The 106,482-nt window shown below is 41.4% G+C and overlaps 1 protein-coding gene, 1 long non-coding RNA gene and 1 pseudogene across 5 annotated transcripts; 1 reads left to right on the top strand and 2 right to left on the bottom strand.

The window, feature by feature from the left end:
- Positions 1-21,451: 21,451 nt before the first annotated feature.
- On the bottom strand, positions 21,452-84,702 carry LOC133061822 (adhesion G protein-coupled receptor E2-like). 4 transcript variants are annotated; one of them, XM_061150049.1, is made up of 19 exons: positions 84,414-84,702; positions 81,196-81,249; positions 80,765-80,884; positions 80,070-80,225; positions 76,788-76,919; positions 75,090-75,236; positions 74,957-75,003; positions 74,766-74,843; positions 74,184-74,361; positions 58,366-58,473; positions 57,963-58,183; positions 57,593-57,772; positions 55,792-55,989; positions 55,282-55,517; positions 38,081-38,147; positions 37,724-37,815; positions 36,667-36,835; positions 36,481-36,585; positions 21,452-24,746 (listed from the first exon to the last, which is right to left on the bottom strand). In XM_061150049.1, the coding sequence occupies exons 1-19, from the start codon at positions 84,442-84,444 to the stop codon at positions 24,738-24,740; spliced, it is 2,328 nt and encodes a 775-aa protein (XP_061006032.1). In that variant the 5' UTR covers positions 84,445-84,702; the 3' UTR covers positions 21,452-24,737. The 4 variants fall into 4 exon arrangements, with proteins under 4 accessions (XP_061006032.1, XP_061006031.1, XP_061006033.1 ...); XM_061150048.1 differs by having other exon boundaries at positions 21,452-24,634; XM_061150050.1 differs by lacking the exon at positions 84,414-84,702 and adding an exon at positions 81,625-81,647 and having other exon boundaries at positions 21,452-24,634.
- A 621-nt stretch (positions 84,703-85,323) lies between these two features.
- On the top strand, positions 85,324-92,004 carry LOC133061821 (uncharacterized). Its single transcript, XR_009694043.1, has 2 exons — positions 85,324-87,638; positions 91,782-92,004. It is a non-coding gene; the product is annotated as an uncharacterized LOC133061821 (long non-coding RNA).
- LOC133061820 (protein SET-like) lies at positions 90,674-91,514 on the bottom strand (annotated as a pseudogene).
- Positions 92,005-106,482: the final 14,478 nt, after the last annotated feature.

The raw sequence follows: 106,482 nt of genomic DNA, 5'->3' as shown, positions 1-106,482 counted from the left end.
TTCAGTTCCTGGGCTGGGGAGATCCCCTGGTGAAGGGAATGGCAACTCACTCCAGTGTTCTTGCCTGGGAAATCCCATGGACAGAGGAGTCTGGCAGGCTACAGTCCGTGGGGTTGAGAAAGTGTCGGACACAACTCAGTGACTAAACAACCAACCACCACATCAGTAGATTAAAGTTTCATTTGCTTCATATCCTTGACAGCACATGCTACTGTCAATTTATTTATAGCTGTATTAGTGGGTAAGTGATTTCTTATGTTTTACCTTGCTTTATTTTGTGTGTGTGAATAGTGATGTAGATTGCTGCACGGTAATTTCATCCATTCTCTTTTGTACACCTCTCTTCAGTGTGACTTTGATGCTCCTCTTATCAAGAGGTGGTGTTTATTTCTCTACCCTTTGAAGATGAACCTGATCACATGACTTTCTTTGGCCAGTGAAACATTATCAAACACAATAGAAATAGAAGCTAGAAAAACACATTGGGGGTCTTCCCTGGTGGTCCAATTGTTAGGAATCCACCTGCCAGTGTAGGGGACACTGGTTTGATCCCTAGTCCAGGAAGATCTCACAGGCCATGGGGCAACTCACTCTGTGAGCCAAAGCTATTGAGTCTGTGCTCTAGAGCCTGGGAGCTGCAGTTAACTGAAAACTGCCCACCCTAGAGCCTGTGCTCTGCAACAAAGAGAACCCTCTGCAATGAGAAGCCTGTGCACTGCACTAGAGAGGAGCCCCTCCTTACTGCAACGAGAGTAAGCAACGAAGACCCAGTGCAGCCAAAAGTAAATAATTAAAGAAGAAAAACACATTAGCCTTTGCCATCTTTTAGCTCAAGATTAGATTCTTGAGGACAGTGTGATGAAGCCTAGGCCAGCTTCCTCTAGGATTAGACACCACATGGAGAGAGAGGATTTCCTGACGGTCAGCAACAATCCTCAGACAGGTGAGTGAGGCCTCCTTAGACCATCTGACTCCAGACAAGCCATCAGGTGAATTAAGTCTCCTGAATGACCCTGGGTATCAGAACTGCCCAGCTGAGTTCATCTCAAATGCTGACTCAAAGAATTGTGAGCATATAAGCTGGTCAGGCAGCAATACATAACTGACACAGACGTTTGTATCAGAAATAGGATGTGGCTGAAACAAAAGCTTAAAGTGTGGCACTGACTTTAGAACTTTGCAGCAAGAAAGCAGATGAGAAGGGTGAGGAAACTTGGTGGCTGGAAATATGGTGAGAAAACTGCTGCGAGAGGTTCGGAAAAGGCTTTGTGGTTATGTGGTAGGGAAGCCACTGGTGGAATGTTGTCTGTAGTAACTTAGGAGATGGAACATGTACTTAGTGATGCTGTGGATCTGGCTGAGGAGGGAGACTTTCTCCCCATCTCTTGCCCTCTCCATAATCTTCCTTATGAGTGTCTGGTGGTGCAAGAAGAATCTTGAGTGGGTTAGAACTTGTCTTGTGTGTGAGGCTTCCAGATTCTCTATCATACACACATCTGGCATTCAGCACTTGGTTACAAATTTTAGCAGGCACCTTACTCTCGTGTCTTCATCCAGTGCTCATATCCATATCTCTGTCCGTATCTCTTCCCCTAGATTTCAGGTTAGTTGGTTACACCTTCTGGGTTCAAGAGAGTAATGTGGGGTGTTTTTTTTTTGTTTGTTTGTGTGTGTGTTTCTTTTTATATTTTATTTAGACTTTTTATTTTGTATTTTATTTTGTACTGGGGCATTGCCAATGAACAATGTTGTGATAGTCTCAGGTGAACAGGGAAGGGACTCAGTCATACATATACGTGTACCCATTCTCCTCCTAACTCCCCTCCCATCCAGGCTGTCACATGACATTGACCAGAGTTCCCTGTGCTATACAGTAGGTCCTCGGTTATCCATTTTAATTTTTATTTATTCTGAAATTTTTGTTTAATTTTGGCTGTGGCAGTTCTTTGTTGCTGCATGTGAGCTTTCTCTAACTGCGATGAGCAGGGGCACAGACGTCTCCTGTGGTGGCTTCTCCTATTGCAGAACGCTGGTTTTAGAGAGAGCAGGCTCAGTAGTTGTGGCTCACAGTCTTAGTTGCCCCGTGACCTGTGGACTCTTCCCAGACCAGGGATTGAACCCATGTCCCCTGCATTGGCAGGCAGATTCTTAACCCATGCACCACCAGGGAAGTCCTATCCATTTAAAATACAGCAATGTGTACATGTCCATCCCTAACGATCCCTTCCCTCCAGGAAATTATGTTTCTGCCAATTATTCAGGTTTTTCTTGTTGCTGTGGTGGCAGCAAAGTGTGCCAGTTTTCTATATCCACGATGGAAGCCAGAAACGGGGTTCTTTACTTCCTAAGTCACACTGCTTTGGGGAATTGTTTACTGGACTTTATCTTCCTCTTTTCTGTAAGGTCCCTGAGATTAGAGACCACATTGAGCCTGCTCAGTGTTACTTCCTTTAAACCTAGCACTGCTCCTGACAGAAAATAAACTTTAAATGTACTCACTAAGTCTACATGAATTCACATAGACAAATGCTCCTAAATGGAGGATGTACATGCAATGCCATGCCTCCTTGGAAGGGGGCAAGTAGAGACTGTGTTTCTCCTACATCAACTTGCTGCTTGACAGCTGTACCTAGTAACGGGAGAGATGCAAATGATGCTCTCATGGCCACCCCAATGTTGGTAGCTTAACAAAGAAACCCCCTCTTTTTTGGCATTTGGGTGCCTGTTTGATTTCTGTGTAGGAATAGACTTGCCCAGGGAGTTCCCTAGTTTAGGGTGAATGCCAGCTAGACTCTTGTACCTCATCCTAGAGCAGTCTGGTGCTTGTGCTGAGTCCAACTTACTGCCCTCCCCACTGCTTCCCATAGATTCTGGACTTTCAAACATCTTTCCCCTAAGATTCTTTCATGGATCTCTACTGCTCTCAGAAAGAAGTTCACATTTCCTAGCCTAGCCCTGGAGAATCGTAGTTCCATCATCCCAGTTACTTATCTGGAAAACAATCCACCCCTGAGATGCTCCATCCTGTTATCCCTCAGCCCACAGTGCCTACTGCCTATCTATCCCTCAGGCCTCATTTACAAATGATGCCATAAAGCTCACATGTGTTGACCATCCTGTGCATTGCCAGGCGCCAGGCTAGGTTCTATCCCAGCCATTTTCTTTTTCATTTTCTGTTTTTCTTTGTATCCACTCCAGTTATGTTAATTAGACAAGAGAGCAATTTAGTAGAAAGAGCACAAGCTTTGCCATTAAACAAGCACAGACTCTGATTCTTGTCCCTGCCAGTCACTAGTTTTGTGATATCAGACCTGTCTCCTCATTGACTGACCAGTAGATTGATGCCAGTTTTAGAGCTGAGGGAATCCTTTAGTGAGATATTCAAAAAGCTTTCTTTTGCAGGTGAGCTGGGGGCAGTTGCATCCTTTGCTCCCTTATTAGTAGGAAACTTGAGCCACCACCAAGCAGGCAGGCTGTACTTTTACTGGTAATGCCAGGAATACAGAGCAGAACTGTGGGTCTCATAATAACCCATGAGGAAGGAAGCATGTATGTTAGATATTTCCTGTCAGTTCATCTACGGAACACATGCATATAAATTCTCATGTGATTTATTTGAATAAGAAGTATTTTTATCACTTAAAATCAAAAGCAGAAAGTTCTCCATCGCTTAGCTTGAGAGCCAGTGCACCCTAATGAATGGCTCTTTACTGTTTTTCCCAGGAAGCTTGGGCCTCCCTGGTAACTCAGCTGGTAAAGAATCCATAGGATTATAATCACATGTATGGTCCATTTCAAACTACTTGGGAAAGTTTAAGAAAAAATTTAAGGAAATGAAGGAAAGGAAAAAATAATTTTTAATTGTTTAAGGAAAACATAATCAGTGGTGACAGTGAAAAAGTTTACCTCAGATTAGGACTTGAAACCATGTGATGGGACTCAAACCAGGCCAAAACGCTGTTTGGGACTCTAACCCACATGGCTGGGATCCAAACCCAGCTAAAACCCATGGTCTTCCAACTGAGATCATAGACCTAGTTTAAGTTCAGGTTCTTTTTTTTCCCCCTATTTTGATTTTGATTTCTTTCTTAAAAAATTTTACTTATTTAATTGGAAGCTAATTACTTTACAACATTGTAGTGGTTTTTGTCATACATTGACATGAATCAGCCATGGATTTACATGTGTTCCCCATCCTGAACCCCCCTCCCACCTCCCTCCCCATCCCATTCCTCTGGATCTTTCCAGTGCACCAGCCCTGAGAACTTTTCTCATGCATCCAACCTGGGCTAGCAATCTGTTTCACACTTGATAATATACATATTTCAATGCTATTCTCTCAGATCATCCCACCCTCGCCTTCTCCCACAGAGTCCAAAAGTCTGTTCTGTACATCTGTGTCTCATTTTCTGTCCTGCATATAGGGTTATTGTTATCATCTTTATAAATGCAATATATACGTGTTAGCATACTGTACTGGTGTTTATCTTTCTGCTTACTTCACTCTGTATAATGGGCTTCAGTTTCAACCATCTCATTAGAACTGATGCAAATGTATTCTCTTTAATGGCTGAATAATATTCCATTGTGTATATGTACCATAGCTTTCTTATCCATTCATCTGCTGATGGGCATCTAGGTTGCTTCCATGTTCTGGCTATTATAAACAGTGCTGCAATGAACATTGGGGTACATGTGTCTCTTTCAGATCTGGTTTCCTCAGTGTGTATGCCCAGGAGTGGGATTGCTGGGTCATATGGCAGTTCTATTTCCAGTTTTTTAAGGAATCTCCACACTGTTCTCCATAGTGGCTGTACTAGTTTGCATTCCCAGCAACAGTGAAAGAGGTTCCCTTTTCTTCACACCCTCTCCAGCATTTATTGCTCTTAGACTTTTGGATAGCAGCCATCCTGACTGGCGTGTAGTGGTACCTCATTGTGGTTTTGATTTGCATTTTTCTGATAATGAGTGATGTTGAGCATCTTTTCATGTGGTTTTTAGCCATATGTATGTCTTCTTTGGAGAAATGTCTGTTTAGTTCTTTGGCCCATTTTTTGATTGAGTCATTTATTTTTCTGGAATTGAGCTGCAGGAGTTGCTTGTATATTTTTGAGATTAATCCTTTGTCTGTTGCTTCATTTGCTATTATTTTCTCCCATTCTGAAGGCTGTCTTTTCACCTTGCTTATAGTTTCCTTTGTTGTGAAAAAGCTTTTAAGTTTAATTAGGTCCCATTTGTTTATTTTTGCTTTTATTTCCAATATTCTGGGAGGTGGGTCATAGAGGATCTTGCTGTGATTTATGTCAGAGAGTGTTTTGCCTATATTCTCCTCTAGGAGTTTCATAGTTTCTGGTCTTACATTTAGATCTTTAATCCATTTTGAGTTTATTTTTGTGTATGGTGTTAGAAAGTGTTCTAGTTTCATTCTTTTACAAGTGGTTGACCAGTTTTCCCAGCACCACTTGTTAAACATGTTGTCTTTTTGACGTTGTATATTCTTGTCTCCTTTGTCGAAGATAAGGTGTCCATATGTACCTGGATTTATCTCTGTGCTTTCTATTGTGTACCATTGATCTATATTTCTGTCTTTGTGCCAGTACCATACTGTCCTGATGACTGTGGCTTTGTAGTAGAGCCTAAAGTCAGGCAGGTTGATTCCTCCAGTTCCATTCTTCTTTCTCAAGATTGCTTTCACTATTGGAGGTTTTTTGTATTACCATACAAATTGTGAAATTATTTGTTCTAATTCTGTGAAGAATACCTTTGGTAGCTTGATGGGGAATTGCATTGAATCTATAGATTGCTTTGGATAGTATACTCATTTTTACAATATTGATTCTTCCAATCAACGAACACTGTACATTTCTCCATCTATTTGAGTCCTCTTTGATTTCTTTCACCAGTGTTTTATAGTTTTCTATGTATAGGTCTTTTGTTTCTTTAGGTAGATATACTCCTAAGTATTTTATTCTTTTTGTTGCAATGGTGAATGGTATTGTTTCCTTAATTTCTCTTTCTGTTTTCTCAATGTTAGTGTATAGGAATGCAAGAGATTTCTGTGTGTTAATTTTATATCCTGCAACATTACTGTATTCATTGATTAGCTCTAGTCATTTTCTGGTAGAGTCTTTAGGGTTGTCTATGTAGAGGATCATGTCGTCTGCAAACAGTGAGAGTTTTACTACTTCTTTTCCTATCTGGATTCCTTTTATTTCTTTTTCTGCTCTGATTGCTGTGGCCAACACTTCCAAAATTATGTTGAATAGTAGTGGTGAGAGTGGGCACCCTGGTCTTGTTCCTGACTTTAGGGGAAATGCTTTCAATTTTTCACCATTGAGGATAATGTTTGCTGTGGGTTTGTCATATATAGCTTTTATTATGTTGAGGTATGTTTCTTCTATTCCTGCTTTCTGGAGAGTTTTTTTTTTTTAAAATCATAAATGGATGTTGAATTTTGTCAAGGGCTTTTTCTGCATATATTGAGATAATTTTATGGTTTTTATCTTTCAATTTGTTAATATGGTGTATTACATTGATTGATTTGTGGATGTTAAAGAATCCTTGCATTCCTGGGATAAAGCCCACATGGTCATGATGTATGATCTTTTTAATATGTTGTTGTATTCTGTTTGCTAGAATTTTGTTAAGGATTTTGGCGTCTATGTTCATCAATGATATTGGCCTATAGTTTTCTTTATTTGTGGCATCTTTGTCCTGTACCACAGCTTTCTGATCAAATCATCTGCTGATGGACATCTAGGTTGTTTCCATATCCTGGCTATTGTAAACAGTACTGTAATGAACATTGGGGACACGTGTCTCTTTCAGTTCTTGTTTCCCCAGTGTGCATGCCCAGCAGTGGGATTGCTGGGTCGTACGGCAGTTTTATTTCCAGTTTTTAAAGAAATATCCACACTCTTGATGTCTTATCACGGAAAGAATTCAGTGAGAGACAAAGTGATAGGTAAGAAGTGGATTTATTCATAGAGAAACACAATCCACAGACAGCATGTGGGCCATTGCAGAGGGTGACTGCTATGGCCCTGAAATGTGGCGTGGTTGATTTTTATGAGCTGGGTGATTTCATGGGCTAATTAGTGGGAGGTATTATAACAATATTCCCATCTGATATCTGAATATCTGATGGGAAAGATATTTCCATCTGAATGCAGATTTCCACAGAATAGCAAGGAGAGATAAAAAAGCCTTCCTCAGTGATCAATGCAAAGAAATCGAGGAAAACAACAGAATGGGAAAGACTAGAAATCTCTTCAAGAAAATTAGAGATAACAAGGGAACTTTTCATGCAAAGATGGGCTCAATAAAGGACATAAATGGTATGGACTTAACAGAAGCAGAAGATATTAAGAAGAGGTGGCAAGAATACACAGAAGAACTGTACAAAAAAGATCTTCATGACCCAGATAATCATGATGGTGTGATCATTCACCTAGAACCATACATCCTAGAATGTGAAGTCAAGTGGGTCTTAGAAAGCATCACTACGAACAAAGCTAGTGGAGGTGATGGAATTCCAGTTGAGCTATTTCAAATCCTGTAAGATGATGCTGTGAAAGTGCTGCACTTGATATGTCAGCAAATTTGGAAAACTCAGCAGTGGCCACAGGACTGGAAAAGGTCCGTTTTCACTCCAATCCCAAAGAAAGGCAATGCCAAAGAATGCTCAAACTACGGCACAATTGCACTCATCTCACACACTAGTAAAGTAATGCTCAATATTCTCCAAGCCAGGCTTCAGCAATACATGAACTGTGAATTTCTAGATGTTCAAGCTGGTTTTAGAAAAGGCAGAGGAACCAGAGATCAAATTGCCAACATCTGCTGGATCATCGAAAAAGCAAGAGAGTTCCAGAAAAACATCTATCTCTGCTTTATTGACTATGTCAAAGCCTTTGCCTGTGTGGATCACAATAAACTGTGGAAAATTCTTCAAGAGATGGGAATACCAGGCCATCTGACCTGTGTCTTTAGAAACCTGTATGCAGGTCAGGAAGCAACAGTTAGAACTGGACATGGAACAACAGACTGGTTCCAAATAGGAAAAGGAGTACATCAAGGTTGTATATTGTCAACCTGCTTATTTAACTTATATGCAGAGTACATCATGAGAAATGCTGAGCTGGAAGAAGCACAAGCTGGAATCAAGATTGCCGGGAGAAATATCAATAACCTCAGATATGCAGATGACACCACCTTTATGGCAGTAAGTGAAGAAGAACTAAAGAGCCTCTTGATGAAAGTGAAAGAGGAGAGTGAAAAAGTTGGCTTAAAGCTTAACATTCAGAAAACTAAGATCATGGCATCTGGTCCCATCACTTCATGGCAAATAATGGGGAGACATTGGAAACAGTGTCAGACTTTATTTTTTTGGGGTTCCAAAATCACTGCAGATGGTGATTGTAGCCATGAAATTAAAAGACACTTATTCCTTGGAAGGAAAGTTATGACCAACCTAGACAGCATATTTAAAAGCAGAGACATTACTTTGCCAACAAAGGTCCATCTAGTTAAGGCTATGGTTTTTCCAGTAGCCACATATGGATGTTAGAGTTGGACGGTGAAGAAAGCTGAGTGCCAAAAAACTGATGTTTTTGAACTGTGGTGTTGGAGAAGACTCCTGAGAGTCCCTTGGACTGCAAGAAGATCCAACTAGTCCATCCTAAAGAAGATCGGTCCTGGGTGTTCATTGGAAGGACTGATGCTGAAGCTGAAATTCCAATACTTTGGCCACCTCGTGTGAAGAGTTGACTCGTTGAAAAAGACCCTGATCCTGGGAGGGATTGGGGGCAGGAGGAGAAGGGGACGACAGAGAATGAGATGGTTGGATGGCATCACCGATACTATGGACAAGGGTTTGGGTAGACTTTGGGAGTTGGTGATGGACAGGGAGGGCTGGCGTGCTGTGGTTCATGGGGCTGCAAAGAGTCGGGCATGACTGAGCGACTGAACTGATTATAATAATCAAATAATATTATATATTAATATAATACAATAATAATGATTCCAAGTATTTTGGGGAAGAGGTGGAGATTTCCAGGAAGTGGGCCACTGCCCCGTTTTTGATCTTTTGACAGTGCCTTGAAACTGTCGTGGTGTCCCTGGGTGTGTCATTTAGCTTGCTGGTTGAGGATCAAGGTGTAGTTGAAGTTGACTTGTTTGCCAACTAGGACTCATTTGATTCCAACTGGTTTATGTTGTGTCCTTGGGTTATGTCATTCTGTAGAATGTTGTGCCCTGCCCCTTCCCTCCTGTTTAATGAGAAGTCAGAATAGTGCCTAGTTTGGGGAGTTATCAACTGGGAAGATGTTGAGAGGACATTCTGTGGGACTGGAAATGTTTTACATCTTGATTATATGGGTTTACACACATATAAAAATTTATTGAGCTGTGAGCTTAAGTGCATTTCATGCACATCCTTAAATGAGTTTTATACCCCCCACCCCCATATGATGTGGGACCTATTTGCCCAGTTTGGGATTTTTTTTTTTTCTTGCATTTTTCCCCTTGACTTGTTTTTGCAGTATCTGGAGAAATGAAAGAATAAATGGGAAAATAGGATTTTACTTTAATTAATTTCTCAGAGAGATGATGATGACACCTTGGTTAAAGGAAGGACTTGGAAGTTCTAGGTGATTTTTAATTTTTCCACCCACGGGATTATTGCTTTGGGTTAAATTCCATGAATCTATTACCTTTCCCTCCCCAAATGTGTTAAGAAAGATGAGAAAGAAACATAAGTAGTACATCTATTGACTTTTTGTGTGCGATTGGATAATTTGAGGTACAATAGTGTAGAATGGAGGAGGACTTCCTTGAGATGTCAACTTTAATTTCTTTATTGTTTTTTTTTTTTTTTTTTTTTTAATCTCAGGTGCCCAGTGAGTGTGTAGATGTTCAGTACATGCTCTCTAAGTTGTTTCCTGATTGTGAGGAAATATTTGTCACTCATGTATACACCATTCTTATTAGTTTGCTGTGGGAAATGCAATATCTGACCAGTAGCCACTTTTCTTGGCCAACTTCTGCATATAAAACATTGGCCTATGAGAAATCAAGTATTTCTTGCCATGTCAGTAAACATGGGTTCTCAGGTGGCTCAGTGGTAAAGATCCTCCTGCAGTGCAGGAGCTGCAGGAGGCATAGGCTCGATCCCTGGGTCAGGAAGATGCCCTGGAGGAGGGCATGGAAACCCACTCCAGTATTCGCGCCTGGAAAATCCCATGACTGGAGGATCCTAGAGGACTATAGTCCATGGGGTCGCAAAGAGTCGGGCACGACTGAGTGACCTCATTAATGTGAGCCCTAAGGGAACATAGGAAGGAGAAGGATACTTCCAATCTATCAGCCACCAGGCTATAGCCACTCCCTATGTTGAGCTCTGAGAAAAGGAAGCTCAGGATGTGAAAATATAGGATACTGGCTCCAGATAGTAGAGATGCATAGGGAATAAATGATTTCAGTGAGCTCAGACCCTTGCATCTTCTCAAAGAAAAGTGCTAAATTCCTTAATTTGGGGTATCTGGTTTTACTTAATTAACAATAATCTTTTGATGTTCAGACTGCCTGTCCATTGTTGTAAAACTTAAATATAGCTTGGCTCTTCCCTTCGCCTCTTTGGAGCAGTTGTCTTAGGGCTACTTGAAATGCTGCTTCCTGGTCTTGAAGTCCTAAAAACTCCCACTGAATAAAACATAACTCTCAATTTTTAGGTTTTGAATAATTTTAAAACCAACACCTACCTGCTATGGAGAGTGTAAAAGAAGTAGAAAGCTTTTAGATGTTCATATATAATACAGTAAAAAAATCCATGACGTGAACTAATATGTAAAATCACATATCTGATACCAGAACTCATTTCATACTCTGGGAGTCACATTTTAGGAAAGGGCATAATGAGAAAATGAAAAGGGAATTGCTTGAGAAGCTTAGAATTTCAATATTGAAAGGGAAAATTTGGAATAGATTGCTGGATACAAGGGCTTCCCTGGTGGCTCAGCAGTAAAGAATCTACCTGCCAATGCAGGAGACATGAGTTCCATCCTTGGGTTGGGAAGATCTCCTGGAGAAGGAAATGACAACCCACTCCAGTATTCTTGTCTGGGAAATCCCATGGACAGAGGAGACTGGTGGGCTACAGTCCATAGGATGTCAAAACGTCAGACATGACTTAGCGACAAAACAACAACAAATTGGAATACAAATCCGCTCATGATTGATTTCACTTGTAGTGGAAAAGCTGATTTCAAACCATTATACATAATACATAGTAATAGTGTAATGAGTGTATTAATGCTGCTGCTGCTGCTGCTAAGTCGCTTCAGTCGTGTCCAACTCTGTGCAACCCCATAGACAGCAGCCCACCAGGCTCCCCGGTCCCTGGGGTTCTCCAGGCAAGAACACTGGAGTGGGTTGCCATTTCCTTCTCCAATGCATGAAAGTGAAAAGTGAAAGTGAAGTCGCTCAGTGGTGTCTGACTCTTCATGACCCCATGGACTGCAGCCTATCAGGCTCCTCTGTCCATGGGATTTTCCAGGCAAGAGTACTGGAGTGGGTTGCCATACTGCTAACACTTATTGAGCACATACTATTGTGATAGTTACTTTAGTAAGTAGTTTATGAGTCTCTCTCGTTTAATCCGCACACCGGTCTTGTGGGGCAAGTGCTGTTGTTATTCCAACTTTATGGATGAGAAAACTCAGGCAAAGGAAAGCTCTGTAACTTGCCTAAGGATACCCATGAAGTGCTGGAGCCATATTAAAACCCAAGCAGGTTGGTTGGACAGGGAAGCTTGGCGTGCTGCAGTCCATGGGGTCGCAAAATGTAGGACACGACTTAGCGACTGAAAACAGATTGACTCCAGAGCCTGTATCCTAGATTCAGATCCAGCTTGTAGTTTCCTGCAGCTTGTATAACATTATCACAAACCTGATGGCTTTGAAAAACAGAAATTTATCTTCACATTTCCATACCAGAATCAAGATATTGGCAGGGTTATACTGCCTCTGAAAGCTCTAGGGGAGAATCCTTTATCACCTCTTTCAGCTTCTGGTGGCCCCAGATGTTACTTGGCTTATGGCACTCCTCTCTCTGCCTCTGTCTTCGCATGGCCTGTCCCCTCTTTCTTGGTTCAGTGTGTTCTCTCCTCTCCCTATAAGGACACTAGTCATTGGATTCAGGGCCCACCTTGTTCATCCAGGATGACTACATCTCAAGATCCTTAAATAATCACACATGCAAAGGCCCTTTTTTCAAATGAGATATCATTCTGATATTTGGCATAGATATGAATTTTCAGAGGAAACTACTGTTATCCACTGAAATGCATCCCCTTTAACTGCTTATGTTGAACACTTGTGTGCTTGTGTGCTAAGTTGCTTCAGTCATGTCCAACTCTTTGTGACCTTATGGACTTAGCCCACCAGGCTCTTCTGTCCATGGGATTCTCCAGGCAAGAATACTGAAGTGGGTTGCCATGCCCTCCTCCAGGGGAGCTTCCCAAGTTAGGGATCGAATCCTTGTCTCTCTTTTGTCTCCTGCATTGGCAGTCAGGTTCTTTACCACCAGCGCCACCTAGGAAGCCCATGTTGAAGCCTCATGTGCTAAGTTGCTTTAGATGATCTGATTCTTTGTGACCCTATGAACTGTAGACTGCAAGGCTCCTCTGTCCGTGACGATTCTCCAGGCAAGAATACTGGAGTGGGTTGTAAGACTGTAGTGCCTTTAAAGAAGTAATTAAGGTCAAGTGGGGCTTCCCTGGTGGCTCAGTGGTAAAGAATTGGCCTGCCAATGCAGGAGACGCAGGTTTGATGCCTGGATTGGGAAGATACCCTGGAGAAGGAAATGGTAACCCACTCCAGTATTCTTGCCTGGGAAAGCCCATGGTTAGAGGAGGCTGGAAGGCTACAGTCCACAGAGTCACAAAAGAGTTGGATATGACTTTCAGCACTAAACAACAACAAAAGGTAAAAGGAGATCATATGGGTGGGACGCCTAATAGGACTAGTGTCCGTTTAAGAAGAGAAAGAGATACCAGGAGTGTACATGTGTGTGCCTGGAGGAAGGGACGAATGAAAGCATGACAAGAAGGTGGCCATTTGCAAGCCAAAGCAAGAGCGCTCAATCAGAAACCATAACTCTTTGCACCTTAATCCTGAACTTCCAGACTATGAGAAAATGAATTTCTGGTTTGACAACACTCTTGTCTCTGCTGTTTTGTGATAGCAGTCTTATCTGACTAATACACTATTCAGCCCACTTCACAGGCGACCTTCAGTTAGGGGGGCTCACAGACTGAGTTAGTCACATGGTCACTCCACTCATTCTCTTCCTGTCACTGTATTCCACCGGGAACTCACCCCAACAGGGCAATCTCAGGGCCTTTGCACAGGCAGCTGAATCTGAGGAGGACTTTTAGATCTGGCAAGATCTTTCCTTACTCAAGAGCTACATTTAGGCTTTGGTTAGAAAGGATCTTTTCTTGTTGTTATTGTTCAATGCAAAGTATATTTTTATCATGGATGTGCAGACAGATACCTCACTGCAGCTGGGGCCCTGGGCACCACTATGGTCATCAGTTAAAAAAATAAAAAAAATCAGATTCACTTTGCTGTATACTGAAACTAACATGGCACTGTAAGTCAGCTATTGTTGTTGTTTATTCACTTAGTCATGTCTGACTATTTCATGATTCCTTGCACTGTAGCCCACCTGGCTCTTTCTAGCCATGGGATTTCCTAGGCAAGAATACTGGCTGCTGCTAAGTCACTTCAGTCGTGTCCGATTCTATGTGACTCCATAGACGGCAGCCCACCAGACTCCTCTGTCCCTGGGATTCTCCAGGCAAGAATTCTGGAGTGGATTGCCATTTCCTTCTCCAATGCATGCATGCATGCTAAGTCGCTTCAGTCATGTCTGACTCTGTGTGACCCTATGGAAAGGAGCCCACCAGGGTCCTCTGTCCAAGGGATTCTCTAGGCAAGAATACTGGAGTGAGTTGCTATTTTCTTCTCAAGGGTATCTTCCTGACACAGAGATCAAACCCACATCTCCTAAACTGGCAAGTGGGTTTTTTTTTTTTTTTTTTTAACCTCTGAGCCAGCAGGGAAACACAATAAACTATACCCCAATAAAAATTATAAAAGATAAAAACCAAACTTGCCAAAGGTACCCAAGGGGAAATGTGGGGAGAAGTAATAAATTAGGAGATTTAGTTTGACATACACACTACTATATTTAAAATAGATAGCTAATAAGGACATACACAGGATAGCAAAGGAATTCCACTCAATATTCTGTAATAACATATATGGGAAAAGAATCTGAAAAAGAATGGATATATATCTTTATATATATACACAACTGAATAACTGATTCACTTTTCTTTACACCTGAAACTAACACAGCATTATAAATCTATTCAATCTATAAGTATATATAATTTTTACTTCATAAAAATGTAAAACATTTAATACAATTTTAAAGGTTACAGTCCATTTACAGTTATTACAAAATATTAGCTATATTACCCATTTGTACAATACATAGAAAGGATCATTTCTTAGATGGAGTTGGAGGCTCCTTGAGGCAGGAGCAGTGTAAGATAAGCCCTGGTCTTCCAACATCCAGGTGTCAGAGGAACTCTGTCTGGTGTGGAGGGGAAGATAAGGCTGAGAAGATAATGTCAAGCCTCATCAAGGAGAATTCTCTCATGGGGTGTATTAGTTTTTAATGGCTTTATCACAAATTACCCACCAAACTTACCAGCTTAAGACAACACACATTTATTATATGACTTTCTCTGTGTCAGGGATCTGGTAAGCTGGCTTAGCTGGGTTGGAAAACAGGTGAAAACAATGACAGATTTTATTTTCTTGGGCTCCAAAGTCACTGTGGATGGTGACTGCAACCATGAAATTAAAAGACGTTTGCTCCTTGGAGGAAAAGCTATGACAAAACTAGACAGTGAATTAAGAGGCAGAGACATCACTTTGCCAACAAAGATCTGTATAGTTAAAGCTATAGTCTTTCCAGGAGTCATGTCCAGATGTGAGAGTTTGACCATAAACAAGGTTGAGTGCCAAAGAATTGATGTTTTTGAATTGTGGTGCTGGAGAGACTCTTGAGAGTCCCTTGGACTGCAAGGAGAGCAAGCCAGCCAATCCTAAAGGAGATCAGTCCTGAATAATCATTGGACGGACTGAAGCTGAAGCTGAAGCTCCAATACTTTGGCCACTTGATGCGAAGAGCTGACTCACTGGACAAGACCCTGATGCTGGGAAAGACTGAAGGCAGGAGAAGAAGGGGGCGGGAGAGAATAAGATGGTTAGATAACACCACCGACTCAATGGACATGAGTTTGAGCAGACTTTGGAGATAGAGAGGGAAGGGAAGCCAGGCGTGCTGCAGTCCATGGGGTTGCAAAGAGCAGAATGCGACTTAGTGACTGAACAACAAATATATGTGTGTGTGTGTATATATATACAAATAAATAAATATATATAAACATCTATATTATATATATAATATCTATATTTTAGAAAACTTACAAATTTTTGCTTAGTTAAAAAATATGACATTTTGGCTTCATACCTCGACTAAATATGAATGGAATGCTAGTTTTCTAACTTATATTTGCCCCAAACTTTGCATAGTTCCATTTGTTCTGGCATCTAGTATTACTGCTAAAAATCTAGAAAGCTTATTATTTTAGTGATTTTTTAAAAATAAATTTGATGAAGCTTGCAATTTCTGATCCACTTCTGAGAATATAAAGAGATGCTATGCTGTAAAAAAAAAACCCCAGGAAATTAACACGGGAAACAGTATTATTGACTAAAGTACAGATTTTGTACAAATTTCACAGTAGTTTTTGTTAGTGTTGCATCCATTATTTGTTTTCATACCTTATTCAATATTTTCATATTGTGTTGCACTGAGTAACCTCAACTAACTGCAACAAATTCTGATATATTCTCTTTTCACTTTTATTCTGTTATAAATATTTTCTAATTTTCCTTGTTATGGCTTCTTAGGTACATCTATCATTTAAAAGTGGACATTTAATATCCAAATGCATGTGGTTTTTTAAGTACCTGTGATATTATTTTCTCATTTAAATACTTTCTTCTCTGCAATCATCCTCAATGCTTTTTCAGTCTTTTAACTTTATTGAGGGTTTCAATGGCTAAAGCAAATCTCTTGGTAAATGTTACATAGCACTTGAAAATATGTGCATCATTTTCAAATATCTTTTGATATTGATTTCTAACATTATTCCAGTGATAAAAGAAGAGACTCTGTATGATTTTAATACCTTTGGACCATGAAACTTTTACACCTTGTTTTATGTTCCTGGAAATGTTTCATTGTCTACTGGCTTATAGTCTATAGGAACTTAAATAGAATTTGTATCTTGCTGTTGTGTGAAAATTGTATAAATCTTAATTATGTTGAACTGGCTCATACTGCTAAAAATTTTAATTTATCTACTTAAAAATAATTGTAATATATAGTGGAAATATATGTAAGTTTGTTCTGTATTTTCCAAATCTCCTGTAAATGTGTTATTATAATTTCATAATTTCAAAAATTGAAGAAATAAAAAAAGAGTGGCAAAAAGGGCATTTTCTCTTTTTAGGTCTCTTAATAATTGCTTAATATATTTTGGTGCTCATATATCAAGTTTGTAAATATTAATATTAATAACTATCATGTCTTCTTGATGAATTGTCCTCTTTATCATTATATACTGCCTGCATTTATCTCTTGTTACTTTTTTAGCTTGAAGCATATTTTGTGTGATATAAGTATGGCCACACACACATTTTTTTGGCTATCATTTGCTTGAAGTATCATCTCCTATCCCTTGACTTTGAGCCTATGTTGTCCTTTAGAACTGAGGTGAGTCTCCTGCAGGCAGCATATAGTTGGGTCTTGTTTTTAATCCATTTAGCTACTCTCTGTTTTTTTGGATGAATTCAATCCATTTACATTTAGGATGATTATTGGTAGAGAAAAGAATTAGTAGTGCCATTTTTTCTTTTGATTTCTGGTTGTTCTATATATTCACTGTTCCTTTTTCCAAGTATTTCTGTCTGCCAATTTTGGTTTGCTGATTTTCTTAGATGTTTTTCTCAGTTTCCTCTTTTTTAATGTTTCGCTTCTCTGATGTAGATGTATGTTTTGTGCTTGCCATGAGGTCTGTATACAGTGTCTCAGATTAAATAGTCCTTTTTTCTGTTGATAACATCTTATCTACACCTACCTACATGGATTCCATCTTTTTTATTTTGTGTTCTTGTTGTCTCAAGTAATCTGATTTTATATTGTGAATTTGTTACCAAGTTGAGGTAACTATAGTTATTTTCTGCTTTATTTCCCCCTTTAGGCTTTTTGCTCTATTAATTTGTTATAAACCCATTCTGATAAAGAGTTGCAATTTCCTGATTCTGTGCTTATCACCTTGCTCAATTTCCAGTGCTGTCTAGTGCATACTTCACCTTGTTTACTGAGTTCCTAAGCTCCAAAATTTCTGTTTGGTTCTTTTTTAGAAGTTCAATATTGTTTGAAGTATTCCTTTTGTTCATTAATTTTATTTCTGAGCTCATTAAACTACCTTTCTGAATTTTCTCGTAGCTGATTGAGTTTCTTCATGGCAGCTGTTTGAATTCTCTGTCAGTTCAGTCTCTATACTCTGTGACATTAAACTTGGTATCTAGAGGATTATCATTTTCTTTCTGTGATAGCGTTATTCTGGTTCTTCATAGTGTTTAATGAGTTGTACTTCGGCACGTTTGAAGTATGGAACACCTTTCTGCTTGTTTCAATGCATCAGACATTAAAGACCCCTCTTGCTCAAGGTGTTCTAGTGGAATCCTATTTAAGATGGGTGTCTTCAGATTGAGTCAGATTTAGTGATGGTGAAAGGTCTTCCAAAGAAGCACCCACAGAAGACAGTAGATTGAGAGAGTTAATTCTTAGGTAGGTTGGTAAGGAGTGTGAGAGTTGGACTATAAAGAAAGCTGAGCACTGAAGAATTGATGCTTTTGAACTGTGGTGTTGGAGAAGACTCCTGAGATTCTCTTGGGCTGCAAGGAGATCCAACCAGTCCATCCTAAAGAAAATCGGTCCTGAATGTTCATTGGAAGGACTGATGCTGAAGCTGAAACTCCAAAACTTTGTCCACCTAATGCGAAGAGCTAACTCATTGGAAAGGACCCTGATGCTGGGAGGGATTGGGGGCAGGAGGAGAGGAGGATGACGGAGGATGAGATGGTTGGATGGCATCACCAACTCAATGGACATGAATTTGAGTAGACTCCGGGAACTGGTGATGGACAGGGAGCCCTGGTGTGCTGCAGTCCAGGGGGTTGCAAAGAGTTGGACACAACTGAGTGACTGAACTGAACTGAACTGAAGGAGTCTGGGGCCCTCGAGGAGGAGAAAGGGACAAATTTTTTTCTACATTGCTTTGTCTTAGTCACATATTTTTTCTTAAACTCTTTGAGTTGTTATGACAATAATCTTTAAGACTAACTTCCCTGTGGCTCAGATGGTGGGGAGTCTGCCTGCAGTACAGGAGACCTGGGTCTAATCCCTGGGTTGGGGGGGATCCTCTGGAGGGGGGAGTGGCGATCCACTCCAGTGTTCTTGCCTGGAGAATCCCATGGACAGAGGAGCCTGTCAGGCCACACAGTCTGTGGGGTGTCAAAGTCTGACAACTACTACTACTACTTCTTTAATCCCAGAGCTAATGATTACACAACAAAATAACTCATCTTGCTCAATGGGCACATTTTTCCTTAAGCTCTATACTAATGACTATACAACAACAATGTATCTTGCTTGAGGACATGTTTCTCCTTAACTAGACTATATGTTGTGGGAGGAGGTCTGGTAAGACCTTTCTATTGTTAGTTCTAATCTTATTAATTTAAGACGTATGTTGTGGGAGTGGGTCTGGTAAAAGTATATAAGACTAGCCAGTGGGGCACTCTCGGACCCCCTTTTGATGTGTGTGTCAGAACTTTTCTCTGTCCTTTTTCACTGTAATAAAAGTTCTGCCACAAAAAAAAAAATAAAATAAAATAAAATAAAATAAAATAAAATAAAATAAAATAAAATAAAATAAAGACCCCTCTTTTGTTTCCAGTAGGTGGCGATAGAGCATTTTGTTTGTTTATTTCTTCTACCTGAGCTGCTGCTGCTGCTGCTAAGTCGCTTCAGTCGTGTCCGACTCTGTGCGACCCCATAGAAGGCAGCCCACCAGGCTCCCCTGTTCCTGGGGTTCTCCAGGCAAGAACACTGGAGTGGGTTGCCATTTCCTTCTCCAATGCATGAGAGTGAGAAATGAAAGTGAAGTTGCTCAGTCGTGTCTGACTCTTCGTGACCCCAGGGACTGCAGCCTACCAGGCTCCTCTGTCCATGGGATTTTCCAGGCAAGAGTACTGGAGTGGGGTGCCATTGCCTTCTCTGAGTTGCTTCTACTAGTCTGTTTTTAATTTTATTTTTTAATTGGAGGATAATTGCTTTACACTATTGTGATAGTTTCTGCCATGCATCAACATGAATCAGCCATAGGTATACACACAGCTCCTCCGTCTTGAACCTTTCTCCCACCTCGCACGCCATGCAGTATCTCTAGGTTGTCACCGAGCACTGGGTTGGAGATCCCAGCATCATACAGCAGGTTCCCACTGGCCATCCATTTTACATATGGTAAAGTATATGTTTTGGGGCTTCCCAGGTGGCACTAGTGGTAAAGAACCTGCCTGCCAACGCAGAAGACACAAGAGACGTGGTTTTGATTTCTGTATTGGGAAAGTCCCCTGGACATAACCCACTCCTGTATGTTTGCCTGGAGAATCCCCATAAACAGAGGAGCCTGTGGGGTCTACAGTCCATAGGGTCACACAGAGTCAAACATAACTGAATCGACATAGTATGAACACACGCAAAGTCTATGTTTCAATGCTACCCTCCCAATTTGTCCCACCCTCTCCTTCTCCAACTGTGTCCACACATTTGGGTTTTTTTCTTTTTTTATATTGAGTTCTATGAGCTGTTTATTTTGCAAATTAACTCCTTGTTTGTTGCATCATTTGCAAATATCTTCTCCCACTCTGTAGGTTGTCTTTTCGTTTCATTTATAGTTTCATTTTGGAGAAGGCAATGGCAACCCACTCCAGTACTCTTGGCTGGAAAATCCCATGGACGGAGGAGCCTGTTTGGCTGCAGTCCCTGGGGTTGCTAAGAGTCGGACACGACTGAAGCGACTTAGCAGCAGCAGCAGCATAGTTTCCTTTGCTGTGCAAAAGCTTTTGATTTTAATTAGGTCTCCTTTGTTTGTTTTTATTTCCATCACTCTAGGAGATGAACCCCAAGAGATACCGCTGTGATTCTGTCAAAGCGTGCGGTGCCTTTGTTTTCCTCTAAGAGTTTCATAGTACCCAGTCTTACATTTAGGTCTTTAATCTATTTTGATTTTCTTTTTTTGAATGGTGTTTAAAAGTGTTCTAATGTCAATCTTTTATATGTAGCTGTCCAGTTCTCCTAGCACCACTATTGAAGACACTGTCTTTCCCCCATTGTACATTTTCCCTTCCTTTGTCATAGATTAGGTGACCATAGGTACATGAATTTATCTCTGGGATTTCTATCCTATTCCACTGATCTGTGTTTCTGTTTTTTTGTGTCAGTACAATGCAGTTTTGATAATTATAGTTAGTAGTGTAGTCTGAAATTAGAGAGCTTGATTCCTTTAGCTCTGTGTTTCTTTCTCAAGGTTGCTTTTGCAATTCCATACATATTAAAAATTTTTTGTTCTAGTTTTGTGGAAAAGGCCATATAAGAAAAACTCACAATTAACATCATACTGAACAGTGAAAAGCTGAAAGCATTTTCTCTGGTTAAAAATTTAAATGAATTCCTCCTAATCATCTGTGACAGCTAGATCATTGCTTTTTGTGCTTTGCGTATGTGTATCAGTGTTCCTTCCTGATGGTCTGTCTGTGGATGATACTCTTTTCTTAGAGTTTAGGTTACTTTGGTGTATATCAGCTCTCTCTGAGTCCAAGAAAATGAATGACTTTGTAGTTTATTAGGATATTTCTTATGAGTTTTCTGTTACTGGTTGCCATTTTCTATTTCCTAAGCAGAACGGACACGACTGAGTGACTAAACTGAACTGAACTGAAGCAGAAGTGGAAATGCCCTCTATTCCTTCTGTATTATAATAATGTTATTTTTAATTTTTAGATTTCATAGCATCACCATGTAGAAATAAAATTCCATATATTTATAAGATATCTATATACAAAATTAGCTTTGTAAACCTAAAAATTCATTAGTATATCTATTTTAGGAATTAATAATTAATTATGCATTTATTTTTATGATATATTTTATTTCTAAGTTTAAACAGAGAGAATTTTGTGTAATAACACACTAAAATCTTATATATACTTTACCTTGAGACCACAGTTATTCACATAATGCCATATGAAAAATCTTTCACAATGTATTTACACATACATATATTTTCCTGCTAATACATGATTTTCAGCGAACATACTGTAACACTTTTTTCTTTACTATATCTCCATCAAATATTGAAGAATTTATAGAATATGCTCTACATAATTATAATACTATTACGTACAGAAAATAATTTCATAATAACTTTAAATATCTCATGCAAATACAATTTATCCCAATTGTTTCCAAAATATTTTTATAGCATATATCCAAATCGAAGTCCTACTGAAAGGCTGTTGCTGAGCTGTGAAAGACACCAGGATTCTTGGCCTCTGGAGGAGAGAAATTCAATCCGAGGCCAGTGACAAGGCTTGATCGCTCAGAGCTTTTGTGTATTAAAGTTTTATTAAAGTATAAAAGAGATAGAGAAAGCTTCTGACATAGACATCAGAAGCGGGCAGAAAGAGTGCCCCCTGCTGGCCTGTAGCTGCATGTTATACACCTATCAGCAATCTGTTAATTAGAGAAAGGAGATGTCTCAAAACTCAGAGTGGCACCAAGCCCCTAACCCACAACATGCATTTTGAGATAACATTAGCACCAGATGAGTCATCGCGGGCCATAAAATGATTGACATGAATCGTGAAGAAAGGTTTTCAAGTAAATATATAGATTCATTAATATAGATTAGGAGAGCAATGTATGAGTAAAACATACAGGTTTGTTGAGCCCTTATTTGTTCTGAGTCTTAAGCGAACCGACTTGAAGAAAGACGGAGTCTAGGGTAAATACATAGTTCGTTAACATAGCTTGAGACAAACATTTCCATAAGAAAAACGCTTTGGTTAGCTCAAGGTTTGAGAAAAGTTAAGCTCAGGTGGAGACAGATGTCATCATGGTAACAAAGAATTTCAAGAAAAAACTCTTTTTAAATTTGTATAGAGAAGGGAAAAAAAATCCAGCCCTTGTTTGTTTCCTCCTGCCACTTAAGAAAGAGATAAAAAATGTCTGACACTTGCAGTCTATTCCCTCCGTTTGGAGAGCCCTGGCCTTCTTGCCTGTTACCCTCTCACTACTAAAGTTGACGGTGAACTTGATGGCCATGTCACTTTTGTCACTTATCTAGATGGCCTTATGCACCTTTTACAATGATACTGACATTAGAAAACTTAGAAAACTTTCCTATGTTCTGTATTTGCCTGTATGGTTATTTAACACGTGTGCCTTTCCCCTGTGTTTCATGTGTACTGAAAGTCTGGTCTCAAAGAACAGGTACCAGAAAGATTTTTCTAGAAAGGGCCAGATGGTAAAAATGTTTGGCTTTGTGGTCTTGCAGACTGTTTCACAAGCACTCAACTTCACACTGTAGCCCGAAAGCAACTATGGACAAGAAACCAGTGAATAGTGTGGTTATGAACCAGTAGAGTTTATTTGCAAAGACAGGCAGCTTCCTGGATTTGCCTGCAGGGTATACTTTGCTAAGCCTTGGTCTAAAGGTTAGATTAGATATAGGTTAAATTGATTGGGCTTTCCCGATGGCTTAGGGGGTAAAGAATCTGCCAGCAATGCAGGAGACACAGGCAGATGAGGGTTCGATCTCTCAATCAGAAAGATCCCCTGGAAGAGATCAATCCTAGAGGCAACCCACTCTTGTATTCTTGCCTGGAGAATGCCATGGACAGAGGAGCCTGGCGGGCTGGAAACGACTGAAGTGACAGGACACACACGCACACACACACTTAAGATACGGACACGAACCTTTATTTAGCACAAATGGGATGCTTTCAGTTCATGTCTCATCAGGAACTATACAACATCAGACTGATATTATTGATGCTAAGATTGCTCATTAAGTTCATTTGGTGCCTATCTGATCTAACATTATAAAAATACACTTTGGTCCTTGTAATAAATCAATAATCACTTAAGAGAATTCTTTAGCATTGTGAGATTGGCCATTCTTTCCACAAGATTTGCCCCAGTGCTTTTAGTGGCGATTTACTGGATACTGAAAAATTGTCATTATCTACTTCTGTCATATCTTCTACACTTATTTTCAAATACATTAAGTATCACTATGTACTCATGGATATTTTAAATTTAACACGTTATGATCATTTAAAGTCATTTTCCATTTGGTTTAAATTGATACAAATCTGGTCAGTGGATGTCCATGGGACATTTCTATGTCCCTCTGGACTTGGATCTTGCCAAGATCACATTCTGAGAATGAAATAGTTTGTTATACATGTAAGTAAAACTTTAAAAATGTGCAGTAGCAATATACTCTTTCTAACCTGGCACATCTTACAGTTGAAAGGATGTAGAGATTTTATTTATTTACAGGGTTCTGATTTTACTCTTAACAAAGCCTTTTCTTTAACATGTAAGCTCTGTGAAATTAGAAACTAGATCTCTTAATTTAGTGCAGTACATGGTGTGTACCAAGCTTCCATGGTGGCTCAGATGGTAAAGAATCTGCCTGCAGTGCAGGAGACCAGACTTTAGTCCATGGGTCAGGAAGATCCCCTGAAGAAAGGAATAGCTATCCACTCCAGTATTCTTGCCTGGAGAATTCCATGGACAGAAGAGCCTGGTGGGCTATGGACTATGGAGTTACAAAGAGTTGGACACTACTGAGTGACTTACAAACATTCACACATATGGTGAGTAGTAAAATATATTTTTCTAATGCCTAAGTTAATAATCTTTAGATGGAGGGTGAAGAAGTTGAAACAAGTATGTATTGAAACCAACTGTCCCATTGCTTGAAATTCAAGTGTTTTTAGGACAAAATCCAGGAAAAATTTGGGACATCATAGCAATTTTATCCTCCATGTAGGTGTTTGAACCTTACTTTCCTGTCTTACAGTATTTTAAGACAGTTTTCTGAAGCTCGTTTTCCTTATCATATACCTTCAAATATCTTCATATACCTACAAACTTGAGGAACTTTGTAGAAAAAGTTTGAAGCAGGTGATTTAATCTAAGGCAACTGAGGAATTGCATCAGAGCCCTTTGACTATGCTGAGAGTGAGGTGAGCATCCCATATGGAGTAGAAAAGCAAAATTCTTCCAGCAATCTAAATATCAAGAATTCCCATCATACTTCCTTACACAATGGTTCTGTGAAGAGTTCCTGTAACAAACATGAAAACATGTTTTAGAAGTTTTCCCAAAGATGACGGTTCAGAAGTTTCCTTGCCGACCTGGATAGAAGATCATCTGATTTAGTCGTTAATTTAAGTCTCCTGAGAAGGAATATGTAAAAATGACACTTTGTTAGAAAGTGCAAAACTTTTACACTGAAAACTAAAGAAGATTCCCAAAAGAAGTCAAAGAAGACCCAAAGAAATGGATAAACATGCCACATTCATGGATCAGAAGACAATATTGTTAATACGGTAGCATTCCACCAAATTGACCTATAGACTCAATTCAATCCTTATCAACATCTTGGTAACCTTATGATGTTGAATAAATATCCCCAGTTTCAATCAACTGATATTACTTTGGATGTTTTTTGCACATGGCTTTGTGCTGACCCTGTGCATTAAAAATAACACGGACAAGATTTCTGATTTCACAAACCTTACCATCTAGTGTGAAGATAAATACAAATGGTCAATTATATTTGTGAAATGTCCCTCTGCCCTGGTCCCTCCAATGATGTCTCTATCTTTTTCCTGTCCATGAAATGACCTAGAGCATTCTCTGTCCAGATGATTCTCTCTGTGTAAATGAAAAGAAAGCACTGGACCTCCCTGGCCTCTTAGAAGATGTGATAAGTAGATAATGAACTTGATTTCCCCAGGTACAGTGGTGTGGATGAGGGTAGTGGGAAGCACATGAATAAAGATATGGGAATGAATTGGCATGCTGGGTCCTGGGTCAGGTATGACATTTACCAGTAAAATGTCAAACAATTAACAAGCCCTCCAGATGATTTTTATGCACTGTAAAACTTGAGAGTCTTAGTTTCACCAGTAGAATAAAGAGTGTGCCCCAATCCATAAGAAAAGTACTACAAGCTAATAGAAAAATATGCCAAGGATGTGAACAAGTTGTTTCCAGAGATTGAAATATTAGTGACTCATAAAGAAAGATGTTCCCTTCCACTAATAATAAAAAGGATACAAAGATACAAATCTTTCCCTAGATATGCTATTTACCTCTCAGATGGGTAAAAGTACAAAACTTGATGAGAACCTTGTGGTGAGGCTGTATGGAAACATGTGGCTCAGGATAAAAATCTGCCTGCCAGTGCAAGGAATGCAAGAGATGTGAGTTTGACCCTTAGGTTGGCAAGATCCTGGAAGAAGAAATGGCAACCCACTCTAGTATTCTTGCCTGGAAAATCTCATGAATAGAGGAGCTTGCAGGCCACAGTACATGGAGTCGCAACAGAGTTCAACAAAATTGAGCATGCGCACACACACACACACACACACACACACACACACACACATACTATTGGTGGCAGGGTCCATGGAGTGACCTCAAGATGTTGAAATATGGAAGTATCTACAAACATGCAGTTGTGAATTTGATGCAGTATCCAACCTAACTGCATAATAAAAAATGAGATCAATGAAGTAAGTGTAAACAGTTGCAACATTATTTGTATTAGCAAATGACCTAACAAAAACACTCATTATAAGAGACTTGATATGTAATTTATCCAACAGAAGGCCACATGGTCAAAAAATAATGGAGGATCTTTTTGTAGTCTCAAGAGAATAATCTATCAGATGTGTGGAAAAAGAAGGAACAAATAAGAAATACATAGATTGTATTTACTATGTAAAATATCTATTGACACGTGCAGGAGAAACCAACTTTGGTTTCTGGACCAAGAGGAACTCAGTGTCTAGGATTCAAAATGAGATGGAGATGGTTCCTTTCTTATTCTCTTGGCATTCAAAGCCCAAATATTTTAACTCTTCACTAAATGTAAAATGGTGTATAAAGTATGGATATTTTGACATCTAGTCACATGGCTGTAGGAAACCTGGCCTTGGATTGTTGTTCAAACTTCTGGGGGCTCCTGTGATTCTTAGGCATTTTGTGCTGCAGTCATTTCATGCTTACTTTCATGTGAGTGCCACTTTTATTTCAGTGAATTCCCCAATACTTCAGGTTGCCAGAGAGTCTTGGTTTTGATGAGCTAGAGAAAGTAAACAGCTCACCTGGTCAGGTGAAGAGGCAAAGATTTCTCCTGACTCACCTGTAGTCACTGGTTCTTCTAGTCCCCTCTGACCTCTGCCATCATCAAATCTTTCTTTCTATAAGCCCTTGTGCACTCCATTCCAGAAGACTCTCATGGTATTGAGAATTCTATTGACAACCATATCACTGTCCCCTGTGGTATACATAACCACTTCCAGGTTTGAAATCAAATGTGAATCTGGGTGGGCTTCCCACATGGTGATAAAGAATGCAGTAAACAACGCAAGAGACATAAGAGGCACAGGTTTCATCCCTGGGTTCGAAAGATCCCATGGAGAAGAGAATGGCTACCCACTCCAGTATTCTTGCCTGGGAAAGTCCATGGAAAAGGAGTCTGCGGGGGGCGGGGGCGGGGGGGGGGCAGGGTGCTACAGCCTTTTGGATTGCAAAAGTTGGAGACAACTTAGAGACTAAACCACCGTGGCTAATTCATATTGTTTTATCACTGAAACCAACACAACACTGTAAAGCAATTATCCTCCAGTTTGAGGAAAAAACAAACAAAAAAAGGAACTTCCTCTACAAAATAAGCAAAAACACAAACTGAGTTGCTTTTTTTTTTTTTTGGAGAAAAGATTCAAAGTTTAGAGATTTTTCATCTAAGGAAGCTTCTCCTGGTGGCCTCCAGATAGAGACACTGTCAGAGGGTCCAGGAGAGGCCACCTGAGAAGGAACACATATAGGCCCTGACAGCTATACCTGCTCCCTTGCTGATAGATAGGAAGACAATGAGACCTCAGTCTGACAACCACAAGGAGCTGAACTTTGCCAGAAGTTAGAGGGTTGGATGAGGACTCCAAGCCTCAATAAGAATGCAGTCCAGGCGGACAGAAAGATTTCAGCATTGTAAAAATCTGAGCAGCCATTCCAGCTATACCATGCAAGATTTAATTTTTTCTGGTTTTACATGTGTGGGAATTTGTTACCCAGCAGCTCACATTGAATGTAGCCACTCTGAGGGTTCCTCTCTGCACTTCATAGTGGGCCATGAGGACAGCAAAGCTGCTGAGGTGCTGCTGATGTCTATGGTTCCCACCATCTTGCAGCCTCTGGTGGCCCGGTGACCACTTACATTCTGGCCACACTCTCGAGAAGATGCAGTATGCCTTCTCCTTTGGCCCAAGCATCACTGACTATAGGGACAGGAAGTAGGTGTGAGCTGGTGGGTCTATTGCTCGGAAATGCTGACCCAAAGCTAGCGTATGCTGGGCTTTCCTGGGGATGTGATGCACTCGTGGGGGGCCCCCTGAAAGCCAAGGCTCTGCCCAGGACCCAGGAGGACTCTTCCACATCCACAGCTCCATCCCAGCAGGACTCACATGCTGGAAGACCAAGGTGATGGGGGAGCTGAGGTTCTGGGTGTTATTGTTGCTGATAAAGGTGGATACGCCGTCTGACATCAGGGTGGGGGAGATTTCCCACAGCAAACCCCTGTGTGTCTCTTGTGGAATTGCCTGTTCCTCAGTATCCAGGACCAGGGGACCTTATCCAGCAACTTTCCCATCCCAGGTGTGGAGATAAGCCCTACCACTATAGGACCTGTAGGACAAGAACAAGGTTGACATCTTGGAGTGCCCAACACGACCCCTCTTTTAGATGGACTCTTTCTTTGTAGCCCCATCATAATATGCAATTCCTTTTAAACTTTAATTTTGTTTCTTGGTTAGTGGCCACAAGAGGCTGCTGTGAGTGGGGCAAGGTTTCTCTAATAATTAGATACAGCAAAGTGACTCAGTTATGCACATATATACATTCTTTTCATATTATTTTCCATCATGATTTATCATAGGTGTTGAAAGTTTTTTGAAAGCCCTGTCAAACACAGTAAAATTCCAGATTTGCAGGAATTGAGTAACCAAGAAGTCCACCACCACGACTTCTTTCACACTGATGACATGATGAATTTCTTGAAACACACAGAACTAAGTATCTTTTGTCCTTACTTAATGGCTCAAAGAATAACACTTCAGGTTTTCCAAGGGATAAGAAGATACAGTTCAAATGATCTTTTTTCTGCCACTCTGTGTAGCTTGAGGGATCTTATTTTCCTGAGCAGGGACTGAAGCTGGGCGCAGAGCAGTGAAAGTGCCAAGTCTTACCACTGGACTGCCAGGGAATCCCTCCAATGATCTTTTTAAAATTAATTAATTTATTTTAATTGGAGGCTAATTACTTTACAGTATTGGGATGGCTTTTGCCATACATCAACATGAATCAGCCATGGGTGTACATGGGTACCCCCATCCTGAACCTCCCTCCCATCTCCCTCCCTTCCGCATCCCTCTGGGTTGGCCCAGAGCACTGGTTCTGAGTGCCGTGTTTCATGCATCAAACTTGCCCTGGTCATCTATTTTACATATGGTAATATACATGTTTCAATGCTATTCTTTCAAATCGTCCCACCTTCACCTTCTCCCACACAGTCCAAAAGTCTGTTCTTTACATCTGCCTCTCTTTAGCTGTCTTGCATATAGGGTCATCATTGCCATCTTTCTACATTCTATATGTATGCATTAATATACTGTATTGGTGTTTCTTTTTCTGACTTACTTCACCCTGTATAATAGGCTCCAGCTTCATCCACCTCATTAGAATGGACACAAATGCATTCTCTTTTTTATAGCTGGGTAATATTCCACTCTGTATATGTACCACAACTTCCTTATCCATTCATCTGCCGATGGACATCTAGGTTGCTTCCATGTCCTAGCTATTGTAAACAGTGTAGAACTGAACACTGGGGTATATGTGTCTTTTTCAATTCTGGTTTCTTTGGTGTGTATGCCCAGCAGTGGGATTGCTGGGTCATATGGCAGTTCTATTTCTAGTTTTTTAAGGAATCTCCACACTGTTCTCCATAGTGGCCGTACTAGTTTGCATTCCCACCAACAGCATAAGTGGGTTCCCTTTTCTCCACACCCTCTCCAGCATTTATTGTTTGTAGACTTTTTGACGGCAGCCATGCTGAAAGGTGTGAGATGGTACCTCACTGTGGTTTTGATTTGCATTTTCTGATAATGAGCGATGTTGAGCATCTTTTCATGTGTTTGTTAACCATCTATAGGTCTTCATTGGAGAAATGTCTGTTTAGTTCTTTGGCCCATTTTTTGATTGGGCCATTTGTTTTTCTGGTATTGAGCTGCATGAGCTGTTTGTATAATTTGGAGTTTAATTCTTTGTTATCAGTTGCTTCATTTGCTATTATTTTCTCCCACTCTGAAGGCTGCCTTTTCACCTGGTTTCTGGTTTCCTTCGTTGTGCGAAAGCTTTTAAGTTTAACTAGGCCTAATTTGTTTATTTTGTTTTATTTCCTTTACTCTGGGAGGTGGGTCATAGAGGATCCTGCTTTGATTTATGTCAGAGACTGTTCTGCCTGTTTTCCTCTAAGGGTTTTCTAGTTTCTGGTCTTATGTTTAGAGTTTTAATCCATTTTGAGTTTATTTTTGTGTATGGTGTTAGAAAGTGCTCTAATTTCATTCTTTTACAGGTGGCCAGCCAGTTTTCCCAGCACCACTTGTTAGAGAGATTGTCTTTTCTCTGTTGTACATTCTTGCCTCCTTTGTCAAAGATAAGCTGTCCATAGGTGAATGGATTTATCTCTGGGCTTTCTACTTTGTTCCACTGTCTATATTTCTGTCTTTGTGCCAGTACCATACTGTCTTGATGACTGTAGCTTTGTAGCATAGTCTGAAGCCAGACAGGTTGATTCCTCCAGCTCCATTCTTCTTTCTCAAGATTGCTTTGGCTACTCAAGGTTTTTTATGTTTCCACACAAACTGTGAAATTATTTGTCCTAGCTCTGTGAAAAATCAAAGATCTTTTTAAAGTGACTTGGAAAGGTAATATTTTAGAAATGATACATAAGACCATAGAAAGATAAATATTTCTTTTGAAAAAAAGAAAAGAAATCTCAGAAGCCTTTAGTCAAAAAAATCTCCTTGTCAGATGGACTTCTCAGGATAAGATCAAAATGCCTATCAGACTGGATGAAATTTGGTTGAGCCTGGTCTTTCTCAGAAATCCCATCTCCCTACATTTACTAATCCTGAAATTATAGAATATAATAACAGTTAAATGTCCTACAAAACACACACACACACACACAAACAACTCTCTGTTTCTAAATGTATGTCTCGATTTGTCTGCTCAGAGTTTGGGAAATGTTTTCTTCATGGAGTCATAAAATAGGGCAGTTTGAAAATTGATAAAAGTCTAGAAATGTTATTTGTTGTTAATCACCTGAGATGTAAAGGAAAAAACACTGAAGTCCTTTTGGAAAATCCTTACCACCCCCAGTATGAGTTATTTATTCCTAGGTCTATAGAAAGCTCAGGGAAAATTCTGGTGTTTGGGACGGGCAACTTCACATGATTATCTCTACTCAAGAAGGTTTCAAATATAGTGCTCCAGGAAATTATACACAATGGAACACAGATAAATTATTTTGTTTTTCTTGAAGAAGATGACAGGAAGTCATAGAAGAGATTCCAGGATGAAAGAAAGACATTCTTAACTTTTAAGCACAAGAGACACCAAATTTTACGAAACAGTAGAAGACATAATTACATTAAGCCATGGATTTGTTTGGTCCTTTGCCCATAGGTAGTAGAAATAGCTGATCAGATTACTTGAAGTTTAGAATCCTTCAATGGCTATCTGATGCCATTACTGTGTTTCTCTATAGAGAAAGTATATTTCGTTTCTTCACCATGTCTATGATCTCTGCAGGAAGTAGGGGACAGTGGCAAATATTTATTCAAATATATATATATAATATGAAGAAGATTTCAGTGTTTCTACTATAAATCATGAAATTAAAAGATGCTTACTCCTTGGAAGGAAAGTTATGACCAACCTAGACAGCATATTAAAAAGCAGAGACATTACTTTGCCAACAAAGGTCCATCTAGTCAAGGCTGTGGCTTTTCCAGTAGTCATGTATGGATGTGAGAGTTGGACTATAAAGAAAGCTGAGCACCAAAGAATTGATGCTTTTGAACTGTGGTGTTGGAGAAGGCTCTTGAGAGTCTTTTGGACTGCAAGGACATCCAGCCAGTCCATCCTAAAGGAGATCAGTCCTGGGTGTTCATTGAAGGGACTGATGTTGAAGCTGGAACTCCAATACTTTGGCTGCCTGATGCAAAGAGCGGACTCATTTGAAAAGACCCTGATACTGGGAAAGATTGAAGGCAGGAGGAGAAGGGGATGACAAAGGATGAGATGGTTGGATGCCATCACTGACTCAATGGAGATGAGTTTGAGTAAACTCCAAGAGTTGGTATGGACAGGGAGACCTGGCGTGCTACAGTCCATGGGGTTGCAAAGAGTTGGATACGACTGAGCGACTGAACTGAGCTGAACTGTAAATAAAACCCATGTACAATAGATGTGCTAGCAGAAAAATGATCCCACAAAGATGTCAACATCTTAACTCTGGAAGCTGCAAATATATTAGCTTACATGTGAAAATGAATTTTTATGATCTTGAGACGGAAAATTTATCCTGGATTACCCTGATGAGCCAATGTAAAGATCAAGGTCTTCATAAAGGAGAGAGAGAAGTAAGAGAGTAAGAGGTGGGGAAAGATATAATGATGGAGGTGAGGAAGAGAGAGAGAGAGATAGAGATGAAGGAGGAGAAGAAGAAGAAGAGGAAGAAGGAGGAGGATAGAGGTGAGCTGATTGGTCTGAAAAGCTACACTAAAGAGACTTTGAAGATTGAGTGAATCACGAGGCAACTAACCATGGAATGCAGGCAGCACCAAGAAGTTAAAAAAAGGTTAAGAAATGCATATTTCCCTAATGTTTCTAGAAGGGATACAGACATTTTGATTTTAGTTCCATAAGATCCATTTTGAACTTTTGACTTCTAGATCTGTAAGATAAATTTGTTTGTTTTTAGCAGCAAGTGTGTGGTAACTTTTTACAGCAACAGTAGGAAACTACACTATGGAAGTGCAAGTTTTCTTGGGTTCTGAAGTGAGGGAAGCTCAGATCCTCTTCTGGGTCTCCCAGGGACAGGGTTATACCCTTGGTGAGGGTGAGTTGACTCAAGCACATGGAGAGTTAGCGTTCCCTTAAGCAGACACTCATGGGTTATTTGTTCCGTTCTGCCTGAATGAGTGTAATCCATGAGTGGGACAGGGCTGTGGTAGAGCAAGGCATTGAACCTCTCAGGTCTGTGGGGTCCTCCCTATGTGGACAGCATCAGCTGTATGAGGGAAGCCACATTAACTCCTGCTAGGTTACACTCTGCAACCTTGGCTGAATCAGAATTTAGTGTAAGGAGGATGTTCAGCCCCTCCCACCAAGACTTGACCCACTTAGAGTCTGCAAAGTTCCCTTTGCACATGGTTAGTCCTGACTGAGTTAATCTAAGAAAATGGTCTTAATTTGGAGGGAGGAGACAAATGAGGCAACTGAACGTTTAAATTGTTTCACAGCTTGAAAAGCAATTTGACCAAGCTTACACAGCAAACACTTGGTTGAGCTAATATTTCATTCCAGATTTGTTTCAGCCTGGGAACTAAGATCTACACAATGCTCTGGTATCATAAGGAAATACTTGGGTGTTAATTGGTAGACAGGATGGTTAATAATTAAAAAAATATAGTAGGACAGAGAATTATCTTGTTTCCAAAGGAAAGAGGCACCATAAAATAATCAATATATTTTTTTGATATTTTATCCCCTTAATGATCAGGGAGTTCATTCATTCATTCATCTTTGTTTAGTAAATAATTGCTGATCATTTGGAAAATGTTAAACACTGGAGAGAGAGATTGATGAATAAGACAGTTTCTGCCCCTTCTCGCAGTTGCAGATTAATCACTGATTAACTTAACCAATCATGTAGCAATTATGTATTGAGTATTTCTACATGTCTGGCGCTGTGTGAAATGTTGAAGATATAACAGACAGGAAAAGCAAAATGGTGCCTGCAGACGCTAAATCTAGAAGGAAACAGATATTAATCAAATAGAGAAAACCAAGAGTAAGATGATTCTGACAAAACTCTCTAGGGGCTATTGGAGAGAAACATGGAAGAATCTGATCTAATCTGAGCAGGTACAGGCTTCATGGAGGAATCGACATATAGAGATATGTCTGAAGGCATATATAGTTTTGAGTCAAGGAATAAAAAAGAGTGTTTTAAAGGGAAGGACTATGTGCAAAGCCTTTGTCCCAAAGAGGCACACTGAAATTTCAAAACTGAAAGAAATTTGATGTGGTTGGAATAATGGCGAGTACATGATATATGAAGCTGGAGAGGAAAGCAGGAGATGAATCAAACAAATTCTCACTGATGTATGGCTCTTGGTTTTGACTCTATATGTAATGGATTTAGCAAAGAGTGCAATGATTTTATTTGTGTTTTGAAAAGATCTTTCTGATTTCTGGGTGAAGGATGTTTTGGGAGGTGACAAGGATAGAAAGAATAGTCAGTTAGGTGAGCATAGCAGGTGTTTAGGCAAGCTGGCAGCCTGGCTAAGGAGAAGGTGATGGAAGCTGAGCTAGCAGGAGAGATTGTGGACATATTGAAAAGATAAGAACAAAAAGATCAAGGGTGGTAGGTTGTGATAATAATGAGATAACTGTTGAGAGTAGCTTTCAGGATCCAAACTTGTGCCACAGGATGAATGTGGTATCATGAAGATTGAGAAGGACACCATGGGAAAGAACTGGATTAGGGTAAAGATTGTAAGCATTAAATTGGAAAGCTGAGTTGAAGATGACTTTGAGATACCAAAAATGTTAAATACTCCGTACTCCTTTAGATTTCAGAGGAGAAGTCAGAGATAAAGAAACTAATGGCCATCATTTGCAGCTACTGTGACTGAATCTAAGGAATAAACGTTGTTGTCTAGGCGAAAAGAATAAAACAGGAATTAAAGTTGTTCTGGAACCAATCCCTTGTAGGGAACTACAAAGGAGACAAAGAGAGAATAGCAAGAGAGAACAGAAGAAAGACAAAGAGGAATGTATAAGTAGAATCTAGTGAGCATAAGGATGGAGCGTTTTATGAGAAAACAGTGGAGAGTGATCAGAAATTCTGAGACTTTCTGGGAGATGGAGATCATTGTAAATCTAAGAGATATTTGTTTTGGTGAAATACAGGGGAAAGAAACTATAATTTGCATGGGCTGAAGGCATGAGTTTAAGGCAGGGAAATAAAGACAGAAATGTCAACTCTTGGCTGGTAGCTAGAAGATGGCCAAGTAGTACATGTTTGTAAGACAGAAGAGAACCAAACATGTATCCATGGCTATGGGGAAAATACTGTTGAAAATGAGAGGAAAGAGTGAGGGAAGAAGGGTAAGTGGAAGAGAGAATATGTGTGAAAAAGAATGTAAGGAAAATTGATAAGCACTGATAATGGGATTAAAAGCATAGGTGGAATAATTGTCTTCAGAGAGGAGAAGGATCATTGTCTCAATGATACAAGAGGATGCACGCTGATATTTGTTATGGTGTAGAGTTCACAAAGTATCATCATGACAATGTTGATTTTCTTTGTGAAATAAGTGCTGAGAACATTTGGTGAGAAAGGGAGAAGTGGTAGAAGATTCAGTGGTGAAATCAGTCCTTATGGAGGTTGGGGGGACAGCTAATATGAGAAATGCAGAAGGGCTTCCAGGCATATAGTAGTTTCCTTTCAGTGAGATGGAAGATTGAAGGCATTAAATAGAAGATGGAAGAGGTCAGAAAATATAAGGAAAATAAGTTTGTAAGTCTAAACCAGTAAGTGTTGTTTCTTGGTCATCACTGCCATCATTGTCACTACTGCTTATCTTTTTTGGTTTTGTGGTGGGTAGAGGGTACCAAGGGGCTTCCCCAGTGTCTCAGGGGTGCCAGCAGTGCAGGAGACCTGCATTCGATCCCTGGGTTGGGAAGATCCCCTGGAGGAAGGAATGCAACCCACTCCAGTATTCTTGCTGGAGAATCCCATGGACAGAGGATCCTGGCGTGCTACAGTGCAAGGATAGCACGGAGTCAGACATGACTGAAGCGGCTGAGCGCAGCGCGGCACAGCGCAGAGAGTGCCCAAAATATCAGGCGGTCCGGTTAAGACAGTCTAAAACTCCAGCTGGCACCTTTCTCTTTGGTGCACAGATAAGTACACACTCTCCCCCCATTTCCTGCATTTTTGAGGGTGCTGCTGAGTGTTATGCAGAGACAGGTGTACAACAAAATTGTAGGATCATGTGACTCTGAATAGAATGTGCCTCACCATTTCAGATCATTGATAGTTGCTTATTTAGTTAACCATGCATGGCACATAGTAAGTGTTCAATAATACTGATATGAGTCAAGATGGACTCAGTTCACTAAGGAATACACGTGAAATACATTTTGTAAACAAACTGAGACCACTGCTAATGGTTAGTGTGAGTATGTGTGTGTGTGTGTGTATGCACACATGCTCAGTGGTGTCTGATTGTGTGCAACCCGATGGTCTGTACCTGCCAGGTTCCTTTGTCCATGGAGTTTTCCAGGCAAGAATATTGGAGTTCATTGACATTTTCTACCTAGGAGATCTTCCTGACCCAGGGTTCGAATCCAGGTATCTGGTATCTCCTGCATTGACAGGCGGATTCTTTACCACCAATGCCACTTGAGAATGAGTCAAACAGTAAACAAAGGGTAAGCCATCCTAAGACATCAACAGCTCATATGCAGTTGTCCAGTGTGCTAGGCATGTGCTGATCAATGAATTGGTTAGTGAAGTGCTCTGGGGGCAGTTCATGATCTTACCTCACTGTGTTTGCAATCAGACATGGTCCTGCTGGAGAGCGTGTAGTTCTCAGATTCGGCTTTGGTTTTCTTGATCCTCAACCAGTTCCTGTATTGCTCACGGACCTGCAAAGCATGTTCTGAGTCAGCTCACCTGAGAGGAGTGAGGATGGGATGAGTCCTGAGAGGGAGTCAAGACAGTGGTACCTGCTTGCTGAGGAGGCAGTGCACCAGGAAGATGAAGACACCCTGCAGGCTGTTGATGATGGTGAAGAGATAGGACATGACGTGGGCAGCTGGTCCCACCTGCAGGATTCCCAGACACCACGTGCATCCCAAGATGAAGAGCTGAGCTGTGGCTTTGAATGTCAGCATCCTGGGTAGGAGGAGAAAGTAAGTTCCTGATACAACCAGAGCCATCCTCATCTTCACCCATGGATGCTCCTTCCTTTCCCTGTTGCTAATGACTTCTCAGACTGGGTTGTGATTGGTTTTATTCTTTGCTGTCAATGATGCTCCACAATAGAAATGCCACTGAGATCTAGAATGACATTTTGATTTGGATGGAAAGGGAAGCGACACTTCATAGGTTGCAAAAGCTTTATGATCCTCCGTGGAGATATCTAATTTCATTCAACCAATGTTCCTGAGGAAGTACCATGCATCATGCTCTGTGTTGTGTCCTGGGCATTAAATATCACAAAGGTGAGATTTCTAGTTTCATAAAGCTCATGATCTACTCAAATGACTGAAACAACAAAACAGTAAGATGTGTAATTTGGAAAAGATAATGGTAGAAATGCAAAAGAAAGAGCATCAGATATGCACAAGATTTTGTGGAACAAAGGACTGCCTAAACCTCCTAGAAGATTTAATGTTCACTGGGATTTTTACCAGGAAGAGGAGTGGGAGAGAGGTGAGAATGAGCTTGAAATGTGGGGTGTGAAAGTGTAGTAGACTGTGGAAGTGGTCACAGATTCCTCTAAGTGCTTCATGGGAACATAATTGTTCTCTGCACATTTGTCATAAGACTGCTGACAAAGCCCAGAGAATGTTGCTGAGGGAGTCATAAGTTCACAAACTGAAATTAGAGATGAACAGAAAACACCACTAGGTCTGAACTTGCTGCCTTAGGACACCTCCATCCATTTAACTCTGGGTTTCCTTAGAAAACCTGAGGATGGACACAAGGAACTTTTCAGGCACACGCCTTCACTCTTGTGACCACACATCTGCAGAGCTGTCAGTCTCTTTTCCATCTTACCTCGTGTTTTGGAGGGTGGACACCTCACTGTTGAGGGAACAGAGTCTGCTTTTCAAAATCCAAAGGGTCATCAGAAAGAAAGCTAAATTGACCTTCAGGAAACCAGAAAAGAGTTATTGCATAAAATTTCAGTCCATTGTCCAGCCTGTCCAACATCATTTCCGTACTTAGGTAGTTTCTATTTTTAACCATATTAGTGTGTTAAGTTTTAAGAATGGTCTTAGAAAATGCAACCAAACCCATGATAACCCAGGAACACACCTGTTCTTGTCACCTCTGTCACCATGCCCCCCACTTTTAGTTCTCTTTAAATGATGCTTAGCTGAGTATTAACAATGCTTTAATGTCATCACTCACAGAGAAGATGGCACAGACTGGTCCAAGGAAACCCCATTTAAATCCCTTTTCTGAGTGGAGCCAGCAGCTGGGAAGGAAGAGAATAAAAAATGCATTTGTGATCAAGAAGATGTGTACATATTTACAATGGAATATTAGTCAGAAAGAACAAAATAATGCCATCAGCAGTGACATGGATGGACCTAGAGATTGTCATACTGAGTGCAGTAAGTCAGATGGAGAAAGACAAATATCACATGATACTGCTTATATGCAGTATCAAAAAAAAGTGTGTAAATGAGCCAATTTACAAAACTGAAATAAAGTCACAGATATAGAAAACAAGTTTATAGTTACCAAGGGGGAAAGGGGGTGATAAATTCTGTGACTGGGATTGACATATACACGCTACTATATTTCAAACAGGTAACTAATAAGGACCTACTATAGAGCTCAGGGTACTGTACTCAATATTTTGAAATGACCTATATGCAAAAAGAATCTGAAAAGGGACTGAATATATGTATATGGATAATTGATTACTTTGCTGTAAAGCAAAAACTAACACAACATTGTAAGTCAACTCTATTCCAATTAGAATTAGTTTAAAAATGAATTTGTATTGCATATTAGTGCATATATATGGAATCTAGAAAAATGGTACTGGTGAATTTATTTGTAGATTGGGAATAGAGACACAGACATAGAGAACAGACTTGTGGACACAATGAGGGGAGAATGTGGGGTGCATCGAGAGAGCAGCATTGAAACATATACATTACCAAGTGTAAAATAGTTAGTGGGAAGTTGTTGCATAACACAGGGAGCTCAACCTTGTGTCAGACCTGTGACAACCTAGAGGCGTGGGATGGGGATGGGTGGGAGCGAGTATCAAGAGGGGGAAATATATGCATATTTATGGATGATTCACATTGTTGTACGGCAGAAACAAACAGGACACTGCAAGGCAGTGTCCAATTAAGAACAGATATTTAAAAAGTGACTCCCTTAAAAATTAAAAAGTACATTTATAATTCACTCATTACTCAAAAAGTATTGAGTGTCTCTATTTTGACAGGTTCTGTGGTTGTTTCTGACAATACAGTGGTGAAGAGACTATACATGTTCTTAAATCCCATATTGGCAGGAGATACACAATTTAGTGATAAAAAAGGGAGGTTATGACAATGTATCTTTGAATGTAATGCTCAGTTTTGGGTCTAAGGAAGTAGAAGGTTAAGGAAGATTCCCAAAGAAACCATGTTTTAGTAGAAACAAGACCAATGAGTAGACGTTCCTGAGATAAACAGGGTTGAAGCAGGGATGTCTGTAAATGTGTTAGTTTTTGAGAGTCCTCTGAACCTAACATAGTTTTAAGAGCCTTTCTTGCATTATTCAATTTAATTTTTTATCTGCTCTAAAACTCACCCACTGCTTTAAAAAAAATATATATGGTTTTATTGAGATATGATTTCACATCCAATGAAATGTATCCATTAAAACTGTACAGTTCAGTGATCTCTGGATAGTCACAGAGTTGTGCAGCCATCACCACAGTCTGACTTCAGAACACTTTCAACTCCTCAAAAAGAAACTGCATTCACATTAGCATGAGGAAATCCTCATTCTCGCTTCCATGAGTCCCAATTCTGATCCTAGCCCCAGGGTACCATTAATCAACTTTCTGTCACTATGGATCTGCCTGTTCAGGATATTCACATAAATGGAATCATACAGTATGTGGTTTTCTGTGACTAGATTCTTTCACTTAATGTTTTCAAGGTTCATTCATGTTGCAACCTGGTTTTATGGCTGAAAATTCATTTTTAGTCTTTCTTCATAGCTGGATAATATTCTATTATGTGGCTATGTTACATTTTGGTATACCTTCATCAGTTGATGGACATTTATGTCATTCTCAGGCTTTGGGTATTCTGAATAATGCTGCAATGAACATTGATGTAATTTTTTTGTGTGGATATGTCTCTTTATATGTTTGGGATATATACCTAAGAGCGGAATTGCTGGGTCACGTAGTACCTACATATCAAAACTTTTGAGAAACTGTTTTCTACAAGTGGTTGCACTAATTTCATTTCAACAAGCAATGTACGAGGGTTCTAATTTTTCCATAACTTTTCATTTTTTTATTGTCAGTCTTTATTTCCTTTAATCATTTAAGTGAATGAGTATGAAGTGACATGTCCTTTTGTGGGTTTTGATTTGTATTTCCTAATGACTAATGATGTTGAACACCTTTTCATGCACTTATTGTCATTTACTTATCTTTGGAGAAATCTTTATTCAAAACTAGTTTCTGTTTTTGGGGAATGGTGGTGAGTGGTAAAGAATCTGGTTTCCAATGCAGGAGATGCAAGCGGCTCAGGTTTGATCCAGGGTCAGGAAGATTCCCTGGGTATGGCAACCCATTCCAGTATTTTTGCCTGGGAAATCTGTGGACAGAGGAGCCTGGCAGGCTACAGTCCATGGGGTTGCGAAGAGTTGGATACATCTTAGTGACTAAGCAAGCAGGCAAGGAATCGTTGTTGAACCTGGTATTAGAGACAGAAATTCTGTTTTCAGAAGAACAATACTTGACATGAATACTTAACCAGATTGAGGAGAGGGTCATAACTAGCAAACAGGCATAAAAATTGAAGAGGCAGACCTGGAATCAAACCCAAAATGGACTTGGCCTTTGTGAGTCACAACCAAAAAGAGACCTACAAGTGAAAGGGAGCATGTCCAGGGCTTCTGGTTCAAGATGGAGGAGGATAAGATTCTGCTCATCTCCTCCTGCAAAAGCACCAAAATCACAACTAGCTGTTGAACAACCACAGACAGGAGGACTCTGGAACCTACCAAAGAAAGATACTCCACACCGAAAGACAAAGAAGTTGTTGCAGGAGATGGTAGGAGGGGCACAATCATGATAAAATCAAATCCCATACCCACCAGGTGGATAACCACAAACTGGAGAACGATAATACAGAAGTTCTCCCACTGTTGTGAAGGTTTGGAACTGCACATCAGGCTTCTAGCCTGGGGGCCCAACAAATGAACTGGGAATCCTCAGGGACTCTGACTGGGGAGGGCTAGTGGGATTTGATTATAAGACGTCCACAGAACTGGGGGAAACAGAGACTACTCTTGGAGGGCACAAACAAAACCTTGCATACACCAAGACTCAAAGGAAAAGAGCTGCGACTCCACAGGAAACTGAACAAAAACTACCTGCTAGTGTTGGAGGATATCCTGTGGAGCTGTGGGTTAGCAGGGGCTCATCACAGGGACAGAGGGGACTGGCATCAGCTGTCTGGAAATGTCTCCTTTGGTGTAAACCCTCTTGGAGATTAACCTGACCATAGAGCCCATAGACCTGAGGGTTGGGTCACCTTGCCAAAAACTACCAGAGAGGAAGTGCAACCCCATCCATCAGGAGATAATTGTATTAAAGCTTTATTGAGTAAGGCCCTGCCCACCAGAGCATGACCCAGGTTTTCCCACCACCAGTCCTTCCCATCAGGAAGATTACACAAGCCTTTTAGCCTCCTCCATCAGAGGACAGACAGAAGAAGCAAGAAGAAACAAAATCTCACAGCAACTAAAACAGAACCACATTACAGAAATTTAATCAGTATGAAAAAGCAGAATGTTACATCCCAGATGAAGGGACAGGATAAAGTCCTAGAAAAACAGCTAAATGATGTGGATGTAGGCAATATTCCACAAAAAGTGTTCAGAATAATGATAGTGAATATGATTCAGGATTTCAGGAAAAGAATGGAGGTAAAGATCGAGAAGATACAAGAAATGTTTACCAAAGATCTACAAGAACTAAAGAACAAAGAAGCAGAGATGAATAATACCCTAGAAGGAATCCATAACAGAATAACTGAGGCAGAAGCACGGATAAATGACCTGGAGGACAGAACGGTAGAAATCACCGCCACAGAACAGAATATAGAAGAAAGAATGAAAAGAAATGCAGGCAGCCTAAGAGACCTCTGGGACATTAAATACATGAACATTCACATTCTAGGGGTCCCAGAAGGAGAAGAGAGAGATAAACGACCTGAGAAAATATTTGAAAAGATAATAGCTGAAAACTTTCCTAACATGGGAAAGGAAACAGTCAACCAAGTCCAAGAAGCACATTGAGTCCCAGGCGGGATAACCCCAAGGAGGAACACACTGAGACACATGGGAATCAAATTGGCAAAAATTAAAGACCGAGATAAAATATGAAAAGCAATGAGGGGAAAACAGCAAATAACATACAAGGAACTCCCATCAGGCTATCAGCTGATTTCTCAACAGAAACTACTAGCCAGAAGGAAATGGCATGACATATTTAGAGTGATGAAAGAGAAGAACCTATAACCAGGAATACTGTATCCAGCAAGACTCTCCTTCAGATATGATGAAGTCAAATGCTTTCCAGACAACCAAAGTTAAGAGAATTCAGCACCACCAAACCAGCTATACAACAAATGGTAATGGAAGTTCTCTAGGCAGGAAACAGAAGGAAAAGCCCTACCTAGAGAAAATGCACCCAAAACAATTACGATAATGGTAATAGGATCATATATAATGATAATTATCTTAAATGTAAATGGATTAAATGCACCAACCAAAAGACATAGACTGGCTGAGCAGATGAAAACATGTCCAGGTATACACTTCCACTTACCACATCACTCTGCTTGACCCCCCAAATTGTATGTAATTATTTTATATTGTTAGATTAATCATGTTTCAATTATGGTTTGCAATTGTAATCATCTTTTATATTTTGTCTGGCTATCGATTGTGAAAACTGATGATCATCTATTACTTCTGTGATTCTGTAACTATTAAATTGCCAACACCTGTTGGATCATAGAAAAAGCAAAAGAATTCCAGAAAAACATCTACTTCTGTTTCATTAACTATGATAAAGCCTTTGACTGTGTGGATCAACACAAACTGTGGAAAATTCTTAAAGAGAGGGGAATATCAGACCACCTTACCTGCTTCCTGAGAAATCTGTATACCGGTCAAGAAGCAACAGTTAGAACCAGACATGGTACAACTGACTGGTTCCAAATTGGGAAAGGAGTATTTCAAGGCTGTATATTGTCACCTTGCTTATTTAACTTATATGCAGAGTACATCCAGTGAAATGCGAGACTGGATGAAGCACAAGCTGGATTCAAGACTTCAGGGAAAAGTATCAATAACCTCAGATATGCAGGTGACACCACCCTTATGACAGAAAGCAAAGGGGAACTAAAGAGCCTCTTGATGAAAGGGAAAGAGGAGAGAGAAAAGCTGACTTAAAACTCAACATTCAAGAACTAAGATCATGGCATCTGGTCCCAGCACTTCACCGCAAATAGGTGGGAAAACAATGGATACAGTGACAGACTTTATTTTCTAGGGTTCCAAATTACGGCAGAATGTGACTGCACCCATGAAATTAAAAGACACTTGCTCCTTGGAAGAAAATCTATGACCAACCTAGACTGCATATTAAAAAGCAGAGGCATTACGAGTCCAACAAAGGTCCCTCTAGTCAATGCTATGCTTTTTCCAGTAGTCATGTATAGATGTGAGAGTTGGGCCATAAAGAAAGCTGAGTGCCAAAGAACTGATGCTTTTGTACTGTGGTGTTGGAGAAGACTCTTGAGAGTCCCTTGGACTGCAAGGAGATCTAACCAGTCCATCCTAAAGGAAATCAGTCCTGAATATTCATTGGAAGGATTGATGCTGAAGCTGAAACTTCAATACTTTGGCCACCTGATGCGAAGAACAGACTCATTGGAAAAGACCCTGATGCTGGGAAAGATTGAAGGCAGAAAGAGAAGGGGAAGACAGAGGAAGAGACAGTTGAATGGCATCACTGATTCAATGGACATGAATTTGAGGAAGCTCCAGGAGTTGATGATGGACAGGAAGCCTGGCATGGTGCAGTCCATGGGGTCACAGAGTCAGTCATGACAGAGCGACTGAACTCAACTATTACTCACTTAATATTATTGTATCATGATTGGTCAACAGAAAAATTATAGAATTCTATATCACCAAAACTAGCATTTATTAGAAAAATCTGTAATCATATTTCCCCCCATTTATTTTTATTCATTGGAGGCTAATTACTTTACAATGCTGTAGTGGTTTTTGCCATACATTGACCCATTATACAGAGTGATGTAATCACTTTTCAAAGTCCAAATGTATATCAGAATTATCTTGGAATATTTGGAAAATACAAATGCCCAGATATTGCATTTTTTTTTTTTGCCAGAGCTCCAGATATGTTTCTAATAAGCAGCTATATTTAAAAACAACTGGACTATATCAGGATCTTTTACTTTTATCTAGTTTGTTTCACTTTTTCTATTTCATATTCACAGCTCCCATTTCATTTAGTTTATGTTTTCCAATTTGTTCATCTCTTCTTTTTTTTTTTGACATTCTTTCTCAAGCCCTTATCAAGTGTAGTACAAAAGCTTTTGTATACATATATATAAATGATATGTATAACATATATTTTCAAAAACATTAATTTTTGCCCAACTAGAAAATTTATGACATTTTGATTCCACTTGCTTGACTTAGTATGAATAGAAAGCTAGATCTCTAATTTAAAAAAATGGATAGGCAACAAGCAACAAAGGTTTACTGTATAGCACAGGGAATTGTAGTCAATATCTTGTATAATGACCTATAATGGAAAATAATTTCAAAAATATTATATGTGTACATGTATAACTGAATCACACACACAAAAAAGAATTTTACTTTTTGAAATTTAGTAATGTTTATCTTTTTGCCAGTTTTTCTATGTCTTATGGACATCTAAGAACAATGTATAAGATTCAAACTTTTAAATATATGTGTGTAGCATATGATTAATATAAATGAATTAAATATGAATCTATTTTATTTAAATTATTAAGACATCATTCAAGATGCTTCTATATTATTTTTCTGCAATTGATAAAGTATTCTCAGAGAAATATTAGTATGTCTCACTATAATTATATATTTTTTCTTTCTCCTTATATTTCTTCTGGTTTTTGCTTTATGTGTCTTTGTTTCTTTGTCGGTAAGGTGTGTAATGGTTTATGATGTCTACTGTCTTTGTGAATTGTACCTTTTATCATTAATGTGAGGCTGTCACGGCTAATGCCATGACAGGCAGCCTAGATTAGGTGTAGGCCTGGTTTCCTGGGGTAACATAATTATCAGGCCTCCTGGAGCCAGCCAATCAACATATGCCTAGCCAGAAAAATGGGAACCTATCAGGGGAAAGCTGAAAGCCCCACGATGGACCAACAAAAATTACTTTGCAACTGTGTAACCAATCCGTTTGTGCCAACTACCTACTGTGTAACCAATCCACTTGCGCCAACTACCTGCTGCTTTTTTTGACCTAATAAATACCCGAGAGAACTGGGGCTCAGGGCCTTTCATCCTCAGACACTTGGTGAGGGTGAGAGGCCCTGGCTCGAGTCAGTAATAAATTCCCCTACTGCAAGTCACATTGTTTCAAGAAGTTTTCTTTCCCGACCGGGGACTCGGACTAAGGGCAGAACAATTAAAAATATTAATCTTTGTTTCATTTAAAATAAATAAATTTTTAAAAATGAGCACGTCCACAGAGACTGCTGGGTTAGTCTATCTCAAGTTCCAGCACTGTCAAGTCTGGAGTGAGAGGCTGTTCCCACTATGAGCCTGGTGAGTGAGCCCATCCTGGGATAGTTTGTGTGGCAAATCTGGGTGGAGAGTCACGGCTTGGCAGGGGAGGTTCTCATGAGGTCCTAGGACTTTCTCCTCTCCCAACTCCCAAAGGTTGTGTCCATTGTTAAATTGGGTTATTTGTCTTTTCTTATCGAGTTAGTCAATTTAATTTTAACAACAGTGAAAAGCCGAAGTTCTCTTATCGAGTAACTGATTAGAAACTGACACATAGAGAACTTAAGTCTATTGCTCAAGGTTTTACAGACAGACAGTGATAGAAATCACTCTTGGTCTTATATTATATGCGTGCACGCTTTCTCTTTCTCTGCCCCCCCCCCCCCCCCCCCCCCCGTGTGTGTACACTCTTTCTCTATCTCTCGCTCTCTCTCTCCTGCGAGCTGGCACACTCCTCCACTCTCTTCTCTTCACATCTTTGGGTTAGCATGCCCTCACGCTTTGAGGATGGATTCTCCTGCTATCTTCTAAATAAAATAGAGCTGTAACACTGATTTGTCTAAGAGCTATAACATGGTCTGTTCAAAACCCAACAACTGTGACGCAACGAGGGTTTTAATGTCCGTCACTTCAAATCTTTGCTTTGATGAGACAGAACTGAGGAGACGCTTACTCCTTGGGAGGAAAGTTATGACCAACCTAGATAGCATATTAAAAAGCAGAGACATTACTTTGCCAAGAAAGGTCCGTCTGGTCAAGGCTATGGTTTTTCCAGTGGTCGTGTATGGATGTGAGAGTTGGACTGTGAAGAAAGCTGAGCGCCGAAAAATTTATTCTTTTGAACTGTGGTGTTGGAGAAGACTCTTGAGAGTCCCTTGGACTGCAAGGAGACCCAACCAGTCCATCCTCAAGGAGATAAGTCCTGGATGTTCATTGGAAGGACTGATGCTGAAGTTGAAACTCCAATACTTTGGCCACCTGATGCGAAGGGTTGACTCATTGGAAAAGACCCTGATGCTGGGAGGGATTGGGGGCAGGAGGAGAAGGGGACGACAGAGGATGAGATGGCTGGATGGCATCACCAACTCGATGGGCATGAGTTTGAGTAAACTCTGGGAGTTTGTGATGGACAGGGAGGCCTGGAATGCTGAGATTCATGGGGTCGCAAAGAGTCGGACATGACTGAGCGACTGAACCGAACTGAACTGGGAGGCCCCAGGAAAAAACACCAACAGATGACTTGGACAGCATTACCTCAGGAGTTTAGAGATAGCTCCAATTTGTTTGGACAGGCCCTTAGCTGGGATCTCCTAGATCTGGACCTGGGACCTAATGGGAAAATATTACAATACATAGATGACCTACTAATCTGCTCTCCAGATGAGGAAATGCCCCAAAACATGCAATTCAGGTTCTAAACTTTTTTGGCAGAAAGAGGATATAAAGTCTCCCATGCTAAGGCACAAACGATCAAGACAAAGGTCACTTACCTGGGAGTTCAGATTACACACGGGTCCAGGAGGCTGTCCTCTGATCGGGTACAAGGAATCCTCCAGTTGCCCTCCCCCATGACTCGAAAACAATTGTGAGCTTTCCTGGGGCTAACTGAGTACTGTAGAATCTGGATACCCAACTATGGTCTAATTGCTCAGCCCTTACATGAAAGCTTAAAGGGATGGGATGATTCAATCCCACTGATGTGGGGAACTCCTCAAAAGAAGGCAGAGGCTACACTAAAACAGGCCCTAACTCAGGCACCTGCCTTGAGGTTGCCAGACGCAGAAAAATCATTCCAACTTTATGTCCATGAAAGAGAAGGAATAGCCTTGGGAGTGTTAACTCAAAGGTTAGGATCTGAGCCCCAGCCTGTAGCTTACTTATCCAAGAGACTCGATCCAACTGCCCAAGTCTAGCCCCTCTGCCTTCGAAATCTTGCAGCTATTGCAATCATAATAGAAGATGCTTTAAAACTCTCCTTTGGGGGCAAACTAACTATTTTTACCAGCCACCGAGTAAAACAACTCCTAAATGGGAAAGGCCATTTATGGATGTCTGATTAAAGAATCAAGTAATATCAAGTAATGCTGATGGAAAATCCAGGCCTCACTATATCCCCTTGTGAGGTTCTTAACCCAGCCACCCTCCTGCCTACCCCTGAGGGCCCTCTCCCCTTTTACTCTTGTCTAGAAACCTTGGACCACTGGACAAAACCCCGAAAAGGATTGTCAGAAGATCCTCTGATCCATCCTGAGGAAACCTGGTACACTGATGGAAGCAGCTTTGTCTTAGATGGGAAAAGAAGAGCCGGCAGTCAAGGTACCAGGACATGACTCCTGGATTCAGTACTCACGAGTCAAGCCATGGAAGAAAACAGAAGAGGACACTGAATACACCTGTGAGCCCCTGGGAGATCTCAGATACCTATTCAGAACTACAAATGAGTGCCAGTCTAATGAACACCCCCAAAATCTGGTTTCTGCATACAGGATTTCTCAGGATATCTCTAAAGAGCCAACACAGCTTGGTAGAGATTGTACTCCAAAACAGGCAGGAGATAAATCTTCTGATCCCTGAACAAGGAGGGACTTGAGCCACCCTGGCGATGGGAATCTAGAATTGGCTAATGCCCCTCCTAGTCCCTGTTACACCACACTGATGCTGCTTATGATTGTCCCATGCATTACCAGTTGTCTAACCTGTTTTGTCTCTGCCCAGGTCAACAAGCTACAGCATTCGGGCCAGTTCAACAAAGATATAAAACTACAGCCGACCATCGAAAATATCACTCACCCTTAGATGGACACTGCTATGATGACTCCGAGGCCTGAGACTAGCAAGAGGGGGAGGCCCAATACCCCTGGCCATCCCAGTTCAGCACGAAGTAGCCAGAAAGACCTCGATGCCCCTATTCCCAAAGAATTGGGCCTTCCATCTCTTGAGGGGGGAATGTTAGGTAGTTAGAATAGGGAAAAGGTCCAAAAATGGCGGTGGCTAAAGGACAAGGAAGGGAAAAGCCCACGAGAATAGAACAAAGGAAGGTGAAAGGAAGGTCTGAGGAATGGAGTGAGGACCTCAGGTAGAGCAAACAGCACTCCTGGCTAAGCCCAACTTGCATAGGGCAGGCCCAGGGGGAGGAAAAAACGTATAAAAGGAGGGGCCAAAGCAATTTCTCTCCCTCTCCCTCCCCCGCATGCGTGCGCTCTTTCTCTTGCTCTCCCTCTCCCCCGCGTCCTCTCTCTCTTTCTCTCTCCCCTGTGTGCGTGAGCTCTTTCTCTCTCTCTCCCTGCTCTGAGTGTGTGCACTCTTTCTCTCTCTCTCCCACTCACGTGTGTGTGCTCTTTCTCTCTCTCTCCCTGCTCTGAGTGTGTGCGCTCTTTCTCTTCCTCTTGCATGCTCTCTCTTTCTCTCCCCTGCGTGCGTGTACTCATTTTCTCTCTCTCTCTCTCTCTCCCCCCTCCACATACATGTGCTCTTTTTTTTTCTTTCTCTCACTCTCTCTTTCCAGTGCACTGGAGCACTCCTCCACTCTCTTCTCTTAGCCTCTTTGGGTTGGCATGCCCTCACCCTTCGAGGAGGGATTCGCCTGCTATCTTCTAAATAAAAGAGCTGTAACACTGATTTGTCTAAGAGCTATAACATGGTCTGTCCAAGATCCAACAGCTGTGACGCGCTGAAGGCTTTAATGTCCATCACTCCAAATCTTTGTTGTGACGAGACAGAAACGAGGAGCATATACTTGTCTGACATGGTGATGTATAGGTTTCCATGTTGCACTCTCCATACATTCCACCCTTGCCTCCTTCCCCCCAACACCATCCATAAATCTGTTCTCTATATCTGTGTCTCCACTGCTCTTTAGTCACTCAGTCATGCCTGACTGTTTGTGATCCCCTGGACTGTAGCCCACCATGCTCCTCTGTCCATGGGATTTAGAAGGCAAGAATACTGGAGGGGGTTGCAATTTCCTTCTCCAGGGGATCTTTCTGACTAAGGGATAGAACCCGTGTCTTCTTCAATGGTAGGCGGACTCTGGGAAGCCATTGCTGCCCTGAAAATAGGTTCATCACTACCATCTTTCTAGATTCCATGTATATATGTTAATACATGATTTTTGTTTTCTCTTTCTGACTTACTTCGGTCTGTATACTAAGGTCTAGGTTCATCCACCTCACTAGCACTGACTCAAATACATTCCTTATCATGACTGGGTAATATTCCACTGTGTATATGTACCACAGCTTCTTTATCCATTCATCTGTCGATGGACATCTAGATTGCTTCCATGTTCTAGCTATTGTAAATAGTGCTGCAATGAACACTGGAATAAATGTATTTTTTTTTTGTTGTTGTTCTTTTCAATTTTGGTTCCCTGGGAACTCTTTGGTCTCCAAATTTGGTGGTTTTTTGATTTGGGTGACAGCTCATCTTAGTGAGGGACATAACAAAAGCCCACCTTTAGGACATTACCAAAACAATACAAATTACCATCACATCTCCAGTTCCTCAAAGATATGATCTCAGGTGGAGTCAACTAGTTGTGAATTTAGAAGGAAGTATTGGAGAAAATCAGGGACATGGGGAATTTTGAAAAGCTCTGAAATATTCTCAGAAATCCGTGGATTCACAAGGATATGCCCATTCTCAGTGAAGACCTGAGAAAGAAGACAACAGTCTCTCATCTCTGGTTGACCTTGAGGCTTGTGCAGTCAGGTAGTGAAAGCCCAGACTGTTAAAGAATCTTCCTGAAGTCTGAAGGTGTGACTTTTCACTCAGATGCCTTTGTGGAAGTGTGCAAAACATATAGGCAAGGCATTTAAGGAAATCTTATGATCAAACACTGGATGGCCACTAGATTATACTGAACCAGATATGAGCTCATAGGCACCTAGAACTAAAAATAAAAACAAGAACCTAAACTAGAACTAAAAGGCCACACACTGCAGGGAATTATCAATACATAGAATTAGTCTAGGAATGTCATTAAACTATCAAACAAACAGCAGCAAACTAAAAACAGGAAACATTGGAAGGCAGAGGGATCTGATAACTGGAATGTTACAATGTATTATTAAAACAGCTAGTTTTAAACAATAATTATAATATCTCTGGTGGCTCAGCTGGTAAAGAGTCTGCCTGCAAAGCGGGAGACCTGGGTTCAGTACCTGGGTTGGGGAGATCCCCTGGAGAACTGAACCACTACCCACCCCAGTATTTTGGCCTGGAGAATTCTATGGGTTCTATAGTCCATGGGGTTGCAAAGAGATGGACACGACTGAGACTTTCACTACTTCTAAGCAACATACAAAGAAACAGGAAAATATGCTACTTACAGAGGAAAAAAGAAAAAAGGCAGTGTCTCTGAGAGGCACAGATTAAGAGGATGTGGTACATATACACAGTGGAAAACTATTCTGCCACAAATATAATGAAACTGTGCCATTTGCAGCAACATGGCTGCAACTAGCAATTATCACACTAGAGAAGTCAGTCAGACAGAGAAAGATAAATACCATATGATATCACTTATCTATGGAATCTAAAATATGACACAAATACACTTATCTATGAAATGGATACAGAGTCGTGGATGTAGTGGCCAGACTTGTGGTTGCCAAGGGGGAGGGGGTTGGGGGAGGGATGCAGTGGGAGGGCCAGGTTAGCAGATGTAAGTGATTACATGTGGAATGGATAAACAACAAGGCCCTGTTGCATAGCACAGAGAACTCTATTCAATATCCTATGATAAAGCAGGTTGCTGATAAACACATGAAAAGATGCTCAACATCACTCATTATTAGAGAAATGCAAATCAATAGTACAATGAGGTATCAGCTCACACTGGTCAGAGTAGCCATCATCAAAATTCCACAAACAGTAAATGCTGCAGAGGGTGTAGGGAAAAGGGAACCTTCTTGCACTGTTGGTGGGAATGTAAATTGATAGAGACACTATGGAGAATAGTATGGAGATTCCTTAAAAATCTAGGAAATAAAACAAACATATGACCCAGCAATCTCACTACTGTGCAATTACCCTGAGGAAACCATAATTTAAAAAGACACATGTAGCCCAGTGTTCACTGCAGTGCTATTTACAATAGCCAGGACATGGAAGCAACCTAGATATCCACTGACAGATGAATAGATAAAGAAGTTGGGATATATATGTACAATGGAATCTTACTCAGCTGTAAAAAGAATGAATTTGAATTAGTTGTAGTGAGGTGGATGAACTTAGAGGCTGTTACCCAGAGTGAAGTAAGTCAAAAAGAGAAAACCAATATCATATAGTAATGCAGTTATATGGAATCTAGAAATATAGTACTGATGGAATTATTTGCAGGGAAGGAATGGAGATGCAGAAGTGGAGAATGGAATTGTGGATACAGTGAGGGAAGAATAAGGTGGGATACTGAGAAAATAGCGTTGACATATATACACCACCATCTGTACAACAAATAGCTGATAAGAAGTTGTTGTAATAACACAGGGAGCCCAGCCTGGTGCTCTGTGATGGCCTGGAGGGGTGGGATGGGGGAAGGCAGGGAGACTCAAGGAGGGGTGGTGGCATATATGTATGTAATTATGGCTGATTCACACTGTTGTATGGCATAACCAACACAACATTGTAAAGCAATTATCCTCCAATTTAAACAAATGCATAATTGAAAAGAATATTAGAAAGAATATATATGCATTTGTTCATATACAACTGAATCAGTCTGTTGTACAGAAGAAATTAACACAACATCGTAAATCAACTATATTTAAGTTTGAAAATAAACCAAAGAAATGATGAAATACTTGATATAGGCCAGTAATTAATATAATGCCCTTTGGGAGGATGTGATTTTTTATTCTGAGAAGAGTGAAAATCATTTTCACTTAAGATGGATGACTGCATCCCATAAGGTAGATACAAAAAGTATATTGCTGTTAGTGATGGATATATGGATATCTTCTTCAAATATGTGTAGAAATATGTACATAGTTCTAAGGAGCCCAAGGAGTGGATTCTAGAAGTTATTAAATTTTTGCCTGTTGACTGCAGTAACATCCTGCTTTGTTCTGCTTTGTAGTATCATCTTGACCCTATAGACTTTTCTTCCTTGAAAGTTGGCTTCATGTCATGACTTTATGATAATACAATGCCATTTTTTCTGAAAAAGCATTACCTGGTATTTTCAATGCCAATATTAATAAAATAAAACGTTTCAAAAAAAGGTAAAATATTTGAATATGTGTTTCTCTAAAGAAAATATGCAAATGGTCAATAAGCAGGTGAAAAGATGCTCAACATCAATAGTCATTGGAGAAATTGCAAATTGAAACCACAATGAAATTTGACTCCATTCTCATTAGGATAGCTAAATTTTTAAACATAGGATATAACTATTGATAATAACATGGAGAAACTGAAACCCTCATATATTGCCAGTTGGGATGTAAAATTGTCCAGAAGCTTTGGAAAACAAGTGGTGGTTTGTCAGAAGGCTAACCAGATCTTCCATTTGACCCCAGGATTCTACTTGTAGAGTAGATATATAACCAGGAAAAATGAAACTTGTACATATATGTTTGTAGTGATCTCATTCATAATAGCTTTACAAAAAGATAAATAATCTAAATGTCTATCAGCTGATGGATGGATAAACAAAATGTGGCATATCCATATAATGGAATATTATGTGCAAAATGATAACAACAAAAACAACAACAAAAAGTGAGGTTGTGATACACACTATGGTATGAATGAACCTTGAAATCTTCAGGCTAAGTAAAAACATCCACATGTTTTTTAAGTAAAAAGACCACATGCATAATTGCATTTACATGAGACATCCAATAGAGACAGAAAGTAGATAAGCATTTGTCAGGGGTTGGGGCAGAGGAGTGGGTAGAAGGAATGAGAAGTGAATTTTACTGTGCATGAGGTTTTTTTGGGGAGTTGAAAATGTAATATTAAACATTGATGTGATTAAACAAAATGTGATGTATTAAACAAAAATGTGATGATAGCTGCACTACTCTGTGACTATTCTAAAAACCACTGATTTGTACACTTTCAAAGGGTGAATTTTGCAGTGAGTGAGTGAAAATTGCAGTGAGTCAGTCAGGTCTGACTCTTTGTGACCCCCTGGGCTATTCAATCCAGGGAATTCTCCTGGCTAGAATACTGGTGTGGTAGCCTTTCCCTTCTCCAGGGTTTCTTCCCAACCCAGGGATCGAACCCAGGTCTCCCACATCTCAGGCAGATTCTTTACCAGCTGAACCACAAGGGAAGCCCTACAGTATATGTAGTATATGTCAATAAAAATGCAAAAACATTGTCTAGTATTAAAAGCTGAATATAAAAGTGTAAACTAAGAAGCTTGAATCTGAATTTGAATTCAGCTCAGCTACCTACTAAACTGAATTAAACTGTGCACATTTCTGCATTTACTTAAACTATTTGTGCCTCAGGTTTCTTATCTGTAAAGTGGGGTGAATTACAGTGTCTACCTCATAGTATTGGTATGAGGATTAATTGAATTACCATACATTAAAAAATGGTTAGAAAAATGCATTGGGACAAAGTAAGCACCTTGTAAATGCTAAATTATGATACAGTCTATTATTTTAATTATTTATATCAGTTCTACTATTACAAATGAAAGATTGAAACATCCTACAGAATTAGGACAAAAAACAGGTTATATTTTTCTAAATGATGCCCTAAGCACTTCCTTTGATTTCCTCTTTTTTATTTCATGAACAGAGGTTGAAGGCATTCTCCTTAATTATTATCCTCCACCAAAGATGCCCTAGGGATTTTTACTTAGTGTCTGTACAATATGATCTGTCATAATCAAATACTACATTTGTTCTACAACACATGATTGTGCTGGAGAGATAAGAACAGATGGAATTTGTCAGGAAGCAAATGCTTCCTGTGTGCTGTTTTGGATCTGTCGGGAACCCTCTGGCCCTTATTGATTCCTGAATATTCAGGAATTAAGAGGAGAGGCACGCCTTTCCCGGGGCTGAGGAATCCCGGCATTTCTCATTACAGTGATAAGTACCCTCTTCCTTTTTATGAGCCATATGGTAAAAGGTGATTGTTTGCAACTCTCTCTTTGATAGGGATCATCTTATGTTTTGTAAGCCTGGAATTTTAATCTTTATCTTTACTGAGAATAACTACAGTATATATGCCCACGCCATGTTGATTAAAACACCTTTGCTTCATCAGAGCTTTGGTCCCCGTGTCTTTCTTTCTTTCTATTCCTTCTCTCTCTCTCTTTCTGGCTAATTCCTTGGAGGGCAGAGGCCCGCTGAGCTCACGTTCTTGCCCAGGCTTCTAAGACCCTCTCGAGAAGGCGCACTGTGCCTTCACCCACTCGAGAGGGCGCCTGGTGCCTATGTGCAGCAGCGCGAGCCCTAAGATCAGGACTCTATTGGCTTTCCACGTAAACCAGGGGATAACAGCCTCTTTCTCTCTCTTACTCTCCGGACCACCAGGCTCTGGTCCATTAAAGGACCAACAGGAATTTAATTTACCTGGTGGGTGTCCCATAAAGACGAGGCCTGGATGCTGCAGAAATGGCCACAATCACAGCTGGGACTCCATAGCCCACAGGGAACATGGCCTTCTTCATGAACCTGTTGACACTGGAGTAGTTGACCACCATCAGGTTGCGTGCAGAGAGGAAGAGGTGCAGGCCCACCAGCAGCATCCAGGTGAAGGAGGCCAGGTAGAGATAGTGTAAGGCACCCGCGATGATGGCGCACAGCACCTGGGGGAGGAGGAAGGTGTCACCAGGCGGGACTGTCTGGCTGGAGCACGGCCCCAGCACTTCTATAACTTGCCACTAGAGAGAATTTTGATGTATATGAAGGGGCTGTCAACAGAATGTTTGTCTTCTAGTTGTGGCAGTCAATGTGAAACTGGTTACTTACCAACTTAACCTTACCTGGAATCCAAGTCATTTTATTAAAGTGTCCAAAGCAGTGTGTCTCCATGAACTCACAATCCCCTGGGGCAGGAGTATTTTGGAAACATATACGAACCTTGTTCTCAGTTCTGTCAATGGCTGTGAGGAAGAGCAGGTGGGCCAGGAAGAGGCAGAGCGAGAGCTGCAGGTGGAGCGAGGTGCTGGTGTTCTGGATGGCTTTGCACAGAAGGAAGGTGAGGGCCGCCAGGAGGAGGCACAGCAGAGAGAGGCTGAGTCCCACGTAGGTGATCACAGTCAGTGCGGGATCCTCCTCCTGGGACCCAGCAGAGAGGAGGCCACAGTCACGCTTTCCTGCTCTGAGTAATGACCCTTCCACCATTTTTGTTTTCAGACATAGAAAAATCAGGAGGAGAAGACCCAGATAGAGTTGGTATATTTGTGGATAGCTTTCTCCAGGTTCTGAATGTTAGAATTTTATGGGATCTGAATGGTTAATTCAGTCCCTGGAAGGACAGAGGGACAGGAGACTCTTTAGTCAAGAACAAACTCTGGAACTCACAAGGGTTTATTTTCCTGTAGGCTTCTGAGCATGACTCAGCCTCCCAGTTACCACAATAGGTACACAGAGGCATGAAACTTCATGCTGAGCATCACCCTCCATTCCCACCAGTGGTGGTGTGTGACAGAGTCTGTACCTGAGGCTCTCTGTCCAGGTATTAACCACCTGCCCTGGACGCCATTCACCCACCCCTGAAATATCCATTCTTGGAAGGGAACTAATGATTATAGATTAGAACTGAACCCTTGATGGAGGAAATTTACTGTATTTTGGCAATGATGGTAGAATAAAATTCATACTTTCTGCAGCCCCTCAGCACCCTGCTGTAAAGACCCCTGGGGTACACAGAATTTTAATTTGGCAACCACATCCTCATCCCCATCTTCTGCCAGATTTTCAGTCAGAAGCCAACCCAGGTGGTGCTGTGAAGAGAGTGTTGCAGGTGAAATTCATGTCTTCCATCAGCTGACTTAGAGAGTTTATCCTGGTTGGACCTGTTGTAACCAGAAGAGCCCTCAGAAGAGGTAGGCTCCTCTTGAAGAAAACGATTCAGAGTTTCAGAGAGTTCTGTCATAAGGGAGTTTCTCCTGCTGATCTCCAGACAGATTCACTGGTGCACTGTGAGAGGTCCCAGAGGAGAATTAGGACCAGAAAGAAGGCTGAGCACTGAAGAATTGATGGTTTTGAATTGTGATATAGAAGACCTCTGAGAGTCCCTTGGACAGCAAAGAGATCAAACCAGTCAGTCCTAAAGGAAATCAACCCTGAATATTCTTTGGAAGGGCTGATGCTGAAGCTCCAATACTTTGGCCCCTGATGCACAGAGTCCACTCATTGGGGAAGACCCTGATGCTGGGAAAGAATGAAGGCAAAAGGAGAAGGGGCAACAGAGGATGAGATGGTTGGGTGTATCACTGCCTCTGTGGTTATGAATCTGAGCAAAATATGGGAGATAGTGAAGGACAGGGGAGCCTGTCGTGCTTTAGTATATGGGATTGTAAGGTGTGGGACATGACTTAGCAACTGAACAACAGCAACAGATGAGAGGGAAAGCAGGCAACCATGGAACTGAGCCTGGTTCTCTGCTGCCAGAGATAAAGAAAACACTACCTCAGTCCTACTAACACCAAGAACTGAAATCTGCCAGAAACCAGGGAGTTAGGGGACAACCCCAACTTTCTGAGGAAAGGTTTATAAGACTTGTAGGAACCTGAACAGAAAGCTCATCTGAACCACGACTATTTGCTAGCTTGAAGAAACAATGAGATAATAATAAACTTATGTTTCTAAAGCTGCTGTGTGTGGGAATTTGTTACACAGCAGTAGCCCTTGAATGTTGCCTCTCTGAGGTTCTCACCTGAACACTGTAGTGGGCCATGAGGACGGCAAAGATGCTGAGGTGGGTGCACTGGCAGGTGGTGTTGTTGTCTCTGGTGCTGGTCACCCAGCAGCCTCTGGTGTCCCAGTGACCACTTCCATTCTGGCCACGCTCCCAGTAAACACAGTGCACCTTCTGTCTTGGCCCAGGGGTCACTGACTGTATTAACAGGAAGAGGAAGTAGGTGTGAGTTCGGGGTTCTGTTGCTCAGAAATTATGAGCCAAATCTGGCTTGTGAAGGGCTTTCCTAAAGAGTTTATGCACCCATGGTAGAGCCCGCTGAAGCCCAAGGCTGGGCCCAGGACTCAGGCCTGTTCCACACCCAAGACTCCACCCCACCTGGACTCACATGTTGGAAGACAAAGGTGACTGGGGATTTGAGGTTCTCAGCATCCTTGTTGGTGATAAAGGCAGATATGACATCTGACAGCAGTATGTGGGAGGTTTCCTGCAGCAAACCCCTGTGTGTCTCATGTAGATTTGCCGGTTCCTCAGCATCCAGGACCAAAGGGGCTTCAGCCAGGAATCTGTGCATCCCTGGAGTGGACAGGAGGCCCACCACAGCAAGACCTGCAGGACAAGACTAAGGTTGACATCTTGCAGTACCCGAAAGGACCTCTTCTTCTACGGATGAACTGTTTCCTTTTGACCCACGATAGCCCACACTTCCCTTTAAACTTCAATATTCCATTTGTCATATCATTGGGCATCTTGACACACAGTGAAGACTTACCCACTGTCTCAGCCATTACCTGAGTCACCAGAATCATGCACTGTATCCCAGGTCAGCATCATTTCAGTCCTATTCTGAGTCAAGGTGATATTCCTGTAGCTTGGCGCCTGCACCTCCAGTGACACTTCTATGAATTGTGGGAGTTAGGTTAGTAATTGTGATTGTTTTGATGGCTATAACACCATGTTGTTCAGTTGCTAAGTCATGTCCAACTCTTTGCAACCCCATGGACTGTTTCATGTCAGGCTTCCCAGTGCTTCACTAACCCGTGGAGTTTGATCAAATTCATGTCCATTGAGTCAGTGATTTCTATCATAACATAACATACATATACTCTGCTGCCTCTTTCTCCTTTTGCTTTCAATCTGTCCCAGCATCAGGGTGTTTTTCAATGACCTAAAAATATGACACAAATTTTTATGTAGTATATATGTTTAATTATTATGGGTGAAAAATGCACCTGAGGGGACTCAGGATTGGAAAGAGGATACTGGCCCTGGAGAGCTAAGGTGCATGTAAAAGGAGTGATTTCAATAAGCCCCAACTCTTGCACCTTGCCATCTGTAGAAAAAGTGTTAAATTCACTAAATTGAGATTTCTGCTTTTCTTTAATTAATAGTAATTCTTTGATGTTCCAACTATCTGGTTTTTGTTGTGAAACTTCTATAGATCCTGGCCTATCCTCTATCTCTGAGGCCTGAAGTTCTCAGAAAGTCCACTGAATAAAGCATAATACTCAACTTTCAGGCTGTGCATTGTTTCAGACATTATATTGTGACAATTAATGGACATGAGTTTGGGCAGACTCCCGGAGATAGTGGAGGACAAGGTAACCTGGCATGCTGCAGTCCATGGGGTCACAAAGAATTGGACATGACCGAGTGGCTGGACAACAGTTATTGCAATATCTACCTCAATAATTTCATTCAGTTAATTTAAAATGATGGCATAGCAACAGCTAAAGGTGGTACAATCTCAATTTTACAAGCTTATTTAGTAAGAGTGAAAACAGAAGACTATTAAAAGTGGCTACAAAGACAGGTGGTTCATCATGCTTAATGTTTCTATAACTTTTGGTAAGGCTTACATAAGATAAGTATATATTATGTTTTATTATATACAGCATATACCATATTATATATATTGTATATCAGATATACATTATGTGAAATCTTATTATGTGTATCAAATAATGGTATAATTATATACCATAATGGTATAATTTTATATGACATAACATCACATAACATAACATACACAAGATATATAACACAACATTACATAACGTAACAGACAAGAAATTAAAAGATGCTTGCTCCTTGGAAGAAAAGCTATGACAAACCTAGACAGCATATTATAAAGCAGAGCCATTAATTTGTCTACAAAGGTCCCTCTAGTCAAAACTATGTTTTTTTCAGTAGTCATGTATAAATGTGAGAGTTGAACTATAAAAAAAGCTGAGCACCGAAGAATTGATGCTTTTGAACTGTGGTGTTGGAGAAGATTCTTGAGTCCCTTGGACAACAAGAAGATCAAACCAGTCAATCCTAAAGGATATCAGTCCTGAATATTCATTGGAAGGACTGATGCTGAAGCTGAAACTCCAATACTTTGGTCACCTGATGCGAAGAACTGATTCATTGGAAAAGAATCTGATGCTGGGAAAGACTGAAGACAGGAGGAGAAGGAGATGACAAGGAATGAGATGGTTGGATGACATCACCAACTTGATGGACATGAGTTTGAACAAGCTCCGGAAGTTGGTGATGGATGGGGAAACCTGGTGTGCTGAAGTCCACGGGGTCGCAAAGAGTCGGACACAACTGAGCGACTGAACTGAACTGAAGTATAACGTTACCCATAATATTTGTTATACATTATAATGGAGCTTCCCTGGCGGCTCAGTGGTAAAAAATTGGCCTGCAATGCAGAAGGTGGAGGAGATGTGAGTTCAATCCTTGGGTCAGGAAGATCCCCTGGAGGAAGCCATGGAAACCCACTCCAATATTTTTGCCTGGAGAATCCCATGGACAGTGGAGCCTAGAGGGCTACAGTCCATGGGATCACAAAGAGCTGGACAGGACTAAAGCGACTTTCCATGCACACACATGCATGATAATGGTACACATAGGTATGAAAACCAGCAGAACCCCAAACCCTGCCCACAAGAACAGTGATTCTTCCATGTTCCCTGCCTCTTGTAGGAAAGCTGGTTTCTCAAGCCTCCCTGAGATACAGATGATCAGGCTGAAGCAGTTAATGATTAGAACAATAGAGTCACAGAATCTGTCTGTGTCTGACGCACATTCCTGAGCTGTTTTGCAAATACTATAACTGCCACCAGAGGGAAAATGCTAACTGCATGATGACCAGACTGTAGCTATGACATAAGCTATTCCATTGATGGCTAGTAAAATTCCAAGAACTGACCTCAAGAGAATAGAATTAACAGTATTGCTCTTCACAGTCTACATTTTTGTGGGCCTCAAAATAATTGTAGCTTTCTCTGCCCACGTATGTAAGTGAGCAACTAGAATTATCTGCAAAGTGATGCTACAGACCCCCACTGACATATTCTGGTCAAACATGTCCCTATGTCAGCATGAAACAATTGCAGAAGATGAACCTTCATCTCTTACCCCATAGAAATGGAATGATGTTTACCGATAAAGAAATTAGTAAGCAGCTTTTTAACCCTTTCCTGCTTGCCAGTTTCTGTTCCCTTTAAAACTTACTTTATGAGGTTACATAAAGTAATCCTTATGAAATTACAAAATGAGATTCATTATGTAACATTGAACTAACTCCTGACTTGTGCTTTAGTGAATACACACAATACCTTGCCCAACCTGTTCTGATTCTTTCCTCAGATTAAAAGAAGTAGGAATGAAGAATTAAGTTAAAGTATGATTAGCTCTCTACCCCCAGGAATGCCCTGAACAATTCTTCAAGCAGACCACATGGGTGAGATATTTAATACTATCTGAAGAAAGACCACAAAGAGTCAGCCAGCCTGTAGGTAATGGAAAATGATGCAGAGCTAAACTTCCTGCCTTGATGACTCACTGAAATTCTTCTACTTTTTGCCCTTTAAAATTTACCATTGGTTTAAGTTGGTAAGCTGTGCCTGACTCTTTTGGCCCCATGGACTGTAGTGTGCTAGGCTCCTCTGTCCATAGGATTTTCCAGGCAAGAATACTGGAAAAGGGTTGCCATTTCCTTCTCCAGGGGATTTCCTGACCCAGGAATTGAACCTGGGTCTCCTACATTGCAGGCAGATTCTTTACCAACTGAGCAACAGATCCCACATAAAGAACTACCATGGCTGAATTTAAAAAAGAATGATACAGTGCCATTTGCAGCACCAAGGATGGATCTAAAGATTGTCATACTCATTCATTCATTGAGTGAAGTATGTCTGAAAGAGAAGGAGAAATATGACAACTCTTATATGTGGAATCTAAAAATAAATGATACAAATGAACTTATTTACAAATCATATACAGACTCATAGCCTTAGAAAATGAATTTATGATTGCTGGAGGGGAAGGATGAGGGGAAAGGATAGTCAGGGAATTGGGGAAGGACATGAGCACACTGCTATATTTTAAATGGGTAACCAAGGACCCACTGTATAGCACAGTGATCTCTTCCCAATGTTATGTGGCAGCCTGGGTGGGAGGGGAGTCAGGGAGAATGGACGTGTATACATATGGCTGAGTTTCTTTGTTGTTCACCGAAACTTTTACAGGATTGTTAACTGGCTATGTCTGTGTGTGTTAGTCACTCAGTCATGTTCGATTCTTTGTGACCCCATGGACTGTAGCCTGTATGCTCCTCTTTCCATGAAATTCTGTACACAGGATACTATAGTGGATTGCTATTTCCTTCTCCAGGATATCTTTCTGACCCAGGGATCGAACCAAGGTCTTCTACATTACAAGCATATTCTTTACCATCTGAGCCACCAGGGAAATCTGTTAAGTGGCTATAGTACAATATAAAATAAAAAGTTAATTAAAAAAAAAAACAAACTGTCATGACTGAACAGAATCTTGGAAGCAGATTGTGGGGATGCAAGGACACACTTTCTCCCAAGATTGCCAATCTTTTGATTAAAGTAACATTTCCTTTCTATAAGCAGCTGCCTCTGGAGTATTGGTTTTTGAGCAGTGAACACAGAACTTGAGTTTGGTAACATGTACACCATCTGCATTTAGAGGATTATTAGAAAACTAAGATCGTGGCATCTGGTCCCATCACTTCATGGGAAATAGATGGGGAAACAGTGGAAACAGTATCAGACTTTATTTTTTTGGGCTCCAAAATCACTGCAGATGTTGATTGCAGCCATGAAATTAAAAGATGCTTACTCCTTGGAAGGAAAGTTATGACCAACCTAGATAGCATATTAAAAAGCAGAGACATTACTTTGCCAACAAAGGTCCATCTAGTCAAGGCTATGGTTTTTCCAGTGGTCATGTATGGATGTGAGGGATGGACTGTGAAGAAAGCTGAGCGCCAAAAAATTGATGCTTTTGAACTAAGGTGCTGGAGAAGACTCTTGAGAGTCCCTTGGACTGCAAGGAGATCCAACCAGTCCATCCTAAAGGAGATAAGTTTTGGGTGTTCATTGGAAGGACTGATGCTGAAGCCAAAACTCCAATACTTTGGCCACCTGATGCGAAGAGTTGACTCATTGGAAAAGACCCTGATGCTGGGAGGGATTGAGGGCAGGAGGAGAAGGGGACGACAGAGGATGAGATGGCTGGATGGCATTACAGACTGAATGGACATGTGTTTGAGTAAACTCAGGGAGTTTGCAATGGACAGGGAGGCCTTCATGGGGTCGCAAGGAGTCAGACATGACTGAGCGACTGAACTGAACTGAACTGAGAAACTACAAACAAATTACTTAACTATAGTATAATCCCTGACAGTTAATATATATATATATATATATATATAATGCTAGTGCTTGACTTGGGCTTCCCTTGTGACTCATTTGGTAAAGAATTGGCCTGCAATGTGGAAGACCTGGGTTCGATCCCTGGGTTGGGAAGATCCCCTGGAGAAGGGAAAAGCTACCCACTCCAGTATTCTGGCCTAGAGAATTCCATGGACTGAATAGTCCAGGAGAAGCAAAGAGTCTGACATGACTGAGCCCCTTTCACTTTCTGTGCCTGACTTAAGTTTTAAACTGTCCACACATTCATTTCAAAGAGGCACCCACTTCAAATACAGTTAACACATTGCTGGTCAGGGGAGGAGGGGGCTAGATAAAGAGGCCACCTCCCCCTTTTGAGGCTCCTTTGTTTTAGCAGTCTTCATTGACTGCAATAACTGACCACTTATGCTGCTTGTTCTTATCTCTTCCCATACTTTAAATTTTGGCTCTTATGTTTTCAATTCACCAAAAAAGAGTGATCACGCCCAAATCCTATGCCCCCACCCTCCACCCTCCATGACAATTAAAGCAGCACTCCAAGCTCCCCTCTGTCTCCCCCTTGTAATTTCACTGTGTGGCTTCAAGCGTGCTGTGTCACTTAGGTTCTTTGAGGAATAGCTGCCCTGGACTCTTTGTATGGTACCTTAAAATAAAGACTGCATAGAAACCAAAAAAAAAAAAAAAAAAACAAAACAAAAAAAAAAAACAAAAAAAACACACAACAACCCCAAACCTATGGGGCACTGTAAAGGCAGTGCTAAGGGGAAGGTTCATAGCATTACAGGCTTACCTCAAGAAACAAGAAACAAGTCAAATAAATAACCTAACTGTACACCTAAAGCAACAAGAAAAGGAAGAAATGAAGAACCTGAGGGTTAGTCGAAGGAAAGAAATCTTAAAAATTAGGGCAGAAACAAATGCAAAAGAAACTAAAGAGACCATAGCAAAAATCAACAAAGCTAAAAGCTGGTTCCTTGAAAAGATAAATAAAATGGACAAACCATTAGCCAGACTCATCAAGAAACAAAGGGAGAAGAATCAAATCAACAGAATTAGAAATGAAAATGGAGATGTCACAACAGAAAACATAGAAATAAAAAGGATTATAAGACACTATTATAAGCAATAATGCCAATAAAATGGACAACTTGGAAGAAATGGACAAATTCTTAGAAAAGTATAACGTTCCAAAACTGAACCAGGAAGAAATAGAAGATCTTAATAGACCCATCACAAGCACGGAAATAGCTACTGTAATCAGAAATCTTCTAACAAACAAAAGCCCAGGACCAGATGGCCTCACAGCTGAATTCTACCAAAAATTTAGAGAAGAGCTAAGAGCTATCCTACTCAAACTTTTCCAGAAAATTGCAGAAGAAGGTAAACTTCAAAACTCATTCTATGAGGCCACCATCACCCTAATTCCAAAACCAGACAAAGATGCCACAAAAAAAGGAAACTACAGGCCAATATCACTGATGAACATAGATGCAAAAATCCTTAACCAAATGCTAGCAAACAGAATCCAACAGCATATGAAAAGATCATACATCATGATAAAGTGGGCTTTCTCCCAGGGATGCAAGGATTCTTCAATATCCACAAATCAATCAATGTGATACACCACATTAACCAATTGAAAGATAAAAACCATATGATTTATCTCTGGACTTTCTATTCTGTTCAATTGATATATATTTCTGTCTTTGTGCCAGTACCATACTGTCTTGATAACTGTGGCTTTGTAGTAGAGTCTGAAGTCAGGCAGGTTGATTCCTCCAGTTCCATTCTTCTTTCTCAAGATTACTTTGGCTATTCGAGGTTTTTTGTATTTCCATACAAATTGTGAAATTATTTCTTCTAGTTCTGTGAAAAATACCGTTGGTAGCTTGATAGGGATTACATTGAATCTATAGATTGCTTTGGGTAATATAGCCATTTTGACAATATTGATTCTTCCAATCCATGAACACGGTATGTTTCTCCATCTATTTGTGTCCTCTTTGATTTCTTTCATCAGTGTTTTATAGTTTTCTATGTATAGGTCTTTTGTTTCTTTAGGTAGATATACTCCTAAGTATTTTATTCTTTTTGTTGCAATGGTGAATGGTATTGTTTCCTTAATTTCTCTTTCTGTTTTCTCATTGTTAGTGTATAGGAAAGCAAGTGATTTCTGTGTGTTAATTTTATATCCTGCAACTTTACTATATTCGTTGATTAGCTCTAGTAATTTTCTGGAGTCTTTAGGGTTGTCTATGTAGAGGATCATGTCATTTGCAAACAGCGAGAGTTTCACTTCTTCTTTTCCTATCTGGATTCCTTTTACTTCTTTTTCTGCTCTGATTGCTGTGGCCAAAACTTCCAACACTATGTTGAATAGTAGTGGTGATAGTGGGCACCCTTGTCTTGTTCCTGATTTCAGGGGAAATGCTTTCAATTTTTCACCATTGAGGGTAATGCTTGCTGTGGGTTTGTCATATATAGCTTTTATTATGTTGAGATATGTTCCTTCTATTCCTGCTTTCTAGAGAGTTTTAATCATAAATGGATGTTGAATTTTGTCAAAGGCTTTTTCTGCATCTATTGAGATAATCATATGGTTTTTATCTTTCAATTTGTTAATGTGGTGTATTACATTGATTGATTTGCGGATATTAAATAATTCTTGCATTCCTGGGATAAAGTCCACTTGGTAATTATGTATGATTTTTTAAAATATGTTGTTGGATTCTGTTTGCTAGAATTTTGTTAAGGATTTTTGCACCTATGTTCATCAGTGATATTGGCCTGCAGTTTTCTTTTTTTGTGGCATCTTTGTCTGGTTTTGGAATTACGGTGATGGTGGCCTCATGGAATGAGTTTTGAAGTTTACCTTCTTCTGCAATTTTCTGGAAGCGTTTGAGTTAGGTAGGTGTTAGCTCTTCTCTAAATTTTTGGTAGAATTCAGCTGTGAAGCCATCTGGTCCTGGGCTTTTGTTTGTTGGAAGAATTCTGATTACAGTTTCAATTTCCTTGCTTGTGATGGGTCTGTTAAGATCTTCTATTTCTTCCTAGTTCAGTTTTGGAAAGTTATACTTTTCTAAGAATTTGTCCATTTCTTCCAAGTTGTCTATTTTATTGGCATATCGTTGCTGATAGTAGTTTCTTATGATCCTTTGCATTTCAGTGTTGTCTGTCGTGATCTCTCCATTTTCATTTCTAATTTTGTTAATTTGGTTCTTCTCTCTTTGTTTCTTAGTGAGTCTTGCTAACGGTTTGTCAATTTTGTTTATTTTTTCAAAAAACCAGCTTTTAGCTTTGTTGATTTTTGCTATGGTCTCTTTAGTTTCTTTTGCATTTATTTCTGCCCTAATTTTTAAGATTTCTTTCCTTCGACTAACCCTGGGGTTCTTCATTTCTTCCTTCTCTAATTGCTTTAGGTGTACTGTTAGGTTATTTATTTGACTATTTTCTTGTTTCTTGAGGTAAGCCTGTAATGCCATGAACCTTCCCCTTAGCACTGATTTTACAGTGTCCCATAGATTTTGGGTTGTTGTGTTTTCAAAGACAACCTCTTTAACAAGTGGTGTTGGGAAAACTGGGCAACCACTTGTAAAAGAATGGCACTAGAACACTTTCTAACACCATACACAAAAATAAACTCAAAATGGATTAAAGAACTAAATATAAGACCAGAAACTATAAAACTCTTACAGGAGAACATAGGCAAAACACTCTCCGAGATAAATCACAGCAGCATCCTCTACGACCCACCCCCCAGAGTATTGGAAATAAAAGCATAAATAAACAAATGGGACCCAATTAAACTTAAAAGCTTTTGCACAAGAAAGGAAACTATAAGCAAGGTAAGAAGGCAGCCCTCAGATTGGGAGAAAATGATAGCAAACGAAGCAACAGACAAAGGATTAATCTGAGAAATATACAAGCAACTCCTGCAGTTCAATTCCAGAAAAATAAATGACCCAATCAAAAAATGGGCCACAGAACTAAGCAGACATTTCTCCAAAGAAGACAGACAGATGGCTAACAAACACATGAAAAGATGCTCAACATCACTCATTATCAGAGAAATTCAAATCAAAACCATAATGAGGTACCATTACATGCCAGTCAGGATGGCTGCTATCCAAAAGTCTACAAGCAATAAATGCTGGTGAGGGTGTGGAGAAAAGGGAACCCTCTTGCGCTGTTGGTGGGAATGCAAACTAGTACAGCCGCTATGGAGAACAGTGTGGAGAATCCTTAAAAAACTGGAAATAGAACTGCCAAATGACCCAGCAATCCCACTCCTGGGCATAGACACTGAGGAAACCAGATCTGAAAGGGAAACGTGCACCCCAATGTTCATCACAGCACTGTTTATAATAGCCAGGACATGGAAGCAACCTAGATGCCCATCAGCAGACGAATGGATAAGGAAGCTGTGGTACATATATACCATGGAATATTACTCAGCCATTAAAAAGAATACATTTGAATCAGTTCTAATGAGATGGATGAAACTGGAGCCCATTATACAGAGTGAAGTAAGACAGAACGATAAAGACCAATACAGTATACTAATGCATATATATGGAATTTAGAAAGACGGTAATGATAACCCTATATGCAAAACAGAAAAAGAAACACAGATGTACATAACAGACTTTTGGCCTCTGTGGGAGAAGGCGAGGGTGGGATGTTTCGAGAGAACAGCATTGAAACAAGTATATTATCTATGATGAAACAGATCACCAGCCCAGGTTGGATGCATGAGACAAGTGCTCAGGGCTGGTGCACTGAGGAATCGGGTGGAGAGGGAGGTGGGAGAGGGGATCGGGATGGGGAATACATGTAAATGCATGGCTGATTCATGTCAGTGTATGACAAAAACCACTACAATATTGTAAAGTAATTAGCTTCCAACTAATGAAAGTAAATGGAAAAAAAAAACCACATATGATTATGTCAATAGATTCAGAAAAAGCCTTTGACAAAATTCAACATCCATTTATGATAAAAACTCTCCAGAAAGCAAGAATAGAAGGAACATATTCAACATAATAAAAGCTATATATGACAGACCCATAGCCAACATTATCCTCAATGGTGAAAAATGAAAGCATATCTCCTAAAGTCAGAAACAAAGCAAGGGTGCCCACTCTCACCACTACTATTCAAAGAATAAAAGGAATCAAGATTGGAAAAGTAGAAGTAAAACTCTCACTGTTTGCAGATGACATGATCCTTTACATAGAAAACCCTAAAGACTCTACCAGAAAATTACTAGAGCTAATCAATGAATATAGTAAAGTTGCAGGATATAAAATTAACACACAGAAATTCCTTGCATTCCTATACACTAACAATGAGAAAACAGAAAGAGAAATTAGGGAAACAATTCCATTCACCATTGCAATGAAAAGAATAAACTACTTAGGAATATATCTACACAAAGAAACAAAAGACATATATGTAGAAAACTATAAAACACTGATGAAAGAAATCAAAGAGGACACAAATAGATGGAGAAATATACCATTTTCATGGGTTGACAGAATCAATGTAGTGAAAATGAGTATACTACCCAAAGCAATCTATAGATTCAATGTAATCCCTATCAAGCTACCAACGGTATTTTTCACAGAAATAGAAGAAATAATTTCACAATTTGTATGGAAATACAAAAAACCTCAAATAGCGAAAACAATCTTGGGAAAGAAGAACATAACTGGAGGAATCAACCTGCCTGATTTCAGGCTCTACTACAAAGCTGCAGTCATCAAGATAGTATGGCACTGGCAGAAAGACAGAAAGACAGATCAATGGAACAAAATAGAAAGTCCAGAGATAAATCCATGCCCCTATAGACACCTTATGTTTGACAAAAGAGGCAAGAATATACAAAGGATAAAAGACAATCTCTTTAACAAATGGTACTGAGAAAACTGGTCAGCCACTTGTAAAAGAATGAAACTAGAACACTTTCTAACACCATACACAAAAATAAACTCAAAATGGAGTAAAGATCTAAATGTAAGACCAGAAACTATAAAACTCCTAGAGGAAAACATAGGCAAAACATTCTCCGACATAAGTCACAGCAGGATCCTCTATGATCCAACCACCCAGAGTAATGGAAATAAAAGCAAAAATAAAGAAATGGGACATAATTAAACTTAAAAGCTTTTGCACAATGAAGGAAACTATAAGCAAGGTGAAAAGACCTGCCTTCAGAATGGGAGGAAATAATAGCAAATGAAGCAACTGACAAAGAATTAGTCTCAAATATACAAGCAACTCCTTCAGCTCAATTCCAGAAAAATAAATGACTCAATCAAAAAATGGGCCAAAGATCTAAACAGACATTTCTCCAAAGAAGACATACAGATGGCTAACAAACACATGAAAAGATGCTCAACATCCCTCATGATCAGAGAAATGCAAATCAAAACCACAATGAGGTACCATTACACGCCAGTCAGAATGGCTGCTATCCAAATGTCTACAAGCAATAAATGCTGGAGAGGGTGTGGAGAAAAGGGAACCCTTACACTGTTGGTGGGAAGGCAAACTAGTACAGCTGCTATGGAGAACAGTGTGGAGAATCCTTAAAAAACTGGAAATAGAACTGCCATATGACCCAGCAATCCCACTCCTGGGCATACACATTGAAGAAACCAGAACTGAAAGAGACACATGTACCCCAATGTTCATCGCAGCACTGTTTATAATAGCCAGGACAAGGAAGCAACCTAGATGTCCATCAGCAGACGAATGGATAAGGAAGCTGTGGTACATATACACAATGGAATATTACTCAGCTATTAAAAAGAATACATTTGAATCAGTTCTAATGAGGTGGATGAAAATGGAGCCATTATACAGACTGAAGTAAGCCAGAAAGAAAAACATGAATACAGCATACTAACACATATATATGAAAATCGGAAAGATGCTAATCATAACCCTATATGCGAGACAGCAACAGAGATGCAGATGTATAGAACAGTCTTTTGGACTCTGTGGGAGAAGGCAAGGGTGGGATGATTTGAGAGAATAGCATTGAAACATACATATTATCACATATGAAACAGATCACCAGTCCAGGTTCGATGCATGAGACAGGGTGCTCAGGGCTGGTGTACTGGGATGACCCAGAGGGATGGGGTGGGGAGGGAGGTGGGCGGGGCGTTCAGGAAAGGGAACACATGTACACCCATGGCATATTCATACCAATGTATGGAAAAAACCACTGCAATATTGTAAAGTAATTAGCCTCCAATTAAAATAAATAAATAAAAAAAAACACTAAAGTAGTATTTTAGTATAAGTACAGTATAATATAACTTAAGTAGGCTTCCCAGGGGGCTCCGTGGGTAAAGAACCTGCCTGCCGATGCAGGAGACACAGGTTCAATCCTTGGGTGGAGAAGATCTCCTGGATCAGGAAATGGCAACCCACTCCAGTATTCTTACCTGGAACATCCCATGGACAGAGGAGCCAGGCGGGATACAGTCCATGGGGTTACAAGAGTTGGACACGACTGAGCACACACACATATATTCAAAGTATTTCATGATGTATACTTACACAATAAAATCATTCACTGTCTAAAAGTAGAAAAGAAAAACAAAAAAGCCCCGAAAACACTGCATTTTCCCCTACCACAATCCAGTTTCAGTAGGTTGGCTTAACTGCAAGAAGAGGAGGTGACTCAAGTCTGGTTAGATAACAGAACCGCAAGGACCAGTCCAACCACAACAGTGATTACAATAGGGTGAGACCAGCACAAGCAACAATCTAGATGAAATGGACATTCCTACAGACACACAAACTACAAGAGTAACCGAAGAAGAAGCAGAAAATCTGAACAGACCTATAACTAGTAGGGAGACTGAATAAGAAATCAAAATGTCCCCAAATGCAAAGCCCAGATTAGAATTCTACCAAGCATTTAAGGAAGAATTAACATGAATTTTTGCAAACTCTTACAAAAAATAGAAGAGGAAAAAACACAATCAAAATAATTCCATAAGACCACCATTACCCAGAAAGCAAAACCAGATAAAGACATCACAAGAAAATAAAACTATAGATCAGTATCTCTTATGAGCATGAATGCAAAAATCTTTAACAAAATATTAAGGACAAATTTACTCAAGGAGTTTCAAAACTTGTATACAGAAAACTACAAATGATTGTTTAAAGAAATTGAAAACAGTCAATAAGTGGAAAGACATCCAGTGTTTATGGATGGGAAGATAATATTTGAAGATTGCAATATTCCCCAAAGTGATCTGCAAACTCAATGCAATACTAATAATGCTATGACAGCATTTAATTAGTTTTTGCAGAAATGGAAAATTTCATCCCCAAATTTGTATGGTATTGAAGAAACACAAATACTCAAACAATCTTGAAAATGAAAAACAAAGTTGGAATATTCATCTTCCTGATATGAAAACTGACTACTAACCTACAGTATTCAAAACAGTATGATACTGGCATAAAGATAGACATATAGACCACCACAACAGAATTGAGAGTCCAGGAATAAACACATAGGTCTATGGTTAACTGATTTTCAACAATTGATGCCAAAACCATTCAGTGGGAGAAAGAATAGTCTCTTCCATAATATCTGGCTATATATCCAGAAAAAAAGGCTGTTGGACCCATACCTCACACAATACACAGAAATGAGTTCAAAATGGGTCAAAATGTATATTTATAAGCTAAAACTAGAACAGAAGAAAACATAAGGGTAAATCTGCATGATCTTTGATTTGGAAATGGATTATTAGATGTGTTAAAAATGCACAAGCAACAAAAGAAACAATAAATAAAATGGACTCTATCAAAATTTAAAGCATATTTAAGCATATGTCCATCAAAGTGAAAAGACTATGAAGTAAGTGGAAAGATGATCTACAGAGTGGGAGATCATATCTGCAATTCACATATATCACACGGTCTACTAGTAGAATATACGAAATACATTATATAAATAAAGAAGTCTTATATATAAAGAATTCTTACATATATATATATATATACTCACATATGAGTATATATATATATGATATATATAAAGAACTCTTACAGCTCAACAGACAAATGCCAAATAACTAAATTTAAAAATAGGCACATGATGGAGGGTTGCTGGCCATCTATTGCTTATAACTTGTACTTTCACTATGGTGACCTGGGTTCAATCCCTGATCAGGGAATTAAGATCCTGCATGCTGCATGTCATGGCCAAAAGAAAAAAAAATAGACAAAAGGACTTGAATAGATAGACATATTTCCAAGAAAGATACAAAATTGCTCAACAATGACATAAAAAAATATTAAACATCCTTAGGTATTAGAGAAATACAGGTTAAACCATGATGCAATCTGTCCTGACAGCTACTAGAATGGCTATAATGAAAGGAAAAAGAAAAAAAAAAAGAAGCAACAGGTGTCACTGACAATTAGGAGATTGGAACCCTTGTACATTGCTGTTGACAATGGAAAATAGAAAAATAGCCGCTTTGGGAAAATAGGTAGTTTTTCAAAAAGTTGAAAATAGAACTACCACATAACTCAGCAATACCACTCCTAGCTTTGTGACCCAAATGAATGAAAATAGATATTCAAGCCAATACTTATACATCAATATGCACAGTAGCACTGTTCACAACAGTCAAAAGGTAGAAACAACCCAAAAGTTTATAGGAAATATAATATATTTATTTCTATTTACAAGAACTATCCAGGATGGAAACCCATAGGGGCAGAAAGCCAATAACTGATTGCCAGGGCTGAAGGAAAGGAGAAATTTGTGACTGTTTAGTGGACAGAGAATACCTTTGATATTATGAAAATGTTTTAGAAATAGAGGTGAAGGTTATACACCTCTGCGAATACACTACTACATGTCTCCAAATTGTACACACTGATTAAAATGGTGAATTTATATTAAGTGCATTTCAACTTAATAAAACAAATCAGACTTAAACAGCAAATAATACTAGATTTATACACTTCCAAACTTAATACCTTGTTTTCTTTTGAAAAAAAAAAAAAAAGTGAAAGTGTTAGTGACTCAGTTGTCTGACTCTACGCAATCCCATGGACTGTAGCCCACCAGACTCTTCTGTCCTTGGAATTCTCCAGGCAGGAATACTGGGAGTGAATTACCACTTCCTTCTTCAGGGGCTATTACTGACCCAGGGATCAAATCCAGGTATCCTGCATTGCAGGCAGATTCTTTACCATCTGAGCTACCAGGTGGTCTTGTTTTGAAGCCATTTATATTTTATCATAAATTCTTCCGTATAATTATTTCCTTTGCTGATACTTCATTTTACAATGACAGTTTGGTTTTTCATTTCTTTTTAACCTTTTTTTCTCTCTGTTTTTCACTGAAGTACAATTGAACTAGAATATTATAATAGTTTCAGGTGTACGATACAATGATTTGATATTATCATACATTATACAATGATCACCACACTAACTCTAGTTACCATTCATTTCCACATATTATTGACTACATTCCCTATGCTGAACATTCTGGGTGGTGGTTTAGTCACTACATCGTGTCTGACTTTTGCGACCCCCTGGACTGTAGCCCTCCAGGCTAATCTGTCCATGGAATTTCCCACACAAGAATACTGGAGCAGGTTGCCATTTCCTTCTTCAGATTCGGTACCTTACATCCCTTTATTTATTTTACAACTACAAGTTTGTCCCTATTAATCCCTCTCAACTATTTTGCTGTTAACCTTTTATTTTAATTTGTTTAAGAGATTAACTGGGAGATATAAGCATGGTCACTTTGCTCTAGTGATATTGGAAGAGCAAGGAGGCAGGGAACAAGCAAAGCAGGACCTTGCGGTCAGGCTCAGGTACTGACTTACCTATGCCTGCAGATGAACTGAAGGTCCATGACCCTTTAGGCAGTGCCTTGCTCACCCCTCTCAGGACATTTTCCAGGCCAAAGAGCAGGTTAGTGACCACAAAGCGCTGCTCTGATAAGGGCAGGGTTTTCAGGTCCCTGGGGTTCTCCAGCAGATCACCCATCTCCTGTAGGAGGTCCTGGGGGGATGGGGACACAAAGCCCATGCATCTGAGAGGCCATATGAAGGTATGACCCAGTCACAGAGAACAGACTAAAGAGACTGGGTGATACAGGTGGTATGGGATGCGATTCCCTGGGTAATTTTTGCCCCTGCAATCCAGCCACTCAGAAGTCAAGCTTTTTCATTAGTGTCAAGGATGATGTAAACCCAATATCCAGAAATAGGGAAAGGAAAGGGCATTAGTAGGTGTGCCGTGGTGTTCAATAGTCACTACACATGTCCACTCTTCCCACCCACCCTGTGGGAGAGGTGGAGCCTCGGAGAGAGCGCCTTTGTTGTTGGGGTGTCCCCTTCCAGACCAAAGTTTCCCAAGGCTTCTATGGGATGCTTCCCCCTGCCTCCCTTGGGTCCCGCCCTTACCCGAACAGTGTTCAGGACAGAGGCCGAGCTGAAGTTTCTGCCCAGATCCTGGATTCTTTTAAAGAAGTGAGAGAGCGCCTGGGGGAGAAGACAAGGTGGTCAGAGAGCCTCATGTGAGTGTGGGAGCTTGGAGGAAATGAACGGGCTTTGCGGAGAGATTTCCTGCTGACTGTCACTTTGGGGCCACTCACCTGGCTCTTGATTCCAGGGGGAGCAGTCCAGGTGGGGAAGGGGATCTCTGCAGGGGACGGGGGAGCAGTTCATTAGGTGTGGCTGCATCTGTGTTTGCTGTGGGTGGGTCTTAGATCAGGGCAGGACAAGTACCTTCGCAGATGGTGGTCATTTGCTTATCTCGGAATCCAGGTTTAGGCACCCAGCCTTGGCGGCAGTGGCACATGTATGAACCCACAGTGTTGACGCAGACAGTGGAGTTGTCACACTGATGCTTCCCGGAGCTGCACTCGTCCACATCTGGGGACACAAAGAAGGGAGTCAGGCTCTGCCCCGGTCTGATAAGGTTCCTCTCCTCGCTGTGCCCCCTTACTTTCCAATTAGTGCTTCCTTCCTCCCAGGAAGTGATGCCACCTCCTGGAATCAAGGACAGCACATCCTTGAGTAGTGGACGCTGTGAATATATATAGGAAGTGTGTAGAGTTCTGACAGACAGCAGATGAGACAAGTACAGCTTGTGAAAATACTGAAATATCCTCTTTCCAGTTGGTAATTAGCTGTTGCCTGGGGTCCCTGGGAGCCTTCCGCTTGGTACCCCAGCTCCTTCTCTAAGACCCCCCACCCCTCCAAGATCTTTTCACATTTAACCTCAAAATGCTTAACACCTTACACAGCAGGGGACCCCCAGTGATCTTTCTATTTGGTTTGTGTGGGTACCAGTGAGTATGTGACAAGATGTTTTGAGTGTGGGTCTCCAAGAGTGTAGCAGCTGAGCTCCAGACCTTTACAGACTGTGTTGTTTGAGCCTTTGGGGGACCCAGGGATAGGCTTCCAGCAGGGGTAGCAGCATCCCTCAAAGCTGCCAATGAAGCTGAGGCAGTGGGCGGAGCTGTGGCATGGGTTTCTCCCAGAGGTGCATTCATTCTCTAAGGAAAAAGCCAGATCAGAGCTACCCCTCTTCACTCACTGCACCCATTCTTCATACCCCTTCTCAGATTTCTTAGCACTGCTCTCTGGGGACACCCTCTCTCTGCAAGCTACCTGGCCTGCTGGGATACAAATATGTGATGGCATTTTCTAATGTAAAAGTTCCATAAGCTCAGATCCTCCCTGCAGGGTGGACAGGGCACAACTTTGTGGGTGCAGGTGTGATCCCAGACCAAGCTGAGTTCCTTCACGTCTGGTGCAGGAGGCTCTGTGGGGGCACCTTTGATGGGCTCCTAACCAGGGAGGCTGTAGCACTGATCATGGCCCACGGGTGATGTGGTGAGTGATGGGGAGGCACCACTGCCATCCGTAGCTGCATCCCTGCCTTCATTAGAACAGAACTCAGAGGACCAGTCTTGTCCAGTCCAGGTCTCCCAGCTCCTCACTGTCTGCACTGAGGACACACCTCTCCTCATAGTGCTGCTGCCTCTTCATTGCCAAAGCTTGTCATGGCAGCTACCCTTAACATGACTCCAGCTGGGACATTGTCCCTATTTTTAAGAAGAAAAATGAGGCAAAGATAGAAACTGAGTCATGGAAGCTCAACTCCCTCATCAAGGCGCTTACTCACATTCTCCTTAGCCCTGGACTGAGGTTCCCCCTCTGAAAGCCAGAGGTGACACTTCCCTCTGATCCTATGTGACAGATGAGGAAGGGATGAGGTCTGGGATGTTCTGGGATGTTCAGACTAAGTCCCTGGTCTGTGGTGGGACCATTCATGGAGACAATCCTTGGGCAGGGCCCCGGCAGGCCCTTGGTGTCACAGGAACCTGAGTCTTGTCTCCCTCTTTCTTGGGGTCCCTGAACCACCTCAGCTCCTTCCCCAGCTGCAGGCCCACCTCACACTGTCTTCCAAGGGTTTACCTGTGCAATCCCTCGGGTCCTCTGGGTTAAACTCCAAGCCGGGTGGGCACTGGCAGGTGTAGCTGCCCTTGGTGTTGATGCAGATGCTGCGGCCTTTACAGACTCTGGGTCTGTGCTGACATTCGTCCACGTCTGCAGGGGGAAGGAGAGCCTTGCGGATGCCTGTGGCTGTGGACAGACTTCCAGCCTGGGTGTCATCCACGTTTCTTGGTATAGAAGCATCCAGAAGGGCCTGATCTCTCTTCTTTGGTAAGTGGGGGCCATTCCTCATTCATATGGAGGTATCCTATGGATGAGCATGGTGACCCGGAATTTCTGTTGTCTAGAAGTGGCCAGAAGTGGCCCAAATTACCCAGTCTGCCATCTCTGACTCTGTGAGCCTCCCTGGGAAGCTCCCAGCTGGGATGGTGACATCACAGCTGCCCGTGTCCCAGGCTAAAGATTTGGACAAAGGCCTGGGTGAGTCTTCTTGGGAACCGAGTACAGCTGTGTTCCCTGAGCAGAGCCCATCTTGGCTCCCGGTGATGCATTTTTCCTGACTTCCCCAGAGTGAATGCTGCCAGCTGAGTTCTCTTTGAATCCTGCTGACCCTGGCAGGACAGTGCTCTTCCATCCATGCTAACTCTGAGACTCCAGCTCCGTGGACATGGACAAAGACCCACCCCTGAGTCATGCAGCTCAAGGATAAGGCTTGTGGGCAGTTCCACAGAAAATGCGGGTGATGATAAAAAGGCCAAGGCCACCCGAGCAGTGGACACCAGGCTGTGCTGGACAGTGGGTTTGATGTCTGGCTAGTCAGCTTTAGGGCTGTGAAGGTGCCTTTATGTGATTCCCATGAAGGCGTCCCCCAGACTGGCAGGAAGTGATGAGAATCTGCAGCTGAGCAAGGCTTTTGATGGGCGAGGGCTGGGTGGCTGGAGCAGGGAGCAGGTGCTCATGGGTGAAGGGTGGCAGGTGTTTCTGTCATCTTGACACTTGGCCTCACACTAGAGATGTGGACATGTGCACACTGCTGGGTGGGGCTCAGCCCCCACCTTCTGTCCTCACATGGTCTGGGTCATTGTGCAGTCTGAGTTGACCTCCTTAGTAGAGGAAATGGTCTCTGGTGACAACCTATCATTGAGACCAGATGGAAACCTCTTCATTTACCTGACTCTTCCAGTGGGTTGGGGGTTGATGTCACCCTGCCACACCCCTGACACAACATCCTCCCAGGCCCCAGTCATCAGAGCTACCTTAGGTCCATGAACTGAAATTATGGGAGAGGGTCAGGTGGAGACTTGGGTGGGGAAATAAATGGAAGCTGAGCAGTTGAGATGTTGTGTCAGGGTGCCAGCAGGCATCTTCTCCAGGCAGTTTCCTTCAGGGTCATTGATGGCTGGGGACAGTGGAGCATTCCTTGAGTCTTCCTCCTCTCACATTTCTGGATGGAGCCCCAGACACCGTGACCCAGGGTCTCAGAGGCCCCAGTGGCGGCAGGTCTTCTCCCAGACAGCACTAACAATGGCAATGAGGACAGATAGTGTTCTGGACCACACGGTGCTGTGACCACACTGAGTATGGTGTGAATGTCACTTCCTCCTTTGTTTTAAGATGATAAGATGCCATGTGACAGTGGGATGTTCTGAACATCCAGAAGAGACCCTCTGCAGAGGTCCTGAGTGTTGGGGTTCAGAGAGGGTTGGGAGACTAGATAGGCACACAAGACAGCCGTCTGATGCCTGGAAAAGTTGAACAAGGAGCCCAGGGACCCAGCCTAGGTCTTCTCATAGCAGACCTCACAGCCTGGACATGGATGGACATGTACTTGGGTGCAGCGAGGGCTGGAATGCTTAGGTGGCGAGTGCAAGACAATCCAGCTAAGCCTGTCTCAGATCTAGGTCTTCAGGCAGAAGGTTTTGATGCAAACCAGCAGGCGGCTATCTCCCTGTCATCCACCTTGAGGTCTGTTGAGGTCCCCTCCCACTTCAGTCTTCTACATCTATGTCTCTGGAGGGTCTCACAACAATGGGTGAGCAGCCCGCTTAGTGCAGACCCACTGAGTGGGATCAATGATCACCACGTGCAGTTGTGCAGGTTGCTCACTGCACAAGAGTATCTGGCCAATGACGCAAATTGGGGAAAGAACGTCGACTCAATCTCCATTCCACAAACACACAGTCGGCCTGGAGATGAGGGACCTTTACTAATTTACTGAAGGCTCTGTCTTCTGACCAGGTCACGAGTTCAAGCACAACAGCCACCCACTGAGGCTGCTATGGGTTAGCAGAGACTCCACACAGGTGCAGGTCCCCTCTTCCCTCCCACCAGGGAGGCTCCGCTGCCCTCTGTCTGCAGGGCAGGAGGGAAGGGACTGGGCCCCAAGGTTGCTGGCTCTTCTCCCTGCAGCGGGGTGGGTCAAAGAACACTCTTCAGAGTCCTCTGAACCCTGAGCTCAGCATCCTTCTCACCTCCCACCCTCACTCTCCTCCCCACCCCATTCGCAGTATTCAGGTCTATCCCTGTTCATGGACCCCTCTCTGGAGTCCTGTCTGACCCACTTCTGACCCCCTGCCCCTTTCTCTACCTGCCTGCTCCCCCTGGAAGTGGGGAAAAGCCTGGTGATGTGTGGAGGCCATGCTCCTCCTGGTCCTGGTGAAGGAGGGAATGGACCAGGACAGCTGCTCTTGAGCACCCACCCTGGGCACAGCCCTCAGGGATGCCCATCCTGGAGAGGGTGCATTAGATCATGATGACCATAATTTAAAAGCCCAGCAGCCATCAGTGTTTTGTGCTTTGTGACCTCATATACCTTTCAGCAATTCTATGAGGTAAACACCATAATTCCCTCCCAACTTTTTATAGTTAGATAAGCTGGGGCACAGAGATTATAGTTAGGTAAGCTGGGTCACAGAGAGAGGTGAAGTAACTTGTCCAGATCGCATAGTGATCTTGACAAAGCTGCTTTTGGTTTTATTTGTGCTAGATAGGCATACCTAAAAAAGGAAACAGAAAATCACAATTAAATTATCACATTTCCCATGTTAACAGTGATTTCTGAATAAGTATCCTGGCCAGTGTCATACATGCAGCCCTCAGGTGGCAAAGCCAGGACCTGGGTCCCTGGCTCGTATCATCTGTCTCTCTGTGCAGGTGGGACAGGTACCTGTAAACTGTCCCAACTCAGACCTGGGTGTTACACCTGTAACCAAGGTCCTGTTTCCTGGATGCTTCAGATATGACTCAGCATTTTGGCCCTGAAACCTCAAGAATGAGAGGCAGAAAATGCAGCATCATTCTTACCTTGACATGTGTTCTCACTCTCATTCTGGAATATTGTTGCCCCAGAAGTAGGCTCAAATCCTGGGCTGCATGTGCAGTGGTATCCCCCTTCTGTGTTCTGGCAGTCTGCTGAACTTCCACAGTACGCTAGTGAGGGTGGTCCACACTCATTGATGTCTGGAACACAACAAGGCAAAGGGTCACCTCCCAAAGATGTGTGTCCCCTCAAGACAGAGATCCGCATCCCCTACCTGACTCTGCAGCACTGGGCCTGATACATAATCCATGTCTTTTTGGAAAGATTTAGACTCTTGGTCAATACTGCTGAGTCTAGAATCCAGCTGGAACAAGCCATCCCTGAAGCTTGTGCAGTCAGCTCTGATCTTCCTAGCCCTCTGACTGGCACCCCAGATTGGGACACAATGGGCAGTGCTGAAGTGGGGAGTGGGTAGAAGCTCTGCATCTCCCTCCTCAGTCCTGAAAGGACAAACCAAGGCTCAAACTTCAGACTCCTGGAGATCTAGCTCCTCTCCAGGAAGCCAGGATTAGTCATGTCTCATCTCTCCACCTTTGTATCTTTTTGTTTTTCTTTTTTCTGTGCTTGACAATTCTGAGGACAAAGCCTGAGGCACCCATTGAATACCCATGTCTCCCATGGGTACTGGGCTGTACCATACATTCTCTGCATGTCCTGCCACCACCCCAAGTCTCCGTACCATCACAGCTCTCCAAGGGGTCCGTGAAGACCTCCCCAGAAGAAGAAATGAATCCTGGATCACAGCGGCAGGCGTTGCCATTGACACATGAGGATTTCGGAGGGCACCGCAGTGCACAGGCTGTGGGGGGCAGAGATGGGGATGGAGACCATCATCAGAAGTTCCAGAGAATGAAAGAAAGCTATCATCTGGGGGTCCATGGGCAGAAGAAGGAAGCATGAATGGGGGGAAGGGAGGGAGGAGGGGGAGAGATGATGCTATCCAAAGGGGAAGAGCTCAGAACACTCTGGGCACTTGGGTAGAAGAAACAACTTCTCTTGTTCCCAGAGAACCATTTCTGAACCTCACTTGGAAAATAAGTCTCCTTCTCTCCTTTGTTGGTGAGAGAACCCAGACCCTGGCATGCATTCTCCACCTTCCCCCAGACTCACCTTTACTGTTCTGGGCTGTAGGTCCCATTGGAAACAGCAGCAGCACCAAGAGTCCTGGGGCAGAAAGACAGAGATGACAAAGATAGGAAAATGGAGCTTCAATTTCAACACTTTCCATGTGGCCATTGCCTCCTGGGGAGATGGTGATGTCCCTGCTGCCCACCACTTTCCAGCAGCCTCCCCAAGGTTCCTGTGCTTTGCACAGAACCGAGGACTCTGCCTTTCCCCTGCATCTCCTGGGACTCCCCAAGGAATCAGTTACTGACAGGCACAGCCCTCATGGAACCGCAGGTGCTAGATTTAAAGGGACAGAGTATACACAGAGAGCTGATGACAAAGACACATCTTAGAAACTCCAACCTCTCCCAAATAAGGGGGCACATTTGAAGGGGGAAGAAAGTCCTCGGCATGGGGTGCCTTTGCCCATACTCAGGTTCTTTGTCCTCTGGCAGTGGCTGAAATCTCTCTGGATTTCTCTCCAGGATGGTTTCTCCTGTTGAAGTTACATATTTCAGGACACATAGCAAGAACATGGATATTGCAGTTAGACAGTCCAAGTTTGGAGTTAGACAGTGCAAGCCCTACCTCATGATGATGTCAGAAGGACATGGAACCCTGGAATCAGGAGAGGGTGAGGACAGGTAGATATGAGAACTAAGGTATCTGCAGTTAGATCCAGTCTCCCCTGGATAAGCATCTTCTCTAGGTTCAGCAGCCGTGGCTGCTGTGGTTCCCTGCAGATGAGCTCCTGACCTTTCCATAGTGCACTGAGGTCACAGCTCTTCCCCTCGGTCTCAGTCCAACCCTGGAATGAATCTGACAGCAGTAGGCTTTGTGATATGAAACCAGTGTGGCTGTAAAGTGTTGAAGTCTACCCTATAGACAGTACCCAGTCTGTCATCTCATCCAAGTGAGCAGATGAACCCTAAGAAAATCGTTTCAGAGCTGTGTGCCTTACAGGATCTTTCTTCTTGGGCAAAGATAAAAAAGAATTCCTCTTTCAGGTGGTACTGCCATTTCAACACTGTTATGTGACAGAGGATCCTGGTGGAGAATGGATTTGAAGACCCAAGTCTGCATACAAACTTTCACTTGGTGGCCACATGTCTTTGGAAATGCCACCTGTCCTTTGAAGCACAGTTTCCCCAATGAAAAATGAGCTGTTGTTCTTCAGTTGCTAAGTCATGTCCAAATATTGGTGGCCCCGTAGACTGCAGCACATCAGGCTCCTCTGTCCTCCACTACCTCCCAGAGTTTGCTCAAACTCACATCCATTGAGTCGATGATGCTATCTAACCATTTCCTCTTCTATTGCCCTCTCCTCCTCATGCCCTCAATTTTCCCCAGCATCAGGGTTTTTTCCAGAGTGTCAGCTCTTTGCATCAGGTAGCCTAAGTATTGGAGCTTCAGCTTCAGCATCAGTCCTTTCAATGAATATTCAGAGTTGATATACTTTAGAACTGACTGGTTTGGTTTACTGCAATGGCAGTAATAGCATAATAGCATGAGCTTTACTACAGTTTTAGATGACTGAAGACTAATAAGGTTTAGTTGATATTATGGTTAATTTTACATAGCAATGAGGCTGGGCCACTGTACCCACATATTTGGTCCCACACTATTCTAGACATTGCTGTGAAGGTGTTACATGAACTAGCATCGTTTGGTAGGAAAAATCATTTCTTTCATCTTTATCTTATATTGGACCATAGTTGATTAACAATGTTGTGTTACTTTCAGGTGTATAGCAAAGTGATTCAGTTATACATATACATGTATCTATTCTTTTACAAATTCTTTTCCCATTTAGGCTATTACAGAATATTAAGCAGAGTTCCCTGTGCTATGCAGTAGGTTCTTGTTGATTATCTATTTTAAATATAGCAGTGGGTACATGTGAATCCCCAACCCCCAATCTATCTCTCATCCCCCACTTCCACCCGTAATCATAATCTTATTTCCTAAGTCAGTGAGTCTGTTTCTGAGTTAACATTTCAATCAGTAGACTCTGAATAAAGCACATTATCCTCCATAATCTGGGTGAACTTCATCTAATCAGTTGAAGGGCAAAGAGGAAAAAAAAATTGACCTCCTTGAAGAAAAAAAAAAAATCACTTCTGGAGGCCCTCAAACATGAGATGCAACATCAGGTCATCCTGGGTTTCCAGTGTGCTGCTGGTCCTTGGGATTTTTGGACTTTCCAACCTCCACAATCTCATGAATCAGTTTCTTAAATAAAATCCTTTTTCACCTCTGTAGATTCATCCTATTGGTTCTGTTCCTTTTGAGAACCTGGGGTAATACAGGTGGTAAAATTAGAAATCTTTGTTAAGTTCCACTAGGAATACATTTCACCAACTTGGGACTTTCCTGGTAGTCCAATAGGCAAGAATCTGCCTCCCAATGCAGGGGATACAGGTTCGATTCCTGGTCCAGAAGGTCCCACATGCTGTGGAAAAACTTTACCCCATGGGCCACAGCTACTGAACCCCACACACCTAGAGCCCATGCTCTGCAACAACAGGAGCCACCAGAGTTTGGAGGAGAGTGGGTTCGTATAGATGTATGGCTGAGTCCCTTTGCTGTCCACCTGAAACTATCAGAACATTGTTAATCGGCTATGAAAAGTAAAAGTAAAAGTTGCTCAGTTGTGTCCGACTCTTTGGACCCCATGGACTATAGAGTCCCTGACATTCTCCAGGCCAGAATAGTGGAGTGGGTAGCCTTTCCCTTCTCCCGAGAATCTTCCCAACCCAGGGATCAAACCCAGGTCTCCCACATTGCTTGCGATTCTTTACCAGTTGAGCCACAATGGAAGCCCAAGAATACTGGAGTGGCTAGCCTATCCCTTAATCAGCTATATGCCAATACGAAATAAGAAGTTTTTAAAAAGAGAGAGTTGCCACAAAAATGAGAAGCCCGTGCACTGCAACCAAGAGGAGCCCCCGTGCACGGCAAACAGAGAAAGCCCATGTACAACAGCGAAGTCCCAGCACAACCAAAAATATAAATTAATTAACTAATTAAAAGTTTCACCAATTTTCTCCTTTGAGAACTTAACATAATTGAGTTAATACCCTTCTTAAATTCCTTCCTTGCTTTCCTTTGTAAAGATAGTGGGAAAACCAGAAACAAAGCAAAAGCTTCTAAAAGTAAAGAACAGAGAAAATTCTCAGACAGCTTTAGTTGTCTAACTCCATCATTATAATTCTACTTACCTGAAAGCAGACTTAGATACCTGTTTCTCATGATGCAGAGACCAGCAAGCCCAGCCACAGAAGATGTCTTATCTTCCTCTGTGTGTGGGGGAGGGACTTCTGGCTTTCAGTATGACTTCTGCTTTTCACGGGGCTCTTCCGGGTGGCACTAGTGGTAAAGAACCTACCTGCCAATGCAGGAGACTGAAGAGACATGGGGTCGATAGCTGTGTTGGGAAGACTCCCTGGAGGAGGGCATGGCCTGCCGGGAAGATCCTGTGGACAGAGGAGCCTGGCAGGCTACAGCCCATAGGGTCACAAAGAGTGGGACATGACTGAAGCTACTTGGCACACACACATGCTGCTTTTCATAATCTAACGGGAAATCACTGGTCTGGATGTTTCTTTCCCCTGTTTTGCCTGATGATTACTTCTCTGAAATTTCTAAGCATTTTTTTTTTTTTAAATTTCTAAGCATTTGCATAGCATTACTGGTATTTGTACTGCAAGACTCTTCAAAAGTGGTTTTTATATTGTTTTGATATATGAAGACCTCCTATATCAAACATGAAGACTCATTTTATTGGTCTTTTTGCATGTATGAAGACCTTGGTTCAGAGTGAATATAGAATTATTTATTTGCTATATATTAACTGTGAGGCGAGCAGAAGTAACACAACTTAAATTAGGAGTAGGCCTTCCTACTATCAGGTAGTTTTCGCTTAACAATGACCACTGTTTGCCAATTAGGACCAATTAGCTTTCACCGATGTTTGCCAATTAGGAAATTAGGAACCGGGGGAAACCCCCAGGAAAGTCCCTTGCGTGCGAAAGTATTGACCAATGAAATTGTTTTGCAAACGTGTAACCAATCCGCTTCTCACCCTATAAAATTGTGTAACAGCCTGGGCTCGGGGCTCTCTGACTCGCACCACTGCGTTGGTTGCGGGCAGAGAGTCCTGGCTTGAGTCAGTAATAAACTTCCCTTCCTGCGAGTTGCATTGTCTTGGAGGCCTTCTCTCTTCCCGGAGCTCGGGGATTCGGACATCGGGCATAACATATGGGGGCTCACCTGGGATCCCTTTACCGGGGGAAGAGAACACTTCCAGGACAGAGGGGAAGGATAGATAATAGCACCAGTGCCCAGGAAAACTCAGGGGGCCCGAAAACCCAGCGCTGTGTTGTCAGCTGTTCGTGTGTTTGTCTTTGACTCTCCATGTTTGTGTGTGTGCCGGCATTGTCTCAGGCAGGACAGGAAGTCCAGAGTAAAACCGGGGCTCTGCTGCAAAGCAGGGAGGTATCTGGCACAGGAAAAGCCCAGAGTAATTCCGGGGCCCTGCTGCAAAGCAGGAAGGTATCTGGCACAGGAAAAGCCCAGAGTAATTCTGGGGCCCTGCTGTAAACCAGGGAGGTATCTGGCACAGGAGAAAGCTTTCTCTAGCCGGCATAAGGCCGAGGCCAGTGAGCACGCTGGAAGGCAGCCGGCTCTGTGGGAAGGAGAGTTCCTCTCCTGATCCCGAGTCTGGTCTGGTCAGGGGGCCCGAAAACCCAGTGCTGTGTTGTTGGCCGACGTTTGTCTGTCTGTGTGTTTGTCTTCGGCTCTCCGTGTTTGTCCGTGTTTGTGTGTGTGCTGGCATTGTCTCTGGTTTTTAATTAGACTCTTTTCAGGCAGGCAGGCAGGAGTTTCAGTGAACAGGTGAATGGCTGTGGGGCAATTGATGAGTCCCGGTCAGGGCTACACTCTGGTGGACTCTGAAGGCCCTACAATAAGTGAGCCTCAGTAACTAGAGCCCAACCAGGTGAAACTCTCCTTTCACTACGATTGTCAGCAGCTGTTGCAGGAGCAAATTCTGGCAGAAGTGTGGAAACGGGTCCCAGGGGCCAACGGGAGGCCAACTGCCCAGCCTCATCTCGTGGACAAGGGGTTTCCTCTGTTGCAGCCTAACTGGGATTTTGAGCGAGCGGAAGGTAGGGAGCGTCTCCGAGTGTACCACCAGACTCTGATGGCTGGCCTGCGGGCCACAGCAAGAAAGCCGATTTAGTAAGGCAAGAGCCCACTGAGAGCCTGACAGCCTTCCTAGAGAGGCTAATGGAAGCTTTCAGGCAATATACACCTATGGACCCCCAGGCTGAGGAGTCACGTGCCGCAGTCCTGTTAGCATTTGTAAATCAGGCAGCCCCAGCTATTAGGAAGAAATTACAAAAGATAGAGGGATTGGGAGAACAGATGATACAGGATTTATTGAAAGCAGCTGAAAAGGTATTTAATAATAGGGAGACCCCAGAAGAAAGGGAAGAACGAATTCGACGGGAGGAAAGGGAATTAGCTGAGAAGATAAGGAAGGATAGAACGAGGGAAAACCGGAAGAACCAGAGGGAGCTAGCCCAGATTCTTTTTGCGGGGATAAAAGCAAGAACAGAATTGAGGGAACCTCGAGACCCCTGGACGGGAGAAAAACAGAAACCAAAAAGGCAGGCCCTAAAGAAAGATCAGTGTGCCTACTGCAAAGAACAGGGGCACTGGAAAAATGAGTGCCCTAAGAGGGACCTGAGGAGAGGTACAACCAAGAGAGAGAGAATCTCCCCTGGAACTCGAGTTCTATATGCGGGGGAAGACAGTGACTAGGGGAGTCAAGACTCGGCACCCCTCCCCAAGTCCTGGGTAACGAAAAGTAGAATTGCAGTCATGAGGAACTGGAAAATTCTGCTGAAGATTACTCACAGCTGTGGCACTTTACCTTGCTGATCAGTGGTGGGCTATATTGTGAAAACATCTGTCCCTCCTAGAGAGGGTCTTAAGCAGGTGAGCACTCTTGGGGAGAGAGTGGTTAAAGTAGGAAATGGAGAGAAATGAGATCCCATTCCTGTGTCATAGCTAACATTTTGTGGAAGAAAGGAGAGGCCATTGGGTTTTATTCAGTTAAGCCTACAGAACTGGGAGAATGACAGTCATGGATGGACTTGGATCCCTAGCCTTAAGAGATGAATAAATACCCATTGGCCTGGGCTGAAACGGCAGGGATGGGACTGGCCAAACAGACATCCGGTTGTCATCGAGCTAAAGGCCTAGGCAACTCCTGTGAGGGTGAGACAGTACCTCATGAGCCAGGAAGCTCGGCGGGGATTCACTCCCCACATTCGATGTCTCATGGATGCCGGAATTCTCAAGCGGTGTCAATCCCCTTGGAACACCCCCTTACTAAGAAGCCAGCGGGGACAGATTACCTGCGAGAACTCAACAAATGGGTGAGTTACATACACCCCACTGTCTCTAACCCGTATACCCTCCTGAGCAGTTTGCTGCCTGAGTACACTTGGTACACTGTGTTGGACTTGAAAGATGCCTTTTTCAGCCTACCCCTGGCGGCCCAGAGCCAGGAGATATTTGCCTTTGAGTGGACCGAGGGGGAAGGCCAATCAGTAATCCCAAAGAGGTTCAAGAGGCTCTGAGTGAGGACCTGCCACCCAGAGGTCCTTCTGCTACACAATTAATAGCCCAGCAAGAGGTCACCTGTTTGGGGCATAAGATCAGGCAGGGGCAAAGGTGGCTAACCCAGGCCATGAAGGCCCAAGACCCCCCGCCAGGTGAGAGAGTTTCTGGGGACTGTTGGATATTGCAGACTGTGGATCGTGGGGTTTGCTGAGAAGGCCCGGCCCTTGTATGAGGGAAGTAAAGAGACCCCAAACTGGACTTGGACTGAGCCAATGAAACAGGCTTTCCAGACACTCAGACGGGCCCTACTAGAAGCCCCAGCCCTTGCCCTGCCTAACCCAAATAAGCCATTCCAGCTGTTTGTAGCTCCATGATTGCAGCGAGATACTGGCTGAGGCCCTGGCGGCATGACAAGACTTAACTGATGTACCCCTAGACAACAGTGAGCTAGTATGGTTCACCGATGGGAGCCGCTATGTAAGAGATGGGCAAAGGAAAGCTGGAGCTGCCGAATATGGCTCCGTGAAGTTTTGTGCATTGTGTGGCTTTAGTGGGGTCTTAAGTTGTGGTCTGACACACACTGCTGTTGTTCCTCTGGATTTAGTGAAATGCCGTATGCAGGTGGACCCACAGAAGTACAAGGGCATTCTTAATGGATTTTCAGTTACACTCAAAGAGAATGGTTTCCGTGGTTTGGCCAAAGGATGGGCCCCAACCCTCATTGGCTACTCCCTGCAGGGGCTCTGCAAGTTTGGCTTTTATGAAGTACATACTTAGAGAGGAAAATGCCTATCTGTGGCGCACATCACTGTATTTGGCTGCCTCTGCCAGTACTGAATTCTTTGCTGACAATTAACTTGAACCCACCTCCCACAGGGGTTCAAGAACTCCCCTAATGAGGCTCTGAGTGAGGCTATGGAAGCTGCTAAAGTTCGAATTCAAACCCAACCAGGTTATGGTAACATTCTGAGGGATGCAGCTCCCAAAATGTATAAGGAAGAAGGCTTAAAGGCGTTCTACAAGGGGGTTGCTCCTCTTTGGATGAGACAGATACCATGAAGTTTGCCTGCTTTGCCAATTTCGTGGTGTCTGTGTTGAATAAGGAGAAGGGTAGCAGTGCCTCTCAGATCCTCAAGAGACTTGGATTTAGAGGTGTATGGAAGGGTTCTGACTGCACTACAGTGGTTTTGGTAGACCTGAGTGTGGCGCAACCCGCAGGGCCAAGTACCTCAGATATGGGTGAACCAAGCTTTACTCTCTCTGCAAGGCCAAGGGCTTTCCTCCCTACGAGCTGCTGTAGATGACTTGATTTTTCAACAGGGTAGGGTCTGTGAGGTTTCTATGCAGACCATAAAAGAGTGGTAAGAGAATCAATCAGTCATTTAGAGAAGTCTTTGACTTCCTTGTCTGAGATGGTCTTGATTAGAAAGAGAAAGGGAAGCCCAGCAGAGATGGTTTGAGTCTTGTTTTCAACTACCTTAATTTCCACCCTCCTGGGTCCACTTATAGTGTCAGCGGCCCAAGATGGAAAAGAGGAAGATTCCTCTATTTGAACAACAGACAGGGGGGGAATGTGAGGCGAGCAGAAGTAACACAACTTAGATTAGGAGTAGGCCTTCCTACTATCAGGTAGTTTTCGCTTAACAATGACCACTGTTTGCCAATTAGGACCAATTAGCTTTCACCGATGTTTGCCAATTAGGAAATTAGGAACCGGGGGAAACCCCCAGGAAAGTCCCTTGCGTGCGAAAGTATTGACCAATGAAATTGTTTTGCAAACGTGTAACCAATCCGCTTCTCACCCTATAAAATTGTGTAACAGCCTGGGCTCAGGGCTCTCTGACTCTCACCACTGCGTTGGTTGCGGGCGGAGAGTCCTGGCTCGAGTCAGTAATAAACTTCCCTTCCTGCGAGTTGCATTGTCTTGGAGGCCTTCTCTCTTCCCGCTCAGGGATTCGGACATCGGGCATAACATTAACAGATTAAAAAATTTCTTTCGTGTACACATTTGGTTTTATCGTAACCAAGCAACTTGTACACTTTTAACATTTAAAACAGTATCATCTTTCCTTTCCAGTGAAACAGAAAGAAAAGTTTACAAATAAACAGGAGCAAAATTACAATAGAGAATTTCAATTGCAAATAAGATCCTACAGGTTCTGCTGATTCTCCCATCAAGTGGCAGGGCTCAAGTCATCATTGGGAGATAATTTTATTTTGAAAGTGTCATCTTAAACTGCAAGGATTTCCATTAAACATCACAATTAAACATGCCAAAAAATGTCCAAAACCCACCCTTTGCTAACCTTCTATAAACCCCATTTTGAAAGTATTTTTTTCTTTTTTTAAACAAGAGAAAGTAGACAGATACATGTTGGTAAATGCTAACTGTCCATATTCATATAGAGACACAGTGTAATCTCTGAGCCCATTATACAGAGAAGGGAGGAAAAAAGCTAGAATTCTATGCATTACTACACAGGAGCCTAGCACCCTCCAGTTTCCGGCAGAGCTAAGGGAGCAGAAGGTTTTTGTTTTTTTCCCACAGAGCATGGTGGTATTGATTTCATAAAGATTTTGTTGAGGCAACAAGGGATAAAAATGAATTTGGAACAGAAGTGGGTAGAGATTCTTTACCCGTTGAATTCTGCTCAAGGCATTCCCCCTGCCAAATAAGTTGTGAACTGTGGTATAAAGGAGAAAAGAGACTTTAAAAACAGGGTGACAGAGAACAAGAGGAGAAAAGGAAAAAAAAAAAAAAAAAAAAAGACTGGAACTTGCTCCCAAGGACTGGTGAAAATCAAAAAAGGTTGGAATCCATTAGTGTTCCTTTCATTAGTCATCTATCTTATTCTTCATCTTCCTCCCCCTTATCTTCTTCACCTTCATCCTCATCCCCTTCTTCATCAATATCTTCCAATCCTTCTTCCTCTTCATCATTGTTGTCTTCTTCTCCTTCCTCTTCCTCATCATCCATGTCAGGAACCAAGTAGTACTGTAATGGATTTGGCAAATATCATCTGTGGATTACCTCTCCTAACTCATCTGCACCTGCATCCGAATGATCAGTAAACCAGGTGAAGAAGCTTTCTGGTTCCTGATGCTGTCTCTCCCTGCTGGCCTTTTTCTGTGTTGATCTGATCGTTTCATCAAATCCTTTCCAGGTTTCCATTTGGTTTCAGTGGACTTTGAAGATGGATCACCACCTCCACTGAAATGAAATTCTTTGGAGAAAATTCTATTTTCAAAGTAAGGGTTTTCATCAAAGTAAAAATCTATTCTGTGACCTGATTTAATGTTTTCAAATTCTGTCACTTTGACTCTTGTCAAATAATGTAGTGCCTCTTCATTCTCCTCCCCAAGCTGTGCAGACACTTGTGGATGGTTATCAAATGTTGTTACCCCAAATTTTGGGATTTTTGCCATCAATTCTGACCTCTTTTGAAAAAATGGTTGGTGGAGTTTGTTATATTGCTATTCTACTTTCAAAATCTCCTCACCGGCTTGTTCATTAAGTCTATCTCACTTTGCACTTCATCAACATGTTCACTTGCTTCTTGCTATTCTTTTTCTTTCTTCAGCAAATTTGAAGAAGCAGATGCTTCATCTGACCTGGAGACAGGAATCCGCCTTGCTTTCTTTGGTTTCTTAGCTTGTGGTGGAAGTGAAGACTGGTGTTTGGGGGCCATGCTGGGAAAAAAAAAAGCCAAGAATCCTCCCAGGGGAGGAGAGAGGTACTGCAAGCTCAGAGAACTCAGACTTTTTTATTTTTAAGTTTTATTTTGAAATATAGATTAAGAGGAAGTTGCAAAATAGTGCCAAGCGGTCCTGTGTAATCTTCAGTCATTTCCCCACAAAGATTACATTTTTATATAATGATTGTCCAATATTTAAATGAAGAAACTGACATTGGTACGATGTGTGTGTGTAATTCCATGTCTTTTTCATATTTGTAGATTCCTGCAACTGTCAGTGCAACCAAGATCTCTCAGTATTCCAACACCACAAAGATTTCCGTCATGTCACTCCAGCATCCCTAAACCGTGGCAGGTCTAAAACTAAGGATTTTATTATTCTACAAAGCTCAACATATTCTGAGATCCATATTTGATGATGAAAGAGAATATTCTTAATATGTTTTTAAAGATAAGAAAAATATATCCCTCAAATTTTCTGGAAGTCTGTGTGACAGAATTATGATAATTTTCTTTGTTTGCACTTTTTAACTTTTACTGTTTTCTATATGGCCATGATTATCAATTCTGCTAGAGCTGCCACAACAAAATATAGACCGAGTGTCTCAAAGAGCTGAAACTTATTTTCTCACAGTTCTGGGGCTGGATGTCCAAGATCAAGTACTGGTAGGGCTGGTTTCTGATGAAAGCTCTCTCTGGGCTTGTACCTGGCCCCATTCTCACTGTGTCCTCATATGACCCTTTCCCAGCTATGTGGAAAGGTAGTGATCACTGGTGTCCTCTAGTTCTAAAGGTGAAGCTCTTCACGCTACATCTCTCGGACATGACAACACCGATGTTCTATTCCCTTCACTCTTCCCTTGGCCTCCATTCCCCTGATGAAGTGCTTCTGTGCTGCTCCTTAGTGCCACTGACACCCCCAAATCTTCATACTGTTGTCCATCGTGGCTGTACCAGTTTACATTCCCACCAACATGTAGGAGGGGTCCCTTTTCTACACATCCTCTCCAGCACTTGTTGTTTGTAGAATTTTTGGTGATGGCCATCCTGACCTATGTGAGGTGATACTTCTTTATAGTTTTGGTTTGCATGTCTCTAATAATTAGTGATGTTGAGGATCATTCATATCCTTTTTTGCAATTTCTATGTGGGGTGTGTGGGGTAGGCTTCCCAGGTGGCTCAGTGGGTAAAGAATGCACCTGCAATGCAGGAGTCCCAGGTTCACTCCCCAATTTGGGAAGATCCCCTGGAGGAGGGCATTCCATTCCAGTATTCTTGTCTGGAGAATTCCATGGAGAGAGGAGCCTGGTGGGCTGCAGTCCATGGGGGTGCAAAGAGTCCCACATGACTGAAGTGCCTGAGCTTATCTTCTTTGGAGAAATAGCTATGTAAATCTTCTGCCCATTTTTGTTTTTCTTTTATTTTAGTATTGAGCTGCATGAGCTGTTTGAATATTTTGGAGATTAATGCCTTGTTGATTGCTTCTTTGGAAAATATTTTCTCCCATTCTGAAATGGTCTTTCTTTTGAAAAATGTTTATTTGTCTGTTTATTTGGCTAGGTCAGATCTTATAAATTGTGGTGGGATGTGGGATCTTTATTGCATCATGTGGGATATTTCACTGCAACGTGGGCTCAGTAGTTGCACGTGGGCTCAGTTTCCCCCAGCATGTGAAATCATTATTTCCCGACCAGGGATTGAATGCACTTCTCCAGCGTTAACCACTGGACTACCAGGGATCAAAAAAGATATTGCTATAATTTATGTCAAGAAGTGTTCTGCCTATGTTTTTCTCTAAGGGTCTTATACTATTTGGCCTTACATTTAGGTGTTTAAACCACTTGAGTTTATTTTTCTGCATGGTGTTTTTTTCACGTGGCTGTCCAGTTTCTCAGCACCACTTACTGAAGAGACTGCCTCTTCTCCATTGTATATTTTTGCCTCCTTTGACGTAGAGTACACAACCACGTGTGTGTGAGTTTATCTCTGGACTTTCTACCCAGAAATATGGTGTATATTTCCGTTTTTGTGCTAGTAGCATACTGCTTTTAGTAACTAGATTTTTAGTATAGTCTGATTTCAGGGACCCTCATCCCTCTAGTTCTGTTTTCTTTCTCAAGATTGCTTTTGCTATTTCATACAAATTAAATTTTTTCTGTTTTAGTTTTGTGAAAAAGGCCATGTAAGACAAACCCACAGTTAGCACCATACTCAACAGTGAAAAGCTGAGAGCACTTTCTTTAATTAAGAAAATTTAGATGAATCCTCTTAACCATTTCTGTAACAGTCATATCATTTGTGTGTGTGTGTTTGTGTGTGCACTGTATATGTGAACCAGTGTTCCTGATAGTATCTTTGTGCATGATCTTTTCTTAGAGTTTAGGCTTCTTTGTTGTATATCAGCTCTCTCTGGGTTCAAGGAAAGGCATGACTTTGTAGTTTCTATGATTATTTCTCATTACTAGTTTGGTGTTACCCGTTTCCATTTTCTATTTTCTAGCCAGAAATGTCAGTATTCTCTATTTTCTTCTATATTTTAATAATTTTGTTTCATTTCTAAGTTTTAAACTTTAAATCATCAGCATATAGCCATGCAAATGCATATATTTATAAGGTATCTATTTACTAATTTAGTTTTCTATTAAAAAAGAAAGACCCAGAGGAATCGGGTGGAGAGGGAGGTGGGAGCGGGGATCGGGATGGGGAATACGTGTAAATCCATGGCTGATTCATATCAATGTATGACAAAACCCACTGAAATGTTGTGAAGTAATTAGCCTCCAACTAATAAAAAAAATTTAAAAAAATTCATGAGTATATATATATTTAAGGAGTTAATAACTGATTATAAATTTGTTTATTTTTATGATAGATTTAATTTACAATTTTAAATGGAGAGAATTTGGTACAATGACAGACTAAAATCTTGTATAAGGTATACCTTGAAACCACAGTTTTCAACATAGTGCCACATTATGAAATATTTCACAATACATATACACATATGTATATTTTCCCGCTAATACTTGATTTTCAGTGGAGACATTGCAGCACTTTATTCTTTAATACAGCTTCATGAAATATTGAAGAATTTATAGAATATGCTCTATATACTTATAATACTATTATTTCACCCAAGAAAACCAATAGCTTCATAAGTAACTTTAAATATCTGATGCATACTCAAGTTATCCCAACTGTCGCCAGAATATTTTTATAGCATATATCCAAACCAGTCCTACTAAAATTGACATTGTATTTGATTGTCACGTCACTTTTGTCCCTTTGGTCTAGAATAGCCTTATGAATCTTTTACAAGGATGCTGACGTTAGAAGAGTTTCCTATGATCTGTAATTGCCTGATTGTTTCCTCATGATGTCATTTAGCTTGTGTGCCTTTCCCCTGTATTTCATGTATACTCAAAACCTGGTCTCAAAGAACAGGTTCCTGTAAGCTTTTTCTAGAATGGGCCAGAAGGTAAATATTTTTGGCTTTGTGGTCTTGCATTCTCTTTCACAAGCACTCAACTTGATATTGTAACCTGAAAGCAGCTATGGGCAATGAACCAGTGAATGGTGTGGTTAGGATCCAATAACAGCTTATTTACAGAGACAGGCAGCTTTCCAGATTTTTCCTGAAAGTTGTAGTTTGCCAAACCTTGGGGTAAAGGCTGGATTAGCTTTAGGATAGATGTATTTGTCACAATCCTTTATTTATCACAAATGAGATGCTTTAAATGCATGTCTTATCAGGAAATATTCAATGTCACACTGATACTTTTAATGTTGAGATTGATCATTAGTTCATTTGGTGGCTGTCTAGTCTAACATTATAAAAAAAAATCACTTTGTCCCTTGTAATTAATCAGTAATCTCTCGGGAAATTTTGTGGGATTGACCTGTCTTTCAACAAAATTTCCCCCAGTGCATTTAGTGGCCATTTACAAAATACAGAAAAGTTATCATGATCTATTTCTGTCATATCTTCTATATTTATTGGCTGGTATTTTACTAATATCTATCCTCCAAGCTAGGCTTCAGCATTATGTGAACCAAGAATTTCCAGATGTTCAAGTTGGTTTTAGAAAAGGCAGAGTGACCAGAGATCAAATTACCAACATTTGCTGGATCATAGAGAAAGCAAGGACATTCCTGAAAAACATCTACCTCTATTTCATTGACCATGCCTCTGACTGTGTGGATCATAACAAACTGGAAAACTCTTCAAGAGATGGAAATAACGAACCATCTTACCTGTCTCCTCAGAAACCTGAATGTGGGTCAAGAAGGAAATGTTAGAACCCTGTATGGAACAACTGACTGGTTCAGGATTGAGAAAGGATTGCGACAGTTTATAAGGCTGCTTATTGTCACTCTGTTTTCTTAAATAACACACAGAGCACATCATGCTATATGCCAGGCTGGATGAGTTACAAGCTGGAATTAAGTTTTGGAGGAGAAATATCAACAACCTAAGATATGTGGATGATACCCACTCTAATGACAGAAAGCGAAGAGGAACTAAAGAGTCTCTTGATGAGGGTGATGGAGGAGAGTGAAAAAGCTGGCTTACAATTCAATATTAAAAAACTAAGATCATGGTATCTAGTCCCATCACTTCATGGCAAATATAAGGGGAAAAGGTGGAAGCAGTGACATATTTACTCTTTTTAGGCTCTAAAATCACTGTGGATAGTGACTGCAGCTATGAAATTAGACAACGACTGCTACTTGGCAGGAAAGCTATGACAAACCTAGGCAGTATGTTGAAAAGCAAAGACATCACTTTGCCATCAAAGGCGTGTATAGTCAAGGCTATGATCTTCCCAGTAGTCATGTACCTATGTGAGAACTGGACAACAAAGAAGGTAGAGTGCCAAAGAATTGATGCTTTCAAACTGTAGAGCTGGAGAAGACTCTTGAGAGTGCCATGGAAAACAAGGAGATCAAACCAGTCAATCCTAAAGGAAATCAACCCTGAATGCTGATGGTGAAGGGACTGATGCTGAAGCTGAAGCTCCAACACTTTTGTCACCTGATGTGAAGAGCTGACTCATTGGAAAAGACCCTGATGCTGGAAAAGATTGATGGCAGAGGGAGCAGAGGAAGCCAGAGGATGAGATGTGTGGATGGCACCACCAATTCAATGGATATGAACTTGGGCAAACTCCAGGATATGGTGAGGGACATCTTCTGACTCCAGGAGATGGTGAGGTGTGCAGTCAGTGGGGTCACAAATAATCAGACATGACATATCAATTGAACAACATATACCCATTGATGAGGCTTCCCAGGTAGCACAGTGATAAAGAATCTGCCTACCAATGCTGGAGATATGGGTTTGATCCCTGGGATGGGAATATCCCCCAGAGAAGAAAATGGCTACCCACTCCAGTATTCTTGCCTGGGAAATCCCATGGACAGAGGAACCTGGTGGCCTGCAGTCCACAGAGTTGAACACGACTTAGTGACAAACAACAACTGAAGGGCATTTAAAATTTATTATGTTATGATCATTTCCAGTCATTTTCCATTTGGTTTAAAGAGATACAAAGGGGTCAGTGGGTGTTTGTAGGACATTTATTGTAGGTGAAATCTTTTGCTTTAGATCTTGCTTAGGTAACATTCTGAGAAAGAAATAATTTGTTATATATGTAAATGAAACAAAACTGCAGTAACAATATATAATTTCTTTATCCAGTTCAGCTTATAAGATGTAAGAATCACAGGGTTCTGATTTTGCTCTGATAAAGCATTTTATTTATCATGTAAACTCTGTGAAATTAGGATCTTAATCTCTCTTAATTTAGTGCAGTGCATGGTGAATAGTAGAATATATATTTCTAATGAAAATGCTAGTAATCTTTAAAAATAGAGAGTGAAGTTGAAGCATGCATGTATGCAGACCAACTGCCCTAGGTTGCCTGTGACTCAAGTTTTTTTTAGAACATAATCCAGAAAAATCTCAGGAAACCATATTAGTTGTTTACCCTCCATGTAGGGTTTGACCTTATTTCCTATCTTACTGCATTTTAAGATAGACTTCTGAAGCTCAATTTCCTTGTCATATACCTTCATTTACAGGAACTTTGTAAGAAAAAAGATTGAAGCAAGTGATTTAATCCAAGGAAACTGGGTAATTGGGTCATGAGTCCTTGATTATGCTGGGAGTGAAGTGAGCATACCATGTGGAGCAGAAAACTAAAATTCTCTAGCAATCTGAATATCAGACATTCCCTTCATGCTTTCTTCCACAGTGGTTCCATGAAGAGTTACTTGTAAAAAACATGAAAAAGTGTCTTTTTTTCCCCCACAAAGATGACAGTTCAGAATTTTCTTCATCATTCAGGACAGCAAATTATGTGGATTACCAGTTAATCCAATTCTGAGAAGTGTGAAAAATAATACCTTCTTAGAAAGTAGTAGACTTTTACACTAAAAACTATAAAAGATCATGAAAAGAAGTCAGGGAAGACTCAAAGCAATAGTGTTCATGGATCAGAAGATAACACAATTAATATGGCGGCATTCCACCAAATTGACCTGTAGATTCAATACAGTCCTTATCAATATCTCAGTTAATTTTTCTCAGAAATTGACAGGCATATCTTTGAATTTACACAGGACTTCATGGGATCCAAAATAGCTGAAAAATCTTGACAAGAACAAATTGGTAGAGTCAATTCTCCAAAGCCAAATTTACTAAAGAAAACATGAATCAAGATAGATGAGTGAAAGAGCCAAGAATTCAGACATAAACACTTATTTATGGTAACTTATTTTAACAAGGATGTCAGTACAAGTCACTGGGGAAAGAATAATCAATAAGTGATGATGGGACAACTATATAAACATGTGCCAAAGGTGGACCTCACAAAAATGTATGAAACTCATACCATTAAAAAGTTAATTTGAGGGGGGCGGTCCTAAGATGGCGGAGGAATAGGATGGGGAGACCACTTTCTCCCCCACAAATTCATCAAAAGAACATTTGAACTCTGAGCAAATTCCACAAAACAACTTCTGAATGCTGTCAGAGGACACCAGGCACCCAGAAAGGCAGCCCATTGTCTTTGAAAGGAGGTAAAAGATAAAAAGAGAGACAAAAGAGGTAGGGATGGAGATCCATCTGGGAAGGGAGTCTTAAAAAAGAGAGAAGTTTCCAAACACCAGAAAACACTCTCACTGGCGAGTCTGTGGTGAGCCTTGAAACCTCAGGGGGCAACATAACCAGGAGGAAAAATAAATATATAATTAAAACCCACAGATTATGTGCCTAACAGCAACTCCCAGCGGAGAAGCAGCCCCGAGGCTCGCATCCGCCACTAGCAAGAGGGGACTGGACAGGGAGGTGTGGGCTGCACTGCTTAGGGTAAGGACCGGGCCTGAATGCCTCGAGGGCAATCTGAGGGACCTAACTTGAGATAGCAACCCAGACTGTGGGATAGCTATCCAGCAAAAAGCCCTAATTTAAGACACCACCAGGCCTGCTCACAGAACAAAGGACTGAGCAGAGCTAGCTGGCTGCAGACCGGCCCATCCCCCACCGGAGACAGGCAGAGGAGGGCAGCCAGAGCTGGAAGGGGGCAATCGCAGCCCCAGAGAGGCATCCTCTACCAAACTGCAAGCAGGCTTCGTTGATAACCAAGACTTCTTGGGATTCTGGATGGTCGACATCTGCCACAGGGTAGCAACCAGGTAGCAAACAGGATCTGCTCCCCAGAAGGGACACATGGCACACCTAAGAAGGCACGCCGGTTGTACACCCAGAAAACCAAGTGGCTGGGTTGGGGGAGGCGATAAGATGCAGACCCAAGCTGGTGACGACTGTGCTCGCCAAACACCTGGTCACCTGAGCTGCTTGGACCTGGAACGGGCACAAAGCGCAGGCCCAACCGAGTCTGCACCTTTGTGGAGTACTGGAGAACCTGAACCCGAGTGGCTTAGAACTGGGAAGTGCACGCAACCCAGGGCCCGCATCAAGACAGTCCCCAGCACAGCAACCTAGAGCCTGAGCAGTGTAGACAATGAAAGCGCACATGCTGTGAGCAGGGACAAACCCAGTGTGGCCCAGACACTGCGAGCGCTCCCCACACACGCCAGTGATATTTGTTTGCAGTGCTCCTCCCTCCCCACAGCACGACTGAACAAGTGAGCCTAAACAAGTGACCACCAACACCCCCTTTTGTCAAGGTGGAAATTAGACACTGAAGAGACTTGCAAACAGAAGAAGCTAAAATAAACAGACGGAACCGCTTTGGAAGTGATAGGTGCAATAGATTAAAACCCTGCAGTTAGCACTGACTACATAGAAAGGGGCCTATAGAACTTGAGAAGTATAAGCCGGATCAAGGAACTATCTGAAAATGAACTGACCCCACACTGTCCACAACAACACCAGAGAAAGTCCTAGATATATTTTTAGTATTTTCATTTTTTAAATTAAATTTTTTTAAAAATTTTAAGTCCTCTATTACTCCTTTAATTTTCATTTTTATAACTTACTATTACTTTGCAAAAAAAAAAAAAAGACCCTATTCTTAAAGCAAACATTATATATATGCTTATAATTTTTGTGACTTTGGCTTTTTGAGAGTCTAATATCTACCCTAGATTTTTAATCTTTGCTTTTTGGTATTTGTTATCGATTTTATACCTTTAAGAACCCAATCTTCAGTACCCATTTTACTTGGCAGTGAGATTACTGTCTGGATTGCTCTCTCCCCATTTGGAGTCTCATTTTTCTTCACCAGGTTGCTACTATCTCCTCCCTCCCCCGTCTCTTCTCTACCGAACTCTGTGAATCTCTTTGTGTGTTCCAGGCTGTGGGGAACATTTAGGGAAGTGATTACTGACTAGATCTGTCTCTCTCCTTTTGATTCCCCCTTTTATCCTCCTGGCCACCTCTGTCTCCTTACTCCCTCTTCTCTTCTCAGTGTAACTCCGTGAACATCTCTGAGGGGTCCAGACTGTGGAGAGCATATAGTGAAGTGATTACTGGCTAGCTTGCTCTCTCCCCTTTAGATTCCCCCTCTTCTCCTCCTGGTCGCCTCTATCTCTCTCCTCCCTCTTCTTTTCTCCATGTAACTCTGTGTACCTCTCCAGGTTTCCCTTACTGAGGAGAAACTTTTCATAATTAACCTAGATGTTTGATCATTGGTGCTGTATAGATGGAGAAGTCTTGAGGCTACTGTAAGAATAAGACTTAAAACCAGAGGCAGGAGGCTTAAGTCCAAGTCCTGAGAACACCAAAGAACTCCTGATTCCAGGGAACATTAATCGATAGGAGCTCATCAAACACCTACATACTTACACTGAAACCAAGCACCACCCAACGGCCAACAAGCTCCAGAGCAAGACATACCATGCAAATTCTACAGCAACACAGGAACATAGCCCTGAGCTTCAACATACAGGATCCCAAAGTCACACCAAACCCATTGACATCTCAAAACTCATTACTGGACACTTCATTGCACTCCAGAGAGAAGAAATCCAGCTCCACCCACCAGAACACCGACGCAAGCTTCCCTAACCAGGAAACCTTGACAAGCCACCTATCCAACCCCACCCACATTGAGGAACCTCCACAATAAAGAGGAACCACAAACTTCCAGAATACAGAAAGGCCACCCCAAACACAGCAATATAAACAAGATGAAAAGGCAGAGAAATATTCAGCTTGTAAAGAAACATGAGAAATGCCCACCAAACCAAACAAAAGAGTAGGAGATAGGGATAAAGAATTCCAAATAATGATAGTGAAAATGATCCAAAATCTTGAAAACAAAATGGAGTTACAGATAAATAGCCTGGAGACAAGGATTGAGAATATGCAAGAAATGTTTAACAAGGACCTAGGAGAAATAAAAAAGAGTCAATCAATAATGAATAATGAAATAAATGAGATAAAAAACACTCTAGAGGGAACCGACAGTAGAATAATGGAGGCAGAAGATAGGATAAGTGAGGTAGAAGATAGAATGGTAGAAATCAATGAAACAGAGAGGGGAAAAAAAAAAAGAATTATAAGATATGAGGACAACCTTAGAGACCCCTGGGACAACGTTAAGTGCCCCAACATTAAAATCATAGGAGTCTCAGAAGAAGAAGACAAAATGAAAGACCATGAGAAAATGATTGAGGAGATAATAGATGAAAACTTCCCTAACATGGGGAAGGAAATAATCACCCAAGTCCAAGAAACCCAGAGAGTCCCAAACAGGATAAACCCAAGGCCAAACACCCCAAGACACATATTAATCAAATTAACAAAGATCAAACACAACGAACAAATATTAAAAGCAGCAAGGGAAAAACAACAAATAACACACAAGGGGATTCCCATAAGGATAACAGCTGATCTTTCAACAGAAACTCTTCAGGCCAGAATGGAATGGCAGGACATACTTAAAGTGATGAAAGAAAAAAGCCTACAGCCCAGATTACTGTACCCAGCAAGGATCTCATTCAAATATGAAGGAGAAATCAAAAGCTTTACAGACAAGCAAAAGCTGAGAGAATTCAGCACCACCAAACCAGCTCTTGATCTTCTCTAGAGAGGAAGCACAGAACGGATGTATAAACTAGAACTCAAAACAATAAAGTAAATGGCAATGGGGTCATACTAATCAATAATTACCTTAAATGTAAATGGGTTGAATGCCCCAACAAAAAGACAAAGACTGGCTGAATGGACACAAAAACAAGACCCCTATATATGTTGTCTACAAGAGACCCACCTTGAAACAAGGGAAACATACAGACTGAAAGTGAAGGGCTGGAAAAAGATATTTCACATAAATGGAGACCAAAAGAAAGAAGGAGTAGCAATAGTCATATCAGATAAAATAGACTTTGAAACAAAGGCTGTGAAATGAGACAAAGAAGGACACTACAGGATGATCAAAGGATCAATCCAAGAAGAAGATATAACAATTATAAATATATATGCACCCAACATAGGAGTACTGTAATATGTAAGGCAAATGCTAACAAGTATGAAAGGGGAAATTAACAATAACACAACAATAGTGGGAGACATAATACCCCACTCACACCTATGGATAGATCAACTAAACAGAAATTTAACAAGGAAATACAAACTTTAAATGATACAATAGACCAGTTAGACCTAATTGATATCTGTAAGACATTTCACCCCAAAACAATGAATTTCACCTTCTTCTCAAGTGCACATGGAACCTTCTCCAGGACAGATGACATCCTGGGCCATAAATATAGCCTTGGTAAATTCAAAAAAATTGAAATCACTCCAAGCATCTTTTCTGACCACAATGCAGTAAGATTAGATGTCAAATACAGGAGTAAAACTATTAAAAATTCCAACATATGGAAGCTGAACAACATGCTGCTGAATAACCAACAAATCACAGGAAAAATTAAAAAAAAAAATCAAAATAGGCATATAAACGAGTGGAAATGAAAACACAACAACCCAAAACCTGTGGGACACTGTAAAAGCAGTGCTAAGGGGAAGGTTCATAGCAATACAGGCTTACCTCAAGAAACAAGAGAAAAATCAAATAAATAACCTAACTCTACACCTAAAGCAACTAGAAAAGGAAGAAATGAAGAACGCCAGGGTTAGTAGAAGGAAAGAAATCTTAGTAGTAGGCTCATCGTAGTAGGCCATGAGGATGGCAAAGCTGCTGAAGTGGGTGCACTGGCAGGTGGTGCTGTCGTCTCTGCTGTCCATCATCCTGCAGCCTCTGGTTGCCCAATGGCCACTTCCATTCTGGCCCTGCTCCCAGAAGACACAGTGCACCTTCCCCTTTGTTTCAGGGGTCCTTGACTATAGAAACAGGAAGTAGGTTTGAGCTGGTGGTTCTGTTGCTCAGAAATGCTGACCCAAATCTAGCTCATGATGGACTTTCATTGGGATATGATCCACCCGTGATGGACATCCTTGAAGCACAAAGGCTGAGCCCAGGACTCAGGTCTCTCCCACACCCAAAGCTTCATCCCCCAGGACTCACATGTTTGAAGACAGATTTGACTGGAGAACTGAGGTTTTGTGTGTTACTCTGCTCATAAAAACGGATATGACATCTGACAGCAGGATAGGGGGCTTTTCCTGCAGCAATTCCCTGTGTGTCTCATGTGGAACTGCCTGTTCCTCAGCATCCACGATGAGGGGGACTTTATCCAGCAACTTTTCAATCCCAGGCATGGAGACAAGGCCCACCACCATGGAACCTGCAGGACAAGGGCAAGGTTTATATCTTGGGGTATCCAACGTGACTCCTTCTTTAATGAACTATGTCCCTGTGGCCACACCATTACCCATAGTTTCCTTGAAAGTATACATTTCTGTTTATTGCCCCTTTGAGTATCACGTCTCACTTTGGATCCCTAGGGACCTGTACCGTGCCACAGCCATTACCTGAGTCATTAGATTCATGCACTGTATCCCAGATCAGTATCATCTTTATGTTATTCTGAATCTTATCTTCTTTATCCAGTGCCTTCAGTGACACTTCTGAGTTGTGAAGGTTATAGAAGGGAGTTAGATTAGTAATTGTGCCAATAGTGGAACACATACTTCCATTATTTGCATACATAAAAATAAAAACTTTATAAATATGTAAACATGCTATATATTACACAATGCATATTATATACATATAATGGTATTATTTTTTGTAAGTAATATCATTTGGTACACAAAATAATGGCATATGTGTATATCATTTGAATTTATGAATGATGGTAAGAGAACATTACAAGCAATTATTCAACAACATGTTAGGAAACCAAGGTAAAATGGAGAAATTCCTAGAGACATGCTATACCTAAAAGTGACTTAATAAATTGGAAATCAGAACAATCCAGTGACAGGTAAGTACATTGGATCAGTATCCAAACCTTTCCAAAATGGAAAGACCAGGACAGTCGGCTTCTACAGTGAATTTTCCCAGCCACTCATGGAAGAATTAACACTAGTTCTTTGTAAACTCTTCCACAGAATAGAAGAGAAAGAGCACTACCTAAATAATTCTATGAGACCATCATTACCAAAGAACAAAAGAAGATAATATATCACAGAAATCTCAATAAGTCAATATCTATTGTGAACATAGATACAAACATAGTCAACAAAATCCAAGGAAAATTTTTATTCAAGGAAACTCAAGATTTGTATATTGAAAACTATAAAAGAATGTTGAAAAGAAATTAGAAACTCTAAGTAAATCATAAGACATCCTATGTTTATGGATTGGAACCATCATGTATCTCAAAAGTCCCCCAAATAATCTATAGATTCAGTACAATCTGTATCAAAATTCTGACATCATTTAATTAATTTTTTGTTAGAAATGGAAAGTTCATCCTATAATCTATGAAGGATTACAAGTGGACTGGAAAAACAAAGCAATCTCAAAAATGAAAAACAAATTTAGAGGAGTTACAATTTCTGATTTCAAAACTTACTGCCAACCCACAGTATTCAAAGCAGTGTGAAATTGGCATTTGAATACAGACCAGTAAAACAGAATTGAGGATCCAGTAATAAATCCATTCATCTATGGTCAGTTGATTTTCAACAAGCAGTAACAAGACCCTTCAATAGCCAAAGAAAAATCTGTTCAACAGTGATACTGACATTTGGCTTTTCATAAGCAAATGAAGGAATTTAGTGACCTACTTTACACAATAAATTTTTAAAAAATTAACTCAAAATAGGTTGAAGATCTACATTTAAAAGTTAAAACTAGAACAAGTAGGATAAAAACACAGGGGTAACTCTTCATGACCTTGGATTAGGAAATGGATTATTAGATATGAAAAATATGCAGAACAGCAAAAGTGCCAATAGATTGTATGATCTTCATCAAAATGGAAACATCTATTCATTAAAGTGAAAAGATCACAAAAAAGTGAAAAGGCAATCTATAGAACATATTTGTTAAGACATATCTGATAGGATCTACTATTAGAATATATAAAGATCTCTTACAGCTTAAAAACCAAATGCCAAATAACAGAATTTGAAAAGAAAGAAAAAATATTTGAGTAGATGATCCTCCAATAAAAGATAGACAAATTCAACAATGACATGAAAAGGTGTTCGACAACTTTAGTTACAGGGAAATGCAGATGAAGCCATGATGAGACATCACCTGACACACACTAGAATGGCTACAAGGAAAAGAAAGTAAAATGGAAGTAACAAGTGTTGCTGAGGATGAGGAACTCGAAACCCTTGTGCATTTCTGTTGAAAATATAAAATGGAGAAATAGCCACTTTGGGAAACTAGTTTGGTGTTTCCTCAAAAAGCTGAAAACAGAACTAGCACATCACTAAGCAATTTTAAACACTAGGATGTGCCCAAAAGAACTTTATTCAACAGTTATTCAAACCAAAACTTAAACTACAGGGATTTTCTGAACTGGAATGAAGTGGTAAGACTCATCATCTGAGTGAGGCCAGCTTTGTGTGAGGGCTGGGTGGCCAAACAAGGGAGCAGGTGCTGATGGATGAGGAGAGGCTGGTGCTTCTGTCTTCTTGGCCCTGGGCATCCAACTAGGGAAGCAAGCTTGTGGGCTCCTTCTGCACAAGGCTCAAGTGGTCTGGGTCAATATGGGGCCTTTGTTGACCTAAGTAGAGAGTTGGGCTAGGACAACAAAGCCCAGTGACACTCCCTCTTTCCATCTGCTCCAGATGGGAGCCACTTTGAGTATGTGTGGTGTGGTTCATGTCACCTACCCATTCTGACATAACATCCTCCCAGGTCATTTGAGTTTCCCATAAGCCTGTGAATTGAAATTATTGGTCAGGGGCATGGCGGATCCTTGAAAGGAGAAATAAACAAAGGCTGAGTGGCCAAGGAACTGGGTCAGGGGCCAGATGTGGTTGCTGTTCAGGGACAGGGCTGGCTGGGGAACGTGGGACCACCTTGAAGATCCCCCTTCCGACATTTCTAGACAGAGTTCTTGG

The sequence above is a fragment of the Dama dama genome, chromosome 9, assembly GCF_033118175.1.
Source record: "Dama dama isolate Ldn47 chromosome 9, ASM3311817v1, whole genome shotgun sequence".
NCBI lineage: Eukaryota > Metazoa > Chordata > Mammalia > Artiodactyla > Cervidae > Dama > Dama dama.
The sequence above is the reverse complement of the archived record's forward strand: the minus strand, read 5'-3'. Positions and strand labels throughout refer to the sequence as shown.

Excerpts from the sequence above, each read along its gene's own strand:
- LOC133061822 (XM_061150048.1), bottom strand. The coding sequence starts at position 84,444 with ATGAGAAACAGGTATCTAAGTCTGCTTTCAG. Across the intron at positions 75,004-75,089 it reads AATGACCACCATCTGCGAAG|AGATCCCCTTCCCCACCTGG; the intron begins GTACTTGTCCTG and ends CGTCCCCTGCAG. Across the intron at positions 24,635-36,480 it reads CTGATTGCAAACACAGTGAG|GAACTCTTCACAGAACCATT; the intron begins GTAAGATCATGA and ends TGTTTGTTACAG.